Source organism: Scyliorhinus canicula, chromosome 22 (assembly GCF_902713615.1).
Source record: "Scyliorhinus canicula chromosome 22, sScyCan1.1, whole genome shotgun sequence".
NCBI lineage: Eukaryota > Metazoa > Chordata > Chondrichthyes > Carcharhiniformes > Scyliorhinidae > Scyliorhinus > Scyliorhinus canicula.
In genome coordinates this window covers 23030128-23174306 of record NC_052167.1, presented here as the reverse complement: position 1 = coordinate 23174306, position 144179 = coordinate 23030128, and the positions used below count along the sequence as shown (strand labels likewise).

The 144179-nt window shown below is 46.6% G+C and overlaps 4 protein-coding genes across 12 annotated transcripts in view; 3 read left to right on the top strand and 1 right to left on the bottom strand.

Annotated features, from left to right (window-relative positions):
• Positions 1–6664, top strand: part of LOC119956017 — a 14089-nt gene extending 7425 nt beyond the window's left edge. The window contains exons 1-2 of one of the 9 annotated variants that reach the window (XM_038782729.1): positions 238–400; positions 4659–6664. In XM_038782729.1, coding sequence (XP_038638657.1) covers positions 4673–6496 — 1824 coding nt within the window. In that variant the 5' untranslated portion in view covers positions 238–400; positions 4659–4672 and the 3' untranslated portion in view covers positions 6497–6664. Of the gene's footprint in view, positions 1–237; positions 401–576; positions 844–981; positions 1146–4655 lie in introns of those variants that run through there. The other 8 variants (XM_038782727.1, XM_038782728.1, XM_038782724.1 and 5 more) reach the window with 8 other exon arrangements.
• A 22426-nt stretch (positions 6665–29090) lies between these two features.
• zgc:112285 (uncharacterized protein LOC561476 homolog) lies at positions 29091–52583 on the top strand. The gene is made up of 6 exons (XM_038783206.1): positions 29091–29218; positions 36436–36545; positions 40777–40871; positions 42845–43125; positions 48698–48861; positions 52300–52583. Exons 1-6 carry the CDS (start codon positions 29110–29112, stop codon positions 52477–52479), a joined length of 939 nt encoding a protein of 312 aa, XP_038639134.1. The 5' UTR covers positions 29091–29109; the 3' UTR covers positions 52480–52583.
• A 9636-nt stretch (positions 52584–62219) lies between these two features.
• Positions 62220–108520, top strand: LOC119956057 (mitochondrial import inner membrane translocase subunit Tim23-like). The gene is made up of 7 exons (XM_038782864.1): positions 62220–62431; positions 74985–75043; positions 81407–81500; positions 82677–82761; positions 94527–94585; positions 98345–98455; positions 106942–108520. The coding sequence occupies exons 1-7, from the start codon at positions 62311–62313 to the stop codon at positions 107055–107057; spliced, it is 645 nt and encodes a 214-aa protein (XP_038638792.1). The 5' UTR covers positions 62220–62310; the 3' UTR covers positions 107058–108520.
• Positions 108521–121325: 12805 nt separating this feature from the next.
• ncoa4 (nuclear receptor coactivator 4) lies at positions 121326–141850 on the bottom strand. The gene is made up of 12 exons (XM_038782792.1): positions 141749–141850; positions 136720–136877; positions 136417–136557; positions 135356–135444; positions 134131–134239; positions 133175–133252; positions 132052–132165; positions 128091–129275; positions 126256–126336; positions 125400–125486; positions 124861–124947; positions 121326–123645 (listed from the first exon to the last, which is right to left on the bottom strand). The coding sequence occupies exons 2-11, from the start codon at positions 136867–136869 to the stop codon at positions 124894–124896; spliced, it is 2088 nt and encodes a 695-aa protein (XP_038638720.1). The 5' UTR covers positions 136870–136877; positions 141749–141850; the 3' UTR covers positions 121326–123645; positions 124861–124893.
• Positions 141851–144179: the final 2329 nt, after the last annotated feature.

Here is a 144179-nt window from a genome sequence, read left to right as displayed (position 1 = left end):
GATCTGATTGAATGGCGGAGCAGGCTCGAGGGGCTGATTTGCCTACTTTTGCTCCTAATTCCTGTAATAATATAAAGATAAAAGCAAATTACTGCGGATGCTGGAGTCTGAAGCAAAAAATTAAACGCCGGACAATCTTAGCAGGTCTGAGAACAATCTGTGGAGGGGAGGGGGGGGGGGGGGGGCTAACGTTAGTCTGGAAAAAGCTGAAAAAACGTTTGGACTGGCCAAAAAGAAGTAGGATTTAAAACTGCCAGAACTGTAAAGTCAAACTGCGGGCAGGCATCAGGCAGGGGTATTTCCCTGGTACCAGAAGTGGCAACATCATCTCCAAAAGCAGCCATTTCACGGCAGGCGTCTCTCAACCATCAAACTGAAGAAATACCAAAAAAGGCTGATGGTTAGTCACTGGGAGAAATGCAGATTTGGAGGGCAGTGGGGGGCAGATTAGAGCCAAAGACAGACACATGGGGTGGTGGTGGCAGAGGAGGGATTGGGGGCCAGTTGACAGTGAATCACTGGAGGGTGGGGGGGGGGGGGGGGGCTGAAAGTGAAATGAAAGGGAGCCAGCCAGCCCACCCCCAGTTGCTCAGAGCTGCCGACACGCAGGGGAGCTGCAGCTTAATCGGATTGAAGGAGCAGATTTTCTCTCGCCTGCAAAACACTGTGGAGGAAGACTGTGTGTGTATCCAGCCTGCCTGGACCATTGCTTGTGCACAAACTTCTCCTCGTTAAAATACTCCGCTGGGGTGGGCAGGAGGCAGACACACACACACAGGAGAGTCTCTCTTTATTCTGCTGTCATTTAATTTAAGGTGTGGATAAATCTTGGCTCCTCGGACGGTGAGTGTTGCTTGTGTTGCCTGAGCGAGAATGCTCCAGAGGGATTTCTCCAGGTGGCTGGTGGAACTGTTGATGCCTTGATCCCTTTTTTTATTATTATTTCTTGTGTTATTGTTGCTGTCAGTGGGGCTAATGCAGGCAGCGGCGGATGGCGAAGTATTTTTTACGATTTCCTCTCTCTTAGCTTTCGTAAACACTGCAATAATCACAATAATTAATGCTTGTTTTGACCTGAGCTGTTGCCTGTTTGGGGTGGGTGCTGTGTGCAAGGCTGTTGCTTTTACAAATGGATCGACTCGCTGGTATGTTTGTTTTATTTTCTCTTTCTAAATATTGCTTAAAACAAATCCCCCCCCCCCCCCCCCCACTCCCCGGAATAGCTCTAGTTTATCTCAGGGTATTGGGCGACGCCTCTTTTTAAATGGCTGTGTACAGATGGAATAAGTCTGGCTCTCTCTCTCTCTCTCTCGAGGTGTGTGGGTCTGGGAGATGCTGCATTGGATCAGAGAATAGAGGCTGCTTTTTTTTTCCAAACAAAAGCCCCTGCCTCCCATTCATGAATCAGAACACTGCTGCCATTTCCCAAATCCCCTCCCTTCCATCTGCAAGGCTGTGTTGCACAGGAGCCTCCATCCCTCAGACTCCAGCCCCTGTCAAATCTCCCTTGATTCATGTTTTCTCCCTTCACTCATGTCTCTCTCTCTCTCTCCCTCCCTCACTGTCACCTTATCACCCTCTGAGGGTTCTCTATCCCTTCCCCGACACTGTTCGCTGTCCTCAGGGGTTCCATTCTTACCTCCTGGCAACCCCACACTGGTTCTAGTCCACCTTGACCCAAATTCCTTTTTCACTTACATTGATTCACACCCTCATCGAATGCCCTTCCCTGGCCCATGCCCATTCTATGCCACAATGGGTACAGCAGCCGTCTCCAAACCTTCTTCCACCATTACATTAGCTTCCATGCTGACACATTTGGGAATACACCTGATTAAAGTATGTCACCACACTGGCACATATCACCATACTGAAACATTCACCATTCTAACATGCACCAACCTAACGCCTACCACCCTAATGCATGCCGTCCTAACACACATCACCCTAGCGCACATCATTCTAACACACGTCACTCTAACACATGCCAGCACAATGACACACATGGGTACACACACCATACAGCAACAAAGTGATGCCCTACAGATAGCAGTGCTAATTGTTCACACCACTTGTGTCCGGTACCCCGTGTGCCCGGTACCCCATGTGTCTGGTGTACCCCGTGTGTCCGGTGCCCCATGTGTCTGGTGTACCCCGTGTGACCGGTGCCCCGTGTGTCTGGTGTACCCCATGTGACCGGTGCCCCGTGTGTCCGGTACTCCGTGTCTGAAAAATGAAAATCGCTTATTGTCACAAGTAGGCTTCAAATAAAGTTACTGTGAAAAGCCCCTAGTCGCCACATTCCGGCGTCTGTTTGGGGAGGCTGGTACGGGAATTGAACCATGCTGCTGGCCTGCCTTGACCTGCTTTCAAAGCCAGTGATTTAGCCCTGTGCTAAACCAGCCGCTAAAATCACTTATTGTCACAAGTAGGCTTCAAATGAAGTTACTGTGAAAAGCCCCTAGTCGCCACATTCTGGCGCTTGTTCGGGGAGGCAGTACTCTGTGTGTCCGGTACCCCGTGTGGCCAGCGCCATGTGTACCCAGTGTGCCGTGTGGCAAGTACCCTGTGGTTCCCATGTACCCCGTGGTTCCCGTGTACCCTGTGGTTCCCGTGTACCCGGTGGGTCCCGTGTACCCGGTGGGTCCTGTGTACCCTGTGTCCCATGTATCCTGTGTACCCTGTGACTCCAGGCTGAAGCGAGGCAAGGACAATATTGGAGAGAAGGTAATTTTTTTTGCAGCGCTGCTTGTGGGCCTGGAGGAGCAGGAGTACTTCCACCTGGTCTATCAAACTGCATTGCCACCATGCTCCATTCCCCAATACGAAAACCTCTCAAGAGGTGGGAATTGGATCTACCTACTCCTGGGGCCTGTTCCCGTATTAAAATACAGGCTTACGGATTTTCCATCTTAAATTCTGCCCCACCTTACCGCCATGCACCATGGCCCTGTTCATACCCAGATCAAAGTGTCAGGGAAGCTATTTGACCAGAAATGGGGATCACGATTAAGCCTAATTCTTCTGAGACCACCCAAAATCCTTAACTATAAATTTCCCATCGTTGATGAGTGGGTGGTGATCAGGAGTGGCTGCTTCAGCTGACTGGCACCTCTCTAGCCCAGTAGCACTGTGGCCAATGGAGTTCCTGTTGAGGGGCTGATTTAGCTCACTGGGTTTTAAAGCAGACCAAGGCAGGCCAGCAGCACGGTTCGATTCCCGTATCAGCCTCCCCAGAATGTGAGTGACGACTAGGGACTTTTCACAGTAACTTCATTGAAGCTTACTCGTGACAATAAGCGATTTTAATTTTTTAATTTAATTTACCAGGCAGATGGAACCTGGTGTGCTAAGGTCTGGATGATTCATTCCTACACCAAACTGTACCTCTATTGAGATTATCACCAAATTTGAATTCAGAATGACAGTGAGGTTGAATATTAAAAGCAGTAAATGAGAGGGGACGTCACAGAGGGTTTTAAGTTGGTAAACAATATGAGGAACAAAAACCCAGAACAGGACCACGATTATAAGATGTTCAAACCAGTTAAAGGCAAATTGTGGACAGAGACCAAGCAATCATGGGTGTCAAGGTAGTATAATGTAAGTGAAACCCTTTGAACCATTTAAGAAGCAGTAGGAGGTTGTGGTGGGGTATTTCTGCATGTAAAACCTGGACAAGATGGTTGTCTCATCTTAAATATTTCATGGCTTTAAGCTCATGGCTTCTTTAACTCCTTGGTTTCCATGACAAAATGAAACATTGTGAAACGGAACCATTTGGATTCAGCATCTCGGGTTAAGTCCCTGTTGATCTGACCTGAGATAGTGGGAGGGCTCGCCACAATTGGTTTCAATGTCCTGGTTTAGGGAGGGGAAGGCCCTATTCCCCTTGGCGAGGGGTTGATAACATGGGAAAGACGTAGGGGGTTTAAAGGGGAATTTGTTTTCTGTCCAAAGAATGATGGGATCTGGAATTCATGTCCAAACAGGTGGTAGAGATGGAAATTCTCAAGTATTCAAACAATACTTGGATATACTTGGATATGGGACAGCACAGCAGCATAGTGGTTAGGACAGTTGCTTCACAGCTCCAGGGTCCCAGGTTAGAATCCCGGCTTGAGTCACATCTGTGCGGAGTCTGCACGCTCTCCCCTTGTGCGCGTGGGTTTCCTCCGGGCGCTCCGGTTTCCTACCACTGTCCAAAGATGTGCATGTTGGGTGGATTGGCCATGCTAAATTGCCCTTAGTGTCCAAAAAAAAAGTTAGGTGAGGTTACTGGGTTATGGGGACAGGGTGGAGGTATGAGCTTAATTGGGATGCCCTTTCCAAGGGCCGGTGCGGACTCGATGGGCTGAATGGTCTCCTTCTGCACTGTAAATTTGATGATGTACTTGAAGTGCTCCAATCTCATGGTTACAGATCAAGAGCTGGCGGGTGGGATTAGGCTGGATGGCTTCTTGTCAGCCAGTATAGAGATGATGGACCGAATGCCCTCCATCCATCTGTAAATTTTGATGATTCCGTGGAAATATACTTAAGCATGTCTTTTTCTTCAAGACAGGTGGGAGAAGATGTTTTTGTGGGAGGGAGGTTGGGGTGCAGGAATATAACCTTGACTTACTATTCTTTCTTTATATTGGTTCTCATCACAGCAGAGTGTCATTTCAGAATGGCTACCTTCAGTCGAAGACTATCCGAATATTCCTTCCAAGAAACCCAGAACACGGCATGTCATAATACTCTGCAGCCAAACTGTTTTCCACTTTCAAAAAGTTCTTCTGCCACCCTATTCCCCAGATGGGACAGCACGGAAGGAAGGCAAACAACAAAACAAGAACTGAGGAAGACCCTGAGTAGCGTCGCCCCTCCAAGGAACCCGGGTGAAATGGACATGAGATGCCCTTATCATCCATCGTGTTTCACACCACAGGATAATTTCACCGTCATCCCCTTGTGTCGCTGCTTCCACATGGGAACCATCCCTGATCCCAATAATGTCTCTGAATTCCCAGTATTTCAGGACGATTCGAAAACTCACGCCCACATGAGCGCCATTCACTCCATGAGAAAGGGCACAGATGCAATGTTATACACAGACTCAAACTTGGGAAAATTGCAGACTAAGATGATGCACAGAAGTTGCTCAGATATCATTTGTGGTTATAAAGAGACCTGCGATCGAGGCAGTGCTGTGTATAATAATACACATCAAGCTACTGTGCCTGGGAGAGACTATGGCATGGTTCCTCAAGGTGAGCTGATGACTCAAGCATGTAGTCAAAAGATTGTGATCAATATTTCCGGGAGCGAAACAGACACTGGGTATCAGGAAAATTTGAGAGAAAGTACAACCATTGATGGACATCAAGACAATAACATAACCAATGATATGTGTAGTTCCATGCATCAGGGGCACCTGATGTTCACAAAAAGTCCTCCCAATCATCCAGGTGTCCCGGTTGTCCAGGAATCAAGTGGACAATATCAAGGCAATAGTTTGACAAGGAGTGAGACAGGTCCCACAGGTGGTGTGACTTATAGGGAAGGAGTCGCCACTCACCAAAACAGCTTAATGGGCAATCAGACTTGTACTGGCCTCCAAAGCCACTTGCTATCGGGTCTGAGGATGCAAGACACCACTCCAGCTTACTGCCATTCCCTGCCAATCCCCGCTATCCATCTCTTTCCGAGGCTAGTCAGTTCTGTCAGCGAATCTGGAAGAGGAAATGTCGTTGATGCCTGTTGCCATCCACTGCCGGTCTCGGGGATTCTCACATTCCCCAGGCTGGTGTCTTCGGTGAGCGAAACCGGCTTGGATGCGAGGCACCTTCTGAAATGTCATGGAAACGTAGAACATGAAGCTGTCCACATGGGGATGTGTGACAGGAATGCTCAGAACACTCCAGATGGGGGAAACGCAGAAGTGGAAACGTTCCCTCTCTCCTTGCTGCAGAACAATTCAAATAATAATGTGGGGGTTCAAACACGAGACACATGGACCATGACCTCTATAACAGACCTAACCCTTAGATATTACCGTCAGCTGGACTGTAAAGATGCAGCGGTACAGACCTCATTGGCAGGTGACTGTAGATCAGTGGGCACCAGCCCCATGTCTCCAACTGATAGTCGCCTGGTGCATATGTTCCCAGAGGTTAACCTTGAAGAGAGCCAGCTCATTCAGGAGTCGCCAGTACGAGAAGTGAAATGGGATGACCAAGGGATGACTTGGGAAGTCTATGGGGCCTCCGTAGATCCTGAGGTCCTTGGGCTGGCTATCCAGAAACATCTGGAGATTCAGATAGAACAGCACGAAAAGGACAGGATATCCACGGCTGAAAAGACAGTGCAGCAATTAGGTACTCCTGCTGAGGGATCGTGTGTGGCGGACCAGCCAGCAGAAGAGAAGAGACATTTGCCAGGTTTTAGGAATATGCTGTCGACTCTGAGGCATCCGACGTGTTGTGTGCGTTCCAGCACAGCACTGGACTGAATTGCCTTCCCCACTGCCAAAGTGTGGATCACATCATTGACAGATGTTTCAGCTGCATTTCCAACACATAAACTCAACTTTGGCTTTTCCCTAACTTAAAAGTTGATTCGTAAATGTCATGATTTCGTAAGTGTATATTTTTAATAAACTGATTGTTCTTTCAAGAAACTTACCAGGGTAATGAGGTGAGATGTTATGGCAAGGGTAGGGTCTTCAGAAAAGCGAAGATATGTTTTCCAGAAAATGATAAGCTGCTGATATAAAGGTGCAGGTACACAGTGCTCACATGGGAAAAGGTAAAGATAAAAATGCTGTTATTGGAATATTGGGGATGGGGACAAAATGACATATTTTGCTTTATGCTTTTAACTATCGTGCGATTTTTCACTGCAATGAAATAATACAACCTTTTACAAATTGGTGAACCTTGTCAAACTCACGGTGAGGTTAAACGGTTAGATAATTGAAATTTAAGAACGATTCTAAAACAGCAATGAAAGCTGAGGCGGGTCAGCGAGATAATTAGTGTTAAACAGTGGGTAGAGCTGGTCATCGGGAGGATCTTGTGAATGGCAAGCCCATAGAGTCACAGGATTTTAGAATGTTACAGCCCCAAAGTTTACTTCATCATGCCTGTTCTCGCTCTTTAGTGAGACGACCTAATTAGTCTCACTTCCTTTGCTATTTCCTCAGGGTCCTGTCCCTTGCCTTATTTATTTAATTCTCTTATAATGTTACCACTGAATCAGCTTCCACCATCCTTTCATGCCGTTCATTTGAGATCACAACAACCGTCTGTGTAAAATAATGTTTCCTCAGACACCTCTGGCTCCTCTGCCCATCACCCGAAAGCTGTGCCCCACGTTACTGACTGTTCTGCCAGTGCAAACTGTTTCTCCAGATGCACTCTGTCAATACCGAACATCTCTACCCATCCTCCTCTTAGCCTTCTCTGCTTTAAGGGGAAAACCTCAGCTTCTCTCTCCACGATACACGTCTCCTCTATGTTACCATTCTTTTCTGCACCCGCTCTCAAGTCTTGATATCCTGCCTGAAGTGCGGACCCATATTTTGAACATAAAACTCCTCCAGAGGCCTAACCTATGTCTTATAAAGGTTTACATAACTTTGTTACTTTTGAACTCTATTCCTCTATTAACAACTCTAACAATCCTAACAATTTAGGGCAGCATGGTAGCACGGTGGTTAGCATAAATGCTTCACAGCTCCAGGGTCCCAGGTTCGGTTCCCGGCTGGGTCACTGTCTGTGCGGAGTCTGCACATCCTCCCCGTGTGTGTGTGGGTTTCCTCCGGGTGCTCCGGTTTCCTCCCACAGTCCAAAGATGTGTGGGTTAGGTGGATTGGCCATGCTAAATTGCCCGTAGTGTTCTAAAAAGTAAGGTTAAGGGGTGGGGGGTTGTTGGGTTACAGGTATAGGGTGGGTTTGAGTAGGGTGATCATTGCTCGGCACAACATCAAGGGCCTGTTCTGTGCTGTACTGTTCTATGTAATCCCTTTTGCCCCGCCACCTTCAAAAACTGGTGTACGTAGACACCCAGGTCTCTCTGTACTTGCAATCCCTTTAGTCACTCCATATAGTTCATATTTCTCTTATTTTCCACCAAAATGTATCACCTCACACTTCTGTGTTACATTTCAACAGTCATGTGTCTGCCCAGTACACTTGGGCAGTCTGTGACCATCATCCTCATTGTTTACTGCATTTCCAAGCTTCATATCACCTGCAAATTTTGAAATTACACTTTGTATATCCAAACCCAGGGCATTGATGCTTCACAGGGCCAGTGACCCGGGTTCAATTCCCAGCTTGGGTCACTGTCTGTGCGGAGTCTGCATGTTCTCCCCGAGTCTGCGTGGGTTTCCTCCGGGCGCTCCGGTTTCCTCCCACCAGTCCCGAAAGACGTGCTTATTAGGTGAATTGGACATTCAATGTACCTGAACAGGTGCCAGAGTGTGGCGACTAGGGGATTTTCACAGTAACTTCATTGCAGTGTTAATGTAAGCCGACTTGTGACACTAATAAAGATTATGATTATGATCATCAAAAAGGGCGGCAGCACGGTGGCGCAGTGGCTAGCACTGCTGCCTCATGGCGTCGAGGTCCTAGGTTCGATTCCAGCTCTGGGTCACTGTCCGTGTGGAGTTTGCACATTCTCCCCGTGTCTGCGTGGGTTTCGCCCCCACAACCCAAAGATGGGTAGGGTAGGTGGATTGAACATGCTGAATTGCCCCTTAATTGGAAAAAATTAATTGGACACTCTAAATTTATTTTTTAAAAAGGACAATGATCCTAACACCGACACTGGGGAACGCCACTTCCCTCCAGGATCAAAAGCAACATTTCACTGCTACTCTGTTCTTTAGCCAGTTTTATATCCATGCTGCCAAATGCCTCACATCGGCAACATCAACCCCACTTCAGCCACCCTTTCTGTTCAGCTGGCCACAACCTGCCTTTAACAAATCCATCTTGACTTTCATTTATTAGCAATACTTTTACAATTCCCAATTATTTCTGCACTCGATTGTAGGGGGTCAACTTAACCCTCACCAAAAACAGGTGCAAGGCTAAAAGGTTTAATAGGAACCCATCCTGGCTTGAACCTGCTACTTCTGCTTGTAACAGGAACCTAAGATGGGTGGGGGTGGGGTGGGGTGGGGTGGGATGGGGGAGCGCAGGTGACCAATCCATCTCAAGATCTTTTAAGGAGGCTGTGTGAAGATGAATGGACAGAACTCACTTCATACCTCAGCCGTGTCCTCTGTGGTCCCTAATCGGCTCCACCCATTCTTTAACTACCCCTTCACTACTCCCGTGTTTACCTTTTAAATTAGCCACTAATCCATTCTCACCTTTTCCCCTCACCTTTTTACAGCTGCTCTCTATTTCCTTCAAATAGAAGGTGAAGATCTGGTTAGGGAACTGTAAAAGACAATATCTCTTAAACTCTGCTATGGAATTGTGCAGACCACAAAACAGTTTGAGTCTTATCAGAGAGAGCAATCCAACACAGAACTCAAGATTCCACACTACCAATTTAATTACAAACTATGCCCAGAGATCAGTTGGTAAGCTGCTTTCCGTCACTGCATTCTTATTGTTAATAATATTGTGTTGTCAGCATATGTTTGATGTGGTTTTAAATAAACAGATCACTGAAGGAGGGGAGGCAGTGGCGTAATAGTATTATCGCTGGTCCAGAGACCCCGAAGACCCCGAATCATGCTATGGGGATCAGGGTTCAAATCCCACCATGGCAGATGTGAAATTTGGAATCAGTTAAAAAATCTGGAATTAAAACTCTAAAAGGTGACATGGAATTGATTGACTTTAAAAGCCATCTGGTTCACAAATGCCCTTCTGGGAAGGAAATCTGTCGTCCTTCCCTGGTCTGGCCTACATGAGACTCCAATGTGGTTGACTTTTAAATGCTGCAATAAATGTTTGCACAGCCAGAGACGCCCACATCCCATAAACAAATGTTTCAAAACAATTACTATTTTTTGCCATCGGGTCCACATTCGTAACTGGTGATCCATATCTGGTGATCCGTCCTGATACGATACCAAACATCGAAAATAATAACCTTAGAAGTCGACAGACTTGATTTGGTTACATAAAAACATGCATTGTTTGGATTTGAATGGCAAGGTTTTATTTTTTTTTAAAGGGGGACATTATGGCAAATATTCACACAATTTTGTAAATGGAACTGAAGCACAAACTGACGATCTATAGAACTGTTAGAATTGGTCTCTAAAGGCATCACGGTGGCGCAGTGGTTAGCACTGCGGCCTCACGCCGCCGAGGTCCCAGGTTCTATCCCAGCACTGGGTCACTGTCCGTGTGGAGTTTGCACATTCTCCCCGTGTTTGTGTGGGTTTCACCCCCACAACCCAAAGATGTGCCGGGTAGGTGGATTGGCCACGCTAAATTGCCCCTTAATTGGAAAAAAATGAATTGGGTATTCTAAATTTATGTAAAAGAATAAATTTTGGTCTCTAAGATTGTAGAGAATTATGGAGGTTATAAGATGGCGATAGTGTGGGTTGTTGAGTATATACAAAACAGACTGATGCTGAAAGAACGGATTCTTATATGGGTGACCAGTTTGTGTGCAAATCAAAAGTGAGGAATGTGTGAAAGAATGAAAGAGGAAAATAGAAATCAACAAAATAAAAGACAGGTGAAAAACGACAGGAAAACTAAGGGGCGGTTATATGAAAAACAGAGACTGGAAGAAGTTCTGACTGATGTCCTTAAAAGTTTACAGTTGATAGCACATAGGCTACCGCATCAGAAGGTGCTGCAAGAGATATAGACACACTGAACAAAATGTGAGGTCCACAAGGGGCACACAGTTGGGAGACTTACCCCTAAGTAAGACACAGGCTGAGCAATGAATTAGGTTCATGTGGGAATTTGGTGCAGTGAGGGGGTGCTTTAAGTAAGGTCCAATTCCCAATTCTTAAAATATTTTAACTATTCCTTGGATTTATCAGCACTGGTAAATTTATCGACAGTTGTAAGGCTTATTGAGTTAAGGCCAAGTGCAATTATTATAAGCAAACCAAAGTAAAATAAATTTAACACAAGTGAAGGAAAGTTATGACATGGCAGGGCAGCTCGGTCATGTGGAATGCCTGTCATGTAGTATGTGGGAAGTCGTGGATGTTACCGGTGAGCTAGATGACCACATGTGCTGGAAGTGTCACCAGCTGCAGATACCAGGCTTTGAACCTTGAGTGACGCCTGGAGTCACTGTGGCGCACCCGTGAGGCTGAGAGCTATGCGGATAGCACCTTCAAAGAGGTGGTCACACCACAGGCTAGGAGCGTGGAGGCAGAAAGGGAATGGGTGACCATCAGGCAATCGAAGGGAACCAATCAGGTAGTGCAAAAGTCCCCTGAGGTCCCTCTCACTAATTGGTTTTCCATTTTGGATACAGGTTAGGTTCCTTAGAGGAGTGCAGTCAGACTCAAATTTCTGGCACCACGGGCAAGCCATCGGGGAGAGATAAGAGGGGAATAGCGGCAGTGATGTGGGATCCTGCGGCCGTAGACCTTCAGGATGGGATGTTGTCTCCCCGCTGCCAGTGTCAAGGATATGGCTGCAGGACATTCTTTTGGGGGAGGGTGAACAGTCAGAGGTCAGGGTCCACATCAGTATCAATGACTTGGGTAGTAAGCGCAACGAATTCCTGAAAGTAGATTTCAGGGAGCTCGGAAGGAGGTTGAAAAGCAAGGCTTCTAAAGCAGTAATCTCAGTATAACGTCCAGTCCCACATGCCAGTGAGCATTGAAATAGGAGAACTGGGCAATTGGACACGTGGGTGGAGATCTGGTGCTGATGGGTACGGCATCAGATTTCTGAGGCATTGAGACGGGTTGGACCTGTACAAGATAGATGGACTGCATCTTAGCAATACCGGACCTAACATCCTCACAGGGAGGTTTGCCTGTGCTGTTGGGGATGGGAATCAGAGGGTAGTTCGATTCGAGGGAAGCAAAACTGGTAAAAGGAAATGAAAATGAAAAATTAAAATCGCTTATTGTCACGAGTAGGCTTCAATGAAGGTACTGTGAAAAGCCCCTAGTCGCCACATTCCGGCGCCTGTTCGGGGAGGCTGTTACGGGAATCGAACCGTGCTGCTGGCCTGCCTTGGTCTGCTTTCAAAGCCAGCGATTTAGCCCAGTGTGCTAAACAGCCTCCATGGAAAAGTAGAAAGCGAAAATAGAAGACCGATGAAGCATAGGCAAGCATCACATAGGACCAGAATGGAGAACAATGTTAAAAAAGCAGAATTAAAGGGACTCTATCTGAATGCACATAACATTCGCAAAAACGTTGATGATTTGAATGCACAAATTGAGGTAAATGGGTGTATGATTTGTAGAGATGTGGCTGCAGGAAAACCAAAACTGGGAATTGATTATCCAAGCATATTCGACACTTAGGAGGGATAGGCAAGAATGATCAGGAGGTGGGCAGCACTCTTAATAAGTGGCAAGATCAGTACATTAGCAAGAAACGATTATAGATCAAAAGACCAAGATGGAGATTCAGTTTGGGTGGAACTAAGATACAGCAAGAGGTAGCAAGATTATGAGGAGCATGGGTAGAATAAATGGGCAGGCAGTCTTTCCGAGGGTGGAGGGGTCAGTCACCAGGGGGCAGGCTCGACGGGCTGAATGGCCTACTCCCATAGCTTTAAAGATTTATGAGTTAGAGGGCAAATTGGACTGTTAAAAGACATTGGTGGCCCTTTTATACCTACTCTCTATTTCCTGCTAGTTCAGCTATCCTCTAATATGTTACCACCCACACCATGAGTTCCTACTTTGTGTAGTAACTTTTGGTGTGGCACCTTGTCAAATGCTTCTGGAAATCTAAATACTCCACATTGCTTGTTACTTCTGTAAAGAGCTCTTAATAAATTAGTAAAACACAATTTCCCTTTCACAAAACCATGTTGACTCTGCCCGAATGCATTGAGATTTTCTAAGTGCCCCACTATAAACCCCTTAATAATAGATTCCAACAATCTCCCTGTGATATATATTAAGCCAACTGTAGATTCCTGCTTTCTGTCTCCCTCCTTTCTTGACTGGAGGGGTCACATTCGCTATTTCCCAATCTGATGGGACCTTTCCAGAATGTAGGGAATTTTGAAAAATTAAAACTAATGCATCTATTATCTCAGCAGCCATTTCTGTTATCATAGAATTTACAGTGCAGAAGGAAGCCATTCGGCCCATCGAGTCTGCACCGGCTCTTGGAAAGAGCACCCTACCCCCTTCCCAAGGTCCACACCTCCACCCTATCCCCATAACCCAGTAACCTCACCCAACACTAAGGGCAATTTTGGACACTAAGGGCAATTTATCATGGCCAATCCACCTAACCTGCACATCTTTGGACTGTGGGAGGAAACCGGAGCACCCGGCGGAAACCCACGCACACACGGGGAGGATGTGCAGACTCCGCACAGACAGTGACCCAAGCCGGAATTGAACCTGGGACCCTGGAGCTGTGAAGTGATTGTGCTATCCACAATGCTACCGTGCTGTTTAGACACTAGGATGAAATCCATTGTGTCTTGGAGACTTGTCAGGTTTGTGTTCTAATAATTTTCTCAGTACCCTTTCCATGGTGTCATTATTTGAAGTTGCTCCCTCCCTTTCACCTGTTGATTCTCAATTATTTCTAGGATGTTATTTATATCCTGAACAGTAAAGTCAGAGGCAAAATATCTTTCAATTCATCCACCATTTCTTTATTTTTCATCATTCTTTCTCCACTTGTTAGAGGACCAATGCTCTAGTTTAAATACCGAGAGAAACTTTTCTCATCTGTTATTATTTCTAACAAGGTTCCTCTCATACTTCAATTTCTCCCTCTTTATTATTCTTTTAGTCATTCATTGCTTTTTTTTTGGATTCTGTCCAATCTTCTGACCTGCCACACATCTTTACAAAATTCCCTACATTCTGGAAAGGTTTGCAGAATGGTATGTTTTCTCTTTCAATTCAATATTATCTTTAACTTCTTTATTTAGCCATTGATGGTTCATCCTACCCTTAGAGTTTTCTCTTACTGGAATGTATCTTTGTTGAGTGTTATGAAATAGCTCCTTGAAAGTTTGGCACTAACATCTCTACGGACCTATCCCTTAACCTAATTCTCCAGTTCAGTTTAGTTAGCAGCACTGTCTTCACTCCCTGAAACTGAATGCAAATTCAGTAATGTTATGATCACTGCTACCAAGGGGCATCTTCACTTTGAGGCAATCACTTAATCTTGTCTCATTGTACATGGCCAGATCTAGAATAGCCTTCTCTCCGGTTGGCTATAGAATTTGCTGCTTTAAGAAACTGCGCCGAAAACACTTTATGAACTCATCATCCGGGCTACTTTTGCCAATCGAATTCATCCAATCTACATGAGGATGTAAATCATCCAAGAGTATCGCTGTACCTTTGTCACAAGCCCCCAGTATTTCTTCCTGTGTATCCTGTCCTACAGTGTGGTTACTGAGGGGCACTATACCCACAAGCGATTTTCTGCCGTTACTATTTCTTATCTAATAATAATAATCACCTTTTATTGTCACAAGTGTGAAGTTACTGTGAAAAGTCCAGTGCCTGTTCGGGGAGGCTGGTGGGGGAATTGAACCCGCACTGCTGGCCTTGTTCTGCATCACAAACCAGCTCTTCCCAAACTGATTCTTTTTGAACTACGTTCATCTGTCTCTAATGCACTAATGCCATTTTTAATTAACAGAGCTACCCCTCCACCTCTTCCTAGCTTCCTAATCTTCTGAAATGTTATGTATGCTTGAATATTCAGGTCTTTGCAGTTTTCATCCTGCAAGGCATGTGTGTGTGATGGCTATCAGATCATACTTATTTATTTCTTACTGAAATTTCATTTCATCCATTTTGTTACAAATGCAACATACATTTAGATGCACCCTTCAGTTCTGTCCTTTGATTATATCCGCAACTTCTAGCCTTATCAACTGGCTCACCCTTAAGTTTGCATGTTCTGACCCTCCGGCCACACTCTAACCTTCCCCTTATTGGTTGTCACTTATTGTTGTCAGATGTCATTCACTCAATTGTGTGACTAGTATGGTGGAGGAGGAGAGACTATTAATTTCTGAGGCTGATTCTGTATGGGACTCATTAACGCAGGATAAATTAGGGAAGGTGATGGCCCATTAGCTGTATCCATTCAGATTTAGCATTTATAGTGTAACTCACAAGGAATTAGACAACATAGACCAAAATAGTATTGACTGTGGAAGGGTCAATAGGTTGGCGAAATAAAGAGAACATTTTGTAAATGTTAAGGGCAACAACAGCAATATCAGAAAATGGGCCATTCCCCATTGCTTGCCAGAGTGATGTAATGACCAGAAGACATAGGAGCAGAATTAGGCCATTCTGCCCATTGAGGAACAGTGAGGGAAATCAGACTGTGACTGTCCAAAAACCAGGAGGAGTTGAACAGAAACAAGATCATTTAAAATAAATTTGGAGTACCCAATTCCTTTTTTTTCTAATGAAGGGGCAATTTAACGTGGCCAATCCACCCACCCGGCACATCCTTAGGTTGTGGGGGTGAGACCCACGCAGACACGGGGAGAATGTGCAAACTCCACACAGACAGTGACCCGGGGCTGGGATTAAACCCGGGTCCTCGGCGCTGTGAGGCAGCAGTGCTAACCACTGCGCCACCCTGACTCCCACAGACGGAAGGAGGGAAAATACTGACACGACTGATCAAGCTCCTCAGACTGGGGAAACAATCCAGCCAACCTCTGCCACACAATGAGTGGGACGACTGAAAAGGAACGGCTTTGACTGAATTTCATTAACCACCGACCTATTTGGGATGAGGTGAGCAGTGAACCTTCAACATTGCATTAAATGAGGTGACGCTTTTGTTTGTGAAAGTAATTATGCTCAGGACCAGCAGCGATGTGAATATATGTTGCACAATCAATCACTCTTCTGTGGCACACACGCAGGTGTATATCTCGCTGGCAGGAAACCAATATTGCTGACAAAGAACACAAGAATTAGGAGCAGGTGTTGTCTATTCATCCCTCGAGCCTGCACTGCCATTCAATAAAGTCACGGCTGATCTCCTTCTGACATCTGACATGACTCCTGACGTGTGCCTTGTAGATGGTGGATAGCATTGCACTCGTGTCATCCTTAATTAACAGAGTGACGACCTTTTCCTAGCTTCCTGTCCTTCTGACGTGTCGAGTACCCTTGAATATTCGGTGAATATGAAAATGGGAAATACTGTTACATCATCACTGAGATGATCCTCACACAGCGGGTCAGGGAGTGACCACTAACAGCGCAGACCACCCACCCCACTACCTCATGAGTAAAATCTAGGGCCCTACGGGGTTGCCTGGGTAACTAGTTGATCATAACATCACTAGCCTACAAATCCATGGGGCCGCGAAGAAAGAAGCATTCCAGGCTGTTAATCAACTCAGGTACACCATTCTTACTTTATCGCTGTTTAACAAATGTTTTGAATAGAAGTTGAGCCTCTCAGAATCGCCTACGGGCGATGCAGCAGACACGCAAGAACATAGTGAAAGGCGTACAATACCTTGGGGCTAAAGTGAATGGATGCTTAGAATGCAGGTGAATCCCAATGGGCAGATTCAGTGTTATCTAGATTTCTGATCGTACAAGTCTTGGTCGTTGATATTTATTTATTCTTTCCTGGGATGAGGGCATCGCTGGCAAGGCCAGCATTTGTTGCCCATTCCTAATTGCAGAGGGCAATTAGAGTCAACCACATTGCTGTGGGTCTGGAGTCACATGTAGGCCAGACCGGGTAAGGACGGCAGATTCCCTTCCCCAAAGGACAGTAGTGAAGCAGATGATTTTAAAAAATATTTTGGTTTGATTTTTAATATTTTACATAAAACAGGGCAATGTAAAACAACAAGAACAAAGGAACCCTCCCCCCCACTTTACCAACCAACATCCCAATAACTCAAAGAATAGCCCCCCATCCCTACCGAGCCGCCCCCAGCAGCTGATGGTAACCAACTCTTTAAAGTGAATAATAAACAGACGCCATCTCTTGTGGAACCTCCCCCCCCCCCCCCCCCCCCCCCCCTAATTGCCCCCCTTCGAGGTAAACTTAACCTTCTCCAAATACAGGAACTCCATCAGGTCCCCAAGCCATATTGAGGCCCTGGGTGGAGGGGTTGATCTCCAACCCAACAGGATCCACTGGTGAGCAATCAGCAAGGCGAAGGATATATAACGTCTGCCCCCGTGCCCATATAGCTGATGGGTCGACTGGGGCCAGAGGGCGCCCAGGGGAGTGCCCCACGGGTGGGGGGGGGTCACCTATATGACCCAGGGCACCCAGTTTGAAGCGGGCTGTCAGTGGCATGCGCAGCTGCATGGCTGCCTTGCCGGCTGCGGTACTGGTGTTGCGTACCGGTCCACCCTGACCCCACAACCTATAGCCACCCCCCAATATTCCCCCAAGCCTAGGCAGAAGAACCCCCCAGCCAGTGGCACGGCCTCAGTACGGCGGTGCTGGACACTGTCCGTACGCCCTCTCTCTCAGAAGCCACCAGGGCAGGTTCACGTTTTGTGATGAGAACACACGTGGACTGCGGCGTCGGGAACTCGGCCCATCGGAGGCGGAGCATCGTGGCTGAGCCCACTAATGACGTGTGAACGGTGTTTCAACTACGCGCAGTGTGCGTCGCATTGATGCTGTTTTCAAGGATGTGGAGCATCGCAATTCGGAAGCTATTCTCCGTCCAATCGCACGCCCCGATTTCGGCATCGGCCAACAGAAAATACCGCCCACTATCTTATATTGCACAAATTGGGATTAGACAGCTCAATATTAGAGACAGCCAAAGCTAATAACAAAAATAAAACTATGGTCAGGCAACAAGATGATTAATGCTAATTCTGGGGATAAATAACCACATGGGATTTTATGATATAACATTGGAAATCTCGATGAATAGATATATATAACTATGGAGGATCTTGTGAGGATTTGATTCAGGGGCTATTATAATCAACCTAAAATCAGTACAGAGGAACTGGTGAAGACCCAAACAGTTAGAGGTTTACCCAACTATCCGAGGACAATCAAGAGACGGCCTTGACACCAACTTAATTATAAACTCTGTCCAGAGATCAATGGATTAAATATTTTTCATCGCTGTATTCTTATTACTGTTAATAATGTATGTCAGAATATGTTTGATGTGATTTTCAATAAATGAATCATTGATTACCACTTTTGACAAAGAACAAAGAACAGTACATCACGGAACAGGCCCTTCAGCCCTCCAAGCCTGCGCCGATCACGTGTCCTATCTAGACAAACCGCCTGTATTCTTCTAGACCCCGTCTGTTCATGTACCTATCCAGATAAGTCTTAAAGGTCGCTAACGTATCTGCCTCAACCACCTCACTTGGCAGTGCATTCCAGGCAACCACCACCCTCTGTGTAAAAAAACTTCCCCCGCACATCTCCACTGAACCTACCGCCCTCACCTTGAACTTGTGCCCCCTTGTAATTGTCATTTCCACCCTGGGAAATACCCTCCATACCAGGCAACATCCTGGTAAACCTTTTCTGTACTCTCTCCAAAGTCTCCACGTCCTTCTGGTAGTGCGGTGACCAGAATTGGACATAGATTTCCAAATGTGGCTGAACCAACGTTCTATATAACTGTAGCATAATTGTGAACCTTTATACTGGATGCCCCATCCGGTGAAGGCAAGCATGCCGCATGCTTTCGTTACCAACATTTCCACCTGTGCTGCCACTTTTACGGATCTGTGCACCTGTGTGTGTGTGTGTGTGTGTCTATGCTCCTGATGGTTCTGCCATTTATTTTATAGCTCCCACCTGAATTGCATCTACCAAATTGCACCTTGCATTTGTCCGGGTTAAATTCCATCTGCCATTTCTCCATGAAATTTTGCTGTATTCTCTGACAATCTTCATCACTATCTGCAACTCCTGCAATCTTAGCATCATTCACAAATTTACTATTCAGACCAGCTAAGTTTTCTCCCAAGTTATTTATATATATTACAATCAGCAGGGGTCCCTGTACTGATCCCTGCGGAACGCCACTAGTTACAGACCTCCATTCGGAAAAACACCCTTCCACTGCTACCCACTGTTTTCTATGGCCAGGCCAGTTCTGGATCCATCCAGCTAGTTCACCCCTGACCCTGTGTGATTTAATCTTTTGCACCAGCCTGCCATGAGGGACATTGTCAAATGCTTTAAACGTAGACAACAACCACAGCCCTTCCCTCGTCAATCATTTTTTGTCACCTCCTCAAAAGATTCAATACATTAGTGAGACATGACCACCCTCATACAAAACCATGCTGTCTGTCGCTAATAAGACCATTCACTTCCAAATGTGCATAGTTCCTGGGCGCGATTCTCCCATCAGGCGGCCAAGTGCCGATGCCGGCGTAAAAACGGGGGTGTTTTACTCTGGCGTTGGCGCCCGTTCCGGGACCCCATTCTGCGGCCCACAGGAGGCTAGCACGGTGCAGCCAAAGCCGCTTCAGCTGCCGATCCCGGCCTGAACCCGGTGCTGTGGGGGCCGCTCCAGCTGCCGATCCCGGCCTGAACCCGGTGCCGTGGGGGCGACTCCAGCTGCCGATCCCGGCCTGAACCCGGTGCCGTGGGGGCCGCTTCAGCTGCCGATCCCGGCCTGAACCCGGTGCCGTGGGGGCCGCTCCAGCTGCCGATCCCGGCCTGAACCCGGTGCCGTGGGGGCCGCTCCAGCTGCCGATCCCGGCCTGAACCCGGTGCCGTGGGGTCCGCGCACGCGCAGCTGGGCTGGCGCCAACTAGCACATGAGCAGCGGCCTTCTTTCCCGCGCCAACCCTGACACCAAATGGCACAGGGCTACAGGAGCCGGTGTGGAGGCAAGGAGGCCGGTGGGCCCCGATCGCGGGCCAGGCCACTACGGAGGGCCCCCCCCTCCCCCCGGGGTTGGACCTTCCCTCCCCACCCCCACAGGCTGCTCCGGACCCTTCAACGCCGAGGTCCTGCCGGCTCAGAGGATGTTAGAACGGCGCCGGCGGGACTCGGCTTTTTGATGACAGCCGCTCAGCCCATTCGGGCCGGGAATCGGTGCGCCGGTCCGTGTCAGAGAGTCGGCGCATACCCCGACCGGCGCCGTGCCAATCACGCCGGCCCCAATGGTGCCGATTCTCTGCTCTGCGGGAGGGGGTCGGAGGAGAAACCCGCCCCCTATTTCTGAGAATCTTTTCCAACAATTTCACTATCACTGACGTCAAGCTTACTGGCCTATAATTACCCGGGTTTCCTTGCTATCCTTCTTTAATAACGGGACAACATTGGCTATCCTCCAATCCTCTGGGATCTCATCTCTGGCCAGCGAGGAAACAAAGGTTTCTGTTAGAGGCCCAGTGATTTCATCTCTCGTCTCCCTCAGTAATCTGGGACAGATGCCAACTGGCCCTGGGGATTTGTCTACCGTAATGCTTTTTAACACACCTAACATTTCCTCCCTTGTAATAATGACTTGTTCTAAAGTGTTTACATATCCCTCTGAGACACCACCAATCAACGTGTCCCTCTCCTTTGTGAATACCGATGCAAAGTACTCATTAAGGATCTCACCCATTTCCTTTGGTTCTACGTATAATTTCCCTCCTTTGTCCTTGAGTGGACCAACTCTTTCTCTAGCTACTTATCCTCTTGTTCCTAATATACGTATAAAATGTCTTGGGATTCTCCTTAATTCCTGTCTGACAAGGACATTTTGTGACCTCTTATTGCCTCCTAACCCCCGTTGACATTAAATCTGATTCCATTGCACTGTACAACTATATTGTCGGAGGATTATAACACATCCTGGAAGTTACTTGTAGACCATCTCTTCAAGATGCCCACTGCAACATGCAACCGTGGGTGTCTATTGGGTCTGTCAGCTGCGGAATGTGGTGGTATGAATGTGAGCACTGCCATTGGTGCAGAGCATGGGTTTCCCATTGGCTCTGGCTGGTCATGTGCCTCTCGTCCGATTGGCTGGGACTAGTCATGTGACTGTTCACCAATTGGTCGAGAGGCAAGTAGACCACGCCGCCGAGGCGGGGTATAAGTACCCAGAGTTCCCGGCGGTCGGCCTTACTCTGTAGTCGACCACCGGGCTAACAACTAGCTGATTAAAGCCACAGTTCGGATCATAGATCATAGAATTTACAGTGCAGAAGGAGGCCATTCGGCCCATCGAGTCTGCACCGGCTCTTGGAAAGAGCACCCTACCCAAGGTTAACACCGCCACCCTATCCCCATAACCCAGTAACCCCACCCAACACTAAGGGCAATTTTGGACACTAAGGGCAATTTATCATGGCCAATCCACCTAACCTGCACATCATTGGACTGTGGGAGGAAACCGGAGCACCCGCAGGAAACCCACGCACACACGGGGAGGATGTGCAGACTCCACGCAGACAGTGACCCAAGCCGGAATCGAACCTGGGACCCTGGAGCTGTGAAGCGGTTGTGCTATCCACAATGCTACCGTGCTGCCCAGATTGTGTCTTGAGTCCAATTGATGGTACATCACGGATGTTGCCTAGAATTCAACATTGTTCATTGTCTTATACTGTCCATTGAGAAAAAGGAATGCAATCTTGTCAGAGGTTGGCACGGCTACCTCGGTGCTCAAAGAAGTAAGAAAGCAACAAATAAATAAGATTTAGGAGCAGGACCATTCAGCCCCTCGAGCCTGACCGCCATTCAGTAAGATCATGGCTAATTGGATTGTGGCCTCAACTCCTTTCGTCTAACTCCCATAGCCCTTGTTAATTACAAATCAGTCTATCTGAGCCTTGAATAAAGTCAATGGCCCAGCCACTCCTCTCTCTGGGGGAGAGAATTCCACAGACAAAGGCGTTTAGCAAATACAAAGGGGGCAAATCAGCAGAGGCATTAGTGAAGTACAGGATGGGGCTAAAGAAAGCAATTAGAAGTGCAAAGAGGGGATATGAGAAAGCTCTGGTAGAGAAAGTAGAGAAAATCCCACGATAGTCCAAAAGTATATCAATAGGAAGAGGATAATCAGGCACAGAGTCGGGCCCATCAGCGACCGGGGGGGGGGGGGGGGGGGGGGGGGGGGGGGGGGGATCTGTGGGTGGAGCAGAGGACATTGGTACGATGTTGAACAAATACTTCACATCTGTCTTCACCCAAGAGAATGAGGACGTAGGTGTGGAACTCAGGGAGAGAGACTATGAGGTTCTTCCGCAAATTGGCATAGGGAGTGACAAGGTATTGGAGGAGTTGGTAGGCTTAAAAGTGGACAAATCTCCAGGCCCAGATGAATTGTGTCCCAGATTGCTGTGGCCGATTTTTTTCGGTGGCCGCTCGGCCCATCCAGGCCGGAGAATCACTGCTCGCCGTTTGCGGCAATTCTCCGAGCGGCGTGGCGTGAGGTGAGAGAGGAGATTGCAGGGGCTCTGACCCAAATTTCTAATTCCTCTCTAGTCACGGGGGAGGTGCCAGAGGACTGGAGAACAGTCGATGTGGTCCTACTATTTAAGAAGGGTTGTAGAGATAAGCCAGGGAACTACAGACCAGTGAGTCTCACATCAATTAGGGAAACTATTGGAGAAAATTCTGAAGGAGAGAACATGGACGGTACTCCCCACCCCCCACGCCGGGTGGGAGAATCGCCGGGGAGCCACGCGAATCGCACCACACCTCCCGACCCCCGCACATGATTCTCCCACACCCCCGAAACCAGCGCCGCGAGAATCACGCCACACCGCTCTGAGAATCGCTGCAAGCAGCGAGCAGTGATTCTCCGGCCCGGATGGGCCAAGCGGCCAGAGAAAAAAAATCACAGTCCCGCCGGCGCTGTCCACACCTGGTCGCTGCCGGCGGGTACTCGTCGCGAAGGCTTGAGGGGTGGCCTGTGGGGGGTAAGGGGGCTCCTTCACCAGGGGGGCCTCCGAAGGCGTCTGGCCCACGATCTAGGTCCACCAATCGGTGGGCCAGCCTCTCTCCCCCCCCCCGCCCCCGGGCCTACTTTCCGCCGCAGCCGGCCCCTGAACACCGACCCCATGTTGGGTCGGGGCCGGCGTGCGTAAGAAGTTCCCCGCGTATGCGCGGGATGGCGCTGCCCAACAGCGCATGCGCAGGATTAAGCTGGCCCAACTGCGCATGCGCGGGTTGGCGCGGAAAGGAGGCTGGAGCGGCGTGAACCGCTCCAGTGCCGTGCTGGCCCACTGTGGTGGCCAGAATAGGTTGTGCCCGGGCCCTGTTCGCGCCTCGTGAAACGCGATGGCGTTCATGATGGCACAAACACTTGGCCTCAATATCGGAGAATCGCCCCCCCTTATCTCCACTTGGAGAAGCAAGGTTTCATCAGGAATACAGTAGTCTGCCTGGCAGAGGGAGTTCATGCCCGACAAATGTGATTGAATGTTTTGAGAAAGTGACCAGATGTGTAGATGAGGATAGTGCAGTTGATATGGTTTATATGGATTTCAGCAAAACCTTTGATAAGGTCCCAGATGGGAGAATTAGAAAGAAGACAGATGCACAAAGGATACAGGGTCATTTGATAAGGTGGATTCAAAATTGGCTTAGCTGTAGGAGACAGAGAATGAAGACAGACAGCTGCTTTAGTGACTGGAAGCAAGTGACCAGTGGTGTACCACAGGGATCTGTACTAGGTGCCCTATTATTCAAAATTTATATAGATGACTATGTCGGGTAGAATCAGTAAGTTTGCAGATGACACAAAGATTGGCTGGGTGAGGTTGATATCTTGAGTTAAAGAAGATATAGACGGGCTGGTCAAATGGGCAGATAAGTGGCAGATGGAATTTAAACCTGAAAAGTGTGAGGTGATCCACTTTGGAAGGAGAAATATGACAAGGAAGTATTCGATAAACGGCATGACACTGGGCAGTTTAGAAGAACGAAGGGACCTTGGCGTGTTTGTCCATAGATCTCTGTAAGCAGGAAAGCGCGTTAATAGGGTGGTGAAAAAGGGCAACACGGTGGCGCTGTGGTAGCACTGCAGCCTCACGGCGCTGAGGTCCTAGGTTCGATCCCGGCTCTGGGTCACTGTCTTGTGGAGTTTGCACATTCTCCCCGTGTCTGCGTGGGTTTCATCCCCACAACCCAAAGATGTGCAGGCTAGGTGGATTGGCCACACTAAATTGCCCCTTAATTGGAAAAAACGAATTGAACATTCTAAATTTATTTTTTTTAAAAATATTTTTAAACTAGGATGGTGAAAAGGCATATGGGAACCTTGCCTTTATCAGTTGAGGCATAGATTACAAAAGCAGGGAGGCCATGTTGGAGTTGTATAGAACTTTGGTGAGGCCACAGCTGGAGCACTGGGTGCAATTCTGGTCACCACATTATAGGAAGGATGTGATTGGACTGGAGGGGGTGCAGAGGAGATTCACCAGGATGTTGCCTGGGATGGAGCATTTCAGTTATGAAGAGAGGTTGGATAGGCTTGGGTTGTTTTCACTGTAACAGAGAAGACTGAGGGACGACCTGATCGAGGTGGACAAGATTATGAGGGGTATGGACAGGGTGGATAGGGGGCAGCTGTTCCCGTTAATTGAAGGGTCAGTCATGAGGGGGACGCAAGTTCAAGGTGAGGGGAGAAGATTTAGGGGGAAGTGAGAAAGAAACTTTTTTACCCAGAGAGCAGTGACAGTCTGGAACGCACTGCCTGGGAGGGTGGTAGAGGCGGGTCGCCTCACATCCTTTATAAAGTGCCTGGATGAGCATTTGGCAAATCATAACATTCAAGGCCACGGGTTCAGTGCTGGCAAATGGGATTAGGTGGGTAGCTCAGGTGTTTTTAATGTGTCGGTGCAGACTCGATGGGCTGAAGGGCCTCTTCTGCACCGTATTATTCTGTGAAATGACCCTGTACAAGAAATAAATTCTCCTTATCTCAGTCTCAAATGGGACACTCCCAAGTTTTAAACTGTGCCCCCGGTTCTAGATTTCCCCCACAGGGGGAAATATCTTCACAGCATCCATCTGTGTCAAATCTCCTCAGGATCTCATGCTTCAATAAGATCACCTCTCATTCTTCCAAACTCTAATGGATATAGGCCCAATCTGCTCAACCTTTCCCACGTCATCCCAGAAATCATGGGCGGAATTCTCCGACCCCCGCAGGGTCGGGGAATCGCCCGGGGCCGGCGTAAATCCCGCCCCCGCCGTGGCCGGAATTCTCCGTCACCCAGGAATCAGCGGGAGCGGGAATCACCCCCCGCCGATCGTCGTGCCCCCCGCGGCAAATCTCCGGCCCGCGATGGGCAGAAGTCCCGCCGCTAACAGGCCTCGCCCGCTGGCGGGAATTGGAGCACCTCTGGTGCCGGCGGGATTTGCGGCAAGAGCAGGCCCCCGGGGTCCTGGGGGGGGGGGGGCTGCGGGGCGATTGGACCCTGGGGGGGTGCCCCCACGGTGGCCTGGCCCGCGATCGGGGTCCACCGATCGGCCGGCGGGCCTGTGCCGTGGGGGCACTCTTTTTCTTTCGCTGCCGCCATGGTGGAGGCCATGGCGGAGGCAGAAGAGACCCCCTCCACCGCGCATGCCCCGGTGGTGACGTCAGCAGCCGCTGACGCACCGGCGCATGCGTGGACCGGCGAAGGCCTTTCGGCCAGCCATGACGTCGGGCGGCGGGCGCCAAAGGCCGTTGGCGCCGGTTTTGGACCCCCCGCCCCCGACGGGTAGGGGAGAATCCCGGCCCAGGTGAGTGAATCTTCTCTGAACTGCTTCAAATGTATCCTTAAGTAAGGTGGCCAAAACTGGACACAATGCTCCAAATGTAGCTAACTAAGGTCTTGTTGAGTTGCAGCAACTCTTCCCTACTTTTATACACAATTCCCCTTTCAATAAAGGCCAATATTCCATTTGCCTTCCTAATCACTTGCTGCATCTGCATGCTACCTTTTTGTGATTCATGTACAAAGACACCCAGGTCCGTCTGTACCATTGAGTTCTGCAATCTGTCTCCATTAAAATAATATTCTGCCTTTCTATTCTTCCTGCCAAAGTGGAAAAGCTCACATTTCCCCACATTATACTCCCATCTACCAATGTTCTGTCCACTCACTTAACCTATCGACTACTGCAGAGTCCTTAAGCCCTCGTGACAACTTACTTACCTACCTACCAGCGCATTTACCTACCATACATTTATTTCTGCCAAGTTATCGATGGAGATTCTAAATGAGGCCCCAGCACTGATCGCTGTGGCACTCCACTAGTAACGACTTGCCAACCTAAAAATGACTCATCCTTCCCTATTTCCTGTCAGTAAACAAATCTTGTTCATGCTAATATGTTACCCTCACATCATTAATTTGTGAAGTAACCTTTGATGTGGCACCTTGTCAAATGCGTTTTGGAAATCCAAATACACCACACCCACACACAATGAGGAGGTAGGCACGTCGAGGTGAATCAGTCTTGTAGGCGATGGGACAGAATTTCCAACAGAAGCCGTGTAGATGAAGTCAGGTGTCCAACCTGGGCCAGAATTCCTTTGGTGTGGCCTGCCAGTCAGATGTTAAGCCGCAGACTGAACATTTCAGTTCAGCAAGGCAATATTACTGGTTCCGCAAATCAGAGGCCCTTGTCAGATGACTTTCAGGGACTTGAGGTTGTTTTCGTTAGAGAGGAGAAGGCTGAGAGGTGACTTAATCGAGACATATAAGATAGTCAGAGGGTTAGATAGGGTGGACAGTGAGAGTCTTTTTCCTCGGATGGTGATAACCAACACGAGGGGACATAGCTTTAAATTGAGGGGTGGTAGATATAGGACAGATGTCAGAGGCAGTTTCTTTACTCAGAGAGTAGTAGGGGTGTGGAACGCCCTGCCTGCAACAGTAGTAGACTCGCCAAATTTAAGGGCATTTAAGTGGTCACTGGATAGACATATGGATGAAAATGGAATAGTGTCGGTCAGATAGGCTTCAGATGGTTTCACGGGTCGGCGCAACATCGAGGGCCGAAGGGCCCGTACTGCGCTGTAATGTTCTATGACTCCTACCTCTCCACACTGTCTTTGACAACGGATGTGGATCCCTCGGCTCCATCTCCGAGATTGTTAAATGTCTCAACCGTTAAGAATTGAAAGGAAAGCTATGGGGCCCATTGTCTTAGCAGAGAAGCAGGTTCATGTTGGCCAGCCTGGGTTGTGAAATCCAGGTGCCCTTTGTTTAGCCCACTTTGAATTTGGGCTGTGCAGTCCACAGGAGCCATTAATGGTTCCCCAGAGATAGCGAGTGCGCGTTTCCCCGAAACTGCCAAGTAGCTTCTTTTGATTGGGGTCACAGACAAGACAACGGTTCTGTCATTTCTAAAGGTCTTTGTCCAGTTTTTTAAATTTTAGAAACAGCCATGGGGATACCTATATATATTTTATAAAAATATACAGTGTGAGGTCTTACCCTCACACGCTAACCTTTGCTATATGTACACTTTTTTTTCAATTTGATGGAAAGACTTGCATTAAATTGCACTTTTCGTGGCCTTTGTTTATTCTTTTATGGGATGTGAACATCATTGGAAAAGCCAGCATTTATCACCCATCCTTAATTGCGACGGTGATGGTGAGCCATTGCTTTGAAACGCTGCAATCTAAGTTGTGTAAGTACATCCTAAGTGCTGTTAGGTAGAGACTTCCAGGTTTTTGACCCAGCTACAGTGAAGGACCGTGATCTCGCGGGTGAATCTTCTGGTCCCGCCCACTGCAGAAATCGTCACGGGCAGGACGGAAATCTAAGTCCATTGACCTCAGGGTGAAATTTCCCATCGTGGGAACCACACAACGTGAAGGTCCCGCCTATAGTTTCAGGTCAAGGTGGTGTGTGGCTTGGAGGGGTTCTTACAGGTCCCCTTGTGACTGCTGCCCTTGTCTTTCTAAGTGGTAGGGGCCACAGGTTTAGAAGGTGTTGTTGAAAGCAACGTGATAACTTGCTGCAGTGCTTGTAGATGCCGCACACTGCTGCCTGTGTGTCAATGGTGGATGGCGTGAACGTTTAGGTTTCTGGGTGATGGTCACGTGAATTGCTTTTTCCCAGATGGTGTCAAGTTTCTTCAGAGTTGTCCGCATGGAGTTTGAAGCATTCTCCCTTTATTTGCGGGGGTCTCATCCCCACAACACAAAGATGTGCTGGGTAGGTGGATTGGCCACGCTAAATTTCCCCTGAACTGAAAAAAATAAAAAATAAAAAATAAATTAACAAGTTTCTTGAGTGTTGTATGAGCTGAATCCATCCAGACAAGTGGAGAGCATTCCATCGCACTCCTGACTTGTGCCTTGGAGATCGTAGAAAGGCATTGGAAAGTCAAGAGATGAGTTGCTTTCTGCAGAATTCCCAGACTCTGACCCGTTCAGTGTTTATATGGTTGATCCAGTTAAGCTTCTGGTCAATGGTAACCCGCAGGATTAGCTGACAAACATGAATACTGTTCTAAGAATGCAGCCAGAGATGCTTTTCTAAGTGGAAAGGAGGCATGTTTTTCTAATGATTTGCTAGGTGCACTTGTCTAAGTGGGTGATGCACCTCAAGCCATGCCACAATCTTTAAAAGGAGCTGATATACGCACTCCCAAAAGTAACATGATCATAGCTAAATTCAGCATGACAGCAGGAGTTACACTCTGTTAAGGAGATCTTGCTCCTGCTCCCAATTTGTACCCGTTTTCCCAAAACAATACTTTCTAGAAAGTGGTGTGCAGTCACTGAAACAGCTGTTTGTGCACGGTCAGTCAACCTATTGTTCAAACAACTGATTTGGCTCACCATAGGATTGGCTGACAAGCAGATGCACACAGAGGAATAAGCCACCCAGAAGCATCGGTGTCCCTGTGTTTAGCTTGGGTTTTATTATTGTACAGCAGAACAGGTTAATCTAGGGACAATAGTGATCCGGAGTCACATGGAGGCCCTGCCTGCCCGTCACTTATATAAATAAAGGAATGAAGGGAGGGATGTTTAGAATCACACAATGGAATGCTGCTGAAGATGCTGGGACAGAGTGTGCCTCTTATTGCCTTCCTACTGTCTCTGACACAGGCCTTGTATATTGGCAATGGCCTTCAACACAAAGTTACACATTTAGGTAAGTGCATGGAAATAATAATCTTTATTGTCATGAGTAGTTTTGCATTAACACTGCAATGAAGTTACTGTGAAAAGCCCCGAGTCGCCACACTCCGGCACGTCTTTCGGGACTTGTGGGAGGAAACTGGAGCCCCCGGAGGAAACCCCACAGACACGGGGAGAACGTGCAGACTCCGCACAGACAGTGACCCAAGCCAGGAATCGAACCTGGGACCCTGGCGCTGTGAGGCAACAGTGCTAACCACTGTGCTTCCGTGTCATTGCCTTCTGAATGGGAAAACAAGTCAAAAAACAGTGACTGACAACCTAATTAATGTTGGTGTGGATCCATGGCCATATAATGACTGAGCGTGGAATCGGGGCAGTCAAAATACAGATAGGTTTCTTTTTATTTGATCTTTCAATGTGAGTGACATTGCCCATCCCACGTTTCCTAAAGAAGATGATGCTGGGATTTCTCCTGTGACATTTCTGGATGACATGGCACCCCAGATGGTATTAGTCGGACTATTTTTTAAAATTTATTCTCAAGATTTGAGTATTGTCAGCACTGATTGCCCAACCCTGATTGTACTGAGAAGGCAGTACTCAGCCTTCTTCTTGAACCAATGGCAGTCGTTTTGATACAACTGAGGGTTTTGTTAGGTCACTTCAGAATGCAAGAGTAATGCAATTAAGAGTCCAACTACTTTGATGATGGCTTGGGAGGTACATATAGGACAGACCATGTAAGGATGGAAGGGAGAGTTCCAGATTGCCACAGTTCTTTAAAAAAAAATTTTTTAAGTGCCCAATTCTTTTTTCTTCCAAATACGGGGCAATTTAGCGTGGCCTGCACATCTTTGGGTTGTGGGGGTGAGACCCACTGCAAACAGTGACAGCTGGGATCGAATCTGGGTCCTCGGTGCTGTGAGGTACCAGTGTTAACCACTGCGCCACCTTGTTGCCCTAGATTGTCACAATTCTTATGTCGAAGTGTTTCCTGACTTTATAGCCTAGCTCTAACTTGAAAGGGGTCACAGGTATTTCACCTTGTCCCCCATCAAGAGAAATAGTTTCTGTCTTATTGAATACTTCAATCATCCCTAAGCACCTCAATAGATCACCCCTTAATAAGCTCTGGTCAATGCAACCTGTTGTCACAATTTAACCCTTTTAACCTGGTGAATCTGCATTGCACCCCTTTCTGATGCCAATATTTCCTTGCTGGGGATGTGGAGAGTTCAGTTCCGGGGGGAGAGAGAAGGGGACTGAAGTGAATTTCCTCAAGAGGGTGGGCTTCCTACAGTACATGGAGTCTCCGCCCATTTCCACCAAAGTTGAGGAGGTTGATTGGGAGACCCTCCCGATTAAATTTTAAGAAGGGCAACTTTACAAAACTAAATCTTAAAAATGAAAATGATGGCGGAGGCAGCTTACCATCAGCCCCTGGCGGGATCTACCAGGCCCGCCGATGCCTACGCCATTTTGCGTGGCTCGCCTGTCCAACTGCCTTTGGTGGGAGGGGAAAAATCCCATGGGCGGGAAGGGCATGAAAATCCCACCTGATTTCTTGAACTCAATGGAAAAGAACATTGGTCAGGCTGCAAAAGAGGTGACGGATTTTGTACTGCCAATCCCCCCCCCCCCCCCCCCCCCCCCCCCATGGCTTTGTATTTCAAAAGCTCGTCTTTGATTATTCAGCTTGTTCATAGAACTTTGGGAACAATGAACAAGATTCCTCACCGTTTCTGCAGAAATCGAGCTGACTTTGTCAAAGGCACAAAGATACTATGAGTTTGAGTCATGCAAGTGTCCAATTGAACTCACCAGCTTCGCAGAAGATTGAGTGGATTGGCCGTGCTAAATAGTGTCCAAAGATTGGGGTTATGGGGACAGGCCAGGGAATTGGATATGGTGCTCTTTCAGAAGGTCGGTGGAGACTCGATGGGCCGAATGGCCTCCTTCCACACTGTCGGGATTCTATGATAACTTAAAGTGGCCAATCATTTGAGTTTACATGATATTTTTAAAGACGATTGATTGTTTTTTCTCCGTCTCGCTCTCTTCTGTTCTTTTTTAAAATAAATTTAGAGTAGCCAATTTTTTTTTTCCAATTAGGGGGCAATTTAGCGTGGCCAATTCATCTATCCTGCACATCTTTGGGTTGTGGGGGTGAAACCCACGCAAACACGGGGACAATGTGCAAACTCAACACGGACAGTGACCCAGGGCTGGGATTCGAACCCGGGTCCTCTGCGCCTTAAATGAAATGAATGGAAATCGCTTATTGTCACAAGTAGGCTTCAAAGAAGTTACTGTGAAAAGCCCCTAGTCGCCACATTCCGGCGCCTGTCCGGGAGGCTTAGGCAGCAATGCTAACCACTGTGCCACCATGCTGCCCTCCTGTGTTCTGTTGTAAGACCAGCGAATGAATTCAGCCAGTGGGGTATTGGACTGATTCTTTTTTGCTTCTACATTTTCAACTCAATTTTCAACATTTAATTCTGAAAAACAACCCCCCCCCAGAGCAATTTCAACAGAATGACTGTTGGTCACCCAGGAAATTAAGCCCGATCTTGCCTCCACCTCAGCAACTCAACACTTTGCAAACAGAAGAACTCATCATAATATTGTTGAAAACGTTCAGACTGTCACAGGATTTTGACTGTGGAGGTAGTCAGGTGGACCACAGCAGTCTTTACTGGCTCTGCCTTGTCCTACAATTATGTGAAAAGCAGAATGGGGGCACTCTTGCCACATCAATCAAGGAGAAGGCCCACTGTCACCTTCTTGAGCAATAAATGCCAACCTTGCCAGTGATGTTAATATAGGAAAGAGCAAGTGAAAAGAAAAACACGGTAACAAATAATGCTTTATGAGCTATTGTGATTGTCCTAAAAATAGTGGGAATATTTTGCTCGCCAATCCCATTCTGTTGAGAGATATATATATTTATCGTGCTGTCACACATTCTGTGATATACTGCATTTAACTGTATATATAGTGTTAAATATGTCCATGGTTCCTCTGTGAGGCCTGCACTTATCACACCCCAGGAACATCCACAATCATCTCATCTAAGTTATTTTGGTACGCAGTCATTCTTGATGTTGGAACTTGCGGGATCTTACTTATTAATAATAATAATAATCGCTTATTGTCACGAGTAGGCTCCAATGCCGTTACTGTGAAAAGCCCCTAGTCGCCACATTCCGGCACCTGTTCGGGAAGGCTGGAACGGGAATTGAACCCGCGCTGCTGGCCTTGTTCTGCATTACAAGCCAGCTGTTTAGCCCACTGTGCTAAACCAGCCCCGGTGCATGCTGCATTGAGACTAATAACAGGTCAATCTATTTCTTTGGTGATGTTGATTGCGAGGAGACTCTTTAAATTGCCTCTGAGCAGACAGAGACCGGCATCAATCAGAAGAAATAGCTCGAGTAGCAGGTTATATGGACCACTGAGGCTGCTACCCATCATCACTGAGCTTGATCTTCAACTCCACTGCCCACTCTGGAAAGTATTGAGGATCAGAGGGACCTAGGGATGCATATCTATAGATCCCTAAAGGAGGCAGGTGTTATAACCCCCAAGAGACCTACGGAGGAGACCCGTTTGATTCCCCCCCCCCCCAAAGGGTTTGTGGAGGCCCTTCAGCGAGCTCTTTAATTCCACGTAATGGAAGCGGGTCCAGGTATGAACCGGTATCTCAGAACAATCCCGGCTGGGAATTGGACTTTTCCTTTGTATATACTTTTCATAACTGGGAATTGGAAATAAACCACTTTGGCTCTCCCTTTCTGGCTCCTCCTTGACTACAGTAGCAGGACAGGTAGATAAGGTGGATAAGGCTCACGGGACACTTGCCTTTAACTAGGTGAGGTATAAGATACAAGAGCAGGGAGGTCATGCTGGAACTGTATAAACCGCTGGTTAGTTTGCAATTGGAGTGCTGTGTGCAGCTCTGGTCACCACATTATAGGAAGGATGTGATTGTACTGGAGAGGGTGCAGAGGAGATTTGCCAGGATGCTGCCTGGGATGGAGGCTCTGAGCTATGAGGGAAGATTGGATAGGCGGGGGCTGTTTTCCTTGGAGCAGCGAAGGTTGAGAGGGGGACCTGATAGAGGTGTGTAAGATTGAGGGGCATACTGATGGTAGATAGGAAGGTGTTTCTTTCATTAGTAGAGTCAATAATCAGAGGGCATGGATTTAAGGTAAGAGGTCGAAGGTTCAGACGGTGGTGGGAGTCCGGAACTCACTGCCTGAGAGAGTGGTTGACTCAGAAACTTTCATAACATTTAAGAAGTAATTAGATATTCACTTGCGCTGCCATAACCTCCAGGGCTATGGGTGAGGTGCTGTAAAATGGGATTAGTGTAGTCAGATCTTTGATAACCTGTGTGGACACGATGGGCCGAATGGCCTCCTGTGTTGTAAACGTCTATAAATCTATGAATCATTCCCTTGATTTCCTGAGAGATCAAATATCTGTCTACCTCAGCCTGAAATACGTTCAATGCTGGACCTTCGCAAGCCTCTGGGGCAGAGAATTCCAAAGGTTCCCAACCTTCTGAGTGAAGAAATGTCTCTTCATCTCAATCCTAAACGCCCAGTGCTCTCTCACTGGGCCCAGTCTAACCTGTCAAGCTCCTTCGGAATCTTGTGTTTGCCATGAGGTCACCTCCGAACAGTTTGCTCAGACTCTCCGGACAGGACAACGCTCTCATCGCAGGTACCAATCTCGTGAAACCTCACTGTACCGCCGCCGATGCACGTATATCCTTCCTTAAAGATTCAGACCAAAACAATGCACAATAGTCCAGGTGTGATCTCACCAAAGTGTTTGGAAATTGCTTAATAGACCACACTACGAGAATGGTGCCAGGGATGAAAGGCTCCAGTTTATGTAGAGAGACTAGGGAAGATGCAATTGTCTATCCACCTGCCTCAATTGTAAATCCTGCTATTTCTTTCTAGCAGACTATCTGTAATGGTAACATCTGACCACGCCAGTTGCCAGTTACTACACACGAGCAACCAAAGGAATGACCATTCATCCTTTCTCCAAGAGGACAAACCTTGGCCATTACTTCGCAACAATGGCAGAGTTGCATTTTCCACTATACCATTGGGGCATTTAACCTACAATCCCTCCCTCACCCCGCAAATACCATGGGAGCAAGGTAGTGGGATAATTAGACCAGCCAGCACAGATACAATGGGCCAAACTGCCTCCTTCTGGGCTGTATCATGCTATGATTCATTGATTAGTGTAACATGGAAATGTTTGCTTCTGAACGCAGCCCAGAAAAAATGTGACTTCTCATTCACTGTGCCGCTAACCCACTGCTCGGTCTGATGCAATAGGTTGAGGTTTGCATCAATGATCATAGAGTCCCTACAGAAAGGAGGCCATTCGGTCCATCAGGTCTGCACCGACCCTCCGAAGAAGCACCCCACCCAGGCTCACGCCCCCACCCTATCCCCGTAACCCCACCTAACCTTTTTTTGTGGACTCTACGGGGCAAATTAGCACCGCCAACCCACCTAACCTGCACATCTTCAGACTGTGGGAGGAAACCGGAGCACCCGGAGGAAACTCATGCAGACATGAGGAGAATGTGCAAACTCCCACACAGTCACCCGAGGCTGGAATTGAATTCGGGTCCCTGGTGCTGTGGGGTAGTGGTGCTAACCATTATGCTACCATGCCATCCCCAGATATTGACCAATGATACTGGCTTCATTTTCCTTATAAAGACTTCCAATGGTTTCCTTAACATACACTGTGACTACTTCAAACATGCCCCTTGTTGTCAATCAATAGGCAATGGGAGTGGTGCTTGTATAGGTAAGGAGGACACTGAGTCAATGAGGGAGGGGTTGGAGGTTAAATGTCCCTTGGCTTGTTGGCTAACCCGAATGTGATATTGTTAAGAAGCCTTAAGCAATGGCCAAGGTTTGTCCACTTAGAGGAGGGTCATTCCCTAGTTGTTCATGTGCAATGACTGGTAACTAGGAATGGGCAACAAATGTTGGCCGAGCCAGTAATGGTCACATCCTGGATTGAATTGTTTAAAACTTGTAAGGCCAGATACTGACAATTACAGTCAGTCTGCTAGAAAGGACAACTGAGAAAATAATAGGGTTTACACTAGAGATAGACTGGTAGATACAAACGTCATATTTGCAGTGCAGCAACATTCCAATCAGCCTATCTAGTCTATGCTAGTGTTCAAACGCCAAATCAGCTTCCTCCCATCCATTTTCATCTCACTGTACCAGCATATCCTTCTGTTTCTTACTTTGTCATTTTCCCCTTGAATGCATCTATGCTATTTGCCTTAATAATAATAATTTTTATTAGTGTCACAAGTAGGCTTACATTAACTCTGCAATGAAAGGGGCGGCAGGTGGCACAGTGGTTAGCACTGGGACTGCGGCGCTGAGGACCCGGGTTCAAATCCCGGCCCTGGGTCCCTGTCCGTGTGGAGTTTGCACATTCTCCCCATGTCTCACCCCCACAACCCAAAGATGTGCAGGTTAGGTGGATCGGCCACGCTAAATTGCCTCTTAATTGGAAAAAAAAATTATTGGGTTCTCTAAATTTATAAACAAAAAACACTGCAATGAAGTTACTGTGAAAATCCCCTCGTCGCCACATTCCGGCGCCTGTTCGGGTACACAGAGGGAGAATTCAGAATGTCCAATTCACCTAACAAGCACGTCTTTCGGGATTTGTGGGAGGAAACCAGAGCACCCGGAGGAAACCCACGCAGACACGGGGAGAATGTGCAGACACCGCACAGACAGTGACCCAAGCCGGGAATCAAACCTGGGATGCTGCCGCCTTGTAGCAACAGTGCTAACCACTGTGCTCCTTGTTGTAGACAGTTGCACATGCTAGCCACTCTGGGTAAAGATGTTTCTCCTGAATTCCCTGTTAGACTTGTTGGTGATTTTCCTCTATTTTTGGTCCCTTGTTTTGACGTTCCTCACAAGCGACAACATATTTTCTTCATGAATTCTATCAAACTCTTTCATAGTCTTAAAGGGCTCAATCTGATCACCTACCACCCTGCTCTTTTCCCGAGAAAGGAGTTCCAGGCTGTTCGATCTTTTCTGATGGGTAGAGGCTACATAGATAGACCAGCCTGCAGATAGAGTGTTAGAAAGACAGCTATATATTGAGAGCAGTCCATGCTGACTTTTATATTTATTGGGTTTTCAGACTGGCCGAGGAACTGCGGTATCCCCCAATTCTTGCCGAACGTAGCTGGGAGGATCGTATCTGGGAATGAGGCACGTCCACATTCCTGGCCATGGCAGGTCTCATTACAGGTAAATGGGGAGCGTTGATCCATAATAATGCATCCGTCCGGGATAATAATCATCTACTGCAAGGAAGTATTCTGGTATAGAGAACACCATGATCGGCCCGTCACTTCAGTGTCATCTCTCTAGAAGAGTTATCCAGTCCGATGCATTCCCTTGCTACTTTATCCTTTATTCTTTTTCAAGTATTATCCAATTTCCTCTTCTGCAGGTTGTTACGGTTTCTGCTTCCGTCACCATTTCTGGTCAGACAAATGGGCGTCAAATTGAGCTCAGGGGCCCCCATTGCTTGGGCACTCGTACTGCCAACCAGGGACCAAAACGTCATCCACTATGAATCGCATGGGATGCCATATTGGGGGAAGGGCATTAATGTGCGTGCAGCTCACGCCAACCAGGACAGAGTGGGCTGATTATGATGCCAGGGGGCCACATTGATTTGACACCAATGGTGTCATTTTGGTGCTCCGTGCTCCAGCCAATTCCCTCCTGTAACCTCGCACAGCTGAACATGTGTTCAGCATCTTGAAGGACTAGCTCCAGCAGCATTATTGAAAGGGATCATCAGCCACTTACACATCAGTTGCCAGTTGCCGTCTTCTGGGTGTCGGTACAATTCTACAAGTGTTTGATCCAATTGAGTGCATAAACATCATAAGAACATAAGAACATAAGAACTAGGAGCAGGAGTAGGCCATCTGGCCCCTCAAGCTTGCTCCGCCATTCAATGAGATCATGGCTGATCTTTTGTGGACTCAGCTCCACTTTCCGGCCCGAACACCATAACCCTTAATCCCTTTTTTCTTTAAAAAACTATGGGGGCGATTCTCTGCACTCACGACGGTGCGGAGAATAGCGGGGGTCGTAAATTCTGACGCCCTCCCGCTATTCCACCCCCCCACGGCCGCCTCCCGACACAAATCGCTGCCCGCTGTTTTTTTACGGCGAGCAGCGATTCTCAGCTGGCCGATGGGCCGAAGTCCAAGCCCTTTACGACCGTTTTTAGGAACGTCAAACACACCTGGTCTGACCGTTCGTAAAAACGGCCGTAAAGTTCGGATCTTGGGAACCATGGCACCGATTGGCACGGCAGTACCACGGCCGTGCCAAGGGTGCCATGGGCCCGCGATCGGTGCCCACCGATCGCGGGCAGCGGGTACTTACCCCACGCACTCTTTGTCCTTCCGCCGCCCCGCTGTATCCATTCGCGGGGCGGCTGAGGGGCATCCCGGCCCGCGCAAATGCGCGATGACATCATCCGCGCATGCGCGGCTGACGTCATGTGACGCGTCAGCCATCGCAAACTCTGGCAAGCGGGCTTAACGAAATTCGTTAAGCCCGCGATGCCGGAGTTCACGGCCGCGGCATGCTAGCCCCGACCGGGGACCAGAATCGGTTACCGGTCGGGGGGGCGGAGGCTGGCGTCAAACCCGCCCGTTTTTGACGCCAGCCTTACGATTTCTCCCGGTTTGGGAGAATCTCGCCCTATCTATCTTTACCTTAAAAACATTCAATGAAGGAGCCTCAACCTCTTCACTGGGCAAGGAATTCCATAGATTCACAACCCTTTGGGTGAAGAAGTTCCTCCTAAACTCAGTCCTAAATCTACTTCCCCTTATTTTGAGGCTATGCCCCCTAGTTCTGCTTTCACCCACCAGTGGAAACAACCTGCCCGCATCTATCCTATCTATTCCCTTCATAATTTTAAATGTTTTGATAAGATCCCCCCTCATCCTTCTAAATTCCAACGAGTACAGTCCCAGTCTACTCAACCTCTCCTCGTAATCCAACCCCTTCAGCTCTGGGATTAACCACTTTGTAGACGCTGCACGTGAACTCCGACATGTGCCCGAACCAATCCTTCAACATCCAGCCAGTGCCAGCATCAGCAATACTGGGTCAACACCTAGTATCCTGGCTGCAATCATAATGCCTTCATTCTGTGGTAGTCCACAGTGTAATCTGCATTTCGGTCATCATAATAAACCAATGGGTTGCTACTGAGTGACGAGTCTGCAGACAACATTGTACATGACTCTGATTTGTAACTCATATACATGTGCACAGTATGCATACATTAAGACCATAAAACATAGGAGCAAAATTAGGCCATTCGGCCCATCAAGTCTGCTCCGCCATTCAATCATGGCTGATTAGTTTCTCATCCCCAATGCTCTGCCTTCTCCCCATAACCCCTGATTAATCAAGAACCTATTTATCCCTATCTTAAAGACACTCAGTGATTTGGCCTCCACAGCCTTCTGTGGCAAAGAGTTCCACAGATTCACCACCCCTCTGGCTGAAGAAATTCCTCCTCATCTCAGTTTTAAAGGATCGTCCGAAAGTCTGAGGCTGTGGCCTTGGGTTCTAGTTTTTCCTACAAGTGGAAACATCCTCTCCACGTCCACTCTATCCAGTCCTCACAGTATCCTGTAAGTTTCAATAAGACCCCCCTCCCCTCATCCTTCTAAACTCCAACGAGGACAAACCCAGAGTCCTCAACTGTTCCTCATATGACAAGCTCTTCATTCCAGGAGCAGTGCAGCCATGGGAAATGTGATAGAAACTTTTCTGCCAGCTGCTGTTCCCTCCATGCCGCTCTCTGGGTCTGTACTGCAGTCCATGGGGGGGCTAGGGAAGCAGTTCCAAGATTTGGACTCAGTGTTGATGAAGGAACGGCGAAACATATCAAATTATGAAGGGAATAGATCGGATAGATGTGGGCAGGTTGTTTCCACTGGCGGGTGAAAGCAGAACTAGGGGGCACAGCCTCAAAATAAGGGGAAGTAGATTTAGGACTGAGCTTAAGAGGAACTTCTTCACCCAAAGGGTTTTGAATCCATGAAATTTCTTGCTCAGTGAAGCAGTTGAGGTTCCTTCATTAAATGTTTTCAAGATAAGGATAGATAGGTTTTTGAAGAATAAAGGAATAAAGAGAATATTCGGGCGGGAAAGTGGAGCTGTCCACAAAAGATCAGCCATGATCTCATTGAATGGCGGAGCAGGCGCGAGGGGCCAGATGGCCTACTCTTGCTCCTAGTTCTTTTGTTCTTATTTTTATATAAGTCAGGACAGCGAGTGACGTGGGAGTGGAATCTTCAATCTATCAAGGGATGCCAAATATACCAGATTTCCTTTCACAATGAAGGCAATCTCCTGAGCAGCGATATTGAACAGTGTAGGGCAGGGCTGTAAGAGTGGGTACTGCTGCTGAAAAACGTGCTTGTTAGGTCATTTGGACATTCTGAATTCTCCCTCTGTGTACCCGAACAGATGCCGGAATGTGGCGACTAGGGGCTTTTCACAGTAACTTTATTGCAGTGTTAATGTAAAGCCTACGTGTGACAGTAAACATTATGATTATTATAAAATATACTTGAAATATTAAGCAGACTAAGAGGGTCTTCAGAGAAGGAATAACACTTCAGGTCCTTAGTCAGAACTGAGGAAAAATAGGTTTTGAGTAAGTGCAAAGTGCAACATAGAACATAAAGGCAGGTCTGTGATCACTTAAAAACAGAAAAGAATAAATGACAAATAGTTTGGGTGGTAATGGGTAAAGAAACAAAGGTGTGGCTAGGTGAGGTGTGGATAACTGATTAGCAGCCATTCCATTGCAAAGTGAAAGAAATGAGAAACCATACCCCAACAACAAAAAATACAAAATGGAAGGGAAGGTTATGATTAACAATTGTTGAAAGTCAATGTTGAGTCCAGAGCGCTGATCAAAAGATTTTTTTTATTTTTTAAATTTAGAGTACCCAATTCATTTTTTTAAATTAAGGGGCAATTTAGTGTGGCCAATCCACCTAGCTTGTATATCTTTGGGTTGTGGAGGTGAAACCCACGCAGACACGGGGAGAATGTGCAAACTCTACACGGACAGTGACCCAGGGCCGGGATCGAACCTGGGACCTCGGCGCCGTGAGACAGCAGTGCTAACCCACTGCGCCACCGTGCTGCCCTTAATCAAAAGATGATATGATGTTCCTCGGACTTAACGTTGGACGTCACTGAAACATTGCAGCAGGGCAAGGGCAGAAAGGTCAGAGCGGGAGTAAGAATTGAAATGATAAGTGACAGGAAGCTCAAGATCATGCTTGCAGACTGAACGTAGTCACTCACCTTCCTCTGGTCTCTCCATTGTGGTCTTCCAGACCCATAACCCAATTTCTGAGGGTCATATGTCACCATCAACCTTAAGACTGTAGAGTAACCTGTCTTTTTCGCTTGCTAGGTGCGCTCCAGGGGCAGTAGGTCCTACAACCATGTTTGTGGTGGGACCCTCATTCACAAACGCTGGATCCTGACTGCGGCACATTGCTTTCAAAAGTAAGTGAATGCTGTAGTAATTGCTCTTTCAATCTGCCTTGCCACCTTCAATGATTTGTGAATATAAACTCCAAGGTCACCTTGTTCCTGCACCGCCTTTAGAATTACACACTTCAGTTTAAATTGCCTTGCCTCATTCTTCCTACCAATATGAATCACTTCACACTTCCCTACTTTAATTTCATCTGCTATTTTTTCCACCCATTCCATTAGTCTGCCTACGTCCTCTTGACGTTTATCACGAATGGTCGCTTGGTAGGACTGATCGTGAATATTGCTGAAAAGAGAGACGTGTTGCCAAAGCTTTTCATCTCGCGGCCATCGGGACAAACACAAGAGTGCCAAATTTCAAACGATCACAACAATTTCTACCACAGGAGAAAAGGGTGTTGATTGGCTAACCAGTCCACATTGATTGGCCAAGGCATTGGCATAGAGAAAGAAACTGGAAAAGTCAGGCTCCCCATGCCTCCCGGATAATTCAAAAAGGGCGCAAGGCTTGAACGGGTTCCTTTAGCTTGCAGAGAATGGGTACCTGGGTATGTCAATATATGATTATATAGCAAGCATAAATGAGCAACGTTACTAGCTCAAACAATTATCTTAAATTGGTTGCTAGTATAGCTATTAGCATACTCAGGATTGTTCAACAAGTTCTGCCCAATTGCAGAATCACATATAGCAGCAGATATTTTGTTTTGGGTTTGGCAAGCACGGGCTGGTTGCATACAGTCTGCACTCTCCCTTTACGAATTGTCGGAGAAGCAATATCACTGTCCCCCCCACAGTTCACAATGCTTCCGGGTTTCGCGTCATCCACAAATTTTGAAATTGTGCCCCGTACATCATAGTCTAGGCCATTAAAATAAATCAAGGAAATCACCGACTCGGTCTGAAAAACACCCATTTACTGTCACTGTTTCCTCTCACTCAGCCAAAATCATATCCAAGTTGCTACTCTCTCATTTATTCCATGAGCTCTAGCTTTGCTGACATACCTGTTATGCAAAACTTCATCAAATGCCTTTTGAAAGTTCATGTACGCCACATCAGTCATAATACCCTCATCAAACCTCTCTGTTACTTCATCAAAAATGCCAAGTAAGTTAGTTAAGCACAATTGGCGCCAAATAAATCCACGCTGGCTTTCTTTCCTCAACATTTGTCTAACTGACTGTTAATTTTATCCTGAATTATTGTTTCCAAATGTTTTTCCACCATCGGGGTCAAGCTGATTCGCCAATAGATGATTGGCTTATCCTTTTTTTTTAACAAGTGCGTAATATTTATCATTCTCCAAACCCCCGGCATGATCTGGATTGGAAGATTATGTCTCTTGGACTTCTGTGGGTTAGATGTCTTTTTAAGAGACTATTATTGTCCCCCTGTAGAGGTGACTGAAGATTCATTGACCTTTCTTTTGGAGGGAGAGGTCATCGTGAGATACCAGGCATTCCACTTCGGCAGGCAATAGGTGCCAGAGTTCCCATCAGTGGTGAAGCTGGAAGGTGCCACCATCTTGTCCAAGGGTCGAGGGGAAGGGCGGAGTGGAAAAGTTTAAGGGAGATGTGTGTGGAAAGTTTTTTACGCAGAGGGTGGTGGGTGCCTGGAACGCTTTACCAGCGGAGGTGGTAGAGGCGGGCACGATAGCATCATTTAAGATGCATCTGGACAGGTATATGAACGGGCAGGAACAGAGGGAAGTAGACCTTGGAAAATAGGAGACAGGCTTAGATAAAGGATCTGGATCGGCGCAGGCTGGGAGGGCCTGTTCCTGTGCTGTCATTTTCTTTGTTCTTTGACACTACCTTAAGGATTAAAACTGGTGTAACAAAGCACCAGGTGATGGAGACACTGGTTAGGGTACAGATACCTCCTTATATGTTTAAAATTAGATGACAATTCAACAATTCCAACGTTAGACCATTTATCTTGGAAGCTCGACCCTTGACCCAAACCATTGTCCATTCCAGAGGCAAAGCGGAGGATGCTGCAAATTGGCGCATCGTCCTTGGCAAACACAACCTGAATCGCACTGAACGGACAGAGAAGATCTATCGTGTGAAAAGAATCTACAGACATGAACGCTTCCGCTACCCACTCCTCAATGAAATCGATTATGATATCGCTATGGTCAGAGCAGCAGTGGATATTCCACAAACCACCTATATCCGATATGCCTGCATGCCTGGGAGGGCCAGCCAACTGCGTCCTGGGCACCCGTGCTGGGCAACAGGCTGGGGCGCCACCAGAGGTAAGGGGGCATGTTGAGGAACTGAGATTGAGCGAGTGAAAGCATCGTGACACTTTTCTATTGTCTCGAGCATAAGTTCAAATCCAAAACAGGGGGTGGGTCTGGCTTTCAAAAGGGAACCGGTCTATGATCCAATGTTCTGTGTTGTCCAGTCACCATGATCTTCTGGGTTGATGATCGTCGAGTGTCTGAGAGGAAGTTCATGGAATTTGTCGCTACCTAAACTGACCGAGGGTTTTATGTATCTGTGTTTCATTCGCCTCCCTCAGGGGATTGGACGACCAGCTTGGGTGGGGGAGGGATTTTTTTGTTTTATTCGCGCAGGGGAATGTGTCGCTGGTTAAGCCAGCATTTATTGCCCATCCCTAACTGCCCTCCATTTCAGAGGGCATTTGGGAGTCAACCACATTGCTGTGGATCTGGAGTCACATGTAGGCCAGGCCGGGTAAAGGGTGGCAGATTTCCTTCCGTAAAGGACATGAGTGAGCCATGGGCTAGACGTCAACCTTGAGGTCCTCCAAAGTTTCAAAAATATCCCCCACACATTACCTTTGACAATTATTGTTTCTTTAATATTTTTCTTTGCAAGGAAATTGGTGGAAGGTGACACTTTTCGCATAGTTTTTAAAACAACCAAAATGATAAGGCCACTCACCTGCTCTACGAAGGCACCTAGATTCTCTGTCTTCCCATCGGAGTTACTCTGCGTAACTGTAGAGGAAAGGTAGTTGTAAAAACGTGTGCGAGAGCCAGCGAGAAAGTTCAGGGTCTACTCATCAGCATGGGCCACACGTCCAGCGGTTCTTCCTGTTTTTTTCATAATGTAGAGAATTCCCATTTCCTAATGCTGGATGCAGACAGAAGTCATCAGGCAAGCGGATATGAGGACGCCCTGCTCGGGAATTGAATACAATCAAGGCTCAGTTAGACAGATTTTTGATCGACAAAGGAGTCAACAGGCAGGAAGGTGGAGTTGAGGCTATGATCAGATTAGTTGTGATCTTATTGAATGGCATGGTAGGCTGGAGGGGCCAAATGGCCTACTATTTCTTATGATCCTGTGTTCTTATGTCACACTTGTGCACTGGGAAGATGTCGATGTGATTGTTCGTCCTGCAGAAGGTCCATCATGTCTGCATTGGTATTATAAGATCCATAAGCACTTTGATCAGACCTCTCACTGTGTACTTACAAGCACAAGAACTGGCATAGCTACATCTCAACACGCTACATTGTCATTTAACCTGTCTTCATCGATCCACCCCGAAGACCCCCAACCCATCTGGTTCCAGGGTCGACCTAATCCGGATTTGTGTCCGGATCGCTCCTCGTGTAACTATGAACCTGCTAATCTCATCTCTAAATCTGTGTTTTTTTAAACCCAATTTAAATCTCTGCATCAATTCGAAAAGAATGCTCCAGAAGAAATGAGTGGGCCTCTCTCCCAGGCCCCTCGCATTTTAACCCTATGCAGAGATATTCAATTGCTGACACCAGTTGCTGAGCAATTGGTACGTTGGCGGCTGACTAGCTACCCTCCGACCTTTCTCCGGCCAGACTGAGTAAGGACGGCAGATTTCTTTCTCTGATGGAGAGTAGTGGATTTTTACAACGATTGATAATTTCATAGCCGCCATTGCTGAGACTAACTTTCGTTGAAAAAAACCAAAATATTCCAGATTTATTAATTTCATTTAATTTCTGCATTATTAATCCAGTGGCATTGACGTTACTGCAAGTTGCAATGAGAAAATAAGAAATTTACAAATAAATGTTCGGTGAGTGAGCCAAAATTTTGCAGATGGAATTTAACGTGGATGAGTGTAACATTATCCAATTTGGTCAGAGGAATAAAAAGGCAACTTATTATCGAAATGCAGAGAAACTTCAAAATGCTTCAGTGCAGAGGGATCTGGGTGCCTTCGTGCACGAATCACAGAAAGTTAGTTTGCAGGTGCAGCAGGTTATAAGGAAGGCAAATCCAAAGATGTGCGGGTTAGGTGGATTGGCCAGGCTAAATTGCCCTTAGTGTCCTAAAAAATAATGTTAATGGGGTTGTTGGGTTACTGGTATAGGGTGGATACGTGGGCTTGAGTAGGGTGATCATTGCTCGGCACAACATTGAGGGCCGAAGGGCCTGTTCTGTGCTGTACTGTTCTAAAACAAATGTAATTTTGGAATTCATTGCCAATGAAATAGAGTATAAAAGTAGCCACGATGTGGAGATGCCGGCGTTGGACTGGGGTGAGCACAGTAAGAAGTCTTACAATACCAGGTTAAAGTCCAACAGGTTTGTTTCAAACACTAGCTTTCGGAGCACTGCTCCTTCCTCAGGTGAATCAAACACTAGCTTCACCTGAGGAAGGAGCAGCGCTCCGAAAGCTAGTGTTTGAAACAAACCTGTTGGACTTTAATCTGGTGTTGGAAGACTTCTTACTATAAAAGTAGGGAAGTGCTGTTGCAACTGTATAGGGCATTGATGAGACGACATCTGGAGTACTGCACAGTTTCAGTCCCCTTACTTGAGGATGGACAGTAAGAAGTCTTACAACACCAGGTTAAAGTCCAACAGGTTTGTTTCAAACACTAGCTTTCGGAGCGCAGCTCCTTCTTCAGGTGAATCAATATTCACCTGAGGAAGGAGCAATGCTCCGAAAGCTAGTGATTCTAATCAAACCTGTTGGACTTTAACCTGGTGTTGTAAGACTTCTTACTGTGCTCACCCCAGTCCAACGCCGGCATCTCCATACACATTCAGGAAGGACGTTAATGCATTAGAGGCGGTTCAGAGAAGATTCACTAGGTGATTCCAGGGATGAAGAACTTGTGAAGAAAGATTACGCAGTTGAGGCCTATAGTTTAAAAGAATGAGAGGAGATCTAATTGAGGTATATAAGATGTTGAAGGGGATTGACAGGATAGACGTAGAGCGGGTGTTTCTCCTTGTTGGACATTCCAGAACGAGAGACATTGTTTTAGGCTAAGAGGTGGCAAATTTGAAACCAAAATGAGGAGGAATTACTTCACTCAAAGGGTCATGAATCTGTGGAATCCTCTCCCCCAGAGTGCAGTAGATGTCGGAACACTACACAAATTTGAGGAGGAGATATAGGTTTTTAAATTAGTAACAGGATGAAGGGTAATGGGAAATAGGCAGGAAGGTGGAGGTGAGGCTGAGATGAGATCAGCCACGATCATATTAAAAGGCAGAGCAGGCTCGAGGGGCTGAATGGCCTACTCCTGCTACGATTTCTTAATGCTTAACTTCCCCTGGATATCTGAAATGAAAAGCTGAAATATTGTGGACAGTTCTGGGTGTGCAATATTGTGCACAGTTCTGGGTGTGCAATATTACAGGAAGAATGTGAACGCACTGGGGAGCGCAGAAAAATGGTTCTGGGGTTGAGAAACTTCAGCAATGATAGATTGGGACTGTTCTCCTTGGGGAAAAGGCAGCTGAAAGGAGATTTGATAGAGATGTTCAAGATCATGAGTAGATAGAGAGAAACTGTCCCCGCTTGTAAAAGGATCAAGAACAAGGGGTCACAGATTTATGATGATTTGCAAAAGAAGCAAATGTGATGGGATAAAAAGATTTTTCACACAGTCAGCGGTTTGCGTCTGGAATGCACAGATTGGAAGTGTGATGGAGGCAGATTCAACTGAGGCATTCAAGAGGGCGTTCGATGATTACTTGAATATAAACAATGCGCAGGGGTTCGGGAAAAGGCAGGGAAATGGCACTAAGCCATAATGCTCGTTTGGAGAGCTGGTGCAGACTCGATGGGCCAAATGACCTCCTTCTGCACCATAACGATTCTGTGAAAACAGAAAATGTTAGACAACCTCAGCAGGTCAAGGAGCAGTGGTGGAGAGAGAGGATGGGGTTTATGGCAATATCGCAAATGAACAGCTTCCTAAGTTGAATGAAGCCTGAGAAAGGGGGATGGGAAGAAAGAAAATGGGAGAACCGAGCGAAAAAGAACAATACTGTTTCAAGACTGCAGAATATCAGCAATTAAGTGTTTCTGAAGTGTATTCACTAGTTTTTTTGATCCCTACGTGAGATCTAGCCGTCGGCAATCTCTAATTGCCCTTTTACCAATTGCCGAGCCATTTCAGAAGGCATTTTAAGTATTGTCTGAGTCACATGTAGGCCAGACCAGGTAAGGACGGCAGATTTCCTTCCCTAAAGGGCATTAGTGAACCTGATGGGTTCCTACAGCGATCGATAACCGTTTCATCATTAGACTTTTAATTCCAGTTGCGTTTTATTGAATACAAATTTCACCATCGGCTGTGGTAGGATTTTTTTTTCCCCCCCCCCATTAAGGGCGATTTAGCACGGCCAATCCACCTACCCTGCACATCTTTAGGGTTGTAGGGGTGAGACCCACACAGACATGGGGAGAATGTGCAAACTCCACAAGAACAGTGACCCGGGGCCAGGATCGAACCCGGGTCCTCGGCGCTGTGCTGTGCTGTGATTTGAACCCAGATTACCAGGTTTCTGGATTACTAGCCCAGTGACAATGCCACTACGCCATCGCCTTCCCTCAGTGTCATGCAAGAAATGCCGATAGTTGTACACCAAATTGCACACATAAATGATTGTTGTTATAGTGGTGTTGATTGACGAGTAAAAATTAGCTCTGGCCATGGGGATAACTCCCCTCCTTCTATTTGAAATAGGGCCATAGGATCTTTTATAGCCACCTGAGAGGGCAGACATGGGGCGAAAATACCGCCCCAGCCGTGACAGAAATTCTCCGTCACCTGGGAATTGGCGGGATCAGTGTGCCCTCCGCGCCGATCGGCAAGCCCCCTGCGGCAATTCTCCGGCCCGCGAAGGGCCGAAGTCCCGCCGCTGAGAGGCCAATCCCGCCGCCGTGGTTTGAACCATCTCTGGTGGCGGCGGGATTGGCAGCGCGAGCGGGCCCCCGGGGAGGGCCAGTGCCGTGGGGGCACTCTTTTTCTTCTGCCGCTGCCACGGCCTCCACCATGGCGGAGGCGGAAGAGAATCCCCCAGCGCGCATGCGCCGGTGGCGACGTCAGCAGCAGCTGACGCACCAGCGCATGCAAAACCGGCGAAGGCCTTTCGGCCAGCCCCGTCGCTGGGCGGCGGGCGTCAAAGGCCGTTGGCGCCGGTTTTGCCACCAGTCGGCGTGGTGCCAACCACTCCGGAGTGGGCCTAGCCCCTCAATGTGAGGGCTTGGCCCCTAAAGGTGCGGAGAATTCCGCCCCTTTGGGGAGGCCTGACGCCAGAGTGGTTAGCGCCACTCCACTACGCCGGGACCCCCCGCCCCGCCGGGTAGGGGAGAATCCCGCCCCAGATCTCAGTTTAACATCATATCCAAAAGAAGCCACTCCGACAGAACGGCACTCCCTAAGTACTGCAGTGGATTGTTGGCCTGAAATGTGCACTGAAGTCTCTTGATGTGGGTCTAGAACTCACAACTATCTGACTCAAAGGAAGGCTCCAGCTGAGCTGGAGTGATAAACAGTCCTTCCGTGGAATGAGGAATTAGGCCAACCAAGTAACATGGGAGGTTTTTTTCCTTTAACTAAACAGGACAAAAGGAAAATCTCACATTGTCTGAAGTCCTGAATCAAGCCCGGCTGCCAATCATTGATCACCAAACCTGCAAAATGAAGAAGTTCTGGGGAGACCGAGTGAGGAACACGATGATCTGTGCTGGTTACAAAGATACAGAGGGACATCCTGCTGCTTGCCAGGTAACTGGGAAGAGATAGGCTGGATTTTAACATCTTCCTCCCCATTTCACCCCGGGGCAATTCACGTATTCATTTTGAGGTTTCATATAACAGGCAGAATCACATTTCAGAGGCTCCTCTGATAGATTACGGTAAATGCTCCACACTGAACCTTCAACGGCCAGACCAGGTGTGTTTGCCGTTCGTAAAAACGGCCGTAAAGGGCTTGGAATTCGGCCCATTGGCCAGCTGAGAATCGCTGCTGGCTGTAAAAAAACGGCGGTAGCGATTCGTGTCGGGAGTTGGGCGTGGGGGGGGGGGGAGAATATCGGGAGGGCGTCGGACTAGCGTGGCCGTAAAAATTTACGACCCCCGCTATTCTCCGCACCGTCGTGAGTGCGGAGAATTGCGCCCACTGTGTTTAATGGGGTATCACTGGGATTCACTGTGTTTAATGGGGATTTACTGGGATTCACTGTGTTTAATGGGGTAGCACTGGGATTCACTGTGTTTAATGGGGTATCACTGGGATTCACTGTGTTTAGAATAGATAAAACAGTACAGCACAGAACAGGCCCTTCGGCCCTCGATGTTGTGCCGAGCAATGATCACCCTACCTAAACCCACGTAACCCGTATACCCGTAACCCAACAATCCCCCCATTAACCTTACACTACGGGCAATTTAGCATGGCCAATCCACCTAACCCGCACATCTTTGGACTATGGGAGGAAACCGGAGCACCCGGAGGAAACCCACGCACACACGGGGAGGACGTGCAGACTCCACACAGACAGTGACCCAGCCGGGAATCGAACCTGGGACCCTGGAGCTGTGAAGCATTGATGCTAACCACCATGCTACCGTGAAACCCCCATTTAATAGGGTATCACTGGGATTCACTGTGTTTAATGGGGTATCACTGGGATTCTCTGTGTTTAATGGGGATTTACTGGGATTCACTGTGTTTAATGGGGTATCACTGGGATTCACTGTGTTTAATGGGGTATCACTGGGATTCACTGTGTTTAATGGGGTATCACTGGGATTCACTGTGTTTAATGGGGTATCACTGGGATTCACTGTGTTTAATGGGGATTTACTGGGATTCACTGTGTTTAATGGGGATTTGCTGGGATTCACTGTGTTTAATGGGGACTTACTGTGATTCACTGTGTTTAATGGGGTATCACTGGGATTCACTGTGTTTAATGGGGTATCACTGGGATTCACTGTGTTTAATGGGGTATCACTGGGATTCACTGTGTTTAATGGGGTATCACTGGGATTCACTGTGTTTAATGGGGTATCACTGGGATTCACTGTGTTTAATGGGGTATCACTGGGATTCACTGTGTTTAATGGGGTATCACTGGGATTCACTGTGTTTAATGGGGTATCACTGGGATTCACTGTGTTTAATGGGGTATCACTGGGATTCACTGTGTTTAATGGGGTATCACTGGGATTCACTGTGTTTAGAATAGATAAAACAGTACAGCACAGAACAGGCCCTTCGGCCCTCGATGTTGTGCCGAGCAATGATCACCCTGCCTAAACCCACGTAACCCGTATACCCGTAACCCAACAGTCCCCCCATTAACCTTACACTACGGGCAATTTAGCATGGCCAATCCACCTAACCCGCACATCTTTGGACTATGGGAGGAAACCGGAGCACCCGGAGGAAACCCACGCACACACGGGGAGGACGTGCAGACTCCACACAGACAGTGACCCAGCCGGGAATCGAACCTGTGACCCTGGAGCTGTGAAGCATTGATGCTAACCACCATGCTACCGTGAGGCCCCCATTTAATGGGGTATCACTGGGATTCACTGTGTTTAATGGGGATTTACTGGGATTCACTGTGTTTAATGGGGATTTACTGGGATTCACTGTGTTTAATGGGGTATCACTGGGATTCACTGTGTTTAATGGGGTATCACTGGGATTCACTGTGTTTAATGGGGAATTACTGGGATTCACTGTGTTTAATGGGGATTTACTGGGATTCACTGTGTTTAATGGGGATTTACTGGGATTCACTGTGTTTAATGGGGATTTGCTGGGATTCACTGTGTTTAATGGGGATTTACTGTGATTCACTGTGTTTAATGGGGTATCACTGGGATTCACTGTGTTTAATGGGGTATCACTGGGATTCACTGTGTTTAATGGGGTATCACTGGGATTCACTGTGTTTAATGGGGTATCACTGGGATTCACTGTGTTTAATGGGGTATCACTGGGATTCACTGTGTTTAGAATAGATAAAACAGTACAGCACAGAACAGGCCCTTCGGCCCTCGATGTTGTGCCGAGCAATGATCACCCTGCCTAAACCCACGTAACCCGTATACCCGTAACCTAACAGTCCCCCCATTAACCTTACACTACGGGCAATTTAGCATGGCCAATCCACCTAACCCGCACATCTTTGGACTATGGGAGGAAACCGGAGCACCCGGAGGAAACCCACGCACACACGGGGAGGACGTGCAGACTCCACACAGACAGTGACCCAGCCGGGAATCGAACCTGTGACCCTGGAGCTGTGAAGCATTGATGCTAACCACCATGCTACCGTGAGGCCCCCATTTAATGGGGTATCACTGGGATTCACTGTGTTTAATGGGGTATCACTGGGATTCACTGTGTTTAATGGGGATTTACTGGGATTCACTGTGTTTAATGGGGTATCACTGGGATTCACTGTGTTTAATGGGGTATCACTGGGATTCACTGTGTTTAATGGGGAATTACTCGGATTCACTGTGTTTAATGGGGTATCACTGGGATTCACTGTGTTTAATGGGGAATTACTGGGATTCACTGTGTTTAATGGGGATTTACTGGGATTCACTGTGTTTAATGGGGATTTACTGGGATTCACTGTGTTTAATGGGGATTTGCTGGGATTCACTGTGTTTAATGGGGATTTACTGTGATTCACTGTGTTTAATGGGGTATCACTGGGATTCACTGTGTTTAATGGGGTATCACTGGGATTCACTGTGTTTAATGGGGTATCACTGGGATTCACTGTGTTTAATGGGGTATCACTGGGATTCACTGTGTTTAATGGGGATTTACTCGGATTCACTGTGTTTAATGGGGTATCACTGGGATTCACTGTGTTTAATGGGGAATTACTGGGATTCACTGTGTTTAATGGGGATTTACTGGGATTCACTGTGTTTAATGGGGATTTACTGGGATTCACTGTGTTTAATGGGGATTTGCTGGGATTCACTGTGTTTAATGGGGATTTACTGTGATTCACTGTGTTTAATGGGGTATCACTGGGATTCACTGTGTTTAATGGGGTATCACTGGGATTCACTGTGTTTAATGGGGTATCACTGGGATTCACTGTGTTTAATGGGGTATCACTGGGATTCACTGTGTTTAATGGGGATTTGCTGGGATTCACTGTGCAATATCATGTATTTCAGGGGGATTCTGGTGGCCCTCTTCTATGTCAGATTGGCTCACACAAGTGGGAAGTCCATGGAGTGGTCAGTTTCGGACCTATTGGCTGCACAGTTGAGAACAAGCCCAGTGTGTTTACCAGAACTACTGCCTACCTCCCCTGGATTGAGACAACGAGGATACGCGATTATTTCTTTGACTAAAACTGATGCTGCTGCACCCTCAGCTCAGAAATTTATTTTAGACAGACAGGAAGTGCTGTGACATGCTAATTCTTCCATAAAAAGGAAAGCTTTTGAAAGAAAAAGTGTTGCCTGTGTTTATTCAAACTGCCTTGCGAGTAATACACCCCCTCCCGAGAGCATTTATTTCAATAGAAGAGACGGGGGGGGGGGGAAATGTCACAAATGTTTTGAAAGGAAGGGAGACCGAGGAAGAGAACAAAGACAAAATGATGGAGATAAATCATTTGGAGCACATTTCACACCCTCAGGAAATCCCAAAGCACCTTTTTTAAAACTCATTAGTTCACAGGACGTGGGTATCGCTGGTGCGGCCAGCATTTATTGTGCATTACTAATTTCCCTTGAGAAGGTGGTGGTGAGTGGTCTTCTTGAACTGCAGCAGGCCACGTGGTGTGGGTACATCCACAGTGGCGATATGGAGGGGGGTTGCAGGATTCTGACACAGCAACAGTAAAGGGACGGTGATGTAGTTCCAAGTCAGGAAGGCGAGTAACTTGGAGAGGAACACTCAGGTGGTGGTGTTCCCATGCGTCTGATGCCCTCGGTTGTCCGAATGATAAAGGTTACGGGTTTGGAAGATGCTAAGGAGCCTCGGTGAGTTGAAACATCTTGTAGAATGTATGCAGGGCTGCCACTGTAGTGTAGAGAGTGAATGTGTGTGGATGGGGTGCCAATCAAGCGGGCTGCTTTGTCCTGGATGGTGTAGAGCTTCTCGAGTATTGTTGAAGCTGCACTCATCCAGGTACTATGCAACCAACAATGTACCTCTGGAGTGTAATCACAATGGTAATATAGGAAACACGACTGGATATGTATGTGCACAGTCATTGAAGAGTAGTGGCACAGTAGTTAGCACTGTTGCTTCACAGCGCCAGGGTGCTGGATTCGATTCCTGGTTTGGGTCACTGTCTGTGCGGAGTCTGCACGCTCTCCCCGTGTCTGCGTGGGTTTCCTCCGGGCGCTCTGGTTTCCTCCCACAACTCCCGAAAGACGTGCTTGTGAGGTGAATTGGACATTCCGAATTCTCCCTCTGTGTACCCGAACAGATGCCAGAGTGTGGCGACTAGGGGCTTTTCACGGTAACTTCATTGCAGTGTGTGATGAATGTTATCAGTAGCTGATATAATGGTACCTTACCTTTAATGCATTGGCCCTTTAAGACCGGGCTTGGAACCCTGGGGGACTCCGCCTCTGGCTCCGCCCCCAGGAAACGGTATATAAGATAAGGCTCACTCAGGCAACATGTGATGAGCACATTTCTCGGCTGCTGTAGTTCTCAGATGATTAAAGCCTTTGAATCATCTATCTGCTCTTCTGTGTCGTGATTGAGGGTATCTCACAATGTTAATGTAAGCCTGCTTGTGACACTAATGAAGATTATTTTTAGATTAAGCAAGCAATAAGGCAAAAGCTTTTGTTGGCTTTGCAAATAGAGGAATAGTAAAGCATGGAAATTATGATGAACCTTTAGAAAACTCTGAGAATGGTTCCGGGGATGAGGGACTTCAGCAAGGAGGACAGATTGGCAAAGCTGGGGCCTTTCGGGAGGAGGGTTGATCGAGGTGTTCAAAATCATGAGGAGTCGGGGACAGAGTACAGAGGGAGAAACGGCTCCCTTGGTGGAAGGATCAAGAACCAAGACTTCAAATGAACTACGGGTGACATGGGGAACTTGTTTTTCAGTGAGTGGTTGAATGTTATCAGTAGCTGATATAATGGTACCGTACCCCTTTAAAACCGGGCTTGGAACCCTGGGGGACTCCGCCTCTGGCTCCGCCCCCAGGAAACGGTATATAAGATAAGGCTCACTCAGGCAACATGTGATGGAGACAGATTCAATTGTGGCTTTCGAAGAGGAGTTGGATAATTATCAGCAGAGAATACAGGGGAAAGGCAGGGAGCGGAACTTTCCGAGTAACTCAGACAGAGATCCAGCCCAGCACAATGGGCCGAATGGCCTCCTTCTGTATTGTACTACTTTAGGTTTCTGAAGGGGTGGTTGTAGAACATAGAACATTACAGCGCAGTACGGGCCCTTCGGTCCTCGATGTTGCGCCGACTCGTGAAACCATCTGAAGCCTATCTGACCTACACTATTCCATTTTCATCCATATGTCTAGCCAGTAACCACTTAAATGCCCTTAGATTTGGCGAGCCTACTACTGTTGCAGGCAGGGCGTTCCACACCCCTACTACTCTCTGAGTAAAGAAACTGCCTCTGACATCTGTCCTATATCTACCACCCCTCAATTTAAACCTATGTCCCCTCGTGTTGGTCATCATCATCCGGGGAAAAAGACTCTCACTGTCCACCCTATCTAACCCTCTGACTATCTTGTATGTCTCTATTAAGTCACCTCTCAGCCTTCTCCTCTAACGAAAACAACCTCAAGTCCCTGAGCCTTTCCTCGTAAGACCTTCCCTCCATACCAGGCAACATCCTAGTAAATCTCCTCTGAACCCTTTCCAAAGCTTCCACATCCTTCCTATAATGTGGTGACCAGAACTGCACGCAGTACTCCAGGTGCGGCCGCACCAAAGTTTTGTACAGCTGCAGCATGACCTCGTGGCTCCGAAACTCAATCCCCCTACTGATGAAGGCTAGCACACCATATGCCTTCTTAACAGCCCTATTAACCTGGGTGGCAATTTTCAGGGATTTATGTACCTGGATGCCGAGATCTCTGTTCATCTACACTACCAAGAATCTTGCCATTAGCCCAGTACTCTGCATTCCTGTTACTCCTTCCAAAGTGAACCCCCTCACACTTTTCCGCATTAAACTCCATCTGCCACCTCTCAGCCCAGCTCTGCAGCTTATCTATGTCCCTCTGTAACCTATAACATCCTTTGAAATTTGGACAGACGCGACACAATTCCTAAAGTGGGTTCAGCCTGCAACATGAACTCTGCCATTGTCTCACACTCTGTTCCACTTGGGTCAGAAGTGTGCCCCAACACCCACAACAGTGAAAACCTCCAACTGAAAGATGAATCCGTAAGTTCAGAGGTAAATTCACCCCTTACATTTATTTATCTACTTGTCCTGCTTGTAACCAACAAGATTTAGTCTGAAATGAAAGTTTTGGGTGATACTCCAGTTCGCCAACCACAGTAGGCAACCCAAGTATTCAAGAGAGACGCACTGGGGTTTAAATGAGCCAGCCCACGAGAATGGGCATGGGGATCGCAATATGCAATTAATCCTCACTGTTGTTTGTGATCCTGTCTTACTTAACTGCCATGTTCAGTGAATACCACCCACACTGTTCGCTGGAGGCACATATCAACACGGGTCTCAATACCACACAGAGCCAAAGCTATTTAAAGCAGTCGTTCCCAACCCTATCCTTTATGGGGATCACTGATCGCCATCAAAAGCTTTTGAGGACCACCACATCCACAATCCGTTTTAAACATTATTTTTTGCGTAGCCAAAGCCTGACCGGAGTTGAACTTGTATATCTCTAATAGTTTCTGATGCACACTCACAAATACATTTCTGGCCGCTACTACCCGATTCCCTGACACATGATGCCATCGCTTCCCTGGCCTTCTTCGCAAGTCCCCACAGCTGCTCTCTCTCGGGTGGGCAGGCCTCGAGCCGCGACGACCGCGTGCGCTCCTGGCTGCTGTTGACTTTCTGGCCCGGTGGCCTCTGCTCTTTTTGGTTGGTTGTCCGCCCTGCCATCCTCAGCCCTGGCCTGGAGGCACGGTGGCGCAGTGGTTGGCACTGCTGCACCACGGCGCCGAGGACCCGGGTTCGATCCCGGCCCCGGGTCACTATCCGTGTGGAGTTTGCACGTTCTCCCCGTGTCTGCGTGGGTCTCACCCCCACAACCCAAAGATGTGCAGGGTAGGTGGATTGGCCACGCTAAATTGGGCCTTAATTGGAAACAACAAATTGGGTAGACCCTATGCTCCCCTCAACGGCCATTGGCCAGTGCCTCTGTCTTGCTGAAGACCTCGCATGCTCGCACCCCAATGTCAGGTCGGTGAACTCTCGTCTACATCAGGCTGCTCGCCCGACCAAGCACCAGAAACCTGTCTGAGGCTTTGCACCTCTAATCAATGAAAGTTGGGAAACTTTACACCAATTCAGGAGATCTGTATCTGAACTGCTCTAAGTTTCTATCACCTCTCAACGGCCACCAATTAGAGCCCAACATTCTTCTGTATAGAGCTCATTCAAATTTCTTGAGTCTATCAACAACTTTAGAGCTACCAAGGTTCCGATTGGTGTTCCCTCCACAAGTCACCTCGCCTACTGGGACACACCCCCCCACCCCCCCACCCCCCCACCCACCACCACCATTGGCCGGGGCCTACTGAAAGTCTACCTCTGGTCACACTATTTAATTACAGGGATTAATATATTGCTAAAAAGTGCAAAAAAATAGTTTTCCAAGGATTACAAGGTACGCGTTATTTTTATTTTCTGCCTGTTTTTATTTTCACGGTCCTTTATCGGACACACAAACCACCTGCAGTACCCTCGCCGACCACTGGAGGCTGGAAACCACTGACAGGGAGGTGCATGGTGGCTGCAAGAAGTGGTAGGAGTCCTTGCAAAGTTGACATTGTGCTGTGATTTATTTCAGGGTCCAATCAACTAAATAGAATAACAGAAATTAATTGAGGGATGAACTAAAAGGGGCCACACCTGGTAGGGGCACTGCCCATAAATAACAACGAGCAATGGAAACTTATCAACATCAAATCAAAATGTGATGAGGGGTTGATATGACCATAAGGCATCGGAGCAGAATTAGGCCACTCGGCCCATCGAGTCTGCTCCGCCATTCAATCATGGCTGATATGTTCTCATCCCCATTCTCCTGTCTTCTCACCATAACCCTTGATCCCCTTATTAATCAAGAACCTATCTATCTCTGTCTTAAAGACACTCAATGATTTGGCCTCCACAGCCTTCTGCGGCAAAGGGTTCTACAGATTCACCGCCCTCTGGTTGAAGAAATCCCTCCTCATCTCTGTTTTAAAGGATCGTCCCTTTAGTCTGAGATGGTGTCCTCTGATTCTAGCTTTTCCTACAAGTGGTAACATCCTCTCCACATCCACTCTATCCAGGCCTCGCAGTATCCTGTAAGTTTCAATAAGATCCCCCCATATCCTTCCAAACTCCAACGAGTACAGACCCAGAGTCCTGAACCATTCCTCATATGACAAGATCTTCATTCCAGGGATCATTCTCGTGAACCTCCTCTGGACCCTTTCCAAGGCCAGCACATCCTTCCTTAGATACAGGGCCCAAAACTGCTCACAATACTCCAAATGGGGTCTGACCAGAGCCTTATACAGCCTCAGAAGTACATCCCTGGTCTTGTATTCTAGCAGCTGGCGGGAACTCTGTGCGCAGGGTCGGGGGGCGGACTGTGGGGGTGAGTGCTCCAACCCCGGGGGGGGGGGGGGGGGGGGTGGTCACCGATGGGGCCTGGCCCGCGATCGGGGCCCTCTGATTGGCGAGCTAGCCTCTCGCTCCCCGGGCCTATTTTCTTCCGCGCCGGCCCCTGAACTCCCGCGCCATGTTGCGTCGGGGCCGGCACGTTGAGGGAGGCCACCGTGCCCCTCCCCCCCACCTCACTCCCGTTCACTGGCTGACTTAAACCAGCCAGCGTGGAGGCCCCTCCCGCTTCTGCTTTGCAAGCACAGGACCTTCACCTTCACGCTGTACCTACGGAAACAGTTACTACTCTTGGCAGCTCACTCGCCTTTGGTGTAGGCCTCCATGACCTATGATCCCGATCCAGTTTGTATCGAGAGGGATCGTCCCCCTCCCCCAATAGCTCAGCCAACATAGTGGCAAAATACTCTGTCGGCCTCGGGCCTTCCACCCCTTCGGGCAGACCCACGATCCTCAGATTCTGCCGCCTGGATCTGTTTTCCAGGTCTTCTATTTTGGCTCACAGACCCTTGTTGGTCTCTATCACCCTCCGCAGCTCCTTCTTCATCGAGGTGAGTTGATCACTGTGCTGCGATAATGCCTCTTCCACTTCCTTCAGTGTCTCACCTTGCTCCCGCACCTCCGTCGCTGCGCTCGATACCACCACCCTCACCGGGGCAATCGCCTCCTCCACCAGCACTTTCAATACCGCCCCCATCTCCTTCTTCATCGCTTCCATGTGCTTTGTGGACTGTTTTTCAAGTTCCACGGCCATCACCGTGGTAATTTCTTCTGCCGTGAGCAATGTGGCCTCCCTTCGTGCTCCAGCCTCCGCTTTCCTTGCAGTCCCCGCCCTGACCTTTCCACTCCCCGGCGGACTTCCATTAACTACTTTTTTGACGACTGTTTTTTTCCCCCCAACTTGGCTATCTCTCTCGCTGTGCCTTTTTACAGCTTTTTCAGCCTCCGTTGCCCCAGGGACCAGGCGTTAAGACCACAAAAATTCCGTTCCCGAACGGGAGCCCTCCAGTGTGCGGCTGCCTCCCGCCCGCCGTCACCGGAAGTCCTCCGGCTCCCCCCCTTCTTAAACAGCGGTGTTACATTTGCCACTTTCCAGTCCTTTGGGACCCTTCCTGCCTCCAGTGATTCCTGAAAGATCACCACCAGTGCCTCCACAATTTCCTCAGCTATCTCTTTTAGGACCCTGGGGTGTAGACTATTCGGTCCAGGTTGACTTAGCCACCTTCAGACCTTTCAGTTTCCCCAGAACCTTCTCCTTAGTGATGGCCACTGCACTCACCTCTGCCCCGATTCTCCTGGAGCTTTGGCATCCCACTGGTGTCTTCGACCGTGAAGACTGATGATAAAACAATCCAATGCCCTGCGGTGCCCACGGAATGCTCCCTCTCCAGGGACACCCGGCTGCAGAAGAGGAACAGGCAGTCCGGCCAGACGACCTTCTCTGTCGCCCACTGCCTGGACTTGTTAATGGAGAGTTTCGCCAGCACCAGGAGCAGATTCATTAGGAGGCCCTCCGCCTTCCTCGGCCCTCTCTGCACTGGGTAATTTTGCTTTTGGAAATCTGTTGGTTGCAAGCTGTGGTGAATGTACATCATGTAATTCACACTGTATAGTATTGTGTTCACACTGTATAGCATTGTGTCCTTGTCTGTGAGCCGTTGTCGGCTTTGCCCACAGGAGGAGATGAGGAGCTTGTACAGGGCTCCACCCTTGGCTCCGCCCATGGCCCCTCCCACTACCGGAAGTATAATGTGCTGCAGCCTTGTGCGTCTGCCCTCAGTTCTTCTGGTCGCAGGCAGGCTCAGTTGTAAGTCTATTAAAGCCTGTTTACTTCCTATCGTCTCTCGAGTGAATTGATGGTCACATCACAAGCAACACAAATAGATAAATAAATACATTAGCGCCCATTAACAAGCACCCGGATTTTCTGGAAATGCACCGGAGGTCTTAATATTGCACACAGAGAAAAAGAGTGACATCCCTTATCCACAGAAGAAACTGGAGAGCTGGTGGTGAGGGAGAGCTGGGTGTACGTGTTGAAACTATCACCGTGCTTCCAGATGATCCGCCAAGGGGCAGCATGTTGGTGAAAAAGAGGGGGGGGGCAAGGATAGATCCATGAATATGTAACCACAAAACTACCTTCAAGACCTGGCAGATCACTGATCAGGAAATCCCCAAAAGCAATGACACTAACTGCCGGAATAAATAATCCAGCGACTAACCAGTTGGTCTGTCACAATCCCTTTAAATAGCACTGGTAATCAACTATTCCTTTAAAAAAAAAAAATTTGGAGTGCCCAATTCATTTTTACGAATTAAGGGGCAATTTAGCGCGGCCAATCTACCTACCCTGCATATCTTTGGGCTTTGAAACCCACGCAAACATGGGGGGGGGATGTGCAAACTCCACACGGACAGTGGCCCAGATCCGGGATCGAACCTGGGACCACGGCGCCGTGAGGCAGCAGTGCTAACCACTGCACCACCATGCTGCCCCTAAATCATCTATTCCTAAAATAATAGGAGACGCTGGAAATCTAAAATAAAAACAGAAAACGCCGGGACTACCCTGCACTTCTGTTTGTGGAGAGAGAAACTGACCGCATGACTTCTTCATTTATCTCATTTTGTTCCACTTTGGGAGGTCAATGCAGGGCAGTGACTGGATTGTGGACTTTGCAACTGGCAGCCGAGATGTCAAATCAGCATTGCAGTCAGATCTGTGTTGTTATCTCACCACCGCATGTCCTGTCGCCGGCTATGTCCTCACAAATCCCTTAACCAAGTTTGTATCCTTTGCACTTTCCTTTGGGCGTGCAAGTGCACATTCCGTGCCCCAATTTTGATCCTTATGTGATCACAAGGCACCTAAAACACAGGTTCGCGATGACCCAGAGAGAGACACAATGTTCAGAGGTACAGTATCCAGAGACATCAAGCAATGGTCCTGATAGACAATGTTGTCAGAGTGAAAGGCACAAAGTACATTAAGGCTCAGAGAATGAGGTGCAATGTCCAGAGGGAGAAGGGTCAGAGACAATGTTCAGAGAGAGAGAGAGAGAGGTCAATGTCCAGAGAGGAGCTAATGTCCAGAGAAAGAGGGGGCAATGTCCAGAGATTGTACACAGAGAGAGGTCAATGTCCAGAGAGAAAGGGGTTAATGTCAAGAGGCAGTGTCCAGAGAGGGTGATCAGTGTCCAGGGAGAGGGTGATCAGTGTCCAGGGAGAGGGTGATCAGTGTCCAGGGAGAGGGATCAGTGTCCAGAGAGAGGGGTCAGTGTCCAGAGAGGGTGATCAGTGTCCAGAGAGAGGGGTCAGTGTCCAGAGAGGGGTCAGTATCCAGAGAGGGTGATCAGTGTCCAGAGAGAGGGGTCAGTGTCCAGAGAGGGTGATCAGTGTCCAGAGAGAGGGGTCAGTATCCAGAGAGAGGGGTCAGTGTCCAGAGAGAGGGATCAGTGTCCAGAGAGAGGGGTCAGTGTCCAGAGAGGGTGATCAGTGTCCAGACAGAGGGATCAGTGTCCATGGAGAGGGGTCAGTGTCCAGAGAGAGGGATCAGTGTCCAGAGAGAGGGGTCAGTGTCCAGACAGAGGGATCAGTGTCCATAGAGAGGGGTCAGTGTCCAGAGAGAGGGATAGAACATAGAACAGTACAGCACAGAACAGGCCCTTCGGCCCTCGATGTTGTGCCGAGCAATGATCACCCTACTTAAACCCACGTAACCCGTATACCCGTAACCCAACAATCCCCCCCATTAACCTTACACTACGGGCAATTTAGCATGGCCAATCCACCTAACCCGCACATCTTTGGACTGTGGGAGGAAACCGGAGCACCCGGAGGAAACCCACGCACACACGGGGAGGACGTGCAGACTCCACACAGACAGTGACCCAGCCGGGAATCGAACCTGGGACCCTGGAGCTGTGAAGCATTGATGCTAACCACCATGCTACCGTGAGGCCCCATCAGTGTCCAGAGAGAGGGGTCAGTGTCCAGAGAGAGGGGTCAGTGTCCAGACAGAGTGTCCAGAGGAATGGTCGCCATGATGAGGGAATGGGGTCAATGGCCGGAGAGTTTTCCGGCTGACCGGCTCGGGAAGCTGATTAAACAGTGATTGGGTTGGTGATGGCGCCGCGGGAAGACGCTTCGCTGCTGACGCTCGGCGGGATGGCGGCGACCTCACCATCATGGCGGCAGAGCCGTGACCGTCACGTGACGTTGACGCCGTAAAGTGAGATGGCCAGGCCGCCGCAAAGTGTCGCGCGGTTGCTATGGTTTCCACGCGGTCAGTGAGTGCGGGGCCCGGCGGGAGGTGACGGCGATTCCGCTGCGGCGAAAGCAGAGAGAGAGAGAGAGATAGCGGGATGGACAACTCGGGCACCGGGGGAGGGCTGCGCGCTGGTTTCGGCCTCTTCAGCGGCGGAGGAGCCGGCGGTGCCGCCGCCGCCCCGGACTATTCTCAACCCGACCTTTCCCGTGTCCCCTGTGAGTACGACAGCGAGGCCTGGCTGAGTAGGCCGCACGGCACCGAGCAGGCATCACTAACCAGTATTACAACTAGTTATAACAAGCCCGACTTACTCTAACTAGTGTAACTCGCGACACTAGTAGTATGGTTGGTATAATGTGTGACACTAGTGAAACGTGTGATACTCCAGTGCTATAACTAGTGAAACGTGGCTATGTTAGTATAACTAGTGAAACAGGTGACGCGCTAGTATAACTAGTGAAATGTGTTACGCCGGTGTCATGACTAGTGAAACGTATGACACGCTAGTATAACTAATAAAATGTGTGATGCCAGTGGCATAACTAGTGAAACATGTGTCATGCCAATGCTCTAACTAGTGAAAAGTGTGACATGCTAGTATAACTAGTGAAACATGTGGTACTGTAACTAGAGAAACATATGAAATGTCAGTGTTGTAACTAGTGAAATGTGTGAAATGCCAGTGTTGTAACTAGTGAAACGTGTGAAACACCAGTGTTGTAACTAGTGAAACGCCAGTGTTGTAACTAGTGAAACGTGTGAAATGCCAGTGTTGTAACTAGTGAAATGTGTGAAACGCCAGTGTTGTAACTTGTGAAACGCCAGTGTTGTAACTAGTGAAACATATGAAATGCCAGTGTTGTAACTAGTGAAATGTGTGAAATGCCAGTGTTGTACCTAGTGAAACGCCAGTGTTTTAACTAGTGAAATGTGTGAAACGCCAGCATTGTAACTTGTGAAATGCCAGCGTTGTAGCTGTAGTGTTGTGCATCGGTCTCACCCCCACCACCCAAAGATGTACAGGGTAGGTGAATTGGCCATGCTAAATTGCCCTTTAAAAAATGTCAAAATAGTATTATATCTAGTGAAATGTGAGCGTAACCTTCAAATACTCCAGTAGGATAACTTGTTATACTTTTGTAGCATAACTTGTAATGCTCAAGTGGCATAACTAGTATAACCTGATGCTCGATTAAGATAACTTAATACCTGTGGTAGTACAGCAACAGTGTTCTGGAGGATTACAGAAAGCCTTTCCTGATGAGTTCCACGTGAGGTTATTATGCAACATTAGGATTCATTGAGTTGGTTGTAATGTTCACATGGATTGAGCATTTGCCACCAGATCTGGAACTATATTCATAGAATTTACAATGCAGAAGGAGGCCATTCGGCCCATCGACTACACCGGCTCTTTGAAAGAGCACCCTACCCAAGCCCACACCTCCTCCCTATCCCCATAACCCAGTAACCCCACCCAACACTAAGGGCAATTTTGGACACTAAGGGCAATTTAGCATGGCCAATCCACCTAACCACATCTTTGGACTGTGGGAGGAAACCGGAGCACCCGGAGGAAACCCACGCAGACACGGGGAGAACGTGCAGACTCCACACAGACAGTGACCCAAGCTGGGAATCGAACCTGGGGCCCTGGAGCTGTGAAGCAATTGTGCTAACCACAATGCTACTGTGCTGTCCGGTATATTGTGGTTCCTTCACTGGATAAAAGCAGATTACTGCAGATGCTGGAATCTGAAACCAAAAGCTTTGACAAAGGGTCATCTGGACTCAACTTTAGCTCTTTTCTCTCCCTACAGATGCTGCCAGACCTGCTGAGATTTTCCAGCATTTTCTTCCTTGTGGTTCCTTCACTGTTGCTGGGTCAAAATCCTGGAACTCCCTCCCTGACAGCACTGTGGCTGCACCTTCACCACAGGCACTGCAATGGTTCAAGAAGGCATCTCACCACTACCTTCTCGAAGACGATTAGGGATGGGCAGCAAATGCTGGCCGCACCTGCAACGGACACATTCTGCAAAAGAGTTTTTAAAAGGCGGAAAACCAAGTAGAAAGGATTGATTTGCATTTGGTAGCCACTGGGTCTCTCAAATGCTTCACGGTCAACAAATTATTTTTGAAGTCTAGTTGTGGTTGTAATGTATGAAATTCAGCAGACAATTTGTGCTCCACACCAGACACAACACTGATGTGGCAATGACTAGGAGTTTGTGTACTGATAGAACATTACAGCGCAGTACAGGCCCTTCGGCCCTCGATGTTGCGCCGACCTGTGAAACCAATCTAAAGCCCATCTACACTATTCCCTTATCATCCATATGCCTATCCAATGACTATTTGAATGCCCTTAGTGTTGGCGAGTCCACTACTGTTGCAGGCAGGGCATTCCACACCCTTACTCTCTGAGTAAAGAACCTACCTCTGACATCTGTCCTATATTTATTTCCCCTCAATTTAAAGCTGTGTCCCCTCGTGCTAGACATCACCATCCGAGGAAAAAGGCTCTCACTGTCCACCCTATCTATTCCTCTGATCATCTTGTATGCCTCAATTAAGTCACCTCTTAACTTTCGTCTCTCTAACGAAAACAGCCTCAAGTCCCTCAGCCTTCCCTCCATACCAGGCAACATTCTGGTAAATCTCCTCTGCACCCTTTCCAATGCTTCCACATCCTTCCTATAATGCGACAACCAGAATTGCTCGCAATACTCCAAATGCAGCCGCACCAGAGTTTTGGACAGCTGCAACATGACCTCATGGCTCCGAAACTCAATTCCTCTACCAATAAAAGCTAACACACCGTACGCCTTCTTAATGACCAGGACACTGGTCATCTTCAGAATAGTGCCATGTGGTATTTTGCATCCACCCAAGCAAAGACATTGGTTTAAGGTCTCATCAGAAAATCTATTACGCCGCACAGTTGTGCATCTTATGGCTGACCAGGAGAGTTGTTTGGATGTCCAATTGCAAAGTGATTAGAATGTGCACTGAGTTTTTGGTGGGGGTAGTTGATGTAGGTGGAGGGGCAGTGAGGGCTTGCATTGATGAATTGCCACTTGCATTTATGTATCTTTAAAGACAACAAAATGGTTCAAGGTGTCTTGGTGAATGGTAGGATGTGAGAGAAAAAACTGAATAGTGCACCAAGGTTCTGTCCCTATGGAATCAGTCTGAGGTGGAACCACAGCAAGGGGTATGGAGTTGGTACTGGAACAGAGAAAGATGGCTTTCTAAATTAAAATTTAGAGTACCCAATTCATTTTTTCCAATTGAGGGGCAATTTAGCCTGGCCAATCCACCTACCCTGCACATCTTTAGGTTTGTTGGGGTAAAACCCACGCAGACACGGGGAGAATGTGCAAACTCCACATGGACAGTGACCCAGAGTCGGGATCGAACCTGGGACCTCGGCGCTGTTGCTAACCACTGCGCCACCTTGGCTTTCCAACTTGAAGCTGAAGTACTAACAACTGGGGATTTTTATACTGAGATATATAATTACTGGATGGTTAAGTCAATGCTGTACAGGCTCTCAAGGACTTGCGCTGTGCAGAAGTGGAGTAATTATAATCTTTATTGTCACAAGTAGGCGTACATTAAAACTGCAATGAAGTTACTGTGAAAAGCCCCTCGTCCCCACATTCTGGCACCTGTTCGGGTACACAGAGGGAGAATTCAGAATGTCCAAATTACCTAACAAGCACGTCTTTTGCGACTTGTGGGAGGAAACTGGAGCGCCCGGAGGAAACCCACAGGGAGAAAGTGCAAACTCCGCACAGCCAGTGACCCAAGCCAGGAATCGAACCTGGGACTGTGAAGCAACAGTGCTACCCACTGTGCTACCGTGCTGCCCCAGAATTTGCGGGTGTTATGTGGTGGATTGAAAGCAATACAGGATATTCTATCTGTAGAATTCGCATCACTGACTGTATTTGCAAAAAATGCACAAGGTCAGGTCTTCGGGATTAGTTTCTCTCCTCTCCCAATTCCAGCCCCACGTAGACCAGCTCCATAAGCCATTTGTGGTATCCTTTTAGTTTGGATTTATAGCACATTTGGGTTGTGGCAAGGTGATGGGTGTTATTTTGTTATCTAAACATCACATACACAGTCTCTCTGAGAAATAGTTTTTCGGGCTCCTTCTAAAATAATTGCCTGGTGGTCAATTTATCTACCTTTTAGGTCTGAGGAGACTCTCGCCATAATCTGTATCCCAAGACAGGATAACTTGCAGCATGTTTTTATTGCAGTTGCTTTTGGGCTGAAATTGTTTAAATGGCTGGTACATGCTGGCTGCCAGAGGTGAGGGGAGAGTAACTGCCTTTTACTCTAGGCAGGTTGGAGTCCTGCCTATCACCAAACAAGGTGGATGGTTCTCAATATCCCATTCCCACAACATTGCTGCTGGAGTTACTCAATACCGTCCTAGCCACAACCATCTTCAGCTGCGTCATCAATGACCTTCCCTCCAACACAAGGCCAGAAATGGGGGATGCTCACTGAAGATTACACAATTTGTGACTCCCAAGGTATGGAAGGAAGCAGCCCATGTCCACATGTAGCAAGACATGGACAGCATTCAGGTTTGGGCTGGTAAATAGCAAGTAACATTCACGCCACGCAAATGTTAAGAAACAAAAAGGTTAGTAAACCTTGGTAGGGGCTACTTATCGGTTACCAAACAGTAGTGGTAGTGTGGGGCATGGTATTAATCGGGAGATTATAGAAGCAGGTAGCTTGGGTTGTGTAGCAATCATGTTTACTTCAGTTTACACACAGACTGGATAAACCTAATGAGTACTGATGCTGTGGAGGGCAAGTTTCTGGAGATGGTTTTCCAGAGCAGTACATTGAGGAACTGATGGAGCAGGCTGTTTTAGATCTAGTAAGTGTACGGGCTCGAAAGGGACAATGCTGGAAAATCTCAGCAGGTCTGGCAGCATCTGTAGGGAGAGAAAAGAGCTAACGTTTCGAGTCCGTTGACTCTTTGTCAAAGCAATGTACGGGCTAATTGATAATCTTATAAAAGAACCTTTAGGGATCATAGCATGTTAGAATTTTACATTGAAAGTGAAGTAGTCCAGAGATGTGCAAGTTAGGTGGTTTGGCCATGCTAAAGTGCCCCTCAGATACTAAAGATGTGCCGGTTAGATGGGATTACGGGAATAGGGTGGGGAAGTGGGCCCAGGTAGGGTGCTCTTTCAGAGGGTCGGTGCAGACTCGATGGGCTGCATTGCCTCCTTTAGCACTGTAGGAATTCTACGAGTCCTATGGATTCAATCTGAAGCCAAGGTGTTACATTTGAACAAAGGCAATTGGCTGAGGTGGCTTGGGAAAATATATTAAAGCGTATGACGGTACATAGACAATGGATAGCATTTAAAGAATTATTGCATAATTTTTACAGCAATTGTACATTCCTTCAAGACACAAAAAAAACCCAAAAGTCAGTCAGCTGTGGTTAACAAAGGAAATTGAGAATAAAAACAAAGTGCCGGGTAAATTCAGCAGGTCTGGCAGCTTACGTGGGGAGAGAAAATAGTTATGTGGACTTGAAATGTTAGCTCTGTTTCTCTCTCTCTCTGCATATGCTGCCAATCCTGCTGTGTCCTTTCAGCAGATTTCAGCACCCAAAGTATTTTGCTTTTATCGTAAAGGAAGTTAAGGATTGTGTAAGACTAAAAGAAAAGGCCTATGATGTTGTTTGAATCTGAGGATTGGGAGGATTTTAGAAAACAGTGACAAACGACCAAGGAACTGGTAAAGAAAAGGAGAATAGAATATGAATGTAAACTAGCAAAAAACATCAAAGTAAATGTTTGGCTAAGACAAACTTGAGTTCATAGGAGAATTTTTTTTTAATGAACATTTTATCGAGGTATTTTTGGTATAGCAACAACAAAATAAACAATGTACATGAAGCTATAAACATAGAGCAAACGCCGTCTTCCTCCCTTACAGGTTCCACCTTTATTAACCCCCTACTCTAAGCTAAACTAACCCCCACCCCCTGCTGACAATTAATTTTCTGCGAAGAAGTCGGCGAACGGTTGCCACCTCTGGGTGAACGCTAACAGTGACCCTCTCGAGGCGAATTTGATATTCTCCAAACAGAGAAAGCTAGCCATGTCCGATAGCCAGGTCTCCGACTTCGGGGGCTTTGAGTCCCTCCAAGCTACAAGCTAATAGTATCCGTCTCCGGGCTATCAGGGAAGCAAAGGCCAGAACGTCTGCCTCTTTCTCCTCCTGGATTCCCGGGTCTTCCGACACCCCGAAAATCGCCACCTCTGGACTCAGTAAAAACCCTTGTTTTTAACACCGTGGACATGACATCTGCAAACCCCTGCCAAAATCCACTAAGCTTCGGACATGCCCAGAACATGTGGACATGGACTGCTGGTCCTCCCGCACATTTTGCACACCAGTCTTCCACCCCAAAGAATCTGCTCATCCGGGCCACTGTCATGTGAGCCCAATGAACGACCTTAAATTGTATCAGGCTGAGCCTGGCACATGTTGCGGACGCGTTGACTCTACTCAACATGTCCACCCATAGACCATTCTCTATCTCTCCTCCCAGCTCCTCCTCCCACTTGCGCTTCAGCTCCTCGGTCTGCGTCTTCTCTGACCCCATAAGTTCCTTGTAAATGTCAGAGACGATCCCTTCTCCTGCCCACCCTCTGGAAACTACCCTGTCCTGAATCCCCCTTCGCGGTAGGAGCGGGAAGGTTGACACCTGTTTACGTAGGAAGTCCCGCGCCTGCAGATACCTGAATTTATTTCCACTTGCCAACCCAAACTTCTCCTCCAGCGCCCTCATACTCGGAAAGCTCCCCTCTATAAACATATCACCCATCCTCTCAATCCCTGCTCTCTGCCATATCCGGAACCCCCATCCATACTTCCTGGGGCAAACCGGTGATTATTACAGATTGGGGACCAGACCGATGCTCCCTCTGCTCCCACATGTCTCCTCCATTGCCCCCAGACTCTCCGGGCCGCCACCACCACGGGGCTGGTGGAGTACCGTGCCGGCGGGTACGGCAGAGGCGCAGTTACCAACGCCCCCAGACTGGTGCCCTTGCATGAAGCCGCCTCTATACGCTCCCATGCCGACCCCTCCCCCACCACCCACTTCCTGATCATGGCTATATTCGTCGCCCAGTAATAGTTATTAAAATTTGGCAGCGTCAGCCCACCCTCTCCCCGACTCCGCTCTAGCATTACCTTCCTTACCCGCGGGGTCTTGCCCGCCCAAACAAAGCCAGTGATCACTTTGTTGACCCGTTTAAAAAAGGACCGCGGAATAAAGATGTGGCGACATTGAAACACGAACAGGAATTATCGGAGAATTTATAATGGGCAATTAGAGAAATGGCAGAAAGACTAAATGTTTACTTTGTGTCTGTCTTCATGCAGAATTTTAAATCCAAGGGACAAGGACGAATGAGGAATTACAGGATATTAGTATTGGGAGGAAGGTTGTAGTGGACAATTTAATGGGAATAAAGATTGATAAATCCCCGGAATCTGATCATTTACATCCCAGAATTGAATGAACTACCTTTGGAGATAATTGGATGCATTGAAACTTGAAGCTCTCGACCTTTCTACTTCATTCCCATTGATATAGACAGAGGTATGTTCTCCACTACGCTTCCTGAAGTCCACGACAATCTCCTTCATTTTGTTGACATTGAGGGCGAGATTATTGTCGTCGCACCAGTTCACCAGATTCTCATTCCTGTATTCTGTACTTTTTTTTTAGGGTGTTGCTAACAGAATTGATAAAGGGAAGTTAGTGGATAAAGTTTCTTTAAAGTTCGATACAGGAGGTTGGTGAGCAAAATTAATAGAATAGGGGGTAATATATTTGCATGGATTAAGATTTGGTTAACAGAACAAAAATAGTAGGAATAAAGAGGTCATTCTCGCGCTGGCAGGCTGTGAAAGTGTAGATGTACAAAGGGTATTCTCATCAATAAGTCACTAAAAGCTAACATGCAGGTTCAGCAACTAATTAGGAAAGTTAATACAAACAGAAAATGCTGGATAAACTCGGGTCTGGCAGCATCTGTGGAGAGAGAAACCGAGACATGACTCTTCAGAACAAAGACATTGAAGTGGATGATCCGCCATGATCATATTGAATGGTGGAGCAGGCTTGATAAGCTGAATGGCCTACCAATGTTGCTATAGACCCCATGTCATGTGAGAGTACCTTTTAAGAAATGAGTGTTTAAGAAATGTACCTTTAAGAAATGGGTGTTTATCAGTGATGTCAGAGTGTGGGTGGAGCTGGGCTGTCTGTCAGCTTTTTACTTTTGTTTTAGGCGGTTTGCTGCAGGGTGTGTTTTAGTTTCATTTTCAAAGCTGGATAGCTGCAGTCACAGCCAGAAGGTGTATGAGTCTCTCTCTCTCTCTCTCTCTCTCTCTCTCTCTCATCTAAAGACTGTAAATCGATCCTTTGTTGATTTAAAACTAATAACTGCTCTCAGTAGTGACTTTAACCTGATTTGCTTCTGTTTATAGGTTTTTTAAAGTCTTATGGATTTTAAAAGGGCAGCTTAAGGATTACTTAGTGTTGTATTCTTTGGGGGTTGTATTTGAATTGATGGTTGCTAAGATGCAGCACGGTAGCATGGTGGTTAGCATAAATGCTTCACAGCTCCAGGGTCCCAGGTTTGATTCTCGGCTGGGTCACTGTCTGTGCGGAGTCTGCACGTCCTCCCCGTGTGTGCGTGGGTTTCCTCCGGGTGCTCCGGTTTCCTCCCACAGTCCAAAGATGTGCGGGTTAGGTGGATTGGCCATGCTAAATTGCCCGTAGTGTCCTAAAAGTAATGTTAAGGAGGGGGTTGTTTGGTTACGGATATCGGGTTGATACGTGGGTTTGAGTAGGGTGATCATTGCTCGGCACAACATCGAGGGCCGGAGGACCTGTTCTGTGCTGTACTGTTCTATGTTCTATGTTCACTGTATGTTTTAAAAAGGTTAACTTGAGTTCATAGAATAAACATTGTTTTGCTTTTAAAAAAATACTTTTCCATTTCTGCTGTACCACACCTGTAGTGTGGGCCGTGTGCTCCCCATACCGCAATCTATTAAAAGTTGTGGGTCAGTGAACTCCACTTTGGGGTTCTCTAAACCCTGGCCCATAACACCCAAGCGAGAATCTTGACCATCTCCCCATGGCATTACAATGACTAACTTCCCCACCATCAACATCTTGGGGATTGTCAATTCCGGAAACTGAACTGCCCCAGCCATATAAATCCTGGTCAGAGAACATAGGAATGCACAAATAGAAGTAGACCATTCAGCCCCTCGAGCCTGTCCCACCATTCAATGAGATCTTGGTTGATCTGTGACCTAACTCCGTACACCTGCCTTTTGCCCATATCCCTCAATGTTTTTGCTTAACAAAAGTCCATCTCTGATTTAAAATGAACAACTGATCTAGCTTCAACTGCTATTTGTGGGTGAGAGTTCCAAACCTCTACCATCCCTTGTGTGAACAAGTGCTTCCTAACCTCCCCCCTGAACAGTCCTCTCATGTTTAGACTGTGCCCCCTAGTTTTGGAACCAGTGGAAATAGTTTATCTTTATCTACCCTGTAAATATCCTGTTAATATCTTGAAGGCTTCGATCAGATCATCCTTTAACCTCCTAAATTCTGGCGAAAACAGAACTAATTTGTGTAATCCCTCCTCGTAACTTGGCCCCTGTAGTCCAGGTATAATTTTTGTAAACCTACATTGCACTCCCTGTGGTAGGAATTCTGTGGCAAGTATAATAATAATAATCGCTTATGGTCGCAAGTAGGCTTCAATGAAGTTACTGTGAAAAGCCCCTAGTCATCACATCCCGGCGCCTCTTCGGGGAGGCCGGTACGGGAATTGAACCCGCGCTCCTGGCATTGTTCTGCATTGTTTCGGGGTCCTAGGGGTGCACATCTCCGAAAATCTGTCCTGGTCCACCCATATCGACGCTACCACCAAGAAAGCACAACAGCGCCTATACTTCCCCAGGGAACTAAGGAAATTCGGCAAGTCTGCATTAACCCTTACCAACTTTTACAGATGCACCATAGAAAGCATCCTATCGGGCTGCATCACAGCCTGGTATGGCAACTGCTCGGCCCAGGACCGCAAGAAACTTCAGAGTCGTGAACACAGCCCACTCCATCACATGAACCTGCCTCCCATCCATTGACTCCATTTACACTTCCCGCTGCCTGGGGAAAGCGGGCTGCATAATCAAAGACCCCTCCCACCCGGCTTACTCACTCTTCCAACTTCTTCCATCGGGCAGGCGATACATAAGTCTGAGAACACGCACAAACAGACTCAAAAACAGCTTCTTCCCGCTGTTACCAGACTCCTAAATTGCCCTCTTATGGAGTAATCTCATTAACACTACACCCCTGTATGCTTCATACGATGCCGGTGCTTATGTAGTTACATTGTATACCTTGTGTTGCCCTATTATGTATTTTCTTTTATTCCCTTTTCTTCCCATGTATTTAATGATCTGTTGAGCTGCTCGCAAAAAAATACTTTTCACTGCACCTCAGTACACGTGATAACAAACAAATCCAATCCAATTTGGCCCTCTGTGCTAAATCAGCCCTTGATTTAGCTGAAGTAGTTCTCCTGACTCAAAGACCGGCAGCAGTGTGTACCACCTTAAAGGTGCACTGCAGAAAATCGCCACGCCTCCTTCAACGGCACCTTGCAACCCTACAACCTCTGCCACCCAGAAGGAGAAGGGCAGCAGGTGAATGGCAAAGCCGTAACCTGCAAGCTCTCCTCTGAACCACACATATTCAGAGTTGGATGTTCCTTCATTGTCACTGGGACAAAATCCTGGAACGCCGGTGACTTTGGAAGACCTGCCGGGTTGGCCATCAAAAAAACCGCTTCACACTGGCACCCAGAAAAAGCATGCTGCATTCCGCCCAGCCCAGAGTTGGTTTGTTGTCGGTGCTGGGGATTTTGTTGCATATTGCCACAGTGGCAGGATAGTGTCCCAGTTTGTCATCGGGGTTATCTTATCTGGCAATATAACTTGTACAATAGTGATATGCACCATCTTGACTGACTGTGAATATTTTTCCTTAATCCTGTTACTTGGAAGTGTTCCCATGTATGTAGAAGTGCGTGCCCATTCGCTATTGTTAGAGGATAGGACTCCAGGAAATCAGTGTGACACTGTTAAATTTTGACAAGTCTTTCTATGCTCCCTGTGGCTGTTTGCTTTGCATACCATCCATTACCATTAATGCCGCCTCCAGCCGAATCCTTAAAAGCAAACTACCTCTCGTTAGATGTAAATCTCCTGATTTCTAAATGCACAGATCTGCCTCGTTGGGGAAGGAGCTACTTTCTGCAGTTTATTTGCTTCACGATTCTCACTGAATCCTAAAGTGCAGCTTATAATAAGTGGGTAGTAAGGTAGTTTCTGTTACCCAATGGCACGAGCGTCAATCTCCGTGCACTGCCGATGGTGGCAGGTGATGCACAATGACCACCCATCTGAACTGGACTGTGCATCTCCCACGGTGCAGAAGCAAATGTCCATTTGGTGCTGAGCCTGCCATCTGTCCGGCCGTTTCAAATACTGTGCAGTGCAGCAATCTATTCTGGTGACTACCTTATCCCTGCTGGGTCGACTGACTGTTAAAACTTCTTTGAGTGGAGCTCTAATCCTGCTTCACTTCAACAGATTTTTCTAACAAATAACCTATTCCTGCTATGTCGTGCCTCGGTGAGAATTGCCGGAGCTCTGTCTTTTTTAAAATGTTTTTCATCAAAGCCAATGCGCAGAGTGGACAGGGCAAACCTGTAATCCATCTCATTGATGTCTCCAAAAAAACAATTCAAATTGAAGCCAATTCATGATCTCCACAAGAGACACATACAAAATCCAAGCTGACGAGAAAAGACATCGCACCTCAAATTGGGCTTGATCCGAAGCTTTGTGCTAGCCAAAAGGCTGAGAAGTGATGATGGAGCTTTTTCACTGAACTATATTCTTAACAAACTTTCACCCCTTGTGACTGCCTTTCCACTCCACCATGCATGCTATCTCTGACCCAGGCTGCATGTTGATTACCTGAGTGTGTTTCATTCCCCATGAGGGTAATATATTTCTGGGGAATTTCTTTCCAAATGAGATCTGGAAATGAGACGAGACTTGCGTCAAGTGTGTAATATGGTTAAGGTAAAGCATACAGCTCCCTTTACATTGTGCCAACAGTGTACTTTATTACTACTGCCTGAGCTGTGCCATCCTCTCCCTACTGTATCATTTTCTGTTCTTTCAATCATAGCTGTTCTTGTGATCTCTCTGATGAAGATTGCCATATTGTTTTTTGCTGTGGATTCTTACCCATCCACCAGAACGGCCCCATGTTCCTCACTCGGGCAAATGGTCGACTGTATAAAAAAAAAAGAGGAGACTTTTATCCAATTGGCCCTTGTTTGATTTGGAAGCCAAGCCCCAGAGGTGAAGGGTCAGTGCGAAACTGACATCACTGAGTGCCACAGTTCCCATTTCCCCCTCCTTCCCTTTGGGTAAACACCTCTTGTGACAGTGTGGCTAAAGTGGGTAGCTGGGAACTGTGAGAAAGAATGAAACTAGTGTGTTTGGGGGGGGGGGGGGGGGGGGGGGGGGGGTTTGCTGTAAGATGTGACAAAGACAAAGGATGTTACTGACACTAAATTCCGTCTTTGCTGTTTTCAGTGACTGGAATGAGCCCATTGTCTCCATATCTGAACCTTGATCCTCGATATTTGATCCAGGTGAGTAGAAAATGTTTTTCTTCTTTAAATCATTCGGGGCTCCGTATAGATAGTTGGGGTAAGACTGATGTAATCTTTCATGGCTGAGGTGGAAGACCTTCTGATGTTTTAATCAGATCAATCGACTGGCTATACGGCATAACAAGGATATATCAGTCCTCGAGAGGCTTCGGAGGAGATTTGCCAGAATGGTTCGAGGAACTGGGGAACTTTAAGGTTAAGTCGAAGAAGTTGGGGTTCTTCTCCTTGGAACAAAGGACATTGAGGGATGATTCGATGGAGGCTTACAAAATTCACCGATTTGCATATTGTAGACAAGAAAAAAGTTCTTCCAATTAACTGATAGTGATTACGGGGCACAGATTTAAGATTTTGGGCAAGAGATAGGTGAGGTGGGTGAAGCCAGATGATGTGAGAAGTGGTTTAGTACGCAGTGAGCGATAACCTGGATCTTTCTGCCTACGAGAGTGGTGGAAGCAGAGACGATCAATAATTTCAAAAGGAAATCGGATGGACACCTTGCAGGGAACAGGATTGATTGGATTGCTCTGCAAGGAGCCAACATGGACTCTGTGGGTTGAATGGCCTCATTATTCTCTGCTCTGTTTCGTTGAGCACAGTAAGCAGTATTGCAACACCAGGTTAAAATCCAACAGGTTTACATAGAACATAGAAAATACAGCACCAACAAGCCCTTCGGCCAACGATGTTGTGCCGAACCTTTGTCCTATATTAAAAACAAATCAATCTACACCCCAGTATTCTGCCATAATCCATGTACCTATCCAATAGCCGCTTGAAGGTCCCTAATGTTTCCGATTGAACTACTTCCACAGGCAGTGCATTCCATGCCCCCACTTCTCTCTGGGTAAAGAACCTACCTCTGACATCCCACCTATATAGAACATAGAACATAGAACAGTACAGCACAGAACAGGCCCTTCGGCCCTCAATGTTGTGCCGAGCAATGATCACCCTACTTAAACCCACGTAACCCTTATACCCGTAACCCAACAATCCCCCCATTAACCTTACACTACGGGCAATTTAGCATAGCCAATCCACCTAACCCGCACATCTTTGGACTGTGGGAGGAAACCGGAGCACCCGGAGGAAACCCACGCACACACGGGGAGGACGTGCAGACTCCACACAGACAGTGACCCAGCCGGGAATCGAACCTGGGACCCTGGAGCTGTGAAGCATTGATGCTAACCACCATGCTACCGTGAGGCCCCCTTCCACCATTCACCTTAAATTTATGTTCCTTCATTAAATGTTTTCAAGATAAAGATAGTTTATTGAAGAATAAAGGGATTAAGGGTTATGGTGTTCAGGCCGGAAAGTGGAGCTGAGTCCACAAAAGATCAGCCATGATCTCATTGAATAGCGGAGCAGGCTCGAGGGGCCAGATGGTCTACTCCTGCTCCTAGTTCTTATGTCCCCTTGTAATGGTTTGTTCCACCCGGGGAGTTTCGAATGGCTAACTTTCGGAGCACTGCTCCTTCCTCAGGTGAAATTTCACTTGAGCAAGGAGCAGTACTCCGAAAGCGAGTGATTTGTAACAAACCTGTTGGACTTTAACCCGGTGTTGTAAGACTGCTTACTGTGCTCACCTCAGTCCAACGCCGGCATCTCCATATCGTGGCTGTTTAGTTGAGTCTGTGGAGATTTGGAAATGGGCACTCGGAGTGCTGTCGCCTCATTGATATATAATAATCAAAACACCAAAATCTGTCAACGTTGGCGACTTGAAATATCTGTACCTTAGTTGGGAGAAAGGATTTAAATTTCATCTCTGGTTCCTTAAGCTTACATATCTATGTTAGCTGTGAAAGCATGAGATTGACCTATTCTTTTTTTTTTTAATAAACAATTTTATTGAGGTAGTTTTTGGCTTTATAAACAGTTACAGGCATCATCAGAAAGGAAGCAAAAAAGGCAAAAATGTGCAAACATCCACGTACTTTCAATACTTTCATCGTAACATATTGCACAAGCCCGCTCCCCTCCCACCGGTACTACCCGTAGATTGACCTATTCTAACTAGTGCTTCCAGGAGTGGAGTTTGACTTCGTTTTTTTGTTCAGTGTCTGATGTGAAGTGAGTTGTGGGGCAGCTTTTATGTTTTTTTTTAATCAGGGCACAAATTGTCCAGAATTCCACAATAAGTGAGCTCCATGTTATTCATCAGCAGGATTAGAGGTAATATCCTGATCTAGGTAGTTGTTGGGGAGCATTGCTGTTGCCTGACTTATTTTTTTAAATGCATTTTATTACAAACTTATCAAAACAGGTACAGCAAATAAACACCCCGGGACACACACCGCCTGACTTATGAGTACTTGCGAAGACTACAAACAAATAATTTTGCTGTCTATCTGCACTGACTGCCTGAAAGGACTGGGAGGCAGAAGTTGTGATACATTAAGCCTATTTCCCAGGTGTAAAACATGATACAGCGCTGCTAAATTTAGCTGGAGCAGTCTACGCCTGAAGTGTGCTCAATTCATGAGATCCATTATGAAAAAAGCATCCCTGGCAGCCATCCAAAACTGGCATAGCCTAATTGAGGGGCTTTGCTCCTGTTTACCTCTCTCTGTCCTGGTTGGATAACCTAACCCTGGGGGTGGGGGAGGGAGGGGGAAGAGAAATGCCGGAATCCAGTATTAAGGGAGCAGTAGCAGGGCACTCGAGTCACAATATAATCCCAGAGAGAACATGGTTTTGTGAAAAGAAAACCATAAATTTAGAGTTCTTTGTCAATGTCATAAGCAGTGTTCATGAAGGGGACCCTGTAGATGGATTTTGATTTCCAAAAGGCATTTAATAAGGTGTGACATAAAAGGTTACTGCACAAAATAAGAGCTGATGGTGTTAGGGTGTAATATATTTGCCGGGGTAGAGGATTAGCTAACTAACAGGAAACCTAGTTTAGATACTCCGGTCGTTTTCATGTTGGCAAACTGTAACTAGTGGGATGCCACAGGGGTAACTGCTGGGCCTTCAACTATTTACCATCTACATTAATGATTTGGATCAAGGGACTGATTGTATTGTAGTCAGATTAGCTGATACAAGGTCGGTATGAAAGCAAGTTGTGAGGCGAACGTAGAATCTGCAGAGAGATGCAGCCTAGGTGAGTGGGCAGACATTTGGCAGATGGAGTATAATGTGGGGAGAAATATTTTTGTCACTAGTCTATCAAATGCTGCAGTACAGGGGGATCTTGTAATGAATCACAAAAGGCTAGCATGCAGGTACAGGCAAGTAATTGGAAAGACAAATGGAATGTTGGCCTTCATTGCCAGGAGGATGATCGGAAAGTCTTGCTGCAACAATACAGGATGTAACACCACACCTGGAGGTGTGTCCAGTTTTGGTCTCCTTGTTTAAGGTAGCTATACCTGCATTGAAGGCAGTTCAGGGAAGGTTCACTAGAGCAGTGTTCTTCAAAGTCGGGGGCGCGACCCATACGTAGGTCGCGGACGTGTGTTGGGAGGTCGCGGAGCCGTTGTCCGCGGCGCTCCCAATCGCGCAAATCCCCACGCAGCAGCCAGCTTTTCATAACGCCGGCTGCAAGCGGCCTTTAAAATGGCCGCAAACATGTAAAAAAAAAATTGACCGCATTGCGCATGCGTGCCGATGATCAGGCGCACATGTGCAGTGTGGTCGCTATTTTTAAAACGGTCTCGGCTTAATCGCTCACTTGTGCATGCATAATTTATCATTTCACTTCATTGTTCCTTGATTACCTGGAGTAATTTTAAAACATGCAATGAAGTAAGTAGTTTATGTGTGTAATGTTCCTGTCTCCATCTATATTCGAATAAAAAGAATGCAAATCATGATTAGTCACACTCATTCTTGCGTTACCTTTTTCACAATGGTCTTTCCATGCTCACCTGTGTACTGTTCCTCTAACCGTTTTTTATTCATTTCTTTAATTCATTTTTTTTTTTTTTTACAAGCTTTGGGGTGTGGGTTATTTAATAAAATTCTACGGGAAAAATGTAGAACTTTGGACAGATGGAAACTCCATACTTTCCGACACAGGGAGGCTTCACCTTAACCCATTGGGGGAGTGTGTACGAGGGCCAAAGGGACCCAAAACCATTTCCTCCATTTTTATCAGCAGCAAACAAGGTAAGAGAAAATGGTGGGTCGCTCAGATCGGCCGGCGTGGGTCCCGAAGGTCGGTCGGGTTGGGTCCCGAAGGTTGGCCGGTTGGTTAAAAATTGATCCCTGGAAAAAAAGTTTGAAGAACACTGTTCTAGAGTGATTCCTGGAGTGAAAGGTTTGTCTTACGAGGAAAGGTTGAGCAGGTTGGGCCTATAGCCATTGTAGTTTAGAAGAATAAGAGGTGATCTTGAAACGCACAGAATTCTGAGGGAGCTCGATAGTTCTTGCTGAGGAGGTCTTTCCCCTCCTGGAGCAATCTGGAAGTCTTAAATAAGGAGTCTCCCATTTAAGATGGAGGTGAGGAGGAATTCGGATTTTTGATCTACAAGGGAGCCGAGGTGGACAGGCAGGAAGTGGGGTTGAGGCCCCAGTCATATCAGCCATCACCTTATAGTCGATGGGCCGAATGTGTCTCCTCCTATTTGTAATGTTCCTGTGTGCAGTAAAGCAGATACATCAAATGTTCCGGGAATGGCCATATCTGACACAGCATTCCAATCATTTTAGTCCTGGTCTGGGATTGTATCTAATTACGGAACCCTCCCAGCAAGATGTCATTTCACACGCACAAAAACAGAAACTACTGGAAACGCTCGGCAGACCTGGGATCATTTGTGGGGCGAGAAATTGAGTTAAGTTTCAAGTGTGTATGACTCCCTGAAGAAGCCATACACACTCGACAGGTTAACCTTGTTTCTCTCTACAAATACTCCCTGGCCTGCTGTAGTTTTTCCAGTATTTTCTGTTTTTGTTTCAGATTTTCAGCATTCAAAAGATTTTCTTTTGATTTCCTAGTTCATTGCCATTCCCCATACACCAAGGTGGGCTCAGAGTGCCTTGGAGATCGGCCTTTCCTTTGTGCTACAGCTGCTCATGTTTGGAGGGTGGAGGGGTGGTTTATGGGGGAGTTTGATGTTTGGTGCCTGATGTGTTGGTGGAGTCCAGCTCCCAACTCTGGTTGCAGATATTCCTGGAGATTTGATTGCGCACTATCAGATCACGCGACCGCTACGCATTCTCAAACTTGCAGCATAGTGGCTGGGGCCCCGTGTTAGAGAATCTTTATTTGCAGCTTGGCACCACCAGTGAGACATTCCACGAACTAGGAGGCCTCTTATCAGAGTGTTACGGTGCAGAAGGGGGGTCATTCGGCCCATCGTGTCAGCACTGGCTCCGAATGAGAACCGATGCAGGCGCTAGGAGGAGAGGACAGGGGAAAGGTGAAACCAATCTCTCCGTGATCTTCATGCCATTCCACGTTCTCCCAAACTACTGTTCTCTCCCCCCCCCCCCCCCCCCCCCCCCCCCAACATCGAAACACAGGCTGTTCCTGCCGATTGTGTGATGGAGACCTCTATTACCCAGTGTCCAGAGCGACCTAGAAACCCCTCTATCCCTGTGTAAATACTCATTTCCAAAGATCAAAGATTTCTCTGTCACGGTGCATTTTGGGTGAGAATATTTTACATTGCCCCAAAAACATTTTCCTTCTTGCCCAAAGCACTTACTTACATGTCTGGTGTTTTAACCTGCAAATGGTTCATTGAACGTTGTCTGTTTGTTGTAATTTGCATGTGTCTGAGGTTTCAAAGGACAATTAGATTCTATTCTGATGCAAATTATTTGTGAGTGTCAGTAACAGTGTTTTGCAGATGTCCATTTTGGCAGGGTTCACTGTACAGTCAGTGCCTGACATAGCATGCCATCTAGTGCCTGAAAATCAGAACTGCAACTACTGGCTGTTGGGACCGTTTTTGGTTAAAAGGGATGATCGGTTAACTGGGTACAGTTCATCCCTATTAACTTTCCCATCATGACATCCAAGTATATTTTTAATTAAGCTCAATATTTTATCTCTTTGTAGCTGTTAATTTGTGCTCCTTATCTTTAAATAAGTTTTAAGAATTTTCACTTATTTGAGTACCTAACCTCTGTAAATTTACTCCTCTTCTATCTAGCAGCACTCCATTAGCTTGATTAAGTTGCTTTGACGTGCTATTGCATAAAGATGCTCTAGTATATTGAAGGAGGTGATGGGAGGAACAAGTTAGATTTGTGACATTTTCAGCAGTTGTGGTTACTCTGGGTTTGCGAGTGGTGCCTTAAAACATGTGAATTTTGAGATCCAGTTACACTGTAAAGCCTGCAGATTCTCATCTTTGTCCCCGCCTCTCTTTTCAGGACACGGAAGAGTTTATATTGCCAACCGGAGCCAATAAGACTCGAGGAAGATTCGAGCTGGCTTTCTTTACGATTGGCGGCTGCTGTATGACTGGTATGATTGGTTTTTTTGTTACTAGATCAGCCATTCCTGCTGAATACGCCACAAATCTCTCGGTTAATACTAGTGACCCCAGCAACTAGCACGTGGTCGAGTCCTGCCTGCAAGCTGTCGCTAAGTAAGGCTCCAAAGATTGAGAAAGTAGCAATGATGCACATGTAGAAGAGGGGGCAGCCTTTTAAAACTAGACTCAAGCTTTGGATTGAGTTCAAGCAAAGACATTGCATCAAATCCGGAATATGCTTGGTGTATTTCATGGAACCATGATAAGAGAGATTTGGCCTGTGCTACCCTCGCCTGGGCAGCTGTTGACTTTACCATGTTATACTGTATCATCCAATCTATTACCGTTCCTAAAAAATAACCTGCTCTGCGGAAACCTGGGCAGATTCACTGTTTCGTACCTGCCGCATAATAGGGTTTAAGGGCGGCACGGCGGCGCAGTGGTTAGCACTGCTGCCTCACGGCGCCGAGGACCCCGGTTCGATTCCGGCCCCGGGTCACTGTCCGTGTGGAGTTTGCATATTCTCCCCGTGTCTGCGTGGGTCTCACCCTCACAACCCAAAAGATATGCAGGGTAGGTGGATTGGCCACGCTAAATTGCCCCTTTTATTAAATAAAAAATTGGGTACTCTAAATTTATTTATTTTTTTGAAGTAGATTTAGCAAAAAAGGAAAAGGTCTTGTAAGCGGAAGGAGGTGTTTGTAATTCCATGTGAACATTGACAAGAGATCTGCATTATTTACCACTTAGGAGTGGATGAAATCTCTTGTGAAAGAGGAAGAGCATCCCAAATTTCTAATCAATCTTACACTAATTTAATCCAGTTACCAGTGACAGTCGTGCACCTTTCAGAACAGCTTCTGATATTTTGAGTTGGTGGGGTCACAGAGCCCTTGCTATCGACGTCAGATAGATGCACTAATGGTCCAGTGGGTGGGTGCTCTTCACTGAACCTGATTGTGCTTTAACTAACCTGGGAAATACAGTATGGTTGCAGGTATAAAGAGGACAGATGTTCCATACCCCAGTTGCTCACTTTGGTCAGGTATAACTCCGTGCATTTCTATGGCACGGTATGTCAGCTGGGAAATGGAGTTTACCCATTTGGTAATAAACCTGAAATTTGCCTTTCTGCAATCGATTATAGTTCTTCTCTGTTTCACCAGGTGCTGCTATTGGTGCAGTAAATGGCCTGCGCCTGGGATTGAAGGAAACTCGTGATATGGCTTGGTCAAAACCCAGGAATGTTCAGTAAGTACCCATTCATGTGAGACTACAAGCTCTTGGGCCTGTAATTGATAAGGGACGGCTGCAAGGGCATGGATTGTAGAAATCCAACAACACCCAATAAGCTCTGTACCATCCAGGACAAAGCAACCTGTTTGATTGCTACCCCTTCCACAAATATTCAATCCCTCCGCCACAGACGAACAGCAGCCGTGCGTACCATCTACAAGATGCACTTCAGGGACTCACCAATGTTGCTTAGGCAGCACCTTCCAAACCCATGACCTCTACCATATCATAGAATTTACAGTGCAGAAGGAGGCCATTCGGCCCATCGAGTCTGCACCGGCTCTTGGAAAGAGCACCCTACCCAAGGTCAACACCTCCACCTTATCCCCACAACCCAGTAACCCCACCCAACACTAAGGGTACTTTTGGTCACTAAGGGCAATTTATCAAGGCCAATCCACCTAACCTGCGCATCTTTGGACTGTGGGAGGAAGCCGGAGCACCCGGAGGAAACCCACGCACACATGGGGAGGATGTGCAGACTCCACACAGACAGTGACCCAAGCCGGAATCAAACCTGGGACCCTGGACCTGTGAAGCAATTGTGCTATCCACAATGCTACCGTGCTGCCCCAATGCTACCATCTAGAAGGGCAAGAGCAGCAGATACCTGGGAACCCCACCACCTGGAGTTTCCCCTCCGAGCCACTCACCGTCCTAACTTGGAAATATATCCACGTTTCTTCACTGTGGCTGGGTCACAATCATGGACTTCCTTTCCTAAGAGCACTGTGGGTGTACCTACAACACAAGGACTACAGCAATTCAAGAAGGCAGCTCACCACCTCCTTCTCGAAGGCAACTGAGGGTGGGCAGTAAACACTGTCCTCGACAGTGATGCCCATGTTCCATCATTTTCTTTCTAATTCTCAGGAACGATTGCATTTGGCCTACTCTAGCTCCTAGTTTCTATGTAGATCAGTGTAAAGCGACAGGCTGAATACACACGTAGAGGAAGTTTGAACCCCTTGTGTCATTTCTCTCGAGCTGGAAGAAACATCTGTTTGTCAGTCGGTGTTAAATTCAGAAATTGTTCTGGATACTCCTTGCCCTGTCACCCTCTGTCTACTAGCTGGGGGGGGCGGCTTATTTACAAACCTTGTGTCTGCTGTACCGCCCTGTTCAATAACTTGTGCCATTCAGCCATTGCCATTGTGACAAGAGAGCAAGCATCCTGATTCCCAACTGATGCTCGCCTGGAAAGTGCCATTTTAGTCTCTCTTCTGGTTTCCTCCTGTGAGGGAGAGAATTCCACTGTTTATGTAGTGACATTTTAGCAGGTTGAGAGTCTGCGATAACTCAGTGTGTGTCGGTGTGTGTCTCTGTCTGTGTGTCTCTGTCTGTGTGTCTCTGTCTGTGTGTCTCTGTCTGTGTGTCTCTGTCTGTGTGTCTCTGTCTGTGTGTGGATGGGGGGGGGGGGGGCCTGCATTTTGAACCCTTGATTTTTTTTTGTTGGAAATTATTTGACGTTTGGCAAAATCAAACTGTTGAATTGTATTCGGCCACAAGATGGTGATATAGATTGAGTCCACAAATAACCGATGGACTGTTCTGCCTGGCTGAGGAGATAAGAAGGACAGTGTGTCCTTCTCAGTATGCGAATGCCTTGCAAGGACACATTCCACAAGCTAAACACAGGTATCTGTGAGGCAAGGTTGTGCAATCATCATTTCATTGGAGCAAGATCCTAATACCATGCAGCACACTTGTATGTTTATCTGGCACCTGCTTCTGGTTGCTCGTGTAATGTGTCTCTTGATAAATATAATCATAAATGCACACTCAGCCGCCCTTTCTCTACCTCCACCTAGTAACGTTGCAAGCTTAAGTTGCAAAATTTGGGGGTAATTAACAACACCAGTCGCCTTTCTTTTTTTCTTTAACTATTTTTTATTCTCCTTTTTCACATTTTCTCCCAAATTTACACCCAACAATAAACAATAATCAGTAATGTCAATCCCCATATCAATAACAACGATCCCATCCTCCCACCAAACCCCAGACATTGGCCCGCATGTTAAAATAAACAAATGACAAAAAGGAATCAGGAATCACCCATAGTCACCATTAACACATACAGTCCCCCTCTCCCAGCCCCCAATCCCCCCTAATGTTCAATGTGATCCAATTCTCATAATGAATAACGCCCATGAATTGTAGAACCCCTCCATCCTTCCCCTCAGTTCACATTTGACCTTTTCAAGCATTAAGAATTCCAGCAGGTCCCCCCGCCACGCCAAGGCACAGGGTGGAGAGGGTGATCTCCAGGATGCGATTTCCAGTGAAACCTACTCGTGGCAATAAGCGATTTTTCATTTTCCGTGCCCGTTTCCAACCCCGAATATGGCCTCCCGAGGACTCGGGTCCAGTTTCACTTGCACCACTTTAGAGATTACCCTAAACACCTTCTCCCAGTAATCCTCCAGCTTTGGACAGGACCCAAACATATGACCGTGGTTTCCCCCCCCCCCCCCCCCCCCCCCACCAGTTGCCTATCTAAACTTTTTTTTAAATTGCTATTTGTACATCATTTTAACTTCCATGGGATGTCCCAAGTATTACACGGCTGTTGAATTAATTACTTCTGCCATGTACTGCAGCAAAGCCCCACAGAGATAACTCTGCATTTAATGTTTGTTAAAAGAAGAATATTGGCCAAGGCAGGGAAAGAACTCTTCCAGTCATGCTATGGGGGTCTCTAATGTCCGCTTAACCAACCAGGGACAGGCAATCTTGTCCTCTGTTTAACATCTCAATGTAAAAGATTATATCTTTGGCAATGTAGCACACACTCGCTACTGAACCCTGTTTAACCGCTGCCTTCTGACTCCAGGGCCTGTGTGTGTAATTGCAACAGATTTTCTAGTATTTATTCACATCCCGTGAATGATTTTCTTTTACAAACAGTTTCTTGTTCCTCCAGTTGTTTTTGCTAACCCCTATTACCTGAGCCAAGCCATCCCCGCTTTTATACATTTTAAAATGAATTGGTGTTTCCTGGGTTTTTTTTTCCCGGGTTGTGTAAGACCAGTAATTGAGCCTTTGTTTTAGTGCTTCAGCCTCTGTCTATTCCGATTGAAGACAGAACTGAAGTCCTACACTTGTGGCTGAGACTCAAACTGGGAGAGCAACTTTGAGGAAGGAGCAAATTAATTTTGAGAACTTTGGCTTTCGCCTAAACCGCAAGGAAATTGTGGCAGGCCTGGATTTGACCCCTACTCGGGTACTTACGGTGTTGTTGACTTGTCAGTTGGGTCTACATCTGATCGCTGACAGGATTAGTGCATTGTTTGATTATTTATTTAAATTTAAGAGTACCCAATTCATTTTTTCTAATGAAGGGGCAATTTAGCATGGCCAATCCACCTACCCTGCACATCTTTGGGTTGTGGGGTGAGGCCCACCAGACACGGGGAGAATGTGCACTCTCTACACTGTGACCCGGCCCCGGGTCCTCGGCACCATGAGGCTGCAGGGCTAACCACTGCGGCATCGTGCCGCCCCTTAGTGCATTACGTTTAAGATTTTAAAATAAATTACATTAATTTTGATGATTCGGGCTTCCGGTGTGCACCATGGAGTAAGTGATCACACAAAAGGCAGCTCCTGCCCAAGGTTACAGAAAAGAGCTCTTTTTTAAGCAATACGGGGTGGAGTTTTGATGAAAAGGCGTAGGTGAATGTTGGAGGAGTACTTTCCCCCAGGAATGGTATGTTTCTTGGTTACCACAGCCGCAGAAAGAGTGAAAGATTTGGCTGAAGCTACAGCAGAGACAAAAGCCTCTTCCAGCATGCAGGCGGGGGAAGGGCGAGCTTAAAGGCCTCAAGCTGACTTGAGGGCCTTTATGAAAGCTGAATTCTAGCAGCAGAGGGAACAACTGTGAAAAGATCTCACCAAGGCCGTTGAAGAAGCGGTGACGGCTGACTTCCGGTGACGGCGGGCGGGAGGCAGCCGCGCATTGGAGGGCTCCCGTTCGGGAACGGCGTTGTCGGGGATTGACGCCCGGTCCTAGGGGCAGTGAAGGCCAGGAGAAAGCACAGGGAAGGAATATCTCGAGGTCCAGTAAGAAAACGGCTGTGAAACCAGCTGAAAGTTCGTCGGGGAGTGGAAAGGTCACCACGGGGTCACCAAGGAAAATGGAGGCTGGAGCACCAGGGGAGGCCGCATTGCTACGGCTGAAGAAATAACTAAGGTGATGGCTGCGGAATTCGAAAGGCAATTTACAAAATACATGGAGACAATGAGGAAGGAGATGAGGGAGGTTTTGAGTGTGCTGGTGGAGGAGGCGATTTCCCCGGTGACGGTGGCAGGTGCAGTGGTGGAGGTGCGGGAGCAAGGGGAGACATTATTGCAGCATGGTGATCAACTTGCGTCGATGGGGAGGGAGATGCAGAAGGTGATTGAGATTAATATGGATCTGCGAGGAAAAATGGAAGACCTGGAAAACAGGTCCAGGCGACAGAATTTGAGGATTGTGGGGCTGCCTGAAGGAGTTGAAGGGCCGAGGCCGACTGAGTATTTTGCTGCGATGCTGGCGGAACTATTGGGGGAGGGGGAGGATCCCTCCCGATATGAACTGGATCGGGCTCATTGGTCGTGGAGGCCTGTACCAAAGGCGAGTGAGCCGCCAAGGGTAGTGACTCTGTGCTTCTGTAGGTACAGTGTGAAGGAGAAGGTCCTGTGCTGGGCCAAGCAGAAGCGGGTGGTGCAGTGGGCTGGAGCAGGTATACGTGTATACCAGGACTTTATGGTGGAGCTGGTGAGGAGGCGGGCTGCTTTTAACCGGGTGAAGAGGGCAGGGTAGGTGGATTGGCCATGCTAAATTGCCCCTTAATTGGGAAAAAAATAAATTGGATACTCTAAATTTATGTTTTAAAAAGGGATCCTGGGTTATGTAAATATCGGTATGAGAGCACAAAGTAAGGAACTCCAGCCTTGGGAATATTATTTTGTCCAGCTCCCATCGCCTCAATTTAGGAAAAATGTCAAGCCATTCAAGAGGGTGGAGTGCAGATTATCCAGAATGGTAGCCGGGATGAGGGACTTCGAGAAGTGGAGAGACTAGGGAAATTGGAATTGTTCTCCTTGGTACAGAGAAGATCAATGAGAGATTTGATAAGATGCCCTCAAAATTCTGGAGATTTTAATAAAGTAAATAGGGAGAGAGACACTCTCCACAGACAGAAGCGTTAGTGCTTGAGATTGTTGACAAATGATTCAGATGGAACAGTAAGTTGTGAAGAGGACTCAAGGAGGCAACCAAATGATATAGCTAGGTTAAGTGAGTGGATAAAGATCTGGCAAATGGAGTATAATGTGGGAAAATGTGAAATTTTAGCAGTAAGAATAAAGATCAGCATATTATCATGGTGAGCGATTGTAGAGCGCTGAGGTGCAGAGGGATCTGGATGTCTGAATCGCAAAAGATGAGTACAGCAAATAATGGGAAAGCTAATAGAATTATAGTTTATTGTGAGGGGAATTGAATATAAAAGTTGGAAAGTTATGCTTCAGTAATATTAATGAGATCACATCTGGAGTATGGTGTGCAGTATTGGTCACTATATTTAAGGAAGGATGTAAATGTGTTGGATGCAGTTCAGAGAAGATTTACCAGACTAATGCCAGGAATAGGTGGGTTGTCTTGTGAGGAAAAGTTGGACAGGCCAGGCTTGTATCTGCTGGAGTTTTGAAGAGTAAGAGGCAATTGATTGAAACATATCAATTGCAGCACGGTAGCATGGTGGTTAGCATAAATGCTTCACAGCTCCAGGGTCCCAGGTTCGGTTCCCGGCTGGGTCACTGTCTGTGCGGAGTCTGCACGTCCTCCCCGTGTGTGCGTTGGTTTCCTCCGGGTGCTCTGGTTTCCTCCCACAGTCCAAAGATGTGCGGGTTAGGTGGATTGGCCATGCTAAATTGCCCGTAGTGTCCTTAAAAAGTAAGGTGAGGGGGGGGGGGGGGGGTTGTTGGGTTACGGGTGGATACGTGGGGTTGAGTAGGGTGATCATTGTTCGGCACAACATCAAGGGCCGAAGGGCCTGTTCTGTGCTGTACTGTTCTATGTTCTATATAAAATCCTGAAGGCACTTGACAGAGTGGACATTGAGAGAATGTTTCCTCTTGTGGGAGGCTCTAGGACTCTGGGTCACTGCTGAATATTAAGGGGTCGCCCATTGAAAACGGAGATGAGGCAAAAAAAAATCTCATTGAGGGTCATGATTTTTGGAAATCCTTGAAAAGGCTTTGGACGGTATTCTTGGATATTTTTACGGTGGTAGATTCTTGGTAAGCAAGGGTGGTTACTGTCAGATCGGCCATGATCTTATTAAATGGCGGAGCAGACTCGAGGGGGTGAGTGGCCTACACCTTGTTTATATGTTGGAAAATATGAATTTTCATGTGCAGCGTGTCCAATCTGGAGTTCATCACATGAAAGGTTGGTAGAAGCAGATTGAATTGCAACAGGGAATCTGGTCACTTGAAAAGGAGCCGTTTGCAGGGCGATGGGGAAACGAGCAGGAGAGTGGGACTAATTGGGTAGCTGTTTCGAAGAGCTGGCACAGACAACACCGAAGGTCCATTGTGTATGGTTGTGATTAATTGGGGAATAAAGGGAAGGATGTGCTGAACTGCCTTGCTTCTGCCTAATTTAGCACCCTTGATGTAGATTTTACGTGTCCCGTCTAAATAATTTACACGTTGGATCCTGACCTGGGGAGTCTATAAAAAGCCTTGACATTTTTATCCAGTCTGGAAATGCTAATTTTCCAATGCCCGAGAATATTAATGGGCTGCCATGTACCTAGAACACCACAGAATGCTGAACTCCAAAAACCTTTGTTTGCACAGCAGCTCTTCATTGTGAATTTTAATGTTCAACATATATTTTTCCTGCCTAATTTGACAGACTTAGTAGCACACATTTCAAATCCAATTTTTCTATATCCTTCACAATGTACTATTCGAAACATTGTTCTGAACTGCACTGCTGTAACTCCTCACTTTTGATGCCCCTGTTTTCTTTTTGGCTTGAAGTGCAATGTTGAGGACCAGTGGGTGGATTGAGTGCCAACGTACACTCTACTCTTCTAAACCCATACAACAAGGGGTGTTCGGGAGAGATTGAACAATTCCCTTGTGACTTGCTGTGTGGTGTCCGTCCATCCGTTTACCCCCAGTTGTCCCCGATCTGCTGTGTCTGAAGTAAGAGTCCTGTCACTTTCCATACTCTGTTCTATTACTTGGTTTGGAAACTTCTGTCCCATCGGATCAGCTCTGTCCTTGCTCAGTGCTGGCGCCAATGTCCCATGAATTCAAACTTATTTCTCCGACACCAACCGTTGAGAAACACATTTACCTCTTTAATCGTATTGACTCTTTGTCAATTTGCTCATGGCTCAGGTAGTAATCCATAGATTATTACCTTTTTGGTTCTGTTTTAATTTAGCCCGTAGCTGCTCATATTCCTTCAGCCGAACCTCGATCCTTGTTCTATGTCCTTTTGTACCTACGTGGGCCATGACAACTAGATCTTTTCCCTCACACTCCAAAGTTCCTCGGCAGTCCAGACAAGATATCCTGAGCCTGAGCACCATGGCATGATAGCACAGTGGTTAGCACTGTTGATTCACAGCGCGAGGGACCCAGGTTCGATTCCCAGCTTGGGTCACTGTCTGTGCAGAGTCTGCACGTTCTCCCCATGTCCGTGTGGGTTTCCTCCGGGTGCTCCGGTTTCTTCCCGCAAGTCTCCAAAGACGCGCTTGTTGGGTGAATTGGACATTCTGAATTCTCCCTCTGTGTACCCAAACAGGTGCCGGAATGTGGCGACTAGGGGATTTTCACAGTAACTTCATTGCAGTGTTAATGTAAGCCTACTTGTGACACTGATAAAGATTATTCCCAGGTAGGCAGCACAACCTTCGGGACTCTCAATCCTGGTTACAGAGAACAGCGTTTATGCCCCTAGCTGTACTATTCCTGATTATGGCTACATTTCTTTTCTCTCTTCTCTCCCCCACCCCACTTCAATGGCTCCCTGTACCGTGTTGCTGTGGTCAGTTTTCTCATCCTCCCCATCATCTCTGCTCTCCACACAGGAAGCAAGAATCTCAAACCATTGAATAAGGACTGAGGCTCCTGCAACCCTACCTCCTGGATCCCTTTACCTACCTCATGCCTTAATTTGGGCAGCACGGTAGTACACGTGGCTAGCACTGTGGCTTCACAGCACCAGGGTCCCAGGTTTGATTCCCCGTTGGGTCACTGTCTGTGCCTAGTCTGCACGTTCTCCCCGTGTCTGCGTGGGTTTCCTCCGGGTGCTCCGGTTTCCTCCCACAGTCCAAAGACGTGTGGGGTTAGGTGGATTGGCCATGCTAAATTGCCCTTAGTGACCAAAAAGGTTAGGAGGGGTTATTGGGTTTTGGGGATAGGGTGGAAGTGAGGGCTTAGGTGGGTCGGTGCAGACTCGATAGGCCAAATGGCCTCCTTCTGCACTATGTTCTATGTATGTAGTCACATCCTCCTGTGTCTGACCACTGGCCAAATTCAAGATAGGTAGTCTAATAGGTAGTGCTTGCCTCTTGAAGCAGTGTCCGGGTAACTCCTCCCCCTCCCTGATGTGTCGCAGCATCCGAAGCTCAGACTCCAGCTCATCAACTCTGAGCCAGAGTTCCTCGAGCAACCAACACTTAGCACATTGTGTTCACTGGGAACCACAATAGGGTCCACCGGCTCCCACATCGATGATCCGAACTGAATTAGTTGAGTTGTCGTTAGCCTCAGGCTAATGAGGCGAGGACTTGGTGATGATTCTGTCTCTTTTCAGCAATTCCAATTGGAAAGAATGTAGATTAAGCTCTGTTTAATTTATTATTTTTTCACCTCATGGGGGAGACACTGTCTATAATGGTACAGTTGTAGGTGTTAGTTTCTTAGAGTCATCACCTTCATTGGGAGTTTGGGAACGCACCGCCTTGGGAACGGAGTTATTCATCTATGACAACGATAGTTACATGAGTTCTTAGCAATTAGAAGGCAATGTCATTTTCCTCTGGTTGTCAAACCTTGTGTGAGATTTTATTGGTCTTTGGAAAGCTGCTTCAGGCTATGATATGATATGATATAGATATAGAACAGATGTCAAGAGGTAGGTTCTTTACTCATAGTAGGGGCGTGGAATGCCCTGCCTGCAACAGTAGTGGACTATGTTCTATATAGTGAGTTTGTTTCCCTGCCCTTTCCCTGAAAATAACACTTGCAGGATCACTTCATCATCCCCTTCCTGATCGTATCCTGTGTCTGCGCTGTATGTTCCGTGATATGTCTCCTTGTCACAGGAGATCTGTTGTTGGTCGATTACAAATCTTGTGCACAGCACACGGTTGCTGTCGCATTTCAATGTTCTATCAGATGCTCCATTAACCAGCCTTTGGAGATCTGGTATTCTGTCAACCCTTTTTTCAAAAACTTCTATTGTCCCAAAAAATAACCCATTTTCTCAATTAAGTGAAGAATTACGGGTCTATATTCTTATGGTGTGTGTTAACACCATTAAAAATAAAATGCGGTAATCATTCCCCCCCCCCATAAATTTTTTAATTGGTCAGTTACTCAAAGCTAAAGATTGTCAATGTTTCCCAGGACAGTGCTTTGTAAAAATGGGTTCTGATGGTAAATGTTGATACCTATAGTTCAATTTGTGTTCAATTCCTAGAATTTGTAAAACTGAAAATCGGGCAGAATTGTAGTTTTCCAAAGGTCGGAGGGTTATCAGTATCGGAGGGTTATCAGACTGGGGTTATCAACGTTTGTGCAGCTGTTCCAATAAGTGTTGCATTCCACATGATCAGTTTCTAGTGTATGGACCCATCAGTCCAAATAGCCTGTTTCTGGTTTATTATTTGATTGTGTTTGCCCTCATGCCAACACTGCCTCCATGCTACGCTACGCCCCCTGACTCAGGCCCGTCATAAGGCCAGTGAGGTAACAATGAAAACCCATACACAGCTTTTGATCGGAGCATATTCAGGGGAAGAGCATAGAACAGTACAGCACAGAACAGGCCCTTCGGCCCTCAATGTTGTGCCGAACCTTGTCCGAAACTTTCGATCACCATCGCCGATGAAACTGATCCCGAGCTGTGCACGTCCAGGGCTGCTGTTGACTTGACAAAAATGTCCAACTCTAGACAAAAGATTCTTAACCAACCCCAGCCTAGTGTTTTGAGGTATAGAAAACCTCTGAATATCTTCCCATTAATTGTGCTTCAGATCTCTGGCACTGGTACGACTGGGCTTTTGGTAATGCTGAAAGAGCAAATCACTGTGCATTAAATGTTCTCTTTTAAGGAAGTACAAGTAGATGCTGAGAGAACTGCTTGTTCTGCCCGACATTAAAAGACCTCCCTGAGCACCTTTGTAGTTAATGCTAATTCTAAGTAGCAATGGGAGTAGTCAGCGATCGGCCTCCTGCTTATAGAGTCTGATGGTGAGCCGGCGGGGCTCCGAACGTGAAGTGCCTGCCAAACCTTGACTCAACAAATGTGCCGCAGTTTCCTGATCTTTAAAAGTCATGTCAGAACCTTGCCTTCGCTTACAAGGTCTTATTTAACTGTGGTGGAATGAGTGGCTTTGTTGATTGTAGCTACTGATTTTTAAGTTGGTTTAATAAATTATCAAGTCCAGTCTCTTGCTATCAAATGCTCTTTGTGTGAACAAAAAAAGTGACAAATCTGTTTCAGCGTTTCTGGTCGCACGTTTAGCTATCACTTTGAATTATGCAACTGTTGATGGGGATCTGCTGTTAGTGAAAAATATTATGGTTCAGTGAGTTTACTTGGTTTGGAGAATGTCCTTGTCATGGGCTGGAGTGTCCTTGTGGCCTATTGAGCCGAGTGGTTCCTGAAACATTGCAGTTGTTTGATACAGACGTCTGAGAACACGCACAAACAGACTCAAAAACAGCTTCCCCCCTGTTACCAGACTCCTAAACGACCCTCTTATGGACTGACCTCATTAACACTACACCCCTGTATGCTTCACCCGATGCCGGTGTTATGTAATTACATTGTGTACCTTGTGTTGCCCTGTTATGTATTTTCTTTTATTTCCGTTTCATTTCATGTACTTAATGATCTGTTGAGCTGCTCGCAGGAAAATACTTTTTACTGTACCTCGGTACACGTGACAATAAACAAATCCAATCCAATTGAAATTGATCCCAATCAGCCTGTCCCTGTTGTGGTTGAAGTCCCTGTTCATGGACCCTGACAATACACGCTTGGTTTGACCTTTTATGGACCTCAGCGGCATTACATTATTTACAATGAACTGTGCTGCCCTGCTCCAACCCCTTGCTAAGCTCTGCCTGGTGTCTACTGTCACCTCATGATCCAGGGAATTTGGTTTGAAAATCAACCTCCTTTTAAGCCCCTCTCATCGACTTACTCTGGCAGCCATTTCACCATCAAGTCCTGGAATTTTCTGCCCAAGCCCCTGCCACATATTCAAATCATACTAAAACCAACTTGGCCGCACCTCCAGTTGTGTCCCCCAGCTACTGTGCCGGGGCTGGGCCGGATCGCGATTTTTTTCCAAGGGCTTTGGAAGGCCTTGCTTAATTTAAGAATGCGTGTAGAATTATACTTCAAAAAAGTCTAAATTTGCACATCATGCAAGCTTGTTTGAATGTTAGGCCTCAATCTAGAATGTCTTGTTTTGCAGAATCCTAAATATGGTGACGAGGCAGGGAGCTCTTTGGGCCAACACCCTTGGTTCCTTAGGTAAGTGGTTGCATTTGTTTTTCTTGGTTAGAATGATTCACCATATCTCAAATGACTATTGTAATTGTTCATTGTAATTTTTTGATAATTCTGTACTGTCAGGATGCAAATAGAATTCAATCTGGAGAAGTGTGAGGTAATGTATTGGAGAGGTTAAGCTAGGGCAAGAGAATACCCAATGAATGGTGGGATACTGAGGTATCCCAGTGGGGTACTGTGTAGAGGAAGATGGACCTTGGACTGCATACTAATCCCTGAAGGTAGTCTCTGACATGACTTTTAAAGATCAGGAAACTGCGGCACATTTGTGTCAAGGTTTGGCAGACACTTCACGTTCGGAGCCCCGCCAGCTCACCATCAGACTCTATAAGCAGGAGGCCGATCGCTGACTACTCCCGTTGCTACTTAGAATTAGCATTAACGAGGGGGTCGGTACAGGGGTTTTTCAAACGGTGGCAACCGTTCCTAGACTTCCTGGCAGAACGGTAGACGACGATCAGTGGCAACAGCAACCGGGGGGGGGGGAGGGGGGTGTTATTTCAGTTTTGTTTCTATATATTGGAGGTTTTGTCTGGGTGTATATCTTTGCTATGTGTTTGGGCGTGTGTTGATTTATTATTTTTGTTACTGCATTTCCTTTACATTTTTTGCATTTTGTACTTTATATTTTTGTTGTTGATATTTTGTGAAAACTTTAATAAAAATTATTTTTGTAAAAAGAATTAGCATTAACTTCAAAGGCACTCAGGGAGGTCTTTTTAATGTTGGGCAGAACAAGCAGTTCTCTCAGCATCTATTTGTAATTCCTTAAAAGAGAATATTTAATGCACAGTGATTTGCTCTTTCAGCATTACCAAAAGCCCAGTCGTACCAGTGCCAGAGACCTGAAGAGCAATTAATGGGAAGATAGAGAGGGTTTCTTTTTTAAACCTCAAAACACTAGGCTGCGGTTGGTTGAGAATCTTTTGTCTAGAGTTGGAGATTTGTGTCAAGTTAACAGCAGGTAGATCAAGTGTTTACGGTGGCATTCAGGGTACCTTCTTAGCCTAGGCATAGAATGTAAGAGTGGGGTGGTTATGCTGAAGCTGTATAGAACACAAGACTGAAGCTGGACTACTGCATGCAGTCAGGTTGGTCACTGCATTACGGAATAAGATATGATTGCACTAAAGTGGGTATGGAGGAGCTTTATGAGAATGTTACCAGGAATGGAGCATTCTAGCTCATGGATGACTGGATAAGACTGGGTGTGTTTTCTTTGAAACCATGGAGATTTCGGGGATTGAGAGGAGATTTAAATGATGTGTATACAGTTCAGGGGCCTAGATTTGAGTGGTTAGGAAGTTTCTATTTCCCTTGGTAGAAAGATCAACAAGAACCAGAGGGCATAGGTTTGGGCCGCACGGTAGCCCAAGTGGTTGGCACTGTGGCTTCACAGCTTCAGGGTCCCAGGTTCAATTCCCTGCTGGGTCACTGTCTGTGCAGAGTCTGCACATTCTCCCCGTTTCTGCATGGGTTTCCTCCGGGTGCTCCGGTTTCCTCCCACAGTCCAAAGACGTGCAGGTTAAGTGGGTTGGCCATGCTAAATTACCCTTGGGGACCAAAAAAGGTTGGGAGGGGTTGTTGGGTTACGGGGATAGGGTGGAGTGAGGGCTTGAGTGGGTCGGTGCGGACTCGATGGGCCGAATGGCCTCCTTCTGCACTGTATGTTCTAAAGTAGTTGCTAGAAGGGTGAGAGGGTAGTTGAGAAATGTTTTCACCCAGAAGGCAGTGGGAGTCTGGAATTCACTGCCTAAATGGGAGAAGCAGAAATAATCGCTTTTAAGAAAATACTTGGATATGCACTTGAAAGCCTGTGGGTTAGAAACCAAGAGCTAAAAAATGGAGTTTGGTTGGATAACCTCTTGATCGGCACAGACGCTGTTGGCTAAATGCCTCCTCTGTCCTAGATTTTCTGTTTTTCTGCCTCAGCTTAGATTAGCGAGCAGTGTGGGAGGTTGAATCTGGGACCTTCCCGGTGAGCTTGACTGACGGCTGCTTTCTACCTCCAAACAATCGGTATAGTTCTTCATCTTTTCTCCTGTACCTATTTTGACATTGACCTCACCATTTTTTTTTTCAATTTCTTACCCTTTCTTTCCTCTACTGCTGACCTGTAGTTCAATTTTGCTGGTAGCCTATAGGCTACATCGCGCAAATCGATATTCTTAAGTGTTGACCTGGGAGGTTTTCACAGCTTGACCTGATCCATCCCTCGCGCAGTGTCTACCAGGCAGTTTTCAGTGGCTTTGATAGATTGTAATCTGGTGCAAGAGCTGTGACTTTCCCTTCACAGTCACACAAGGGCAAATGTAACACCTCAACTCTCCAAATAGGCACATGTCAGGAAATAAATTTATGACCTGGAGTATGTGGTTCTTTACCTCCTGAGATATTTAGGGGAACAAATTCTGATTTCCTTATGTGGGAGTACCGTGGTCTTCCTGTTAGCTTCCACAAAGCAGAACAGGTGAGATTGGGAAGGTTTGTGAGTCTATAGTTGTGAAGCTACATGCTATCAATCATTGCTGTGGCAGATGAGTACAACACTGTGCTGCTGCATTTGTGTTTCTAGTTCTGCTTGTCTTGCCTGCCTTTCTACTGTAAATGTTTGACTCGAAATTTTCAAATCCATTCTCAGGATGTGGGCAACATTGACCAGGCCAATATCCTCAAAGCGGAGTGTGGTGCTGGAGCATTTCAGAGGCCATGTTAATAGTCAGCAAATGCTGTGGGACTGAAGTCACATGTAGGCCAGGCTAGTTTAGGCCGGCGTGTTTCCTTTCTGAAAAGACATTAAAACATAGAATCCCTACAGTGCAGAAGGAGGGCATTCAGTCCATTGAGTCTGTACCACCTGTGGTGATTGTAGATCTGTGTAGATGCAATACAATTGAGCAAGCACTAGAGGGAGCATGGGGGAGCACAGAGGAACAGGAAGTGAGGGCACACTTCACAGAAGGGAGAACTGGTAGCAAGACACAGGCAGGCAGCATTTGAGGTAGCTGTAAGTTAAGCACTGAAGACAGAACAAACTCACAATAAACCATCTACTCTACCTTTGAGACTACGAGCTTTATTAAGACACAAGGAACAACACACCACCCCTTTGAAAGAGCACCGTACCTAGGCCCACTCCACCCACTTTATCCCTGCAACCCCACCTAACTTGTGGACACTACAGGACAATTTAGCGTGCCCAATCCAACTAACCTGCCCATTCTTGGACTATGGGAGCACCCGGAAGAAGCCCACCCAAACATTGGGAGAAAATGCAAACTCTGCATCGGCGGTCGCCCAAGATCGGAATTGAACCTGGGTCCCTGGCACTGTGAGGCAGCAGTGCTAACCACTGTGCCACCGTGCCGCCCGAAGAATGAGTTTGACTGTTAAGGACAATCTGGTCACTTTTTCTAATCTGCTTTCTCATCCCAAATTCTTTTTTTTTGTTTCAAGCTGCATTTGAATTCTTAAATTGACATGGGACATGCTTTGCCTGAGAATTTTCATTTTTTAAAATTTATTAGCCCAGTCCTCTGTTTATGTCAGTACCATAATTACTGTAGTGCTGTACCTGTGTGGTGTAGTGTATATACTGCTTCATATTTTCATTGTCTGTGTGTTCATACGTGAAGAATTCACCGTGTACTGTTTTGAAGGGGCACTGGCATCTTTGTGTGAACAGTGCTGTCTGGCTGTAACACTCCTCTCTTTACGCAGCTCTCCTGTACAGCACGTTCGGTGTCGTCATCGAAAAGGTTCGAGGTGCCGAGGATGACCTGAACACAGTGGCAGCGGGGTCCTTGACTGGCCTACTCTACAAATCCACAGGTAAACCCGCGTTGGCATCCGCAGTCTCAATAATCTGGGGCTCCGCTTGCTCACTCTCTGCTGGTTAGCGTCCCAATTCCGTATATTGGAATAAAGGTGATATCTGCCAGTTTGCGGCAAAGGAGTACTCCTCAAATCTGCAAATTGTTGCAGTATTTTTGGTTTGGAAAATAACTCCACAACACAAATCAGAATTCCGAGATGGTGCAAAAAGAAACAATTCGAGATCCTTCATAGTGTCGACTGCCGGAGGCTCCAAAATCTCATTGTTGATTGATTCCAGCTATGAAGAGTGTCTCCAAACATGCCAAGTGTGTTGTGTGACATTTATCTGGTAATGTTTAGCTATTGTCATTATGCTGCTGTTTAAAAAGAAGTAATAAAAAATTGAACATAATCGGTAGCTGATCAAGGCCTAATCTCAAACTGAAATGAAGTTTTTTGTAATCCAGGAAATGTATTAGCTTTGCAGAATCCCTCCTCTTGGGTGCGGTCTGATAATTGTGTATGTATTGGGTCTTGAAAGGGGCCTGCAGAAATTGAGATGATAACCCATATTGGCGGATTTACATGGATATCCTTCTTTACATTTAGAGTACCCAATCTCTCTCTCTCTCTCTCTCTCTCTCTCTCTCTCTCTCTTTTCTCCCCCCCCCCCCCCCCCCCCCCCCCAAATTAAGGGGCAATTTAGCGTGGCCAATCCACCGACCCTGCACATCTTTGGGTTGTGTGGGTGAGACCCACACAGACACGGGGAGAATTTGCAAACTCCACACGGACAGTGACCCGATGCCGGGATCGAACCTGGACCTCGGCGCTGTGAGGCAGCAGTGCTAACCACTGCACCACCGTGCTGCCCTATTTACGTGGATATTCAGCCAGTATGTATATTGGATCAACTTTCTCTGAGGTTTTCGACTGCAGAATTTGAAACTGGCGCACGCTTCAAAATTTATGCACCGCTTTTGTACGTCAAAAAAGGCTGACAGATAAGTGATACCACCGGACAATGATAAATGTGTTTTTATCATGGACATTACAGCCTTGGTGGCACAGTGATTAGCATCAGGGACCCGGGTTCAGTTCTGACCTTTGGGTGACAGTCTGTATGGCGTTTGCACGTTCTCCCCGTGTCTGCGTGGGTTTCCTCCGAGTGCTCCGGTTTATACTGGGATAGGGCGGTGGATTGGGCGTACATAGTGCTCTTTTAGAGAGTTGGTGCTGACTCTATGGGCCGGATAGCCTTGTTTTGCACTAGGAATTCTGTGAATAGTGCCCAGTGCTGGTGCTAGCTGCCACCTGTCCGAGTCCAAATGTTTGTTCAGGGAATTTTCTCAAATGAACTTGAGTGTTTACTTCTTCCTCTTGTGAAATAATTTCATACTGTGTCATGCGAGGCACTGATGAAAAGCCTCTTGTGATATTAAGGGGCTGTTTAGCAAAGGGGCTGTTTAGCACACTGGGCTAAATCGCTGGCTTTGAAAGCAGACCAAGGCAGGCCAACAGCACGGTTCGATTCCCGTAACGGCCTCCCCGAACAGACGCCGGAATGTGTGGCGACTAGGGGCTTTTCACAGTAACTTCATTGAAGCCTACTCGTGACAATAAGCGATTTTCATTTTAATTTCATTTCAAAACCAAAGAAAGCTGCTCACTTTGATCAACACTTTGCTCACTTGACCAATTTGCTGTAGGTTAGGGTAGTCTAGATGGCTGCAAAATTGTTTTATCTGCTGGTTGGGGTGTGGGGTCGGGGATGTGGCTGGTGGTGGTGGAATGGAATACAGCCCATAAAGGGTGACTCTTATACGTGGCTCAAGATAGCTGGTCTGTTTGGGCTCAGTCATGAGAATAATGCTGTTCCTGTTCTTGTGTCACTATTAGCCCCTCAAGCCAGCTCCCCCCATCGGCCCTTCCAGCCAGCTCCCCCATCGGCCCCTCCAGCCAACTCCCCCATCAGCCCCTCCAGCCAGCTCCCCCATCAGCCCCTCCAGCCAGCTCCCCCATCAGCCCCTCCAGCCAACTCCCCCATCAGCCCCTCCAGCCAGCTCCCTCATCAGATCCTCAAGCCGGCTCCCCCTTCAACCCCTCAAGCCAGCTCCCCATCAGCCCCTCAAGCCAGCTCCCCCATCAGCCCCTCAAACCAACTCCCCCATCGGCCCCTCAAGCCAGCTCCCCCATTGGCCCCTCAAGCCAGCTCCCCCCATCGGCCCCTCCAGCCAGCTCCCCCATCGGCCCCTCCAGCCAGCTCCCCCTTCAGCCCCTCCAGCCAGCTCCCCCATTCACTTTACATCTTGATATTTGTTTTTTGATACCCACCTGCCTGCCTTGATTCCACAATGATTAAGGTGGCATTGCAGTAGTGTCAGTAGAGTGGTAATCCTGAGGCCCAGGCTGATGCTCTGTGGTTCAAATCTCATCACAGCAGATGATGGAATATAAATTAAATTAATAATCTGGAATTGAAAAGCTGATCTAGGCAATGGGGACCATGAAATTGGTGTCCATTGTCCATAAAAACTCAACTGGTTCATTAATGCCCTTGAAACCTGCTGTCCTTATCTAGTCTGGCCTTTTTGTGACCCACAGAAATGTGGTTAAATCTTAAACAGCCTCTGAAATGGTGTGACGGGCTCACTGGGGAGGAGGCTCCACAAATATCCCCATCCTCAATGATGGGAGAGCCAAGCACATCACTGTGGTGGAGGCATTGGTTGCCATTTTCGGCTAAATGTGCCAAGTGGATGATCCATCTTGGAGGTCCCCAGCATCACGGTTGCCAGCCAGTCTTCAGCCAATTCGATTCACTTCACGTGATTTCACTGGATACTGTGGGCCCTGACAATATTCCAGCAATAGAACTGAAGACTTGTCCACTGGACCTTGCTGTGCCCCTAGCAAAGTTGTTGCAGTAACAGCTACAACATTGGCATTTACCCAGCAATGTACACAAAAAAACAGGACAAATCCAACCCGGCCAATTAGCGCCCCATCAGCCTACTCTCTATCAATAGAGTGATGGAAGGGGCAGTCAACTGTGCAATCAAGCAGCACTTACTCAGCAATGAGCTGCTCGCTCCTAACTTCATTACAACATTGGTTCAAACATGGGCAAAAGAGCTGAACTCCAGTGGTGAGGTGAGAGTGACTGCCCTTCATATCAAGGCAGAATTTAACTGAGTGTGGCATCAAGGAGTCTGAGCAAAACGGGGTCAGTAAATCTCTGCTGGTTGGAGTCATCTAGGACAAAGCAGCTCACTTTTTTTAAAAATTGAGTACCCAATTAATTTTTTCCAATTAAGGGCCAATTTAGCATGGCCAATCCACCTAGCCTGCACTTTTTTTGGATTATGGGACAAAACCCACGCACACAGGGAGAATGTGCAAACTCCACTCGGACAGTAACCCAGAGTCAGGATCGAACCTGGGACCTCAGCACCGTGAGGCAGCAGGGCTAACCCACTGTGCCACCGTGCTGCCCTCAAAGCAGCTCACTTGATTGGCACCCCCCTCCGCAAACATTCACTCTGTCCACCAAGAACACACAATGGCAACAGGTATAAGAACTACAAGATGCACTACAGTAACTCACCAAGGCTCCTGAGACACCACTGTCCAAACCCACGACCACTAGCATCTAGAGGGACAAGGGCAGCAGACACATGGGAACCCCACCACCTGCAAGTTCCCCTGCAAGTCACTCACCATCCTGACTCGGAAATATATCCGCTGTTCCTTCACTGTGTCAAAACCCTGGAACTCTCGCCCTAACAGCACTGGGGATGTACCTACACCACATGGACTCAGCAGTTCAAGAAAGCAGCTTGCCACCACCTTCCCAGGCAATTAGGGAAAGGCAATGAATGGTGGCCTAGCCAGTGACATCCACATTACATGAAAGAATAAATAAAAAGGAATTTGCACGCCATTTGTGGACTTTAGCCCAATTTTGAGTATTATTTTGAGTTGATACTAAACTTTTCTAAATCGGATAGCTCTCAACCAGGTTCCCTGCCTTCCAGCAGATTGTTGTAAGGAAGCCTTCTGATGCATTGAGGATCAACAATGAAATTCACATTGAGGATCAACAATGAAATAAATCTTTTATCGGATGAGATAATGAATACTTCTGTATTGCATAGATCCACAATACTTTGCGCGTTTCCCTATAATAGTAATAACCGTTTATTGTCACAAGTATTAAGTTACTGTGAAAAGCCCCTAGTTGCCACATTCCGGCGCCTGTTCGGGTGAGCTGGTACGGGAAATGAACCCGTGCTGCGGGCCTTCTTCTGGCATCCCAAACCAGCTGTCTAGCCCACTGAGCTAAACCAGCTCCCTCGGCTCCTTGTGGAACCGCGTCTTGGCCATGTTACAGTCGAGCAGTTTGTCAGCACGTTTGGGGTTCTTTCTCCAGTCTCTGCTGGGTTAGTTGATCTCGGTCAGTGCGGCAAAGCGGTTGCTACAATTAATTTTCTTGCTTTTGGAATAGGCGAGGGGATCTCTGCTCCTGATTACTATCCTGCTGTGGATTGTTTGTGTGGCTATCTGAGTCGGGACGGCACCCCCGTTGAGGTGTGCTGCATCCGTGCCCTTGCCTGCCGCTGCTCGCAGTGTCATCATCAGATAAACGGCAACATTTTGTATGGTGCCAGGATAACTGTTGTGAAACTCACTGAGCAACAGCTGTGTGTACAATCTATCCACACTGCACACCAAGCTGCTGACCTTGCTGACTGAGCTATTGACAGGCTGACTACGTGCACAACACAGAGGCTTGTTTTGTGCCTGATTACATATCAGTAATGGACACACAGAGGGGCCAAGGGTGAAGAAGATGTGTTCTTTTACGTTGACATTTTAAACTAGTTTCTACCTTTTTTTTTCTCCTGGAAGTGGACATCACCATAAAAGTACGAATTTACAGGTCGTGAGTGGATTGCACTCTGTGATCATGTTCAGAATTTACCAGTTCCCCTGAATGTTTCTGTGGCAAAGCTTTTTTTTTTATTTGAAAATTGTGTCTCTCCCCCCCCCTCCTGTTTTCAGTCCATGTCCCATTGCTGAGAGGGCTTCCAGTCTGCACCTAAATAGTCTGAGATGGAACTACATCATACATGACCCATCCCCATTTTTCCACCTCTCTCTTTGAAGCTAGGGAAGGAGAGAGGTGATCAACCTCCTAAGTAGGGTCTTTCTGCATGATGTGACTAGAATCAGGGCGCCACTTGGCACTACTGTGCGTATCTTCTGGGAGGCTACGGTAGATTTAGGCGGCGAATGGGGGGAAGTTGAAGGAAACGCGGACAGGGTGGGAAAGTGGAATTCCTGTAAATGGTCAGCGTGATCTTGTTCGATGGCTGAGCCAGTTTGATTTGTCTTTCTCGCCGATTCCTGTTTCTGTTCTTAGTGCAGAGTGGTTAGCACTTCTGCCTCCCAGGGCTAGTGACCTGGGTTCAATTGTAGCTTTGGGCGGCGATCTGTGTGAAGTTTGCACGTTCTCCCCGTGTCTGTGTGGGTTTCCTTGTGCAGGTTAGGGGGATTGGCCATGCCTAGTTTCTAAAGATGTGCCGGTTAGGCAGGGTTACGGGGATAGGCAAGGGCAGTGGACCTAGGTGGGGTCTTTTTTCAAAGGTTTGACTCAATGGGCCGAATGGCCTCCTTCTGCACTGTAGGGTTCTCTGATTCACTTTCATCTTGGCAGTGCCCTGAAAACATGTTTGTTTGGCTGATGTCTCCTGATCTGAAACTTGCTGTTGTACAATTCACTCTCGCCCTCCAGTACTTCACATGGTATTTTGTATGTATGTCACTAGGCTAGAAATGTTGTTAATTAATTTACGGGATGTGTGTGTCGCTGGTTAGGCTTGCATTTATTACCCATCCCTAGGTGCCCTTCAGAAGGTGGTGGTGAGCTGCTGCCTTGAACTGTTGCAGTCCCCGAGGTGTAGGTACACCCATAGTGCTGTTAGGGAGGGAGTTCCAGGATTTTAACCCAGTTGACCGTGACGGAACAAGTCACGGTGGTGAGTGACCTGGAGGGGAGCATCACTCCTGCCACTCGTGCCTGCCTCCTGCAGAGATTGCCAGCCGGTGATGGAAAGCAGGATTCCTGGTTGAACTTTGCCGTCTAAGAATGATAAATGGTATGATCAGGGGACACCGGACCACAATACCAGTCACTCCTGGGCCCTGAGCCCAAGAGAGCCGTAGGGAGACTGGAGATATTACTACCATGTGGGGCTTGAGGAACATGATACTGGCTGCAACCATCACAGCAGCAAACCCAATGACAAAGGGTCCCACACACCAAGCCTAAGCTACACCTAATTATGAAGGATGAAAATCAAATCTTCACCCTGTATGGTACAGTGTGGAAAAATAACCATATTTATGTGCGTGGGATAGACAAGAGGCTTGGGAGCACGGCACAGAAAACTGGTTGATTGCTTGATACTGCTCTGATAATGGAGAGTTGGATTGGTTTGGATTTGTTTATTGTCAAGTGTACAGAGGTACAGTGAAAAGTATTTTTCTGCGAGCAGCTCAACAGATCATTAAGTACATGGGAAGAAAAGGGAAGAAAAGAAAATATATAATAGGGCAACACAAGGTACACAACGTAACTACATAAGCACCGGTATCGTATGCAGCATACAGGGTGTAGTGTTAATGAGGTCAGTCCATAAGAGGGTCGTTTAGGAGTCTGGTAACAGCGGGGAAGAAGCTGTTTTTGAGTCTGTTTGTGCGTGTTCTCAGACTTCTGTATCTCCTGCCCAATGGAAGAAGTTGGAAGAGTGAGTAAGCCGGCTGGGAGGGGTCTTTGATTATGCAGCCCGCTTTCCCCAGGCAGCGGGAGGTGTAGATGGAGTCCATGGATGGGAGGCAGGTTCGCGTGATGGACTGGGCGGTGTTCGCGACTCTCTGAATTTTCCTGCGGTCCTCGGCCGAACAATTGCCATACCAGGCTGTGATGCAGCCCGATAGGATGCTTTCTATGGTGCATCTGTAAAAGTTGGTCAGGGTTAATGTGGACATGCCGAATTTCCTTAGTTTCCTGGGGAAGTATAGGCGCTGTTGTGCTTTCTTGGTGGTAGCGTCGACGTGGGTGGACCAGGACAGATTTTTGGAGATGTGCGCCCCTAGGAATTTGAAACTGCTAACCATCTCCACCTCGGCCCCGTTGATGCTGACAGGGAGTGTGCACAGTACTTTGCTTCCTGAAGTCAATGACCAGCTCTTTAGTTTTGCTGGCACTGAGGGAGAGATTGTTGTTCGCTGCACCACTCCACTAGGTTCTCTATCTCCCTCCTGTATTCTGACTCGTCGTTATTCGAGATCCGGCCCACTATGGTCGTATCGTCAGCAAACTTATTATTGCCTTGGCTGCTGCTATCAGCTGTTCTTCAAATGGAAGTGAAACTACTGGAATGCAGACACGGGAGCTGTGGTTGCAGGGTCACTACAGTTTGTTCCTGTTTGATTTTGCCCCTGTGCTTTGGGAGATCAGTGAAGTGACTGCCCATGGAATGTGCTGGAAGTACACTCATTCCACAGCGATAATCCCTGTATGTGGGGCCAACACTACTGTCGTCTGGCAGACTGAAGGAAGATGAAATGTAGAATGGGAAAAAAGTTTCACAGCTTTGGAAAAGGCCAGTCAGCCCATTGTAACTCTGCTGGCTCTCTGCAACAGCAATAAAGAGGAAGTGACATAGGTTTGAGTTCCTGTGCCATCCATACACAATCCAGTACTTGCAAACAAAATGCTTTTCCACTGGGACACAGACTTGTGGTCATTTGTGACCATGAAAACCCTCTTCCCGACCAACTAATTTTGTGGTTATATAAAAATGCCAAAAAAACAAAAATTGGAGGGATCCCTGTCTAATGTAGTAATGGGGACTCCCATTTACAAGGTAGCGCACTCTTGTCTCAATCGGTGCTGGGTTGGGTAATATCAGAAGGGCAACATGGGAGTGACTCCAGTGTACACTAAATAACTGCACGAGCAGGTACCTGGAGTCCAGGGTTGATGATGGCACAAAATTAGACACTTTCTAGTTGTACCCAACAATGGGTTACTACTGGCAAAAGACAATTCACCGGACAGTTGGATTGCACCTGGGACAGTGCTTCCAACTGCAGCTCATTGCGTGCTGTTTGAGGCCTAGCCAGTTCAGCTTGATGGGGCTGGTTTAGCACAGTGGGCTAAATAGCTGGCTTGTAATGCAGAACCAGGCAGCAGAGCAGGTTTAATTCCCGTGCCGGCCTCCCATAACAGGTGTGGAATATGGCGACTAGGGGCTTTTCACAGTAACTTCATTGAAGCCTACTCGTGGCAATAAGCGGTTATTATTACATTAACTCCACGGGGGACCACAGACCTACCTTGCTGGAGTTGTGTTGAAGAAGGGTGCATCTGAAAGCAGTGCAACGGCCGTGCGCTCACATCCAGTGAAACTTTCTGTTTTTCTATTCCTCAGCTGGACTTCGTGGAGCAGCACGGGGAGGATTCGCCGGCTTTGTACTGACTGGACTCTACGCTCTCTACAACAACTGGGACCACATAAAGGGTGTGTCGGTGCGTCATTCCCTCTGACGCTGCAGTGTGGGAAGGAGCATCGGGAACATTTTTGAATAGGTGTGTTGTACAGTGAATGAGACCTGAACCCAGAGTCGCATCTGAATTTTAAAAAAAAAAATCTTTACTACCACTTTATCCCGAAATTTGGTGATGATTTGAAGGTCACTTGTCGATGGCGCAGTGCTGGTTGACATTAGACGCAGCTGAGCAGAGGTTGGAGATGCCATTAGTTGCACGTGCGAGGTCAGCAGCAATTCTATGTCTGGAGCAGTTGATAACTAGCCACAACCTCCATTAGCAGAACTGAATTGCAGTAATACTGATTGGAGCAATGCAGTCAGATTTTGGATTAGATTCCACAAAACCATATGGGTCAAAGCCCCCGATTAACTATTTTCAGTGTCTAATATTATTCTCAATTCTCAAATTTCTGTAAGTTTGAACTGGTGGTAACACACCATGAGTTATCATTGCCACCTATTGTATATTAAATTCTGATGGGGCAATATCTCTGCCTCCGTGAGGGCCTACACCTCGTTCTCCCCTCTCCACCCCGAGATGGGTGTCCCTGATTTGTCTATCCGTGTGCATCGGACTGGTTGCACATGCTCTGCTGGTCTCTAATACGGAAAGCTATATTTAAATTTTACCGATCTGGCAAGTGATTAGGAGCTGATCAGATGTACTGAATGGTTTCCTCTCATTCCCTGTTACACTTGCTGAGAATTAAATGGTTAACCCCATGAGTTGTGCAATAAAACCCAGCACTTCCCCAGCCAGTGAGTGGATTTTTGATGCTGTGATCGGTGTCTGTAATTGTATCCTTGAGGGTTGGCGGGGAGTGGGGGAGGTTGCTGGTTATGACCTGCTTGTTTAATTTGTGATTATCACTCATCTCCTCCATGATCATCAAATTCTTTCCGGTAAAGGTGAGAAATGCCACCTTGCCACCTGTTTTACTGATATACTTCTCTTTTATGATGATGGAGCTGATAGAACACTGAAACATAACAATGTACATGTGGTCTTGCATTGAAGAAAGGAATGAAACTGATCTGAGGTGCGAGGAACGAGCTTGAGAGCTGAACACTGAAAGATGTTGGGGCGCTGGGCAGATTGCCCCAGTGCAGACCCCACAGCTGACCTGACCTCAGAGTGCTTAACATTGCAGGAGTGCCCGGAAAAGGCACACAAACCATGGGTACAGAAAAGAACATGCTAACTGGCGCTCTGAATGCGACCCGGATTATTTGAACAGAAACGTAAGGCCCTTTAACCATTTCATGTTTTTATGAAGTTTTGTCTTTTTTCCAAGTTATCCTGTTAGAAAAATCTGGTCGCAAACTGGACAAGCACAGCACAAAATCAAGAAATGCTATCAAGAAATGCTATTTATTGTTTAATAAACTGATGTTCTAAATTTTCTGAACAGACTGTTGCACGTGTTTGGAGCTTAATAAAGGCCACTTCATACTTAACACGATTCAAAGAATTACATTCATTTTAGCATACGGTTAAGCCATCCCCCAGTACATCTATGTTTTATTGGGGACGATGACTATGGTATTGGCAATTGCTCCATCGGCAGGGTTCCACTAACAGCAATGAAATTAATTAGTTATTTGGTGTTAATTTTTAAAAAATAAATTTAGAGTACCCAATTCATTTTTTCCAATTAAGGGGCAATTTAGCATGGCCAGGGGCAGCACGGTGGCCTAGTGGTTAGCACAACCGCCTCACGGCGCTGAGGTCCCAGGTTCGATCCCGGCTCTGGGTCACTGTCTGTGTGGAGTTTGCACATTCTCCCCGTGTCTGCGTGGGTTTCGCCCCCACAACCCAAAAATGTGCAGAGTAGGTGGATTGGCCACGCTAAATTGCCCCTTAATAGAAAAAATAATTGGCTAATCTAAATTTATAAAAAATAAAAAAAAATTTAGCGTGGCCATTCCACCCAACCTGCAGATCTTTTGGGTTGTGGGGGCGAAATCCACGCAAACACGGGTAGGATGTGCAAACCCCACAGGGACAGTGACCCAGAGCCGGGATCGAACCTGGGAACTCGGCACGGTGAGGCAGCAGGGCTATCCCACTGCACCACCGTACTGCCCGTTTGGTGTTAATTTTGGTGAGTATACTGGCCGAATGCCCTGCTACCGTCATCTCCATGTTTTGATGAGCTATTAGGGTCTAGGCCTTCTGTTGCCTAGACCCTAAACTTGAGAATTCTCTGCCTAAACCTCCATAACAGCGGCTTATAATCTTGAAGTGAGCTACCATCTTGGCAGGAGACGCAAGAAAATAAAGAAATGGGGAATGTTTCTGTTACATCTGAGTTTGTCGCAAATAGAAACGGTATGGAGGAGCCCACACTGCGGATTCTTGCAAACACGATGAGAGGTTTTATGAAGAGGTGTTGCTGATATAATCTGAGATGGAGAACTGAAGCCCACGCAAACACACATGCTCCTGATGTCACTACATACCATGTGACACTTCACTAGCAGGGATGTATTTTCTGATACATGACAGCCCCTTCCTTTAGTACAACGACTTAACATTTATACAACAGACCCACTTATCCATTATCTCTGATACACAACATCAGATGGACGTCATTCTATTTGGGTTGTACTCGATGTTCTGAAACCTGGCTAGTTGAACATAGACATTACAGCGCAGTACAGGCCCTTTGGCTCACGATGTTGCACCGTCCTGTGAAACCCTTCTAAAGTCCCTCTGCACTGTAGAACATAGAACAGAGACCTTTGGTCGTGTCTGCTTTTACTTCAGTAGATGGGACTTTCTGGGGATTATCAAAATTGGAAAGTCTTCAGAATCTGAGCTTGTCTGAATTTGGTCTCTGTTCTGAAGTATCGCTGTCTACATTTTCTAAGGGAAATGCTTCACGAAAGTTCTAGTGAATTCGTGAGTCTTATCGGTTAGCACTGTTGCTTCCCAGTGCCAGGGTCGATTCCCGGCTTGGGTCACTGTCTGTGCGGAGTCTGCAAGTTCTCCCCATGCCTGTATGGATTTCCTCCGGGTGCCCCTGTTCCCTCCCACAAGATGTTTTGTTAGGTAATTTGGACATTCTGAATTCTCCTTCTGTGTACCCGAATAGGCGCTGGAATGTGGCGACTAGGGGCTTTTCACAGTAACTTCATTGCAGTGTTAATGTAAGCCTACTTGTGACAATAAAGATTATTATTTTTTTTAAATTATTGGATTGAATTTGTTTATTGTCATGTGTACCAAGGTACAGTGAAAAGTATTTTTCTGCGAGCAGCTCAGACCGGTCTTTTAGAACATGAAAAGAAAAGAAAAGGCAACACAAGATACACAATGTTGACAAAGCATCAGTATTTGCATGTTACTCCGAATCGATGTGTGCGCTGACATTATCAAAGACCATCTTTGTAACCTAGCTGCTAAAGGAGGAAGACCTTTATACGGCCCAAAGATTGTCGTCAAGATTAAAATGATGTCCATAGAGGTAGTGTTGGAATCTTGCCCCAAAAATTATGCTCAAAGCCTCTCTTTCTAGCTGAGCATAATTTCAACGTGCTACCAAACGTTTGTGAAGCAAATGCACTTTGAAGCAAATGTCGTTCCTATCCTTAAGGCATTATGTGCGAGACAACTGCACCAACCCCATAGGGTGATGCATCCCAAGCAAGTTATATCTTAAGCTTGGAATTGTAGTGAACAAGTGAGTTCTTGACCTCATTGTATGCACTTTCATATTCTTCTGACCAGTGTCATTCCGGTTTGGCACATGAGCAGTGTGTAAAGGCTTCAAACGTGTTACGAAGGTCAGCACAAATGTACCATAATTAATCAATCCTAAAAACGGCCTTAGTTATGTCGCATTTTGAGGACGTGATGCTTCTAAGATTGCTGTTATCTTCAAACTCCTTGTGTAAGTCATCTTTATTGATGATACGACCCAGATAACTCTTAAGATGCTTCAGAGTACCTTCTAATGTTCTTTTTTTTGTTAAATGTATTTTATTACAAACCTGTATCAAAACAGGTTACAACACATAAACATCCCAGGATACATACTTCTCAGCAATCAACTATACAGTCTGTACAAAGTTTCCCCCTTTTTCACCCCCCTGCAACAAACAGCTCCTCAAACATAGTCACAAACATAGCACACCTTTTCTCAAACCCCTCTGCAGAGCCCCTTAGCTCATATTTTATCTTCTCCAACCGCAGGAAGTCGTACAGATCACCCAACGAAACCGCTACGCCCGGTGGCAAGGCCGACCACCACTCCAGTAAAATTTGCCGCCATGCAATCAGAGAGGCGGAACGCCATGACATCGGCCTTCTCTCCATGAGCTCTGGCTTCTCTGAAACCCCAAGTATCGCCACCAAGGGATCCGGGTCCTCCACTATACTGGCTAAGACTGCAAACACTCCTGCCCAGAATGTTCCCAATTTTTCGCAACCCCAAAACATGTGTGCGTGATTCGCTGGCCCCGCGTGCATCTCTCACACTCATCTGCTACCCACTGAAAGAACCCATTCATTCTCGCCCAAATCATATGCACCCTGTGCACCAGCTTAAACTGTCAGGCTCATCATTGCACAGGAGGAGGTCCCATGCACCCTACGCAGTGCCTCACTCAGCTTCCAATGTTCTTATAAGTGTCATCTAAATAACATTACGTCCCATTTAGCCCACTCAGAATTTGAGCCATGGACCTCTCAAAAAGTGAAGGAGCAGTGTTAGTCCAAAAGGAAGTCTTCTGCACTGAAACAGACCCGTGTTTGTTGCAATACTTAGCAGCGGCTGTGATTCTGCAGCCACGATCATTTGTACATACGCCTGGGAAAGATCAATTATACCGAATTTCCATCCTCCAGAAAGTTCAGCAAACAAGTCTTCAGAGGCAGTGGATAGTGATCTGTGCACAATACCGGGTTAATAGTTTTAAAACGTTCTCATATTCTCACTAAGCCATCGTTTCACTATAAGGACTATTGTGCTGCCCAACCACTTGTAGCAACTGGTTCAATGAGATCTGTTTGGGCTAGCTGTTCTAGTTCTTCAACTTTTGGCCTGATGATGTCTGGTATATTTCTAGCTTTGAGACATTTGGATATACTATTTGGCTTGATTTTTAGCTGCACTTCAACTCCAGTCACTTGAGCCAAGTGAATCTTCGAATACCTTACCGGAAGTTGCTCTTTGAATCCACTAGTTGATTCACTGCTCCCCAGTTGAGTTTAATCTTTGCCAACCATGTTCTACCAAATGAAGCAGGAAAGGTTCCACGGACAAGAGGCAGCTCTGCCGTCTGTCCATTTTCTTCAACTTTCACCATAATGCATCCTTTTAATGGTACAACCTCTTCTGTGTACATCCTTAGGATCACGTTTGACTATTGTAAAGGCAGGTGTTTCAACTGTTGATTATAAATTGTGTCTGGTACTAAAGCTGTGCCTGTATCCACTTCTATTTTTATTTGGTGACCCTCTAGTTTTAGATTGCCATGTACCGACAAGACACCTAGTTTCACCTCCTGAAGTTGCTCGGGTACGCTGCCTTCTGAGTGATCTTGAACTTTGTCTACTAATTTATAGACACGGCTGGTCTGCTTAATGGGTTTTTTTCTTGCACATCCTTGGTGTTACGGAGATGTTTTCTGAGCCCAACACGTGGTCCTTTTTGCCACAATTCTTCCACTTATTTATCTACTCCAGCATTGCCCCGCTGAGTATCCAACCTGAGGACATTGATTACATGGTTGTCCCCTTACAGCCTTGTTTCTAACAGTCTCCGGTTTGTGGCTCTTCACTCCAGTCCCCATCTGTGAAGCTTCTTTTGTTGCTAGCTCCATAGACGTGGCAGCTTGGAGAGTTTAAATCACTTACAGAAAGCAGCTTCCTCTAAATAGCTTCACTGTGGAGACCACAAACAAGCCTATCAGGAAGAGTGTCATCAATGTTGCACCTCACTTTCTTAGTTGCTACGAAATGTAAAATGCTGGCACCTTCTTCCTGATTACAGTGGTGTAACAGAAACCTTTCTGTAATTAACAATGGTCTTGAGCAAGAAATGACCTAAAATCTACATTAGTTCAATTATAGGTTTCCCACCCCCCGCCCCGGTTTTGCTGGATAAACTAGATTTTTCAACTGCATAAATGTTTTGCCAATGTCCCTGAAACGATAGGTTGGTAGATGTGGGATTGACACCATGGTCACAAAATGTGATGCCACACTCACAATCTAGTAATATATGATGCACCCTAATGCTAATGCTCCTGGGGAGGGTTTAAACTAGTTCAGCAGGGGAATGGGAACCTGAATTGTAGCTCCAGTACACAAGAAGCTCATGAGGTCATGAGTAAGGTTTCAAAGTTTCAGGAGTGTACCGGCAGGAAGGAAGCTGGTTTAAAGTGCGTCTACTTCAATGCCAGGAGCATCCGGAATAAGGTGGGTGAGCTTGCGGCATGGGTTGGTACCTGGGACTTCGATGTTGTGGCCATTTTGGAGACATGGATAGGGCAGGGCGAGGAATGGTTGTTGCAGGTGCCGGGGTTTAGATATTTCAGTAAGCTCGAGGAAGGTGGTAAGAGAGGAGGAGGGGTGGCAGTATTACGGTGGCTGAGAGGACATTTGATGAGGACTCGAATACTGAGGTAGTATGGGCTGAATTAAGAAACAGGAAAGGAGAGGTCACCCTGTTAGGGCTTTTCTGTAGGCCTCTGAAAAGTTCCAGAGATGTAGAGGAAAGGATTGCAAAGATGATTCTGGATAGGAGCGAAAATAACAGGGTAGTTGTTATTTGGGACTTTAACTTTCCAAATATTGACTGGAAACACTATAGTTTGAGTACTTTAGATGGGTCTGTTTTTGTCCAATGTGTGCAGGAGGGTTTCCTGATGCAGTATGTAGATAGGCCAACAAGAGGCGAAGCCGTATTGGATTTGGTACTGGGTAATGAACCAGGACAGGTGTTAGATTTGGAGATAGGTGAGCACTTTGGTGATAGTGACCACAATTCGATTACGTTTACTTTAGCGATGGAAAGGGATAAGTATACGCCACAGGGCAAGAGCTATAGCTGGGGGAAAGGCAATTATGATGCGATGAGGCAAGACTTAGGGTGCATCGGCTGGAGAGGAAAACTGCAGGGGATGGACACAATGGAAATGTGGAGCATGTTTAAGGAACAGCTACTGCGTGTCCTTGATAAGTATGTACCTGTCAGGCAGGGAGGAAGTCGTCGAGCGAGGGAACCATGGGTTACTCAAGCAGTTGAAACACTTGTCAAGAGGAAGAAGGAGGCTTATGTGAAGATGAAACGTGATGGTTCAGTTGGGTTGCTTGAGAGTTACAAGTTAGCTAGGAAGGCTCTAAAGAGAGAGCTAAAAGAGCCAAGCGACGACATGACATGTCTTTGGCAGGTAGGATCAAGGATAACCCTAAAGCTTTCTATAGATATGTCAGGAATAAAAGAATGACTAAGGTAAGAGTAGGGCCAGTCAAGGACAGTAGTGGGAAGTAGTGCGTGGAGTCCGAGGAGATAGGAGAGGTGCTAAATGAGTATTTTCCGTCTGTATTCACACAGGAAAAAGACAAAGTTGTCTGGGAGAATACTGAGATACAGGCTACTAGACTAGACGGGCTTGAGGTTCATAAGGAGGAGGTGTTAGCGATTCTGGAAAGTGTGAAAATAGATAAGTCCCCTGGGATTTATCCTAGGATTCTCTGGGAAGCTAGGGAGGAGATTGCTGAGCCTTTGGCTTTGATCTTTAAGTCATCTTTGTCTACAGGAATAGTGCCAAAGGACTGGAGGATAGCAAATGTTGTCCCCTTGTTCAAGAAGGGGAATAGAGATAACCCCGGTAACTATAGACCAGTGAGCCTTACTTCTGTTGTGGGAAAAGTCTTAGAAAGGTTTATAAGAGATAGGATATATAATCATCTGGAAAGGAATAATTTGATTAGAGATAGTCAACATAGTTTTGTGAAGGGTCGGTCGTGTCTCACAAACCTCATTGAGTTCGTCGAGAAGGTGACCAAACAGGTGGATGAGGGTAAAGCGTTGATGTGGTGTATATGGATTTCAGTAAAGCGTTTGATAAGGTTCCCCACGGTAGGCTATTGCAGAAAATACAGAGGCATGGGATTCAGGGTGATTTAGCAGTTTGGATCAGAAATTGGCTAGCTGATAGAAGACAAAGGGTGGTGGTTGATGGGAAATGTTCTGACTGGTGTCCAGTTACTAGTGGTGTACCACAAGGATCTGTTTTGGGGCTGCTGCTGTTTGTCATTTTTATAAATGACCTGGAGGAGGGCGTAGACGGATGAGTGAGTAAATTTGCAGATGACACTAAAGTCAGTGGAGTTGTGGACAGTGCAGAAGGATGTTACAAATTACAGAGGGACATAGATAAGCTGCAGAGCTGGGCTGACAGGTGGCAAATGGAGTTTAATGCAGAAAAGTGTGAGGTGATTTATTTTAGAAGGAATAACAGGAAGACAGAGTACTAGGCTAATGGTAAGATTCTTGGTAGTGTGGACGAGCAGAGAGATCTCGGTGTCCATGTCCATAGACCCTGAAAGTTGCCAACCAGGTTGAGAGGGTTGTTAAGAAGGCGTACGGTGGGTTAGCTTTTATTGGTAGAGGAATTGAGTTTCGGAGCCATGAGGTCATGTTGCAGTTGTACAAAACTCTGGTGCGGCCGCATTTGGAGTATTGCGTGCAGTTCTGGTCACCACATTATAGGAAGGATGTGGAAGCATTGGAAAGGGTACAGAAGAGATTTACAAGGATGTTGCCTGGTATGGAGGGAAGATCATATGAGGAAAGGCTGAAGGGCAGCATGGTAGCATTGTGGGGCAGCACGGTAGCATTGTGGATAGCACAATCGCTTCACAGCTCCAGGGTCCCAGGTTCGATTCCGGCTTGGGTCACTGTCTGTGCGGAGTCTGCACATCCTCCCCGTGTGTGCGTGGGTTTCCTCCGGGTGCTCCGGTTTCCTCCCACAGTCCAAAGATATGCAAGTTAGGTGGATTGGACATGATAAATTGCCCTGAGTGTCCAAAATTGCCCTTAGTGTTGGGTGGGGTTGCTGGGTTGTGGGGATAGGGTGGAGGTGTTAACCTTGGGTAGGGTGCTCTTTCCAGGAGCCGGTGCGGACTCGATGGGCCGAATGGCCTCCTTCTGCACTGTAAATTCTATGATCTATGACTTGAGGCTGTTTTCAACAGAGAGAAGAAGGTTAAGAGGTGTGTTTTTGAAAATTCACCATTATTCTTAGAATTCCCCCTATACCAAAAAGGGCCGACATTCTAAATGGTGAACAGGGATTCTCACTCCCGACTCCGATGCAGGATTCGGTGGGTGCTATTCAGGTCAAACTATATTTTCAAGTTATCCCCTGGTATAACCCATACCTTCACCGAAGATTTTATCTACTTACCACTTAGTAGCATCGATGTCCTGGGTCCTGCATTGCTAAGTAAGTAAAATAGACTTTAGGAATAAACCACTTTTTCAGGTTAAGTCCAGTTATTTTATTATATTTTTTCTTTTAAAAGCTGCACTTTTTTTTTTAAATTTAGTGTACCCAATCATTTTTCCAATTAAGGGGCAATTTAGAGTGGCCAATCCACCTAGCTTGCACGTTTTTATTTTGGGGTTGTGAGGGTGAAACCCATGCAGACATGGGGAGAATGTGCAAACTCCACACGGACAGTGACCCAGAGCCGGGATCGAACCTGGGACCTCTGCAAACACTTTCTTTACAGAAAGGTAAAAAGATCTTGCTTCTGGATCCTTCTGGTTGGTTGAAGGGACCTTCAGGCCCACCTTGACAATCAATCTTCTTTAAAGTCTGGTCTTCTTGGGATGTATTTGCTGGTTAGCTCTGTTGCTAGTGTCTTGTCTATCCATGTACTGAGCTATAAGAGTTGACTCTGCTGGCTATCTCTCCTCTGACTCCTGTTTAAATTCTAGTCTTCCTTAGATGTGTAGCTGTTTAAAATCGGCTGCTTGTCTTGTCTTTCCAATGACCGAGCTGAATATGCTTCTCTCTGTTCTCCACCCCTCCTGTTGCTCCTTCTGCTTCTGCTCCCTGGGTTTATATTCTATTTCTAACAATTATTAAGTTTTTAGAGCCTTATTGTAAATTAACTTATTTCACTTTGATTGTTTAAAAAGTATCTTTGATGTAAACATTCTAATTAATTATTCATTTTGGGCATAACCTCATCTCTCAGATCTGATTACATTGTCCTTTGTGATATTCAAAGATGCTTTGGTTTCAATAGGTGTTACTTTTAATTCCTGTCATGTGAATAGTTTAATTTTACAATTGTCCCCAGCTCATAACTTTGCCTTTGATTTTGACTTTAAATTATGTTTCTTATAGACAGGTTGTCTCCAATTTTCTTTTAATTGACTTGATGTTAGTAGAATTTCACACTTAGAATTGACACCAAATTCGACTGAACATCATCCATCCTTTCCAGCTGTTTACTAAGAGAGTTAATTTCAGTGAAGGTGTGAAACCTTTGCTTTTAGCTGTATGCTAAAATTTCACTTGGTTATGACTTGAAAGACCTGCCTGTTTTAAACATTCGTCGCTTAATTAAATTGAAACTCTCATCCATGCTTTTCCAGATACTTCCTAAGATAGTTACATTCAATGAAGGTGTGAGCCATTGTTTTAGCTTATTACATGAATCCTATGTGTTTGCTAAGCCTGCTTGAGAGAAAGAATCTGCATTTGATAATCCTGCTCTTTGCAGCTGCTATTAACCTTTTGTGGGATCTTTCCCTGTATCCTCTCATGTTTCTCTCAGACCAGATATTGCCAGACTTCCATGTTTCAAATTGTAGCCACCTGGGTTGGCCACTTTCTCACACAAAATGGAAAAACGCAAAGATTGCAGGGTAAAATGGACATTGGCAAAGAAACCAGCAGTCTGCAGAATCCCCTGTATTCTAGCTGCCACAGAAACCCGTCAGAATTGTAACTAACAATCTGCGCATATTAATGAAGCGATTTACGGTGATTCCCAGGCACAATGGACACAACAGTTAAACATTCTATGGAAGGCCAGACATTCCGGCGCCAGTAGAGTCTAAGACAAAGGGCACCAATAAGGTGTAAGGAATCGGCCGGTGATCGAGGAACGGCCCCGTTATTGGGGAAATTCAAATTAATCGATTGGGAAGAGACCCAATAGATTGCAGGTTATAGAGGGTCCGCCCTGAAGGATGCAAAGCCCCTGGACCTATAAAAGTCGGGTCCCAGAACTAATTCGCTCTCTTGACCAGCTCCTCTTAGCCAGCCTCTCCTTGACCAGCAGAACACCGTTGCAGCAGAAGACCTTGAGAAGGAGAGGCCTGGTCAGCAGCCGCCATCAAGTAAGTGCCATACAACGCACGCTACGAGAGTAGACATTCCTGACCCCTTTAGTCCACACCAACTGGACGCCTGCGGATCCAGGACAAAGCAAGAGGCCATTGTTCCCTGATCCGGCAGTTCCCTTATTCCAGATAAGTATTGGCCTGTTAGTGGTAGGATTAGCCTAGTCTTGTAGTTTTATATGCATAATTAGTAGATAACTATTTTAATAAACGTGTCTTGTTTGAACTTACTAACTGGTGTATTGAGTTATTGGTTTGAACTTGAAACTTGTGGCGGTATCTTAACGATACCTGGCGACTCTAGAGCTAAGGAATGAAACAGAGCCAAATTGAGTGTAAAGCACACTCACCCAGAACGAGCAACAAAATGACACATTTTTCTGCATTTTCAAGAACAGGTGACTTAATTGAGGCATACAAGATGATCAGAGTATTAGATAGGGTGGACATTGAGAGCCTTTTTCCTCGGATGGTGATGTCCAGCACGAGGGGACATAGATATAGGACAGATGTCAGAGGTAGGTTCTTTACTCAGAGAGTAGTAAGGGCGTGGAATGCTCTGCCTGCAACAGTAGTAGACTCGCCAACACTAAACGCATTCAAATGGTCATTGGATAGGCATATGGACGATAAGGGAATAGTGTAGATGGGCTTTAGAGGGGTTTCACAGGACGGCGCAACATCGAGGGCCGAAGGGCCTGTACTGTTCTATGTTCTAATGCTGGTGTGAAGGGGTGTTTGTTTCTAGAGGGTGAAAGTGCCCATTCAACGATGGCTGGAGTCATGGCACTAAAGTGCGTTATTAACTAATAATGTAAATGCCAATAGGCCAGTAATCTAATCAAGCCAAGGTTGGAATAGCCAAATCATTATACAACCAGAATAATGACCACTGTGAATAGGGAGAGCACGGCTGTTGTCCTGGAAACCTATCAGTTCAATGGCAGCAAAACAATAGCGGCCATAATTTGTATATCAGCATGAACTTGCAAGGAAACAGTTACATGGTTGAAGTAATTTGGATTCATCAGTTTGGGCAGCAGACTTTGTTTAAAAACTTATTGCACACAGGATAGTTCTTTAGTCTTGAAAGAATTTGCAGATAACATAAAGCTGGGGGCAAGGATCCTTCAATGAGATTTGGCCACGTTGAGTGAGTGGGCAAGTGAATGGCAGCTGCAGTATAATTTGGATAAAGGTGAGGTTATCCCTTTGGCAGCAAAAACAGGAAGGCAGATTATGATCTGAATGGCCATAAATTGAGAGGGGAATGTGTAACGAGACCCAGGCATCCTCTTACACCAGTGGCCTGGGATCTCAGGACTGACGTGAGAGGTTAGAGTTCAGAAGAATGAGGGGGAGGACTCTCATAAAAAGGATATGGAGTGGGGGGGGAGATGATCAAAGGATATTGGGGGGGGGGGGGGGGGGGGGGGGGGAAAGAGGAGATCAGGCTATTGAGTTGGATGATCAACCAAGATAATGAATGGTAGAGTAGACTTGAAGGGATAAATGCTCTTATTTTTTGTTCAAAGAATGTTGGCAAACCAACATTTCTTGCCAATCCCTAAATGCTTTTGAAATAGTAGTTGTGTGTTGACTTGAATCAATGCAGGCCATGTGCACCCACTGTATGGTTAGGGAATTCTATGTTCCTGCTGCCCTGTTCCACCTAGACAGTAACAGGCACAGATTTTGAAGGTGCCAAGGAGTCTTGGTCAGTTTCTGCAATTCATCTTGTAGATGGTACACACGGCAGCTGTATGGCGGTGGTGGAGGGAGTGAATGTTTGTGGATGAGGTGCTGATCAAGGGGGCTGCTTTGTCCTGGATGGTGTTTGTGTTGTTAGAGCTGCACTCATCCAAGTATTCCATCACAGACTGTGGCCAGGCTTGAGGAAGCGAGTCACTCACTACATGTGTCCCAGCCTTTGACCTGCTCTTGTAGCCACAGTATCTAAACTGCTAGTCCAATTCTGCTTTGCACCACCAGTAACCCCCACCATGTCAAATAGGGATTCAGCAATGGTAATTCCATTGACTGTCAAAGGAATTCTCTCATCAGGAGATGGTACAAACATTACTCCCACTTGTCAATCTAAGCCTGGCTATTGTCCATGCCTTACTACATTTGGACATGGAACTGTTCCAGTATGAGGAATCATGCTGCATGTTTTGCAATCATCAGTGAACATCCCCACTTCTAAACCTTACGATGGAAGGTTGCTGAAGCAGCTGAAAGATGGTTGGGCATGAGAAATCATGCAGTGATATTTTTGGGGTTGAGGTGACTGACCTCCAACAGCAACCATCTTCCTTTGTGCCAAGGAGGATTCCAACCAGCATAGTTTCCCCAATTCCCATTGGACTCATTTTGCTTGGGCTGTTTGGTGACACTCAATGCAGCCTTGATGTCAATGGCTGTCACTCATTGTGCCCACTGAACCCAGGTTGGAGGGATAAAAGATTAAAATATACATTGGAATTTGAAGGTTTAGCTGGTCAAGCATAGAGCTCTGAACTACAACAGCTTTGAACTTTTTGGTGAAAACTCACAAGACTGCACAATTAGTAAGTTATTTGCACATCTGGTGTGAATGTCATGACCATCATTTTGGGGGGGGGGGGGGGGGGGGGGGGGGGGGGGGGGGAGAAGAAGAGAACTATACACCTAAATAGATGCATTGTTGAAAGCAAGAGGCATGATTAGGTTGTTGCTGGGGCAAGGAATCAAAATTGTTGGCGAGATGGAAATAAACTACCCCTTATTTTTTTTCCCCCCCCATCAAGTCCCAACCAACCTATACTCTGGTCATGATGAGGTACAACTTTGAATGAGCTGCTTTGTTGAAAACTAGCTTGTATAACATTCAGCATCACGAGAAAGAATTTTGCTGCAATTTATTGAGACGTTTTTAAGGTTCACCATCAAAAACAATATCCATAAATTAAGTAAGCAACGTCCTGGTAGATTTTTAAATTCACAATAGCTTCCATTTATTTTTGATTACAAAATAGAAGCAGTAGTGGCTACATCAAAGAAAAAGATTAGAGCTAAGAGCTTATACAGGTTCATGTTGCACCAGAAGGACTTGTGGAACACCACCATACACTTGGAAGTAGGTTATTAGTCAGACGACGGAAAAGTCAAGTCCTCAAAACACAATTTGATCAACAAGGAACAGATGTGGGAAGGGTGAAAGCAATCTTCACCTCTATACTGAAATTGGCAAAAGAAAAATCATATTGGTCAATATCTGGAGGGTAAGAAGCTGCTGCAACCTGTACAAAGTAACAGGACGGTGACTCCTGTCATCTTTGGGTCACTGCCAGGCTTAGCTGTCCTTTGGATCTACAGGATATCGAGAGCCAGTCCCAGAACTGAAGGGCTCAGGTCAAGAGGAGAATGAGCTTGTGTTAACTACTGTTGCAGCAGGACCCAACATGTAGATAGCTATAGCTCAACATCTTCCACATTCAGCAAAAGTGACAGAAGAGACCAACACAAACTGGCAGGTTTCCAACTTGGTGATTCTTCCTCCTCCCTCCCATGGTCAATTACATATTTAGAATCACATCAATGATAACAAGCTTCTTCTACTCAAAACAAAGCCCAGAATGTGACACTATGGGAATTGCTAGATAAAATTTTGCTGCAGTTGTTACATTCCAATAACTGTATCGAAACAGATCGACCTCAAAAACATCATCCCCTGGCTCAAGGATCAACTGATGCACTTTCAAATGGATCATCCCATTTGGGTCAATAGTTATTGAGTTAGGACTAAAACAAAGCTTCAATTAAGGATTAAACTGAAAGGTTAACAAAGCTGGGTTGTCAATCCATCCCAAAGAAACTGATCTGGATTCTTCTCTTGCGCACACACACACACACACACACACACACTATTTGCTGGTGACTGGTTTGGATGGGCAACTAGCTTCCTTCAGGGAGAAAAAAAAAAAGATTTTTGGTTTGTAAGGAAATCAAATCCTGAAGCACTGGAACTTCAGACATCCAAAATTAAAATGTTCTGTTCCAAAACCTAACATTGGCACACAAACAGCATAAGGATAACAGGTGATGTGTTATATTGGAAGGTAAACAACTCCGCCCCCCCACCCCAGGAATACTGGCAGCTTCATGAGAAGCACACCAAGATTAGAACAGAGTTGCTCATTTGCTCTGGCACCTACTGCAGCAGTTTTCAGGGTTGTCACTGGACTGGATTATCTCGTGGGCGAGGCATGGCTATATTGAGCACCAAGGGACATTTTGTTGGCATTCTGCTGAGCCACCTCAGCAAGTATTTTGTGTACTTTGCCTATCAATACAAAGGCTGATACACACCCATGTTCTGCCACAAACATTCATGGTGTTTATTCATATGCCTCGTACCCCAGCGAGGCAACTAGAGTCTCATACGCTGTTCCATAGTAGGAAATACCACCAAAGCAGCAGCTCATTAAATGTGCCAATCTCATCCTCTTGCATTCTGGACCTCCCCCTGTTCTAACAGTGTAATTAACATTCGGGTGGGGAAGAGAAAAACAGTGGCACAGTGGTTAGCGCTGCTGCTTTACATCAACCGGGACCCAGGTTCAATTCCGGCCTTGGGTGACTGCGGAGTTTGCACATTCTTCCCATCTGCGTGGGTTTCCTCCGGGTGCTCCGGTTTCCTCCCGCCGTCGATAAATTGCCTCTAAATGATGTGCAGTTAAGGGAGGTTACGGGGATAGGGTGGGAGAGTGGCCCTAGGCAGGGTGCTCTTTCGGAGGATCGGTGCACACTCAAATGGGCCAAATGGCCTCCTTCTGTACTGTAGGGATTCTATGATTACTGTGAATAAAAGTCAATGAACACAGTAAGTTTGACCACATAACCCAACTCAATTTCACACATCCTGCCCTGGAGAGTGTTAGCAATGGGATAAGCTACATACAACCAAAGGTGAAATGATCACGTTTTAAGAGGGAGAGGAAAGGCTGTGCTGTTTACATAGATTTCCCTATTGTGATGACCCTATCCAGTTTCACAGGACAATTCTCACACACACACACACAAGAAAGAATTTGAACACAGTAGTCTTCAAGGCAGAAGCAAGAAATTGATTCAACAGAATCTCAGAGGGATGAGTGTGTGTTTGATGCAGTTCCAGGATAAAGGCAAGTCAGCCAATTCATCGTCAGCGCTAGTGGTTCAAAGCTGCAAAGAGAAAAAAAATGTTTAAGATGAAGATCATTCATCAGATGCAAAATTCTCTATTTCCAGGGTGAGAGTCCAGTATCCTTCCCTTCACAAGAACTGCTCTAAACCCCAGTGTAGTTACCTTCACAATGCGTCAACCGCCCCACAATGGGACATTTGTTCAGAACTAAGTGGCAATGTTACAGTAACTAATATTAAAAGCAGGTTGAGGCAAGACAGTTGCAACCAGAGGCTGCTGTGTACCACATTTGCCTAAGCACAATGGGTTTGCATGAATATTAGACCCTACACCAGTTTAGAAAATGGCAGATGCCATTGCTCAGCAATGGAACAGAGTCAAGGACTCCGGATAAAAGCAAATTTGGTGACTGTCAGTAAAGTCGGGAATGCCAGATAATTCTTCCAGGCAAATGCAAGATCTGGTGCTCAGCAGATTACAGAACCACAAGACAGAAATTGAGATAGGCACATTGAAAGAAAGATTCGGCAAATTAGATTAAAATGGATAAATCCAATGCAGGATATGATCTGCAAACGATATGAATGAAAATGAATGAAATGAAAATCGCTTATTGTCACGAGTAGGCTTCAAATGAAGTTACTGTGAAAAGCCCCTAGTCGCCACATTCCGGCGCCTGTTCGGGGAGGCTGTTGCGGGAATCGAACCGTGCTGCTGGCTTGCCTTGGTCTGCTTTCAAAGCCAGCGATTAGCCCTGTGAGCTAAACAGCCCGATATGGAACACAAACAACTAAAAATATTTAAAAAGGAAGATGGAGAATTTATTGCTGATTTCTTACTTCAGCTGAAGAGAAAGATATTTTGTACAATGATAATTAAATAGCATGCAAGCCCTCCCCCAGGTGTTCATTCATTTAAATTCTTCAGATATGGGCAAATAGGAAGCATGAGCGAATAACGCCATAGTCTCCCTCCATCCCTCGACTGTGTGAAAGCAACCTCACAGTAGGGGAGATTGCTGGTCTCAGTCACAATATAGTGTCTGTGTCGTGACACAGGTGCATTTTGCCACAAAAATAGCTCAAGTATAAAGTAAAACGAAAAAAAGGTATAAATGGTCACAGTTCCAATTCTTATCTTTGTTCTAATACCAGGAATACTAATGCACAAGACTCCATTACAACGCTGCAAATGGGCAAAACCTTCTGCTGCACCAACTTGTATTATAGAGAAATATTGTCAGTGTTACTAACCTAATTTGAGGGTTCTTGCCCAAACGCTTCTGATCAACAGACCCCACTGATCTTTGGGATATAGGCTCCTCGTGGACCTTGTTCAATCTACATGAAAAGACACAAGTTATTGGGGAAGGATTTAACCTTTTGCTTCATCAGACAGGTTACCAGAGACAGCTATGTCAGGCAGCCTTCCAGCCTTCCCACAGTCCATGTCAATTATGGCTGTTCCATACTCACATTTATCCAGCCAGGCTCTACATACTCTTGCACAAATGTTTTTTTATATAAATGGCTCAGTTGGGATATTTCCTCAACTTGCCAGAAATGTCCCAATTTTGGCTATACTGAATCATGCTCTTCACATAAGAGGTTACACATGGTCACTGCACAAACCCCTCCGCTGTGCCTGGACAGACCAGTTTCCATTTCCACCTCACAAAAAGCAGCAGAATGACACCCGTGTGACATCAATAATCCTGTACGCATGGGAAACGCTTTAATGTGCGCAGCTTGCATATCACCTTCCCCAAGTCTGTTTAAATTACAACACTGACCCGACGAGGTCCTTTGTACAGCCACTTCTCTGGGTCAAAGGGCTCCTTAAAGTGAGCAAACAGATTGCCAAACGATACGGATTGCTCCTACAGTGGGAAAAGGAAATAATTAATGGATCAGTGATTTGACAGCAGCCCAAAAGTGTTGCAAACATTTATGCATCAAGTGCCCAATTCTCCCAACCTTCCCACCATGCCCAATCCACCTATCCTGCACATCTTTGGGTTGTGGGGGTGAGATCCATGTTGACACAGGGAATGTGCAAACCCCACATGGACAGTGATCCGGGGCCAGGATCGAACCCAGGTGCTGGGGAGAGACAGCAGTGCACAGCATCACAACCAATCTTAACACAACATAAATCAGGAGTGGGGAATAGCTCAACAACCTTCGACCTCCCTCCGTCAAGATCAATTTCTGGTGGTCCACCAGTTGAACTCCCACCGGAATCAACCTGCTTCCTCCCTACTCAGTACAGCTCCGTCCCATATCAACCTTGCTTTCACTTGAAAATGTAACAAAACTGATCTCCCCGATTAGTCTAATTTTTGCCTCTCCAAGTAAAATAATTCACTGTCAAAACAGATGGGGGTGAAAGGTTGTGGAATTGGAATGAAACAGGAATGTTTGGCCATATGAATGCCAATGAAGCCATCACCCTCAAATCTAATGTATCTTTCCCACTGCATAAATTAATAAAAATGCCAGTGATCCCTGCTGCGAGTAGATTTGTGGACAAGGCAGATTTGGAACCAACCTTCAGTGACAGATTAGCTGCATGTCAAACATCTTACCCATACAACACAGTCAGATAGCCTGTTTATACTGGTAAAGCCACACTGAACAGATACTGACCTTTGCAGGAAGCTGCTCTCGATCAACCGCAAGGTTCAGGTTGGAGAACAGACTGGACACTTCAGGTATACCACTCAGTTCCTAAGCACAAACACAGACACTTTAATGCTTTGGGAAACAAAGATTGAAGATGTTGAAACTTGTAATTCCCACTTTGTCACTAAGACTGCACTAGCCTCAGCAGAGTACAGAGAAATTGGCAATGCTCTACGATAAAGGTTTTTGCCCATAAATGACCATGTGGGATTGTGAAAAAAACTGCTGCTGCAAAACAAAGGCACAATTGGCGACACCTAAATAGATATCTCCTCTATTTCTAAGAGCTGGAGAATGAGTCAGTCACACCCAAGACCAACTCCCAATTGCTGACCAATTAACAGATACGTGCCACAAAAACCCAGGGCTCAAAGCCAGAATCAAGACTCCCAATACTAGATTCAAGGAATCCAAGTGAACACAGTTTGAGTTAACCTTGTATTGGATAAGTTAACAAAAATGCATGAATGACACGGTGACCTGCAAGCCCCTGATTCAACTCTCCATGTGACTGTTGCCCTAGGTCCTATTCTTTGGCACGGTGAAGGTGTTCAGGAGAAAAACGCTTGATACTACTAAGCCTCCCAGAGAAAAACAAACAGCTCTTCTTTTAAAAAGAACAAAACCTTCTCTACGATCAGTGCCATCTGCTAACAACCATCTGGGGTTCGCAGTATGCTCTTTTTGGGATGTGCATAATGTGTCTTGAGACTGTCAATATTTAAATGCACACCCTCAAAACATTGCGAGAGTGGGATGTAAAGTCATTAACCAGATGCTCAAAACTTCTGTGCAGTAATAGATTTCATGGGTTAAATGTAGATCAAAGTTGGAGGTAAATTCTATCCAATAACATAAATGGGCAAGAACAGAATAATTTGTAACCATGGCTTTTGGAAAAGTACGGATGACATTAAGCAACTGGAAAGGAGAGGGGTTAAACCTGAAGAGCATGACCTTGAATGTCTGGTTGTTTGCTTAGAACCAGGTGAAAGCACAACTTTCTAAATCGCTGACCTAATAAAACCTTTGGAATCATTACTGAAGGACTTTTACGAATTTAAATGAGTTTGAAGCAATCTCCACATGGCTAATGACCTTCCTACTGCTCACAAATGAAAGATTAAGCTGTATATTAACAGTGCACAGATAACACAAAAACAGGGGTAAAACTGTAAACCAGTGAATCACTGCTGGGAATGGTCTCCGACACATGATTTCAGTGGCTTAGAAAGCAGAATGTAGTAGGGCCTTGGACCGACCGACCCCCCCCCCCCCCCCCCCCCCCCCCAAAAAGGTATTTGTGCCTTTAACTCCCCAGCAAAGATGTTTACAGCCACGCAAGTATTTTTTAATTTGTCTCTCCGGTTAGGAATGCGCAATGGGTGAAAGAAACATCTGCACCTTGGGAAGCGAAGCAAATATTCCTTCTGAGAAATCAGGGGAATGGAGTTTGTTCATTATTTGACATTAATCAGTGACAAGAATATGAACCAATGCACCTTGTTCTGTTTTTTTTTAAGATTTAGAGCACCAGATCTTTCCCCCCCCCCCCAATTAAGGGGCAATTTAGCATGGGCAATCCACTTAGCCCGCACATCTTCGGGTTGTGGGGGTGAAACCCACGCAGACAATGGGAGAATGTGCAAACTCCACAGGGGCAGTGACCCAGGGCTAGGATCAAACCCGGATCCTCAGTGCCGTAGGCAGCAGTGCTAACCACTGTGCCACAATGCACCTCAATATGCCAAGCAACAGAATTAAAAAGTAGTTTTGGGGGAAGAGGTGCAGATTCTTACATGTGCTTTCTTGCGCAACAAAAATTTATTCTCGATTTCGTGCTCTGCTCCTTTCTCGTTGCCCTCAGGTGTGGCGTCGACTGCAATTTTTAACTTGAGGGCTTCATGCGACTTCACAGGATTGTCAAGGGAGAATTCTGGCTCTTTTATGAGCTTTGATCGGGGATGTAGGTACTGGTCTAAATCGGATTTCTGCTGCTCCGCACTGCGTTTGCTGGGCTGGCCTGTCTGCACACCATTCTTGTCTCTCCCCGCATGCTTGAGTAGCCACTCGTTGACCGCCTCCTTTTCACAACTGCGGCCGCACACGCATTCCGAGAAGCTGCTGCACTGCTCGTTGGCTTTACACACGTCCGCCACCCGGATTGGCAATGGTGGTGGAAGGCAGCGGGAGCCGTTTGTCGAAGCAGGCAATGGCTTCTTGGCACTATGGTGCTCGTTCAGGCACTTCAGCTTGCCAAGGTTTTCGATCTCTATGGCTTTTGTCTGCACGCCACGGCAACTACTACAGGATTCAGGCTTGCTTGGCTTCAAAAGCCAGTCACTGGTGCTATACTTCTCTCTGAAAGGTTGAGTTACGGATTTCCATTTGTCTTCATTGACGTCACCACCGCTTGATTTTTCAGAAAGGGTGTTCTTCACGTCAGTGAAGCTGATTTTTCCAGATGGGCTAACTTCATCCACTTCTTGGTCCACTACCTCCATGTCAAATTCCTCTATTAGCTCAAAGGTGGAAGAACTATCAGATGACTCACTCCTCTGGCGTAGAGGAGTATCCTTGGGGGAACTGGATCTCTGCTTCTCGGAAAGCAGCCAGTGCTCAAGGCCCTGACGCTGACCCCAGGCCTGCAATTTGTAGTAATTCAGGTCGGTTGGATCCTCCTTCGTGGCACTAGGGCGTTGCTGTGGAGCGGTCTTCTCAGTTACGTCTACATCCGGTTTGCTGGTAAGCAGCCAGTGCTCAAGGCCCTGTCGATGACCCCAGGCCTGCATTCTGTAGTAGTCTGGATCTTCTGGGTTCAGGTTACAGCTAGTGATGGTTTGGGTGTATTGTTGCGCAGCAGTGTTCTCAGCTGGGTAATTACTTCGCTTGTTGGGAAGCAGCCAGTTCTCAAGGCCCTGTTGATGCCCCCAGGCCGACAATTTGTAGGGATCCAAATTCTTTGCACTGGGAGTTGGTGATCCCTGTGGGAAAATTCAATATTGCGGTTAGTTTTAGGTATCTCTATTGCAGAATACCATCCAGACCTCAGCACTGAATCCCAACATTAATCCACTCCAGAGAACCATGCACATGAAGCAAGCATAGAACTCACTATTGTTATATTACCCGTGACCCTTTTCCATGTATCCATGGGGTTGCCTCCTTCAACAGGCTTATAGCCCCAGTTAAGCAGAGCTCATTACAGGTCTAAATGAATATCTACTCCGCTTCAAGGAAGCTGCACAACCTGGATCAATAGAAACCTACATAACTAGCTAATAACATGCAGTTATTCTGGTGTTGCAATAGCCATTCTGCAGTAAAATCAGGTACAATTCACCTTCCAGATCATTCAACAGGGGGTGAGTATTAATACTCAGTTACATAGACCTACCCGCCAAACCCCCAATTTATCAGTAAGTGAAATACTGTCGCCCAATTGTAGATTCAACAGTAGCTTAATCATGGTTTTATGCCACTTATCAGCACCGTATTTAGTTTTTAAAACACTACCATTAACGCCCTTTGTCTTGCATCCATGGCACCTTCATCAAATCGTACCTGCCCCAATATTCTACCGCTCTCTGACTGTCTATTTTGCTCCACCTCCTCTCCAACTACATAATCCCATCACATTTCTACCGCTCTTCAACTATGTTAACTGTTCCTCTCCACAGGTGGTCAGACCCAAAATGTTTATTCCAGCAGTTGTTTTAATACACATTTTGTAATTAGTTTATAATGATTTAATGGCTTGATGAATTGCCACTAATTAATGATTAGATGGATCAAGAGTTCAAAACTGTATCACTTATCAGCACTTAATTAAAACCTTTGAGTAGGCAAAAACAGTTGCATAATAATGTACTTTAACATCTGCAGCTCTACAGTACATGCACTAAAGGCCATTAACTGATGATCCTCAGCACTTCTAATTTAATCACTAGTTACATCTGTCCTCAAACGAGTCAGCTTTTTAGGTTAATACAGAATAGGTGGATACAGACTGGCTAGGCCATAGAAGGCAGAGAGTAGCAATAGAATTCTAATTGGAGGGCTGTGACTAGTGGTGTTCCACTGGGACATTTACTGTTCATAGTATATATAAAAATGGAGGAAAATGTAACTAGTCTGATTAGTAAGTTTGCAGACACAAAAGGTTGGTGAAATTGCGGATGGCAATGAGGACTGTCAGTGGATACAGCAGGATTTAGATCGTTTGGAGACTTGGGCGGAAAAATGCGAGGTAATGCATTTTGGAAGGTTTAATGCAGGTAGGGAATATACAGTGAATGGTAGAACCCTCAGGAGTATTGAAAGTCAGAAAGATCAGGCCACACTTGGGAGTATAGTGTTCAATTCTGGTTGCTACACTACCAGAAGGATGTGGAGGCTTTAGAGAGGGTGTAGAAGAGATTTACCAGGATGTTGCCTGGTATGGAGGGTATTAGCTATGAGGAGCGGTTGAATAAACTCTGTTTGTTGTCACTGGAACGACGGAGGTTGAGGGGCAACCTGATAGAGGTCTACAAAATTATGAGGGGCATAGACAGAGTGGATAGTCAGAGGCTTTTCCCCAGGGTAGAGGGGTCAATTACTAGGGGGCATAGGTTTAAGGTTTAGAGGAGATGTACGAGGCAAGTTTTTTTTTTTTTATACACAGGGTAGTGGGTGCCTGGAACGCGTTGCCGGAGGTGGTGGTGGAAGCAGGGACGATAGTGACATTAAGGGGCCTCTTGACAAATATGAATAGGAAGTGAATAGAGGGATACGGACCCAGGAAGTGTAGAAGATTTGAGTTTAGGCAGGCAGCATGGTCGGCACAGGCTTGGAGGGCCAAAGGGCCTGTTCCTGTGCTGCACTTTTTTTGTTCACCCCTGGATATGAAGCAATATAAAAACTTCCTCATGCCTTCAAACATTCTTTCACCCTCTTAACATTATAGTCAATGTGGGAGAAGCACTGAGCTGCAGGCATTAAGCGCATCCAATCAAATCTGGCCTTTGGCAAACCTTTGGGCAATTGGTGACAGTGGTTAGCACTGCAGCCTCACACCACCAAGGACTCGGTTCAATCCCGACCCTGGGTCACTGGAGTTTGCACATTCTCCAGTGTTTGTGTGAGTCGCACCTCCACAACCTAACGGTGTACAGGGTAGGCAAGTTGGCCACACTAAATTGGGGGGGGAAAAGAATTGGGTACTTAAACTTAAAAAATTTTTTGGCAATTGATCAAGAGCCACACATTGCATTTTCACTGATGCTGTGAAACAGCTCTGCATGGACTACCCCCCCACCACCGAAAATCTACACTCTAGGACGGAAACACAAATGGAGTCTTTCACACAACCTTAAAGAAATGAGCCATCAGTTGCTAGAGTGTGGATAATGTAGAATTTGAGGAAAAAAAGGAAAGCATGCAAAAGCACCCTTCACAGACCTCTTAGTACAAACAGTTCGACAAATGTCACATCATTTGAGGTTCAGCATGCTGCCTGCACATACCGCTAAATCAATGTGTTATCTGCAATATGAGGGGGAGGCAAACTCATTTCAGTACTATGCAAAGTTCTTAATTTCTCTACTCAACTTGTTCCTGGCAATGAATGAAGGGTGATAAGCAGTAGTAGCGAACTCTTTAGTAATGGGAGAACATTAATCTACTGCCTTACCCCAAGTAGGGAACCTCACCCTAAATGGGGAACTATAATCATCCGTATCCAAAATTGACAGTTCCAGTTAGTCTACTGATACCCACCTGGCTGGACTGTTTCAGCAGACACTCTTGCAAGTTCAAGATTGGCATCCGCGCAGGAGGAGGACTACGCAGCCAGTCAGCAAGTGGGCATTCCTTCCCATTAGAGAATGGTTTCTGAAAGAATAAATGCTACTGCATTAAAGATACAAAGTTAGACAGCAGCAGAGCACAACATACACTTTGTGGATGGTCCACCACCCCCGGTTGACACATCTGCAGCATGCTGCACAAATGCAGAGGAGAAAAAAAAAACACAAGGCCCAACAACGGTGGACGGGACATCAAGATCTCTGGTCATTTCCCACATGAGCAGAACAGAAGGTCACTACTTCTCAAGGAGACCCACAACCAGGTGATTGAAATGTACAATATAGCTACCCATTATGAAATAAGCCCCACGATATACTCAAATGTGCCCAAGAACACATTATAGTCCTACCGTTAAAGCTGAATACCACTGCTGCATAGTTCTATAATGCCACAAATTTTGCTTGCATGCTTGAATATACAAAGCCATAATTCAATTGTGAAAGCGCTCGCACATTCTTTGTGCAACATCAACTGAAATACAAAAGCAGTAATACTGTACACATCATTAAGGCGAATGTGCTGACACTTGGTATTTCAAAGATCAAAATCACAACTAAAAAAAAGAAATCAGGGGCTTTTAACATGAACATGAGCAAATAGATTCATCGTTCAGATAATGAACATGCTTGCTATAAACTATTGTAAAGCAGCTGAAACTTCAGAAAATCTGCTAGACCTGGATTTAAACTGGCACATCAAACCTTCCACACATCCAGCAACAGGAGAGCAACAGGAGAATGAAAGCTTAAAGTGTGGCCCTTTGGAAGCTACAGATTGCAGGAAAATTGAAACGTCCTTTCAATTGTTGAAACCACAAACCAGCATTGCTTGATTTTATACTCGTATCCTGGTGGAACTACTCTACAATTCATAGTACTTCTCAGTGCTGTGTGTGGTCTTCATGCAACAATTGGCACCATTACTAGCTTGTATGCATATTCCAGCGAGTGGTGAAGAACAGTACATCAGGTTGAACAAAACCAGATATGTTTGAACTGCGAGGACGTTTTAAAAGTCACATTTTAAGTCTCACCTTTGTCAGCAGTGGTACCAAGCAATAATCCAAATCAGCTGCCATGGTGCAAGGGCTCTTGTACTCGGTCTCCAAAACCTACACCAAACCAGAAATAACTTGATTCCTGTAGTCATGCAGTCAACATACACAGAGTCCCAAGCATTTACCAAACGACATTTGGCCACATATCACTCACTGTGCAACTCATCTGCTGTCTCAGTTTACTACATTAGTCATCTTGCTCCTTTATTTCAAAGCAGGAGCTCAAATTTAGCTCAGAAACAAGAGGACAGCTTTTCCAGAGGAGAAGCAGTTATTTCCAATTAGATTTAGAATCTGATGCAATTTCCAAATCTCCCCCCTCCCACCCAATCAATCACAGAATCCCTGCAGTGCAGAAGGAGGCCATTAGGTCCATTTCTGCACCAACTCACCAAAAGAGCACCCCAGCTAGGCCCGGTCGCAAGTAATCGCACCTAACCTTTTGGACAGCAAGGGACAATTTAGCATGGCCAATCCACCTAATCTTTGGACTTTCCTGGAACATCGAAGAACCCATTCAGTTAGCTGCTTTACTGAATAATCACCTATTGAAACAATAGGAACAATCGAGAGCAGAGTCTTTGTAGGAATATCAGAACAGAACTGCACGATCTAAAACTGCAAAGTTAAACCATTGATTACTCAAGATTCTTGTGAATGCCAAGTTAAATTAAATCTAAGGACCCATCTGGACAGTTACACCAGCTATCAATAGTCAATCAACCTTCATAAAAAGGCCACAAGGGAAACTGGTCAATGCAGAGAATGGTCATGTTCCAAATGAAATATCCTCACTCATTCAGCATATTAAAAAAAAGTGTATTTTCTCAATGCAATACAAGCCTTCCACTGATTAACCAACTTCCAAATTGCCACAAATTCTTATTAAAAATAAACCTCAGTTGAACTAAAAGATTAGCAAAGATTCTTACCGGCGTTTTGATGGTCCCAAAGCTTGTAATGGCATGGCGAAGTGTTGGGACATCGGCCTCGAAGTTCAGGGTCGGCGATTCTTCTGGTTTCAGAGTCAGGCTCTTCAATCTGGAATGGGACATGTGCTAAATCAATAATAAGTGGTGTTGTTTTCCTATTTTAAGCGTTGGGGAAAGCGGTGTAAACATCATTTGACACAAGGCAGCCATTCTATATGAAAGAAAAACCCACAGTGGACGCTGGAAATCTAAAACAAGCATCAAAATGCTGGAAATACTCAAGTCAGGCAGCGGAGGAGAGAAACATCAGTTAACGTTTCAAGTCGACGTTTCATCAGAACTAGAAACGGTAAAGATGTAGCTGGCGTTAGGCAAGTACATACAAAAGGTAGGGAGGAAAAAAGTATGTGACACCAGGAAAAGGATGGCAAGAGAGATTAAAATGGTTTGTAAAAAGGTGATGGTGCAAGGCAAAAGGAGATGGTATAGGGCAACCCAAGATACTAGATCTTGAGGCGGTATAACTGGCAATAGCAGTGAAGTGAAAGTGAAAATCGCTTATTGTCACAAGTAGGCTTCAATGAAGTTACTGTGGAAAGCCCCTAGTCGCCACATTCCGGCACCTGTTTGGAGAGGCTGGTACGGGAATTGAACCGTGCTGCTGGCCTGCCTGGGTCTGCTCTAAAAGCCAGCGATTTAGCCCAGTGTGCTAGACCAGCCATTACCAACTGGGGAAAGAAAGAAAGAAAGAAAGAAAGGAGGGCGAGAGATGTTGGAGGTTTGTCGCCTTTCCTTCAGGACAAAATTGCAAATATACCAAATCCCAGAACCTGGCTTGATGAGTGCAAGACCAAAAACTTTGACAGCATGTCTTTTTGCAGCAATACTCAAGTTCTGTACTAGCAAGTGGCCATTTTGTGCATCCCGCTCTCTTCAATGAGAGAGGCTTTTGTTTACATGAGGATCTCTACAGTTTGGGATACTGGCAGCTATCCCAATTTCCCTATAACCCGATTTTGCTCTTTCTATCAGAACCCCAATTATAACTACAAGTATCTTTAATAGGGGTGGGGCATTATTTACTGGTCAGACACATTCCCACACCCCCCACACAGCAATGCACTGAACAAAGCGGGTCTACTAATTACAACCCGAGAGCTGTATATTACAGGTAGTGTACCCTTTATCCACAAAGCCACACTCAATCTTGTGTGGCAACTCTCACCTCTCCAGACAAGTGATGATCTGGTCAGTTGGAAGATTACTCTGGGGATGTTCCAATTGATGAATAAGGCAGTTGAACTGACTCAGCAGCTGAGGGAAAATAAAAATTGCATTAATACTTTTATCAGGGCACGCCTCAGTTTTTGTACAATTCAATTATCCTCACGTCTGGCCAAAAATGGCAGCCATTCTGCACGAGCACATCCTACATACAACAGGGGGAGTCACTTGTTAACAGGAGCAATCTCAAAAAGAAAAAGAGGTGCTGCACAGTCAAAGACCAAAAACGTGTTTAGTTGTAAAGTGTTTGCAGATATTAGGCCATGGAGGATCTGAAAATGAAGGATCCAAAGTTATGCACTTTCTTAAAAAAAAAAATGTAAAGTGAACAATTATGGGGCAATTTGGCCTACCCTGCACATCTTTTTGGGTTGTGGGGGAAAGACCCAAGCAAACACAGGAAGATTGTGCAAACTCCACACAGGCAGTGACCCGAGGCCAGGATAGAACCCAGCTCCTCAGCACCATGAGGCAGCAGTGCTAACCCCTGCACCCCCGTGCTGCCCTCAGTTAAGCATTTGAGGGGAAGGGATTGGGACTTGGTATAGGTCAAGGATGATGAGAAAATAGGACCTACTGCCAGACAGGAGATGCACAGCAGTTTTGGGCGAGGCAGTGGCATAAGGGACGATAATAGAAAAAACAAGTCTGAACATTATGAAAGCAAAGATGAAGAATTTTAGCATCAGAGGTAGGTTGACGGCAGACAATGTTGGGCAAATAGAAGAGGCAATGAAGCCAAAACACTGGTTGTTTCGGTCCCGAGATACACTAGCTCTAGGTATTATTTTATACATTGGGCTAAGGCACGCTTGCAAGCAGGATTAACACAAAATGCACCCACATGCAAAAATGTGGTATCTTCTAAAGCATACTATTCACAAAACTCTCAACAACAAATGTTGAATTGTATTTTTAATGAAGCACAGCCAAAGATCTTAAAATGTTGCTTCCATTTTAAGACCAACCTCTAGAATTGTTACTCTACAACCATTCCCTTACCCAGTAGAGTTGTTGAATCTGCTGCTGCAGGGCTTCTTCCTTCAGCTGTTGCACAAGGTCGATTTGCTCCAAGAGGTAAACCTCCCTACTCCGCAGACACTCCAAGTGACGGCTGATGCAGCTGTGAATTTGAAATTTTACCTACAAAAAGACCAAAGAAACGAATCAATGGCATTCCTGATGCAGGAAGCGTTATGAAGCGAATAAAATCCACAGGCCGCAGTATTAACATAATCTTCGTCGTACTGCAAATCAGTCAGAGTGTGTTCTCCAGACACTCAATATGGTCGAAGCAAAGCTCACCTCTTTACTATTTGCTTTGATCTCCTGTTCGGCTTTCATGATGCTGCTGATGGCCGTCTCCAACTCTCGTTTGGCCTGCGTACAATTCATTATCAAATCCTTTGGTTGGAAGTTTGCACTTTCCCCACCCTGGTTGTGAGTTGGATTCATCTTGGTTGCTGTTGAAAAAGTTTAAGATAAGCACAACCATGGACTGTCAATGCAAGATTAGCAATAATCTCAAACACCCAATAAATGCCAGCAATTTAAAAAGCAGCTGTGTAAAGAACCCCAAATACTGACCATTCAAACTCTGACCAATTTTACATTAGTTCATTTAGCAACCTGACCTCTCACCAGCATCCCAGAGAGCAAAAACCACTTGGCTCTTCCACCACCTATACCAGGAGATTTTATTTAAAATGATAGCAGAACTCCTCTGGTGTTGCGCATAGTGACTCAGGTTGTGCATTTGCAGAGGAGGGAAAACTGAAGTTGGAGGTGGGGAAGGAAGGAAAGTAGAATAGAAACAAACTACATATTGAAGCAAAACACACTGACAATCAAGTATGGTCAAAATTTTCCTCCAAAACTTGAAATCTCTCAGGTTTTTGATGGCTCATTGTCTGGCTGATGCAGACATGATGGGTCAAGTGGCCTCTGCGGGGTAAACTTTATGATTCTATGAATAAAACACAGACATAGAATTTTACAATGCAAGAGGCCATTCAGATCATCAAGTCCGCACCGGCACTTGTAAAGAGCCCCATACTCGTAACCCAGCAACCCTCCCAACCCTTTTGGACACAAAGGACAATTTAGCGTGGCGAATCTACCTAACCTGCACATCTTTGGACAGTGGGAGGAAACCGGAGCACCCAGAGAAAACCCACGCAGACACAGGGAGAACGTGCATACTCTGCACAGACAGTGACCCAAGCCGGGAATCAAACCAGGGACCCTGGAACTGTGAAGCAACAGTGCTAACCACTGTGCTACCGGGCCACCCAGGAATGAACTGTTCCAACTATTTTAGCTTCACTTATTTCAAATCCTTCATTGTTTTCAGGAAAATTAGCAAGTTGAGCTTGACATTTGGGCAAGATTAATCATTTTAAAACGTATATTATGCAAATAATGGTCAGTTTGCAGAGGAAAGAAAACGGCAGTTAAAAGAATTTTGCTTCTTTGGTCAATTCTGATCATAGAATTTACAGTGCAGAAGGAAGCCATTCGGCCCATCGGGTCTGCACCGGCTCTTGGAAAGACCACCCTACCCAAGCCCATACCTCCACCCTCTCCCCATAACCCAACCCAACACGAAGGGCAATTTTGGACACCAAGGGCAATTTAGCATGGCCGATCCACCTAACCTGCACATCTTTGGACTGTGGGAGGAAAGCGGAGCACCCGGAGGAAACCCACGCACACACGGGGAGGATGTGCAGACTCCGCGCAGAGAGTGACCCAAGCCGGGAATCGAACCTGGGACCCTGGAGCTGTGAAGCAATTGTGCTAACTACTGTGCTACCGTGTTAACTCACTCTGCTCATCATTTTAATGGCCTTTATCGTGAAATCGTCAAAATGTCTTTACAGTTAGGGGAGAATTGCAGCTCTGACCTTTTGGATCAGTTCAACAACAGCATTTATTTAACACCTTGCGAGTGCCCCAAGGCACTCGAGGCTCAGATCTTCAGGTCCCAAGAGATTATTGCTACCGTGCTTCCACTCTCCCTGCCTCCATTCCCCCCCCCCCCCCCCCCCCCCCCCCCCCCAAAACCAGTGCTCTCATTTGATTTGGTTCATGTCCTCTGTAGATCTCACTGGTAATTTTTATTTCCTTGCACAAGCTACAGGCTCCCTGCTGCATTAGCTGCAATTCTCTGGATTCATGAACATATAATTTGACCAATCCAATACGAATGCAAGAGGAATTTGTATGGGACATACAAGTCAGACAAGATCTCACTTTGCACAATTCAGAATGAGTCAAACTCATTGTTGATAATGTCCCAATTGTTATAAAACAAAGGATTGCAGGAACTGCAGCACTTCCAGGAAATGAGAGCAGGAGTGTTAATGTATGCAATCAATTCACAAAAGCTTTAGCTAGCCCATACTATACAGTTTCTTCAATAGAAGAGATGGATAAACAAAGAACAGCCAAAGAAGATGAGCAGGAGCACCTGAAAGTGAGTAATACTGTAGCAACTTAGGAAATGCACGGAGCCAAAATGACTGTCTCAATGAGGTTCTAGCGAATAATTTCCATTGATCTGTACCTTTAGGGACGTCAAACACCACAGAACAAAGCACAATACAGCACAGAACAGGCCCTTCAAACCTGTAGCGGTCATGATACCAACTTTTGCCAAAACCCTCAGCACTTCCTTGTGCCATATCCCTCCATACCCATCTTAACCCTGTGTTTGGCAAGATGCCTTTTGAATGCCATTAATGTATCTGCTTCCACAATCTCCCCTGGCAACACGTTCCAGGCACTCGCCACCCTCTGTGTAAAAAAACCTGCCGTGTACATCTCCTCTAAACTTTGCCACGCGGACCTTAAACCTATGCCCTCTGGTGACTGACCCCTCCACACTGGGAAAAGTGTCTGCCCATCCACTATCCATGCCCCTCATAATCATGTAGATCTCTATCAGGTTACCCCTCAACCTCAGTGAGAGCCCATTCAGCCTCTCCACATAGCTACCACCCTGGCAACAGGTAGCTTTACAATTTTTATTTTGGTACTCCTTTTCTTTTGAGGCGAACACAAATCTAGATTTCACACAAAAACAAATTGGAGCATTTCCCTGAGAAGTGGAACTCAAACCTTAGGGCAGTCATGAGATGGAGGTGAATTTACAGCTGCAGGCAGGGAAGGGAAAAAAGTGGGCCACAGTGCCGGACATTTAATAAAACAGCTGAATTTACACTGGGAAGATGTGGCTATTATTCTGAAAGAGGAGAGCTAAGCATCAAATCAGGTTTTTCACAGCTATTTAGCAGTGTCATTTTAAGTGAAGTTTTTTTTTAAATCATGGAAAGTCAGAAATTGTGCCGCAGAAAAAACTGATTTACCATTCCAAACAAATACACATGGGCAAAATTTAAGGTATGTCTGGAACGAAGTACATAAATAATCAGATCACTATAGGTAAAGTCTTCCTCGTTTAGAATGAGGCTAAAGTTAAACATGTAAATTACAAGGTTAATGCAAAGTTCTATTGCGAGGTGAGCACTTTAATCCAGCAAGTAAAAAAAATGAATTCAAGCATTTCCTTGTTTAGCCAGTTCATCTCAAAATGGTAGATGACTTACTGTAAGCAGAGTCTTCCTTATTGTGGGAATGGTATTTAGACAGGGCATACAAATTTCAAGTTTTAAATCTTAATGCATAAAGTCCTGTATAAGTGGAGGATAAATTAATACGTTTAGAGATACTCAACAGCACAAATATATTCTTTTAAAAAATCCAGATGTTGGTTAAATTTTGACTCTAAAGATTAATATATCGAGAGGAATTACAATTGTATATTTAAAGACTAAACCCTCTCTAGGGATCACAGCTAATAAAACTTGGAAGCATAAAAACTACTCCTATTAGAGGGGTAAGCACACAACACAGATTGCCAAGTATGCATACTCCTCACATAACTGACTCTTTGGCCACTTCCAATTGGGTTCACATTAGACATCAGATGACTGGTTAACAGTGCAATGTGGGCTAATGTGTACAATTCACCCAACTCCTGTCCTTTTTGATATGATCGTCCACAGGTTAGCAGTATGAAGACAAACATCATAGGACTGAAAATAAAGGTCTGATCTGTAGAATGTAGGGGTTATAAACCAGCTTTTGGAGGGGGTGGATTGGCTACGCTTTGGAGGTCAACCAAAAGAAAAAAAGAAAACAGAGGGACAAAGCAAAAAAAGGGTCACTCCTGTTAGGGGTTACTGCCCAAATGCAACAAAAGATCAACAGAAACCTAAAGACATCAAAGGAGAATGCAACTAATGAAGCCAATAAGGCATTTCAACCCCTGCAGCCTCCACTAGGTAAATTACCCCTCAATTGGGAAGGGGCAGCATGGTGGTTCATTTCTAGCCCCGGATCACCATCCATGCAGAGTAGGCACATTCTCCCAGTGTCTGAACAAAGAGCAACACAGTACAGGAACAGGCTATTTGGCCCTCCAAGCCCTGTACCAGTCATGATGCCAACCTTGACCAAAACCCTCAGCATTTCCTTGCGCCGTGTCCCTCTATATTTGGGGCAGCACAGTGCTTAGCACAATAGCTTCACAGCTCCAGGGTCCCAGGTTCGAGCCACTGTCTGTGCAGAGTTGGCACGTTCTCCCCGTGTGTTTCCTCCGGATGCTCGTTTCCTCCCACATTCCAAAGACGTGCAGGTTAGGTGGATTACAAAGAACAAATGCTAAATTGCCCTTAATGTCCAAAATTGCCCTTGCGCCAGGTGGGGTTACAGCAATAGGGTGGAGGTGTGGGTAGGGTGCTCTTTCCAAGAGCCAGTGCAGGCTCGATGGGCCGAATGGCTTCCTTCTGCACTGTAAATTCTATGAAATATACCCAATGTATCCGTGGGTCTCACCCCCACAACCCAAAAGGATGTGCTGGGGATCAGCCGTGGTTAAATTGGGGGGGGGGGGGGGGGAATTTGGTACTCTACAATGAATGTTAATTGGAGAATCTGTCAGCCCGGCTCTCTCAGGCTGGGCCCTGTCATCGTTAATGCGATAAAGGGGGAGGGGGCTGGCCTGGTGAGCGGGGGATGCCAGCGGATCTGGGCGGTGGCGCTCTCACATTCCCCCCGGGGTGAATGCACACGGCCGCCGCTGCCATTTAGGACCGAATGCACCCGCCCCAAGGTGCCTTCCTCACCCGCCCCAAGGTGCCTCCTCAGGCCTGTGCGCAGCAATGGCGGCCGGGCCGCCGCCATCATCATCCCCTCAGCGCCGGCAACCTGCCCTCACACACCCGCCGCAATCACTCAGCGCGCCCCTTACACACACCGAGAATCGTACCTCTGGTGGCGGATGTCGGTTATTTTTCTCCCCCCCCCCGTTACCCGCCCTCCTTCTCGCCGCCACTACACCAGCCCCCCCGGCTTCGTCCGACTGCCCCGCCTCTCGCCGCCTCGCTCCTTTATATAACCCCCGCCACGTCACTGCCCCCACCACGTCACCGCCCCCACCATCCTGCGCGCTGACGTCACCCGCGCACCGGAACTGACGTCACGTCAACAGTCCGCCACGAGCACCTCGTCCGGCCGCACGTACACCTGGAGGGGGGGCCGTCTGGGAGTCGAGGGGGGTTTGCGACAGGTAACAGCTGCAGGCATTCATTACCCAGCTGGGGCTCTGCTAGGGGGGATTGCAACACCCAACTGCTGCAGCATTTATTACCCAGCTCAGGCTCTGCTTTTGGGGGGGTGGATGCAACAGGCAATTGCTGCAAGTATTCATGCAACACAGTGGTTAGCAGTGCTGCCTCACAATGCCAGGGACCCAGGTTCAATTCCGACCTTGGGTGACTGTCCGTAGATTGCACGCTGTCCCCGCGTCTGCATGGGTTTTCTCCAGTTTCCTCCCACAGTCCAAAGATGTGCAGGTTAGGTGGATTGGCCAGGCTAAATTGTCCTTGAGTATCCAAAAATGAGGTGGAGTTATTGGATTACGGGTTTAGGGTGGGGATGGGACTAGGTATGGTGCTCTTTCAGACGGTTGATGGGCCGAATGGCCTCCTTCTGCACTGCAGGAATTCTGATTAGCCTGCGAGGGGGTCTGCCAGCGAGGAACAGCCAATTGCTGCAACATTCATTACCCAGGTGGGGGTATCCCCAAATAGGGATCTTCCAGACGGGGGCGGGGAAGAGTGAGGCCAGGGCACAACTCAAGTGGGACAGCATTAAGGCCAAAGCTGACAAATTCCCCAAAGTACAAAAAAACGTGTCAAATTCTGTAACTCCATTTTGAAGCATGCATGATTTACACCCAGCCATTAGCCAAAAAAAACGACTTGATTAAATTCCCACCTCCTACATCACCTTTACCAGCATAATTTGGAAAAACAACCATCCAATTTTGTTTCTCCCCAAAATAAAGTCAAATGAATAATTTGCTGAGTAGATGGCATTCTATCCTGAGTCAGAAGGTTCCGATTTCCCCCCACCCCCAGGACTTGACCCCTTGATCCAGGCTGACAATTAAATACAATGCCGCATTGTCAGTGATGCCAAGCCAATGACTTTGTTACCTGTAAATCAAATATGGAATGAACGGAATGGGCGTGATTACTATTAGCCAATAGCAATTTCAGAAAGTAGGAGACTTCCGGTGGCGGCTCTGAAGGAGTAAGTCGCACATTTGGTGGCTCCGGCTCTGGTCGGACTTTTGGTCCTTCCCCCCCACGACTTTTTGCCCTGTTTTAAGCTGTAAATTCGAAGGCTGAGGCAATTGGGCGCCGTTCCCACGTATGGAGAAAAGAACCAGAAGTGCACAAAAAGGCAGAAATAGAAAGATGGGCAAGAGCTGTGCTGAAGCTGCAGCAGGAGGCAGCATGGCCGAGGACCGGACCCCCGGTGTGTCGGCCTAGCGATCAACGGAGCAGTTGATGCAGATCATCCAGGACGGCTTTGCCAAGCAGAAACGGGACTGCCTGGACCCGATTAAAGAGTCGATTGATCGGCGGGAGCACAGATTGGACGCACAGGATCGGGCGATCCAGAAGGTTGAGAAGGCGCTGGCTGAGCAGGAGGAGCATCAAACTTCTGGAGGTGGGGATGCTGCGGGACCAGCTGAAAAGGCTGCTGGAGAAGGTGGAGGACCTAGAGAATAGGTCCCGCCGGCAGAACTTAAGGATTGTCGGGCTCCCGGCGGGGGCTGAGGGAGCTGTTGCTGGGGCATATGTAGCAGGTATGTTTGAAAAGCTGCTGGGGGAGGGGACATTCTCCTCGACCCTTGGAGGTGGACAGGGCGTACAGCGGCACTTGCGAGGAAACCGCAATGGGGGGACCCTCCGAGGGCAATGGTGGTGAGATTCCACAGGTTCCTGGACAAGGAGTGTTTTCTTCAGTGGGCCAAGTGAACGCAGAGCTGTAAATGGTTTGCGGGTTTACCAGGACCTGAGTGTGGAGGTGGCTAGGAAAAGGGCAGGCTTCAACCAAGTTAAGTCAATCTTCTTCAAGAAACAGGTGAAGTTTGGACTGCTGTATCCGGCTCATCTCTGGGTCACATATGAGGACCAGCATCATTATTTTGAGTCGCCCGAAGACGCGCTGGACTTCGCGAGAAGGACTGGTGGTGGGCTGAGAATTCTTGAACTTTGCGGTAACTTGTTGGCTCATATTGGGGGGTTTTTTTTCTCTTCTGCTTTTGAGTTCTGTTTAAGAGTTTTGTCCTTTTCGGGCTTTCTTTTTGGTGAATGTTGGCAATACCTTTTTCTTTAATGTACAGC

Bases quoted from the DNA above. Each gene is read 5' to 3' on its own strand.
- LOC119956057 (XM_038782864.1), top strand. From the start codon at position 62,311: ATGGACAACTCGGGCACCGGGGGAGGGCTGCGCGCTGGTTTCGGCCTC. The intron at 62,432-74,984 runs GTGAGTACGACA...TGCTGTTTTCAG, and splicing joins CGACCTTTCCCGTGTCCCCT to TGACTGGAATGAGCCCATTG. The intron at 94,586-98,344 runs GTAAGTGGTTGC...CTCTTTACGCAG, and splicing joins CAACACCCTTGGTTCCTTAG to CTCTCCTGTACAGCACGTTC.
- ncoa4 (XM_038782792.1), bottom strand. From the start codon at position 136,869: ATGAATCCAACTCACAACCAGGGTGGGGAAAGTGCAAACTTCCAACCA. The intron at 135,445-136,416 runs GTAAGGGAATGG...ATTTTCCCTCAG, and splicing joins AGATTCAACAACTCTACTGG to CTGCTGAGTCAGTTCAACTG. The intron at 126,337-128,090 runs GTAAGAATCTGC...GTTTGTGCTTAG, and splicing joins TGTTGCGCAAGAAAGCACAT to GAACTGAGTGGTATACCTGA.
- zgc:112285 (XM_038783206.1), top strand. From the start codon at position 29,110: ATGCTGCTGAAGATGCTGGGACAGAGTGTGCCTCTTATTGCCTTCCTA. The intron at 36,546-40,776 runs GTAAATGGGGAG...TTCGCTTGCTAG, and splicing joins CATGGCAGGTCTCATTACAG to GTGCGCTCCAGGGGCAGTAG. The intron at 48,862-52,299 runs GTAACTGGGAAG...CATGTATTTCAG, and splicing joins GACATCCTGCTGCTTGCCAG to GGGGATTCTGGTGGCCCTCT.